Genomic DNA, 144,179 nt, shown 5'->3' on the forward strand with positions numbered 1-144,179 from the left:
AGCTACTGGTTCAGTACCAACCCCCTGCCAGTAGAGGGGGTTGGAGCTACATGTCCATCACGAACCCCCTGCCAGTAGAGGTGGAGGGCTCGAGCTTCAGGTCCAGTACCAACCCGCTGTCAGTAGAGGGGGGCTGGAGCTACAGGTCCAGCACCAACCCCCTGCCAGTAGAGAGGGGCTGAAGCTACAGGTCCAGCACCAACCCCCTGCCAGTAGAGGAGGGCGGGAACTACAGGTCCAGCACCAACCCCTTGCCAGTAAAGAGTGGGCTGGAGCTACAGGTCCAGCACCAACCCCATGCCAGTAGAGGGGGGCTGGAGCTACAGGTCCAGCACCAACCTCCCTCTGCAATATGAAAGGTGGCTGGAGCTTCAGGTCCATCAGCAACCCTCTGTAAGTAGAGGAAGGCTAGAGCTACAGGTTCAGCACGAACCCCCTGCCAATAGAGGTGGGCTGTAGCTACAGGTCAAACCTCAACCCCCTGCCAGTAGAGTAAGGGCTGGAGCTACAGGTCCAGCACCAACCCTCTGTAAGTAGAGGGAAGGCTAGAGCTACAGGTTCAGCACGAACCCCCTGCCAATAGAGGTGGGCTGTAGCTACAGGTCAAACCCCAACCCCCTGCCAGTAGAGTAAGGGCTGGAGCTACAGGTCCAACACCATCCCCCCCCCATTTGCCAGTTGAGGGGGGGGGGGTGGTCTGGAGCTACTGGTCCAGCACCAACCCCCTGCCAGTAGAGGGGGGCTTGGAGCTACAGGTCCACCTTGAGGTGCTTTCGGGGCTTAGCGTCCCCGCGGCCCGGTCGTCGACCAGGCCTCATGTTTTTGGACTGATCAACCAGGCTGTTAGACGCGGCTGTATGAGTCACAGCCTGGTTGATCAGGTATCCTTTGGAGGTGCTTATCCAGTTCTCTCTTGAACACTGTGAGGGGTCGGCCAGTTATGCCCCTTATGTGTAGTATAAGCGTGTTGAACAGTCTCGGGCATCTGACGTTGATAGTTCTCTCTCAGAGTACCTGTTGCACCTCTGCTTTTCAACGGGGGTATTCTGCACATCCTGCCATGTCTTCTGGTCTCATGTGATGTTATTTCTGTGTGCAGGTTTGGGACCAGCCCCTCAATTATTTTCCACGTGTAAATTATTATGTATCTCTCCCGCCTGCGCTCAAGGGAGTACAGATTTAGGCTCTTTAGTCGGTCCTAGTAATTTAGATGTTTACTGAGTGGATTCTAGCAGTAAAGGATCTCTGCACGCTCTCCAGGTCAGCAATTTCTCCAGCTTTGAAAGGGGCTGTCATTGTGCAGCAGTACTCCACTCTAGAGAGCACAAGCGTTTTGAAAAGTATCATCATCGGTATAGCATCTCTAGTGTCAAAAGTTCTTGTTATCCAACCTGTCATTTTTCTTGCAGTTGTGGACGGCTACTTTATTGTGTTCTTTAAAGGTAAGGTCTTCCGACATGAGTAAACCCAGATCCTTTACATTGCCTTTTCGTTCAATGTTATGATTTGCCTGAGTTTTGTACATGGTTTCCGTTTTTTATCTTTCAATTTTTCCGTAGCGCATGAGCTGGAACTTATCCTCGTTAAACACCATATTATTTTCAGTAGCCCATAGAAAGACCTGATCTACATCTGATTGGAGGTTTGCCGTGTCCTCTATGTTGCCAACTCTCATGAAAATCCTAGTGTCATCTGCAAAGGATGATACAGTGCTATAGGTTGTGTTCTTGTCTATGTCCGATATGAGGATGAGAAAATGTACTGGAGCAAGCACAGTACCCTAGGGGACTGACCTCTTCACGGTTGATGGGCTGGATTTTATTTTGTTGACTATTACACATTGGGTTCTGTTAGTCAGGAAATTGTAGATCCATCTGCCTATTTTCCCGGTAATTCCTTTTGAACGCATTTTATGTGCAATAACACCATGGTCACATTTATCAAAAGCTTTTGCGAAATCTGTGTAAATTACATCAGCGTTTTGTTTGTCTTCCATAGCATCTAATGCCATATCGTAGTGGTCCAACAACTGCGACAGGCAAGAGCGCCCTGTTCTGAAACCATGTTGTCCGGGGTTATGGAGATGCTGTGATTCCATGTATTTTGTGATCTTACTTCTTAGCACTCTCTCAAAAATTTCTATGATGTGCGATGTTAGTGCTATCGGTCTGTAATTTTTTTGCCTCTGCATTATTTCCTCCTTTATGGAGTGGTGCTATCTCTGCTGTTTTTAGTATGTCAGGGATAACGCCAGTATCTAGGCTTTGTCTCCACAGAATGTGAAGGGCCTGCGAAAGTGTTTTTTTACAGTTCTTGATGAATATGGAGTTCCAAGAATCCGGGCCTGGTGCAGAGTGTATAGGCATACTGTTTATAGCTTCTTCAAAATCTAGTGGGGATAGGGTGACGTCTGATATATGATTTGATGTTGGTATCATATCCATGAAATATTCATTTGGGTTATCAATCTTTAGTGCGTTTAATTGCTCCCAGAAAACAGAGTCGTACTGCTTCCTCAGTAACTCGCTTATTTCTTTGTTGTCATCGGTGAAAGTTCCATCTCCCTTTCGCAGGGGCCCGATACTAGATGTGGTTTTTGATCTTGATTTTGCATAGGAGAAAAAATATTTAGGATTTCTCTTTATTTCACTGATGGCCTTTTGCTCTCTTTGCCTCTCCTGGGTTTTGTATGATTCTTGTAGCTTGAGTTCAATTGTTTTTTATTTCTCTACCTAACCTTCTTCGCCGTTCTTGAGATAGGGTGCGATTCTCAAGTTGTTCCGCGATTAGTTTTCTTCGCCTATATAGGGAACGACGTTCCCGTTCCAATCTGCATCTCTTTCTCTGTTTTTCTTAGGTGTATGCGGTTTGAACATATTTCTAGTGCTACTGAGCTTATTTTTTCCAGGCACTGGTTCAGGTTTGCATTTTCTAGCTGTTCTTTCCAGTTTATTTCTGTGAAGTCCTGGTTTATTTGCTCCCAGTTTATGTGTTTATTATTGAAGTTGAATTTGCTGAAATCTCCTCCTCCGGGAATCTGGACTGGTTTTGAAGGTCCATCCCCCATGGTTGTCAGAACTTCAATTAAGTTGTGATTTGAGTAACAGGTATTTGTAATCATTATGTTCCCGATCAATTCATCATTATTAGTGAAAATGAGGTCCAGCATGTTCTCCTTCCTAGTTGGTTCTACTATTTGCTGGTTTAAGGCAAACCTATCACACATCCGTAGCAGATCATTTGCATGTGCCTGTTTATTTAGGCTACTTCCTGGTATTCTTTCTGATATTACTGTATTAGCCAGGTGCTTCCATTTCAGGTGCTGTAGGTTGAAGTCCCCAAGCAGGATGATGTTCGGAGCTGGATTTGTGAGGTTTTCCAAACAGTGTTCTATTTTCATTAGTTGGTCTTTAAACTGCAGAGGGTTTGCCTCCGGTGACTTATATACAAGGACAACAACTACATTTAGGATCTCTATTTTGACTATCAACACTTCCACCATACCATTTGAGGTGTTTAGCAACACAGTACAGATAAGTGTGTCTTTGATGTAGAGGCTGACCCCACCCTGAAGCCGGTGTTTCCTATCACATCTGAAAAGATTGTACTTTGAGATCCATATTTCACCATCATGGTAGTCCTTTGTGTGGGTTTCTGTTAGGGCTGCAAACACTGCATTTGCCTCATGAAGGAGACCATCTATAAAGTAAACTTTGTTGGATTTGCGTGTTTTTATACCCTGGATGTTGGCAAATATAAATGATGTTATCGTGTTAGTGGAAGTGCTGGATGCTTTACTTGGTGTAAATATCTGAGGCTCTGGTAAGGAGGCGACTGTGTTTGCATCCTCTCTAGCATTTGACCGAGTTTGTGGTAGAGTCTGGTCATTTATAGCCATTCTTCTCCTCCTCCTTTTGCTAAAAAATTATCCCGGTCGATGGAGTAGTGGCTCTTTTCATAGTGGTAGTCTGTCGGTTTTATTCGCTTGGTACCTCTTATATGAAAAGCTGGACATTCAGCATTGAAGCACTCTTTCCTGTCCAAAGAGTTCTTGCAAATTTCTGGGTGAAAGAATTCACAGCTTTTGGTACATTTACCTGTATTGAGGAGGTTTCTGCACTTTCTAGGGTGATCGTATTTACATGTTCCATTTGTTCTTCCCGATTCCCCATGCTTACAGGTTGCCCATTTGTAATACCAACAGATTTTGGGGCCTTGTTTTGTTTGTTTCCCTTTGCCAGGGACCACACTCTGCTGCGGCGTCCCCAACGCTGCTCTGCTCCGGGGCCTGTGATACCGCGCTCTGCTCCGGCGCCGTTGACTCCGCACTCTGCTGCGGCGTCCCTGACACTGTTCTGCTCCGGCGCATTTGACACCGCGCTCTGCTCAGGGGTCCCCGACACCGCGCTCTGCTCAGGGGTCCCCGACTCCGCGCTCTGCTCAGGGGTCCCCGACTCCGAACCCTGCTCAGGCGTCCCCGACTCCGCACCCTGCTCAGGCGTCCCCGACTCCGCGCCCTGCTCAGGCATCCCCGACTCCGCGCCCTGCTCAGGCATCCCCGACTCCGCGCCCTGCTCAGGCATCCCCGACTACGCGCCCTGCTCAGGCATCCCCGACTCCGCGCCCTGCTCAGGCATCCCCGACTCCGCGCCCTGCTCAGGCATCCCCGACTCCGCGCCCTGCTCAGGCATCCCCGACTCCGCGCCCTGCTCAGGCATCCCCAACTCCGCGCCCTGCTCAGGCATCCCCGACTCCGCGCCCTGCTCAGGCATCCCTGACTCCGTGCCCTGCTCAGGGCATCCCCGACTCCGTGCTCTGCTCAGGCATCCCCGACTCCGCGCCCTGCTCAGGCATCCCCGAATCCGTGCCCTGCTCAGGCATCCCCGACTCCGCGCCCTGCTCAGGCATCCCCGACTCCGTGCCATGCTCAGGCGCCGCTGCCACCGAGCTCTGTGCCACATCTGGGTTGTACCTTGGTGTCATGTACAGTTTATTTGAAGACATTAGAAATTGCTATGCAGGCATTAATTAGTAATTCTCTGTTTTCGGCGGGAGTTTTATCCAGGATTTCCATCATCTTCAAAAAAGTTACATCATCCTTTTTGCAGAGCCAGTACACAGAGTGGTCACTGGGACCATTTCTCCTTGAATTGTTAGTCATGTTGGCACATTTTTTGTGGCTGCTGAACAGAGTTGGCATTGAAAGCTCTGTTGGTAATCTACCTTCATGTTGCATTCTATGCACGTTTTTATCAAAGCCATTTTTTTAACACTTCTGTTCAGTGGTAATGGTCTTACAAGGTCTTACAAGGTGTGGTGTTGACTGGTGGGGGGGGGGGGGGGGGCGGGGTTGACCGTGGGTGTTTACCAACTTGAGACAGGCCCGGAGGGGCAGTATGGACGGCCAGTGTTACTACCACGTGTCGCACTCTTAATTTGTTTCGTTCACTTGTTAGATTACAATACTTGCCATTTTCCACTAGTTATCACCAGAACCAACCCCCTGCCAGTAGAGAGGGGCTGGAGCTACAGGTCCCAGCACCAAACCCCTGCCAGTAGAGGGGGGCTGGAGCTACAGGTCCAGCACCACCCCACTCCCAGTAGAGGGGGGCTAGACCTAGAGGTTCAGCACCAACCCTCTGCCAGTAGGGGGAGACTGGAGCTACAGGTCCAGCACGAACCCCCTGCCAGTAGAGGGGGGCTGGAGCTACAGGTCCAGCACCAATCCCCTGCTAGTAGAAGACGGCTGGAGCTACAGGTCCAGCACCAACCCCTTGCCAGTAGAGGGGAGTGGAGCTACAGGTCCAGCACCAACCCCTTGCCAGTAGAGGGGGGCTGGAGCTACAAGTCCAGCACCAAACCACTGCCAGTAGAGGGGGGGGGGGTTGGAGTTACAAGTCCAGCACCAACCCCCTGCCAGTAGAGGGGGGGGGGGGGTTGGAGTTACAAGTCCAGCACCAACCCCCTGCCAGTAGAGGGGGGGGCTGGAGCTACAGGTCCAGCAGCACCCCCCCCCCCTTCCATTAGGAGGGGGCGGGGGGTTGGAGCTACAGGTCCAGCAACAACCCCTCTGCCAGTATAGGTGGGCTAGAGCTACAAGTCCAGCACCAACCCACTGCCAGTAGAGGGGGGCCTTGAGCTACAGGTCCAGCACCAACCCCCTGCCAGTAGAGAGGAGGCTGGAGCTACAGGTCCAGCACCAACCCCCTGGTAGTAGAGCTGGGCTGGAGCTACAGGTCCAGCACCAACCCGCTGCCTGTAAAGGTGGGCTGGAGCTACAGGTCCAGCACCAACACCCCTGCCAGTAGAGGGGGGGCTGGAGCTACAGGTCCAGATTCAACCCCCTGCCAGTAGAGGTGGGCTGGAACTACAGGTCCAGATTCCAACCCCCTGCCAGTAGAGGTGGGCTGGAGCTACAGGTCCAGCACCAACCCCCTGCCAATAGAGGTTTGCTGGAGCTACAGGTCCAGCACCAACCCGCTGCCTGTAAAGGTGGGCTGGAGCTACAGGTCCAGCACCAACCCCCCTGCCAGTAGAAGGGAGATGGAGCTACAGGTCCAGCACCAACCCCTGCTAGTAGAGGGGGGCTGGAGCTACAGGTCGAGCACCAACCCCTGCCAGTAGAGGTGGGCTGGAGCTACAGGTCCAGCACCAACCCCCTGCCAATAGAGGTGGGCTGGAGCTACAGGTCCAGCACCAATCCCCTGCCAGTAGACGGGGGGCTGGAGCTACAGGTCCAGCACCAATCCCCTGCCAGTACAGGTGGGCTGGAGCTACAGGTCCAGCACCAATCCCCTGCCAGTAGAGGGGGGGCTGGAGCTACAGGTCCAGCACCAACACCATGATATTAGAGGGGGGCTGGAGCTACAGGTCCAACACCAACCCCCTGCCAATAGAGGGGGGGCTGGAGCTACAGGTCCAGCAGGAATCCCCTGCCAGTAGAGGGGGCTGGAGCTACAGGTCCAGCACGAACCCCCTGCCAGTAGAGGTGGGCTGTAGCTACAGTCCCATCACCAACCCCCTGCCAGTAGAGGCGGGCTGGAGCTACAGGTCCAGCACAAACCCCATGCCAATAGAGGCGGGCTGGAGCTACAGGTCCAGCACCAACCCCCTGCCTGTGGAGGCGGGGGGGGGGATGCTGGAGCTACAGGTCCAGCACCAACCCTGTGCCAGTAGAGGGGGGCTGAAGCTACAAATCCAATACGAACCCCCTGCCAGTAGAGGGTGGCTGGAGCTACAGGTCCAGCACCAACCCCCTGCCAGTAGAGGGAGGCAGGAACTACAGGTCCAGCACCAACCCCCTGACAGTAGAGGGGGGCTGGAGCTACAGGTCCAGCACCAACCCCATGCCAGTAGAGAGGGGCTGAAGCTACAGGTCCAGCACCAACCCCCTGCCAGTAGAGGAGGGCTGGAACTACAGGTCCAGCACCAACCCCATGCCAGTAGAGAGGGGTTGAAGCTACAGGTCCAGCACCAACCCCCTGCCAGTAGAGGCGGGCTGGAGCTACAGGTCCAGCACAAACCCCATGCCAATAGAGGCGGGCTGGAGCTACAGGTCCAGCACCAACCCCCTGCCTGTGGAGGCAGGGGGGGGGATGCTGGAGCTACAGGTCCAGCACCAACACTGTGCCGGTAGAGGGGGGCTGAAGCTACAAATCCAGTACGAACCCCCTGCCAGTAGAGGGTGGCTGGAGCTACAGGTCCAGCACCAACCCCCTGCCAGTAGAGGGAGGCAGGAACTACAGGTCCAGCACCAACCCCCTGACAGTAGAGGGGGGCTGGAGCTACAGGTCCAGCACCAACCCCATGCCAGTAGAGAGGGGCTGAAGCTACAGGTCCAGCACCAACCCCCTGCCAGTAGAGGAGGGCTGGAACTACAGGTCCAGCACCAACCCCATGCCAGTAGAGAGGGGCTGAAGCTACAGGTCCAGCACCAACCCCATGCCAGTACAGGGGGTTGGAGCTACATGTCCATCACGAACCCCCTGCCAGTAGAGGTGGAGGGCTCGAGCTTCAGGTCCAGTACCAACCCGCTGTCAGTAGAGGGGGGCTGGAGCTACAGGTCCAGCACCAACCCCCTGCCAGTAGAGAGGGGCTGAAGCTACAGGTCCAGCACCAACCCCCTGCCAGTAGAGGAGGGCGGGAACTACAGGTCCAGCACCAACCCCTTGCCAGTAAAGAGTGGGCTGGAGCTACAGGTCCAGCACCAACCCCCTGCCAGTAGAGGAAGGGCTGGAGCTACAGGTCCAGCACCAACCCCATGCCAGTAGAGGGGGGCTGGAGCTACAGGTCCAGCACCAACCTCCCTCTGCAATATGAAAGGGGGCTGGAGCTTCAGGTCCATCAGCAACCCTCTGTAAGTAGAGGGAATGCTAGAGCTACAGGTTCAGCACGAACCCCCTGCCAATAGAGGTGGGCTGTAGCTACAGGTCAAACCCCAACCCCCTGCCAGTAGAGTAAGGGCTGGAGCTACAGGTCCAGCACCAACCCTCTGTAAGTAGAGGGAAGGCTAGAGCTACAGGTTCAGCACGAACCCCCTGCCAATAGAGGTGGGCTGTAGCTACAGGTCAAACCCCAACCCCCTGCCAGTAGAGTAAGGGCTGGAGCTACAGGTCCAACACCATCCCCCCCATCTGCCAGTTGAGGGGGGGGGGTGGTCTGGAGCTGCTGGTCCAGCACCAACCCCCTGCCAGTAGAGGGGGGCTTGGAGCTACAGGTCCACCTTGAGGTGCTTTCGGGGCTTAGCGTCCCCGCGGCCCGGTCGTCGACCAGGCCTCCTGGTTATTGGACTGATCAACCAGGCTGTTAGACGCGGCTGTATGAGTCACAGCCTGGTTGATCAGGTATCCTTTGGAGGTGCTTATCCAGTTCTCTCTTCAACACTGTGAGGGGTCAGCCAGTTATGCCCCTTATGTGTAGTATAAGCGTGTTGAACAGTCTCGGGCATCTGACGTTGATAGTTCTCTCTCAGAGTACCTGTTGCACCTCTGCTTTTCAACGGGGGTATTCTGCACATCCTGCCATGTCTTCTGGTCTCATGTGATGTTATTTCTGTGTGCAGGTTTGGGACCAGCCCCTCAATTATTTTCCACGTGTAAATTATTATGTATCTCTCCCGCCTGCGCTCAAGGGAGTACAGATTTAGGCTCTTTAGTCGGTCCTAGTAATTTAGATGTTTTACTGAGTGGATTCTAGCAGTAAAGGATCTCTGCACGCTCTCCAGGTCAGCAATTTCTCCAGCTTTGAAAGGGGCTGTCATTGTGCAGCAGTACTCCACTCTAGAGAGCACAAGCGTTTTGAAAAGTATCATCATCGGTATAGCATCTCTAGTGTCAAAAGTTCTTGTTATCCAACCTGTCATTTTTCTTGCAGTTGTGACGGCTACTTTATTGTGTTCTTTAAAGGTAAGGTCTTCCGACATGAGTACACCCAGATCCTTTACATTGCCTTTTCGTTCAATGTTATGATTTGCCTGAGTTTTGTACATGGTTTCCGTTTTTATCTTTTCAATTTTTCCGTAGCGCATGAGCTGGAACTTATCCTCGTTAAACACCATATTATTTTCAGTAGCCCATAGAAAGACCTGATCTACATCTGATTGGAGGTTTGCCGTGTCCTCTATGTTGCCAACTCTCATGAAAATCCTAGTGTCATCTGCAAAGGATGATACAGTGCTATAGGTTGTGTTCTTGTCTATGTCCGATATGAGGATGAGAAAATGTACTGGAGCAAGCACAGTACCCTAGGGGACTGAGCTCTTCACGGTTGATGGGCTGGATTTTATTTTGTTGACTATTACACATTGGGTTCTGTTAGTCAGGAAATTGTAGATCCATCTGCCTATTTTCCCGGTAATTCCTTTTGAACGCATTTTATGTGCAATAACACCATGGTCACATTTATCAAAAGCTTTTGCGAAATCTGTGTAAATTACATCAGCGTTTTGTTTGTCTTCCATAGCATCTAATGCCATATCGTAGTGGTCCAGCAACTGCGACAGGCAAGAGCGCCCTGTTCTGAAACCATGTTGTCCGGGGTTATGGAGATGCTGTGATTCCATGTATTTTGTGATCTTACTTCTTAGCACTCTCTCAAAAATTTCTATGATGTGCGATGTTAGTGCTATCGGTCTGTAATTTTTTGCCTCTGCCTTATTTCCTCCTTTATGGAGTGGTGCTATCTCTGCTGTTTTTAGTATGTCAGGGATAACGCCAGTATCTAGGCTTTGTCTCCACAGAATGTGAAGGGCCTGCGAAAGTGTTTTTTTACAGTTCTTGATGAATATGGAGTTCCAAGAATCCGGGCCTGGTGCAGAGTGTATAGGCATACTGTTTATAGCTTCTTCAAAATCTAGTGGGGATAGGGTGACGTCTGATATATGATTTGATGTTGGTATCATATCCATGAAATATTCATTTGGGTTATCAATCTTTAGTGCGTTTAATTGCTCCCAGAAAACAGAGTCGTACTGCTTCCTCAGTAACTCGCTTATTTCTTTGTTGTCATCGGTGAAAGTTCCATCTCCCTTTCGCAGGGGCCCGATACTAGATGTGGTTTTTGATCTTGATTTTGCATAGGAGAAAAAATATTTAGGATTTCTCTTTATTTCACTGATGGCCTTTTGCTCTCTTTGCCTCTCCTGGGTTTTGTATGATTCTTGTAGCTTGAGTTCAATTGTTTTTATTTCTCTACCTAACCTTCTTCGCCGTTCTTGAGATAGGGTGCGATTCTCAAGTTGTTCCGCGATTAGTTTTCTTCGCCTATATAGGGAACGACGTTCCCGTTCCAATCTGCATCTCTTTCTCTGTTTTTCTTAGGTGTATGCGGTTTGAACATATTTCTAGTGCTACTGAGCATATTTTTTCCAGGCACTGGTTCAGGTTTGCATTTTCTAGCTGTTCTTTCCAGTTTATTTCTGTGAAGTCCTGGTTTATTTGCTCCCAGTTTATGTGTTTATTATTGAAGTTGAATTTGCTGAAATCTCCTCCTCCGGGAATCTGGACTGGTTTTGAAGGTCCATCCCCCATGGTTGTCAGAACTTCAATTAAGTTGTGATTTGAGTAACAGGTATTTGTAATCATTATGTTCCCGATCAATTCATCATTATTAGTGAAAATGAGGTCCAGCATGTTCTCCTTCCTAGTTGGTTCTACTATTTGCTGGTTTAAGGCAAACCTATCACACATCCGTAGCAGATCATTTGCATGTGCCTGTTTATTTAGGCTACTTCCTGGTATTCTTTCTGATATTACTGTATTAGCCAGGTGCTTCCATTTCAGGTGCTGTAGGTTGAAGTCCCCAAGCAGGATGATGTTCGGAGCTGGATTTGTGAGGTTTTCCAAACAGTGTTCTATTTTCATTAGTTGGTCTTTAAACTGCAGAGGGTTTGCCTCCGGTGACTTATATACAAGGACAACAACTACATTTAGGATCTCTATTTTGACTATCAGCACTTCCACCATACCATTTGAGGTGTTTAGCAACACAGTACAGATAAGTGTGTCTTTGATGTAGAGGCTGACCCCACCCTGAAGCCGGTGTTTCCTATCACATCTGAAAAGATTGTACTTTGAGATCCATATTTCACCATCATGGTAGTCCTTTGTGTGGGTTTCTGTTAGGGCTGCAAACACTGTATTTGCCTCATGAAGGAGACCATCTATAAAGTAAACTTTGTTGGATTTGCGTGTTTTTATACCCTGGATGTTGGCAAATATAAATGATGTTATCGTGTTAGTGGAAGTGCTGGATGCTTTACTTGGTGTAAATATCTGAGGCTCTGGTAAGGAGGCGACTGTGTTTGCATCCTCTCTAGCATTTGACCGAGTTTGTGGTAGAGTCTGGTCATTTATAGCCATTCTTCTCCTCCTCCTTTTGCTAAAAAATTATCCCGGTCGATGGAGTAGTGGCTCTTTTCATAGTGGTAGTCTGTCGGTTTTATTCGCTTGGTACCTCTTATATGAAAAGCTGGACATTCAGCATTGAAGCACTCTTTCCTGTCCAAAGAGTTCTTGCAAATTTCTGGGTGAAAGAATTCATAGCTTTTGGTACATTTACCTGTATTGAGGAGGTTTCTGCACTTTCTAGGGTGATCGTATTTACATGTTCCATTTGTTCTTCCCGATTCCCCATGCTTACAGGTTGCCCATTTGTAATACCAACAGATTTTGGGGCCTTGTTTTGTTTGTTTCCCTCTGCCAGGGACCACACTCTGCTGCGGCGTCCCCAACGCTGCTCTGCTCCGGGGCCTGTGATACCGCGCTCTGCTCCGGCGCCGTTGACTCCGCACTCTGCTGCGGCGTCCCTGACACTGTTCTGCTCCGGCGCATTTGACACCGCGCTCTGCTCAGGGGTCCCCGACTCCGCGCCCTGCTCAGGCATCCCCGACTCCGTGCCCTGCTCAGGCATCCCCGACTCCGCGCCCTGCTCAGGCATCCCCGACTCCGTGCCCTGCTCAGGCATCCCCGACTCCGCGCCCTGCTCAGGCATCCCCGACTCCGTGCTCTGCTCAGGCATCCCCGACTCCGCGCCCTGCTCAGGCATCCCCGACTCCGTGCCCTGCTCAGGCATCCCCGACTCCGCGCCCTGCTCAGGCATCCCCGACTCCGTGCCATGCTCAGGCGCCGCTGCCACCGAGCTCTGTGCCACATCTGGTTGTACCTTGGTGTCATGTACAGTTTATTTGAAGACATTAGAAATTGCTATGCAGGCATTAATTAGTAATTCTCTGTTTTCGGCGGGAGTTTTATCCAGGATTTCCATCATCTTCAAAAAAGTTACATCATCCTTTTTGCAGAGCCAGTACACAGAGTGGTCACTGGGACCATTTCTCCTTGAATTGTTAGTCATGTTGGCACATTTTTTGTGGCTGCTGAACAGAGTTGGCATTGAAAGCTCTGTTGGTAATCTACCTTCATGTTGCATTCTATGCACGTTTTTATCAAAGCCATTTTTTTAACACTTCTGTTCAGTGGTGATGGTCTTACAAGGTCTTACAAGGTGGGGTGTTGACTGGTGGGGGGGGGGGCGGGGTTGACCGTGGGTGTTTACCAACTTGAGACAGGCCCGGAGGGGCAGTATGGACGGCCAGTGTTGCTACCACGTGTCACACTCTTAATTTGTTTCGTTCACTTGTTAGATTACAATACTTGCCATTTCCCACTAGTTATCACCAGAACCAACCCCCTGCCAGTAGAGAGGGGCTGGAGCTACAGGTCCAGCACCAAACCCCTGCCAGTAGAGGGGGGCTGGAGCTACAGGTCCAGCACCACCACACTCCCAGTAGAGGGGGGCTAGACCTACAGGTTCAGCACCAACCCTCTGCCAGTAGGGGGAGACTGGAGCTACAGGTCCAGCACGAACCCCCTGCCAGTAGAGGGGGGCTGGAGCTACAGGTCCAGCACCAATCCCCTGCTAGTAGAAGACGGCTGGAGCTACAGGTCCAGCACCAACCCCTTGCCAGTAGAGGGGAGTGGAGCTACAGGTCCAGCACCAACCCCTTGCCAGTAGAGGGGGGCTGGAGCTACATGTCCAGCACCAAACCACTGCCAGTAGAGGGGGGGGGGTTGGAGTTACAAGTCCAGCACCAACCCCCTGCCAGTAGAGGGGGGGGGGGGGTTGGAGTTACAAGTACAGCACCAACCCCCTGCCAGTAGAGGGGGGGGGCTGGAGCTACAGGTCCAGCAGCACCCCCCCCCCTTCCATTAGGAGGGGGCGGGGGGTTGGAGCTACAGGTCCAGCAACAACCCCTCTGCCAGTATAGGTGGGCTAGAGCTACAAGTCCAGCACCAACCCACTGCCAGTAGAGGGGGGCCTTGAGCTACAGGTCCAGCACCAACCCCCTGCCAGTAGAGAGGAGGCTGGAGCTACAGGTCCAGCACCAACCCCCTGCTAGTAGAGCTGGGCTGGAGCTACAGGTCCAGCACCAACCCGCTGCCTGTAAAGGTGGGCTGGAGCTACAGGTCCAGCACCAACACCCCTGCCAGTAGAGGGGGGGCTGGAGCTACAGGTCCAGATTCAACCCCCTGCCAGTAGAGGTGGGCTGGAACTACAGGTCCAGATTCAACCCCCTGCCAGTAGAGGTGGGCTGGAGCTACAGGTCCAGCACCAACCCCCTGCCAATAGAGGTGGGCTGGAGCTACAGGTCCAGCACCAACCCGCTGCCTGTAAAGGTGGGCTGGAGCTACAGGTCCAGCACCAACCCCCCTGCCAGTAGAAGGGAGATGGAGCTACAGGTCCAGCACCAACCCCTGCTAGTAGAGGGGGGCTGGAGCTACAGGTCCAGCACCAACCCCCTGCCAGTAGAGGTGGGCTGGAGCTACAGGTCCAGCACCAACCCCCTGCCAATAGAGGTGGGCTGGAGCTACAGGTCCAGCACCAATCCCCTGCCAGTAGACGGGGGGCTGGAGCTACAGGTCCAGCACCAATCCCCTGCCAGTACAGGTGGGCTGGAGCTACAGGTCCAGCACCAATCCCCTGCCAGTAGACGGGGGGCTGGAGCTACAGGTCCAGCACCAATCCCCTGCCAGTAGAGGGGGGGGCTGGAGCTACAGGTCCAGCACCAACCCCCCTGCCAGTAGAAGGGAGATGGAGCTACAGGTCCAGCACCAACCCCTGCTAGTAGAGGGGGGCTGGAGCTACAGGTCCAGCACCAGGGGGGTGGAGCTACAGGTCCAGCATCAACCACCCTGCCAGTAGAAGGGAGATGGAGCTACAGGTCCAGCACCAACCCCTGCTAGTAGAGGGGGGCTGGAGCTACAGGTCCAGCACCAGGGGGGTCGAGCTACAGGTCCAGCATCAACCACCCTGCCAGTAGAAGGGGGACTGGAGCTACAGGTCCAGCACCAACCCCCTGCCAGTTGGGGTGGGGCTGGGGCTACAATTCCATCACCAACCCTCTGCCAGTAGAGGGGGGCTGGAGCTACAATTCCATCACCAACCCTCTGCCAGTAGAGGGGGGCTGGAGCTACAGGTCCAGCACCAACTCCCTGCCAGTAGAGGGGGGCTGGAGCTACAGGTCCAGCACCAACTCCCTGCCAGTAGAGGGGGGGCTGGAGCTACAGGTCCAGCACCAACCCCCTGCCAGTAGAGTGGGGCTGAAGCTACTGGTCCAGCACCAACCCCCCTGCCAGTAGAGGGGGGCCAGGAGCTACAGGTCCAGCACCAACCCCCCTGCCAGAAGATGGGGGCTGGAGCTACAGGTCCAGCACCAACCCCCTGCCAGTAGAGTGGGGCTGAAGCTGCTGGTCCAGCACCAACCCCCCTTCCAGTAGAGGGGGGGCCAGGAGCTACAGGTCCAGCACCAACCCCCTGCCAGTAGAGGGGAGCTGGCGCTAATGGTCCAGCACCTACCCACTGCCAGTAGAGGGGGGCTGGAGCTACAGGTCCAGCACGAACCCCCTGCCAGTAGAGGAAGGGGTGGATCTACAGGTCCAGCACCATTCCCCCCCCCCCCTCCCGTCTGTTGAGGTGGGAAAGGCTGGAGCTACAGGTCCAGCACCAACCGCCAGCCAGTAGAGGGGGCTGGAGCTACAGGTCCAGCACCAACCGCCAGCCAGTAGAGGGGGCTGGAGCTACAGGTCCAGCAGCAACCCCCTGCCAGTAGAGGGGGGGGGCTGGAGTTACAGGTGAAGCACCAACCCCCTGCCAGTAATGGGGGGCTGGAGCTACAGGTCCAGCACCAACTCCCTGCCAGTAGAGTGGGGCTGGAACTACAGGTCCAACACCAACCCCCGCTAGTAGAGGGGGGCTGGAGCTATAGGTCCAGCACCAACCCCCTGCCAGTAGAGGCGGGGTGGGTTGGAGCTAAAGACCCAGGACTAACCCCTTGCCAGTAGAGGGGGGCTGGGGCTACAGGTCTAGCACCAACACCCTGCCATTAGAAGGGGGCTGGAGCTCCAGGTCCAGCATAATGGGACTGACACTGACCACAGGTGATAATGGGGCTGACACTGTCCACAGGTGATAATGGGGCTGACACTGTCCACAGGTGATAATGGGGCTGACACTGTCCACAGGTGGTAATGGGGCTGACAGTGTCCACAGGTGATAATGGGGCTGACACTGACCACAGGTGATAATGGGGCTGATACTGACCACTGGTGATAATGGGGCTGACAATGATCACAGGTGATAATGGGGCTGACACTGATCACAGGTGATAATAGGGCTGACACTGTCCACAGGTGATAATGGGGCTGACACTGTCCACAGGTGATAATGGGGCTGATACTGACCACAGGTGATAATGGGGCTGACACTGTCCACAGGTGATAATAGGGCTTACACTGTCCACAGGTGATAATGGGGCTGATACTGACCACAGGTGATAATGGGGCTGACACTGTCCACAGGTGATAATGGGGCTGACACTGTCCACAGGTGATAATGGGGCTGACACTGACCACAGGTGATAATGGGGCTGACACTGACCACAGGTGATAATGGGGCTGACACTGACCACAGGTGATAATGGGGCTGACACTGTCCACAGGTGATAGTGGGGCTGACAGTGTCCACAGGTGATAATGGGGCTGACAGTGTCCACAGGTAATAATGGGGCTGACACTGACCACAGGTGATAATGGGGCTGACACTGTCCACAGGTGATAGTGGGGCTGACAGTGTCCACAGGTGATAATGGGGCTGACAATGACCACAGTTGATAATGGGGCTGACACTGACCACAGGTGATAATGGGGCTGACACTGACCACAGGTGATAAGGGGGCTGACACTGACCACAGGTGATAATGGGGCTGACACTGACCACAGGTGATAATGGGGCTGACACTGACCACAGGTGATAATGCGGCTGACACTGACCACAGGTGATAATGGAGCTGACACTGCCCACTGTTGATAATGGGGCTGACACTGTCCACAGGTGATAATGGGGCTGACACTGTCCACAGGTGATAATGGGGCTGACACTGCCCACAGGTGATAATGTGGCTGACACTGTCCACAGGTGATAATGGGGCTGACACTGTCCACAGGTGATAATGGGGCTGACACTTTCCACAGGTGATAATGGGGCTGACACTGTCCACAGGTGATAATGGGGCTGATACTGTCCACAGGTGGTAATGGGGCTGACAGTGTCCACAGGTGATAATGGGGCTGACACTGACCACAGGTGATAATGGGGCTGATACTGACCACTGGTGATAATGGGGCTGACAATGATCACAGGTGATAATGGGGCTGACACTGATCACAGGTGATAATAGGGCTGACACTGTCCACAGGTGATAATGGGGCTGACACTGTCCACAGTTGATAATGGGGATGATACTGACCACAGGTGATAATGGGGCTGACACTGTCCACAGGTGATAATAGGGCTTACACTGTCCACAGGTGATAATGGGGCTGATACTGACCACAGGTGATAATGGGGCTGACACTGTCCACAGGTGATAATGGGGCTGACACTGTCCACAGGTGATAATGGGGCTGACACTGACCACAGGTGATAATGGGGCTGACACTGACCACAGGTGATAATGGGGCTGACACTGACCACAGGTGATAATGGGGCTGACACTGTCCACAGGTGATAGTGGGGCTGACAGTGTCCACAGGTGATAATGGGGCTGACAGTGTCCACAGGTAATAATGGGGCTGACACTGACCACAGGTGATAATGGGGCTGACACTGACCACAGGTGATAATGGGGCTGACACTGACCACAGGTGATAATGGGGCTGACACTGACCACAGGTGATAATGGGGCTGATACTGACCACTGGTGATAATGGGGCTGACAATGATCACAGGTGATAATGGGGCTGACACTGATCACAGGTGATAATAGGGCTGACACTGTCCACAGGTGATAATGGGGCTGACACTGTCCACAGGTGATAATGGGGCTGATACTGACCACAGGTGATAATGGGGCTGACACTGTCCACAGGTGATAATAGGGCTTACACTGTCCACAGGTGATAATGGGGCTGATACTGACCACAGGTGATAATGGGGCTGACACTGTCCACAGGTGATAATGGGGCTGACACTGTCCACAGGTGATAATGGGGCTGACACTGACCACAGGTGATAATGGGGCTGACACTGACCACAGGTGATAATGGGGCTGACACTGACCACAGGTGATAATGGGGCTGACACTGTCCACAGGTGATAGTGGGGCTGACAGTGTCCACAGGTGATAATGGGGCTGACAGTGTCCACAGGTAATAATGGGGCTGACACTGACCACAGGTGATAATGGGGCTGACACTGTCCACAGGTGATAGTGGGGCTGACAGTGTCCACAGGTGATAATGGGGCTGACAATGACCACAGTTGATAATGAGGCTGACACTGACCACAGGTGATAATGGGGCTGACACTGACCACAGGTGATAAGGGGGCTGACACTGACCACAGGTGATAATGGGGCTGACACTGACCACAGGTGATAATGGGGCTGACACTGACCACAGGTGATAATGCGGCTGACACTGACCACAGGTGATAATGGAGCTGACACTGCCCACTGTTGATAATGGGGCTGACACTGTCCACAGGTGATAATGGGGCTGATACTGACCACAGGTGATAATGGGGCTGACACTGTCCACAGGTGATAATGGGGCTGACACTGTCCACAGGTGATAATGGGGCTGACACTGACCACAGGTGATAATGGGGCTGACACTGACCACAGGTGATAATGGGGCTGACACTGACCACAGGTGATAATGGGGCTGACACTGTCCACAGGTGATAGTGGGGCTGACAGTGTCCACAGGTGATAATGGGGCTGACAGTGTCCACAGGTAATAATGGGGCTGACACTGACCACAGGTGATAATGGGGCTGACACTGTCCACAGGTGATAGTGGGGCTGACAGTGTCCACAGGTGATAATGGGGCTGACAATGACCACAGTTGATAATGGGGCTGACACTGACCACAGGTGATAATGGGGCTGACACTGACCACAGGTGATAAGGGGGCTGACACTGACCACAGGTGATAATGGGGCTGACACTGACCACAGGTGATAATGGGGCTGACACTGACCACAGGTGATAATGCGGCTGACACTGACCACAGGTGATAATGGAGCTGACACTGCCCACTGTTGATAATGGGGCTGACACTGTCCACAGGTGATAATGGGGCTGACACTGTCCACAGGTGATAATGGGGCTGACACTGCCCACAGGTGATAATGTGGCTGACACTGTCCACAGGTGATAATGGGGCTGACACTGTCCACAGGTGATAATGGGGCTGACACTTTCCACAGGTGATAATGGGGCTGACACTGTCCACAGGTGATAATGGGGCTGATACTGTCCACAGGTGGTAATGGGGCTGACAGTGTCCACAGGTGATAATGGGGCTGACACTGACCACAGGTGATAATGGGGCTGATACTGACCACTGGTGATAATGGGGCTGACAATGATCACAGGTGATAATGGGGCTGACACTGATCACAGGTGATAATAGGGCTGACACTGTCCACAGGTGATAATGGGGCTGACACTGTCCACAGTTGATAATGGGGATGATACTGACCACAGGTGATAATGGGGCTGACACTGTCCACAGGTGATAATAGGGCTTACACTGTCCACAGGTGATAATGGGGCTGATACTGACCACAGGTGATAATGGGGCTGACACTGTCCACAGGTGATAATGGGGCTGACACTGTCCACAGGTGATAATGGGGCTGACACTGACCACAGGTGATAATGGGGCTGACACTGACCACAGGTGATAATGGGGCTGACACTGACCACAGGTGATAATGGGGCTGACACTGTCCACAGGTGATAGTGGGGCTGACAGTGTCCACAGGTGATAATGGGGCTGACAGTGTCCACAGGTAATAATGGGGCTGACACTGACCACAGGTGATAATGGGGCTGACACTGACCACAGGTGATAATGGGGCTGACACTGACCACAGGTGATAATGGGGCTGACACTGACCACAGGTGATAATGGGGCTGATACTGACCACTGGTGATAATGGGGCTGACAATGATCACAGGTGATAATGGGGCTGACACTGATCACAGGTGATAATAGGGCTGACACTGTCCACAGGTGATAATGGGGCTGACACTGTCCACAGGTGATAATGGGGCTGATACTGACCACAGGTGATAATGGGGCTGACACTGTCCACAGGTGATAATAGGGCTTACACTGTCCACAGGTGATAATGGGGCTGATACTGACCACAGGTGATAATGGGGCTGACACTGTCCACAGGTGATAATGGGGCTGACACTGTCCACAGGTGATAATGGGGCTGACACTGACCACAGGTGATAATGGGGCTGACACTGACCACAGGTGATAATGGGGCTGACACTGACCACAGGTGATAATGGGGCTGACACTGTCCACAGGTGATAGTGGGGCTGACAGTGTCCACAGGTGATAATGGGGCTGACAGTGTCCACAGGTAATAATGGGGCTGACACTGACCACAGGTGATAATGGGGCTGACACTGTCCACAGGTGATAGTGGGGCTGACAGTGTCCACAGGTGATAATGGGGCTGACAATGACCACAGTTGATAATGAGGCTGACACTGACCACAGGTGATAATGGGGCTGACACTGACCACAGGTGATAAGGGGGCTGACACTGACCACAGGTGATAATGGGGCTGACACTGACCACAGGTGATAATGGGGCTGACACTGACCACAGGTGATAATGCGGCTGACACTGACCACAGGTGATAATGGAGCTGACACTGCCCACTGTTGATAATGGGGCTGACACTGTCCACAGGTGATAATGGGGCTGACACTGTCCACAGGTGATAATGGGGCTGACACTGCCCACAGGTGATAATGTGGCTGACACTGTCCACAGGTGATAATGGGGCTGACACTGTCCACAGGTGATAATGGGGCTGACACTGTCCACAGGTGATAATGGGGCTGACACTGTCCACAGGTGATAATGGGGCTGACACTGTCCACAGGTGGTAATGGGGCTGACAGTGTCCACAGGTGATAATGGGGCTGACACTGACCACAGGTGATAATGGGGCTGATACTGACCACTGGTGATAATGGGGCTGACAATGATCACAGGTGATAATGGGGCTGACACTGATCACAGGTGATAATAGGGCTGACACTGTCCACAGGTGATAATGAGGCTGACACTGTCCACAGGTGATAATGGGGCTGATACTGACCACAGGTGATAATGGGGCTGACACTGTCCACAGGTGATAATAGGGCTTACACTGTCCACAGGTGATAATGGGGCTGATACTGACCACAGGTGATAATGGGGCTGACACTGTCCACAGGTGATAATGGGGCTGACACTGTCCACAGGTGATAATGGGGCTGACACTGACCACAGGTGATAATGGGGCTGACACTGACCACAGGTGATAATGGGGCTGACACTGACCACAGGTGATAATGGGGCTGACACTGACCACAGGTGATAATGGGGCTGACACTGTCCACAGGTGATAGTGGGGCTGACAGTGCCCACAGGTGATAATGGGGCTGACAGTGTCCACAGGTAATAATGGGGCTGACACTGACCACAGGTGATAATGGGGCTGACACTGACCACAGGTGATAATGGGGCTGACACTGACCACAGGTGATAATGGGGCTGACACTGACCACAGGTGATAAGGGGGCTGACACTGACCACAGGTGATAATGGGGCTGACACTGACCACAGGTGATAATGGGGCTGACACTGACCACATGTGATAATGCGGCTGACACTGACCACAGGTGATAATGGAGCTGACACTGCCCACTGTTGATAATGGGGCTGACACTGTCCACAGGTGATAATGGGGCTGACACTGTCCACAGGTGATAATGGGGCTGACACTGCCCACAGGTGATAATGTGGCTGACACTGTCCACAGGTGATAATGGGGCTGACACTGACCACAGGTGATAATGGGGCTGACACTGTCCAAAGGTGATAATGGGGCTGACACTGACCACAGGTGATAATGGGGCTGACACTGACCACAGGTGATAATGGGGCTGACACTGACCACAGGTGATAATGGGGCTGACACTGACCACAGGTGATAATACGGCTGACACTGACCACAGGTGATAATGGGGCTGACACTGACCACAGGTGATAATGGGGCTGATACTGACCACAGGTGATAATGGGGCTGATACTGACCACAGGTGATAATGGGGCTGACACTGTCCACAGGTGATAATGGGGCTGACACTGTCCACAGGTGATAATGGGGCTGACACTGACCACAGGTGATAATGGGGCTGACACTGTCCAAATGTGATAATGGGGCTGACACTGACCACAGGTGATAATGGGGCTGACACTGCCCACAGGTTGAGGACCTCCGCAGGATGAGGGAGCCCGTCAAGAGGCTGGTGGAGGCTGGCCGGGTGTTGGCCGTCCAGGAAGACCAAGATGGCCGCCGCTCCGCCAGGATAACTCTACAAGACGGACAGCTGTACCTCCACCCACTCCTGCGTCAGCCCACGCCCGTCCACGCCCACACCCTCCAGGTTACTTTATTACACACACTAGTCTTACTGAGTTATGATAACTAATATGATAACATTATGTTATAGAGTTATCAGCTTGATTTATTTCATTTTCTGTAGGAGAGTGAGGTTGTGGGCGTGCTGGAGCCCTCCTGCACCCTGGTGTTCCTTGACCTCGGGTGGGCGGGGTCAACAAGAGGGCGGGTCACCATCCGGTTGACCCCTGACACTCCGCGGGCCAGACAGTTTGTGTTGTGTACGGGCCAGCGGGGCCACACCTACCGCAGCACTAAACTGTTGCAGGTGTGGAACAAGGGTCAGCTGGGGGAGTGTGTGGTGGGCGGAGACTACGAGAGTAATGATGGTGAGGGAGGAGCCCGACTGCTGCCTCACCTCCGGGGAAACCCCCGGTGGTCAGGCCAGGCAGGAGCTGTGTGGGCCAAGTGGGGGTCGTGGGATCAGAAGAGTGCCCAGTTCGCCATCATCACCAGGAACGAGCCGGATGGTGGCCAGATGCCAAATGTCTTCGGTGATGTGGTGAGCGGCCTGGATGTGGTGAGGGCAGCAGTCAACCACAGTGACATTACGGAGGTGACTGTGGTGGACTGTGGTGTTGTGCTGCCACTCTAGTTCACTGTACCACCACCATCACTACAGTGGTGTTGTGCTGCCACTCTAGTTCACTGTACCACCACCATCACTACTGTGGTGTTATGCTGCCACTCTAGTTCACTGTACCACCGTAATCACTTCTGTGGTGTTGTGCTGCCACTCTAGTTCACTGTACCACCACCATCACTACTGTGGTGTTGTGCTGCCACTCTAGTTCACTGTACCAACACCATCACTACTGTGGTGTTGTGCTGCCACTCTAGTTCACTGTACCAACACCATCACTCCTGTGGTGTTGTGCTTCCACTCTAGTTCACTGTACTACCACCATCACTACTGTGGTGTTGTGCTGCCACTCGAGTCCACTGGACCACCACCATCACTACTGTGGTGTTGTGCTGCCACTCTAGTTCACTGTACCACCACCATCACTACTGTGGTGTTGTGCTGTCACTCTAGTTCACTGTACCACCACCATCACTACAGCGGTGTTGTGCTGCCACTCTAGTTAACTGTACCATCACAATCACTACTATGGTGTTGGGCTGCCACTCTAGTTCACTGTACCATCTCCATCACTACTGTGGTGTTGTACTGCCACTCTAGTTCACTGTACTACCACCATCACTACTGTGGTGTTGTGCTGCCACTCTAGTTCACTGTACCACCACCATCACTACTGTAGTGTTGTGCTGCCACTCTAGTTCACTGTACCATCAACATCACTGCTGTGGTGTTGTGCTGCCACTCTAGTTCACTGTACCATCACCATCACTACTGTAGTGTTGTGCTGCCACTCTAGTTCACTGTACCACCACCATCACTACTGTGGTGTTGTGCTGCCACTCTAGTTCACTGTACCACCACCATCACTACTGTAGTGTTGTGCTGCCACTCTAGTTCACTGTACCACCACCATCACTACTGTGGTGTTGTGCTGCCACTCTAGTTCACTGTACCATCACCATCACTACTGTGGTGTTGTGCTGCCACTCTAGTTCACTGTACCATCACTACTGTGGTGTTGTGCTGCCACTCTAGTTCACTGTACCATCACCATCACTACTGTAGTGTTGTGCTGCCACTCTAGTTCACTGTACCACCACCATCACTACTGTGGTGTTGTGCTGCCACTCTAGTTCACTGTACCACCACCATCACTACTGTAGTGTTGTGCTGCCACTCTAGTTCACTGTACCACCACCATCACTACTGTGGTGTTGTGCTGCCACTCTAGTTCACTGTACCACCACCATCACTACTGTGGTGTTGTGCTGTCACTCTAGTTCACTGTACCACCACCATCACTACTATGGTGTTGTGCTGCCACTCTAGTTCACTGTACCACCACCATCACTACTGTGGTGTTGTGCTGCCACTCTAGTTCACTGTACCATCACCATCACTACTGTGGTGGTGTGCTGCCACTCTAGTTCACTGTACCATCACTACTGTGGTGTTGTGCTGCCACTCTAGTTCACTGTACCACCACCATCACTACTGTAGTGTTGTGCTGCCACTCTAGTTCACTGTACCACCACCATCACTACTGTGGTGTTGTGCTGCCACTCTAGTTCACTGTACCACCACTACTGTGGTGTTGTGCTGCCACTCTAGTTCACTGTACCACCACCATCACTACTGTGGTGTTGTGCTGCCACTCTAGTTCACTGTACCACCACCATCACTACTGTGGTGTTGTGCTGCCACTCTAGTTCACTGTACCATCACTACTGTGGTGTTGTGCTGCCACTCTAGTTCACTGTACCATCACTACTGTGGTGTTGTGCTGCCACTCTAGTTCACTGTTCCATCACAACTGTGGTGTTGTGCTGCCACTCTAGTTCACTGTACCATCACTACTGTGGTGTTATGCTGACACTCTCATTCACTGTACCACCACCATCACTACTGTGGTGTTGTGCTGCCACTCTAGTTCACTGTACCACTACTCTGGTGTTGTGGTGCCACTCTAGTTCACTGTACCACCACCATCACTACTGTGGTGTTGTGCTGCCACTCTAATTCACTGTACCATCACTACTGTGGTGTTGTGCTGCCACTCTAATTCACTGTACCATCACTACTGTGGTGATGTGCTGCCACTCTAATTCACTGTACCATCACTACTGTGGTGTTGTGCTGCCAAATCTACTTCACTGTACCACCACCATCAAAAATGTGGTGTTGTACTGCCACTCTAGTTCACTGTACCACCACCATCACTACTGTGGTGTTGTGCTGCCACTCTAGTTCACTGTACCACCACCATCACTACTGTGGTGTTGTGCTGCCACTCTAGTTCACTGTACCACCACCATCACTACTGTGGTGTTGTGCTGCCACTCTAGTTCACTGTACCATCACTACTGAAGTGTTGTGCTGCCACTCTAGTTCACTGTACCATCACTACTGTGGTGTTGTGCTGCCACTCTAGTTCACTGTACCATCACTACTGTGGTGTTGTGCTGCCACTCTAGTTCACTGTACCACCACCATCACTACTCTGGTGTTGTGCTGCCACTCTAGTTCACTGTACCATCTCCATCACTCCTGTGGTGTTGTACTGCCACTCTAGTTCACTGTACTACCACCATCACTACTGTGGTGTTGTGCTGCCACTCTAGTTCACTGTACCACCACCATCACTACTGTAGTGTTGTGCTGCCACTCTAGTTCACTGTACCATCAACATCACTGCTGTGGTGTTGTGCTGCCACTCTAGTTCACTGTACCATCACCATCACTACTGTAGTGTTGTGCTGCCACTCTAGTTCACTGTACCACCACCATCACTACTGTGGTATTGTGCTGCCACTCTAGTTCACTGTACCACCACCATCACTACTGTAGTGTTGTGCTGCCACTCTAGTTCACTGTACCACCACCATCACTACTGTGGTGTTGTGCTGCCACTCTAGTTCACTGTACCACCACCATCACTACTGTAGTGTTGTGCTGCCACTCTAGTTCACTGTACCATCATTATCACTACTGTGGTGTTGTGCTGCCACTCTAGTTCACTGTACCATCACCATCACTACTGTGGTGTTGTGCTGCCACTCTAGTTCACTGTACCATCACCATCACTACTGTGGTGTTGTGCTGCCACTCTAGTTCACTGTACCATCACCATCACTACTGTAGTGTTGTGCTGCCACTCTAGTTCACTGTACCACCACCATCACTACTGTGGTGTTGTGCTGCCACTCTAGTTCACTGTACCACCACCATCACTACTGTAGTGTTGTGCTGCCAATCTAGTTCACTGTACCACCACCATCACTACTGTGGTGTTGTGCTGCCACTCTAGTTCACTGTACCACCACTACTGTGGTGTTGTGCTGCCACTCTAGTTCACTGTACCACCACCATCACTACTGTGGTGTTGTGCTGCCACTCTAGTTCACTGTACCACCACCATCACTACTGTGGTGTTGTGCTGCCACTCTAGTTCACTGTACCATCACTACTGTGGTGTTGTGCTGCCACTCTAGTTCACTGTACCATCACTACTGTGGTGTTGTGCTGCCACTCTAGTTCACTGTACCATCACAACTGTGGTGTTGTGCTGCCACTCTAGTTCACTGTACCACCACCATCACTACTGTGGTGTTGTGCTGTCACTCTAGTTCACTGTACCACCACCATCACTACTATGGTGTTGTGCTGCCACTCTAGTTCACTGTACCACCACCATCACTACTGTGGTGTTGTGCTGCCACTCTAGTTCACTGTACCATCACCATCACTACTGTGGTGGTGTGCTGCCACTCTAGTTCACTGTACCATCACTACTGTGGTGTTGTGCTGCCACTCTAGTTCACTGTACCACCACTACTGTGGTGTTGTGCTGCCACTCTAGTTCACTGTACCGCCACCATCACTACTGTAGTGTTGTGCTGCCACTCTAGTTCACGGTACCACCACCATCACTACTGTGGTGTTGTGCTGCCACTCTAGTTCACTGTACCACCACTACTGTGGTGTTGTGCTGCCACTCTAGTTCACTGTACCACCACCATCACTACTGTGGTGTTGTGCTGCCACTCTAGTTCACTGTACCACCACCATCACTACTGTGGTGTTGTGCTGCCACTCTAGTTCACTGTACCATCACTACTGTGGTGTTGTGCTGCCACTCTAGTTCACTGTACCATCACTACTGTGGTGTTGTGCTGCCACTCTAGTTCACTGTACCATCACAACTGTGGTGTTGTGCTGCCACTCTAGTTCACTGTACCATCACTACTGTGGTGTTATGCTGACACTCTCATTCACTGTACCACCACCATCACTACTGTGGTGTTGTGCTGCCACTCTAGTTCACTGTACCACTACTCTGGTGTTGTGGTGCCACTCTAGTTCACTGTACCACCACCATCACTACTGTGGTGTTGTGCTGCCACTCTAATTCACTGTACCATCACTACTGTGGTGTTGTGCTGCCACTCTAATTCACTGTACCATCACTACTGTGGTGTTGTGCTGCCACTCTAATTCACTGTACCATCACTACTGTGGTGTTGTGCTGCCAAATCTACTTCACTGTACCACCACCATCAAAAATGTGGTGTTGTACTGCCACTCTAGTTCACTGTACCACCACCATCACTACTGTGGTGTTGTGCTGCCACTCTAGTTCACTGTACCACCACCATCACTACTGTGGTGTTGTGCTGCCACTCTAGTTCACTGTACCACCACCATCACTACTGTGGTGTTGTGCTGCCACTCTAGTTCACTGTACCATCACTACTGAAGTGTTGTGCTGCCACTCTAGTTCACTGTACCATCACTACTGTGGTGTTGTGCTGCCACTCTAGTTCACTGTACCATCACTACTGTGGTGTTGTGCTGCCACTCTAGTTCACTGTACCATCACCATCACTACTGTGGTGTTGTGCTGCCACTCTAGTTCACTGTACCATCACCATCACTACTGTTGTGTTGTGCTGCCACTCTAGTTCACTGTACCACCACCATCACTACTGTGGTGTTGTGCTGCCACTCTAGTTCACTGTACCACCACCATCACTACTGTAGTGTTGTGCTGCCACTCTAGTTCACTGTACCACCACCATCACTACTGTGGTGTTGTGCTGCCACTCTAGTTCACTGTACCACCACTACTGTGGTGTTGTGCTGCCACTCTAGTTCACTGTACCACCACCATCACTACTGTGGTGTTGTGCTGTCACTCTAGTTCACTGTACCACCACCATCACTACTATGGTGTTGTGCTGCCACTCTAGTTCACTGTACCATGACCATCACTACTGTGGTGTTGTGCTGCCACTCTAGTTCACTGTACCATCACCATCACTACTGTGGTGGTGTGCTGCCACTCTAGTTCACTGTACCATCACTACTATGGTGTTGTGCTGCCACTCTAGTTCACTGTACCACCACCATCACTACTGTGGTGTTGTGCTGCCACTCTAGTTCACTGTACCACCACTACTGTGGTGTTGTGCTGCCACTCTAGTTCACTGTACCGCCACCATCACTACTGTAGTGTTGTGCTGCCACTCTAGTTCACTGTACCACCACCATCACTACTGTGGTGTTGAGCTGCCACTCTAGTTCACTGTACCACCACTACTGTGGTGTTGTGCTGCCACTCTAGTTCACTGTACCACCACCATCACTACTGTGGTGTTGTGCTGCCACTCTAGTTCACTGTACCACTACTCTGGTGTTGTGGTGCCACTCTAGTTCACTGTACCACCACCATCACTACTGTGGTGTTGTGCTGCCACTCTAATTCACTGTACCATCACTACTGTGGTGTTGTGCTGCCACTCTAATTCACTGTACCATCACTACTGTGGTGTTGTGCTGTTACTCTAATTCACTGTACCATCACTACTGTGGTGTTGTGCTGCCAAATCTACTTCACTGTACCACCACCATCAAAAATGTGGTGTTGTACTGCCACTCTAGTTCACTGTACCACCACCATCACTACTGTGGTGTTGTGCTGCCACTCTAGTTCACTATACCACCACCATCACTACTGTGGTGTTGTGCTGCCACTCTAGTTCACTGTACCACCACCATCACTACTGTGGTGTTGTGCTGCCACTCTAGTTCACTGTACCATCACTACTGGTGTTGTGCTGCCACTCTAGTTCACTGTACCATCACTACTGTGGTGTTGTGCTGCCACTCTAGTTCACTGTACCATCACTACTGTGGTGTTGTGCTACCACTCTAGTTCACTGTACCACCACCATCACTACTGTGGTGTTGTGCTGCCACTCTAGTTCACTGTACCATCACTACTGTGGTGTTGTGCTGCCACTCTAGTTCACTGTACCATCTCCATCACTACTGTGGTGTTGTACTGCCACTCTAGTTCACTGTACTACCACCATCACTACTGTGGTGTTGTGCTGCCACTCTAGTTCACTGTACCACCACCACCATCACTACTGTAGTGTTGTTCTGCCACTCTAGTTCACTGTACCATCACCATCACTGCTGTGGTGTTGTGCTGCCACTCTAGTTCACTGTACCATCACCATCACTACTGTAGTGTTGTGCTGCCACTCTAGTTCACTGTACCACCACCATCACTACTGTGGTGTTGTGCTGCCACTCTAGTTCACTGTACCACCACCATCACTACTGTAGTGTTGTGCTGCCGCTCTAGTTCACTGTACCACCACCATCACTACTGTGGTGTTGTGCTGCCACTCTAGTTCACTGTACCACCACCATCACTACTGTAGTGTTGTGCTGCCACTCTAGTTCACTGTACCACCACCATCACTACTGTGGTGTTGTGCTGCCACTCTAGTTCACTGTACCACCACCATCACTACTGTGGTGTTGTGCTGCCACTCTAGTTCACTGTACCATCACTACTGTGGTGTTGTGCTGCCACTCTAGTTCACTGTACCATCACTACTGTGGTGTTGTGCTGCCACTCTAGTTCACTGTACCATCACTACTGTGGTGTTGTGCTGCCACTCTAGTTCACTGTACCACCACCATCACTACTGTGGTGTTGTGCTGCCACTCAAGTTCACTGTACCATCACCATCACTACTGTGGTGTTGTGCTGCCACTCTAGTTCACTGTACCACCACCATCACTACTGTGGTGTTGTGCTGCCACTCTAGTTCACTGTACCATCACCATCACTACTCTGGTGTTGTGCTGCCACTCTAGTTCACTGTACCATCACCATCACTACTGTAGTGTTGTGCTGCCACTCTAGTTCACTGTACCACCACCATCACTTCTGTGGTGTTGTGCTGCCACTCTAGTTCACTGTACCACCACCATCACTACTGTAGTGTTGTGCTGCCACTCTAGTTCACTGTACCACCACCATCACTACTGTGGTGTTGTGCTGCCACTCTAGTTCACTGTACCACCACCATCACTACTGTAGTGTTGTGCTGCCACTCTAGTTCACTGTACCATCATTATCACTACTGTGGTGTTGTGCTGCCACTCTAGTTCACTGTACCATCACCATCACTACTGTAGTGTTGTGCTGCCACTCTAGTTCACTGTACCACCACCATCACTACTGTGGTGTTGTGCTGCCACTCTAGTTCACTGTACCACCACCATCACTACTGTAGTGTTGTGCTGCCACTCTAGTTCACTGTACCACCACCATCACTACTGTGGTGTTGTGCTGCCACTCTAGTTCACTGTACCACCACTACTGTGGTGTTGTGCTGCCACTCTAGTTCACTGTACCACCACCATCACTACTGTGGTGTTGTGCTGTCACTCTAGTTCACTGTACCACCACCATCACTACTATGGTGTTGTGCTGCCACTCTAGTTCACTGTACCATGACCATCACTACTGTGGTGTTGTGCTGCCACTCTAGTTCACTGTACCATCACCATCACTACTGTGGTGGTGTGCTGCCACTCTAGTTCACTGTACCATCACTACTGTGGTGTTGTGCTGCCACTCTAGTTCACTGTACCACCACCATCACTACTGTGGTGTTGTGCTGCCACTCTAGTTCACTGTACCACCACTACTGTGGTGTTGTGCAGCCACTCTAGTTCACTGTACTGCCACCATCACTACTGTAGTGTTGTGCTGCCTCTCTAGTTCACTGTACCACCATCATCACTACTGTGGTGTTGTGCTGCCACTCTAGTTCACTGTACCACCACTACTGTGGTGTTGTGCTGCCACTCTAGTTCACTGTACCACCACCATCACTACTGTGGTGTTGTGCTGCCACTCTAGTTCACTGTACCACCACCATCACTACTGTGGTGTTGTGCTGCCACTCTAGTTCACTGTACCATCACCATCACTACTGTGGTGTTGTGCTGCCACTCTAGTTCACTGTACCATCACTACTGTGGTGTTGTGCTGCCACTCTAGTTCACTGTACCATCACTACTGTGGTGTTGTGCTGCCACTCTAGTTCACTGTACCATCACTACTGTGGTGTTATGCTGACACTCATTCACTGTACCACCACCATCACTACTGTGGTGTTGTGCTACCACTCTAGTTCACTGTACCACTACTCTGGTGTTGTGGTGCCACTCTAGTTCACTGTACCACCACCATCACTACTGTGGTGTTGTGCTGCCACTCTAATTCACTGTACCATCACTACTGTGGTGTTGTGCTGCCACTCTAATTCACTGTACCATCACTACTGTGGTGTTGTGCTGTTACTCTAATTCACTGTACCATCACTACTGTGGTGTTGTGCTGCCAAATCTACTTCACTGTACCACCACCATCAAAAATGTGGTGTTGTACTGCCACTCTAGTTCACTGTACCACCACCATCACTACTGTGGTGTTGTGCTGCCACTCTAGTTCACTGTACCACCACCATCACTACTGTGGTGTTGTGCTGCCACTCTAGTTCACTGTACCACCACCATCACTACTGTGGTGTTGTGCTGCCACTCTAATTCACTGTACCATCACTACTGAAGTGTTGTGCTGCCACTCTAGTTCACTGTACCATCACTACTCTGGTGTTGTGCTGCCACTCTAGTTCACTGTACCATCACTACTGTGGTGTTGTGCTGCCACTCTAGTTCACTGTACCACCACCATCACTACTGTGGTGTTGTGCTACCACTCTAGTTCACTGTACCATCACCATCACTACTGTGGTGTTGTGCTGCCACTCTAGTTCACTGTACCACCACCATCACTACTGTGGTGTTGTGCTGCCACTCTAGTTCACTGTACCATCACCATCACTACTCTGGTCTTGTGCTGCCACTCTAGTTCACTGTACCATCTCCATCACTACTGTGGTGTTGTACTGCCACTCTAGTTCACTGTACTACCACCATCTCTACTGTGGTGTTGTGCTGCCACTCTAGTTCACTGTACCACCACCACCATCACTACTGTAGTGTTGTGCTGCCACTCTAGTTCACTGTACCATCACCATCACTGCTGTGGTGTTGTGCTGCCACTCTAGTTCACTGTACCATCACCATCACTACTGTAGTGTTGTGCTGCCACTCTAGTTCACTGTACCACCACCATCACTACTGTGGTGTTGTGCTGCCACTCTAGTTCACTGTACCACCACCATCACTACTGTAGTGTTGTGCTGCCACTCTAGTTCACTGTACCACCACCATCACTACTGTGGTGTTGTGCTGCCATTCTAGTTCACTGTACCACCACCATCACTACTGTAGTGTTGTGCTTCCACTCTAGTTCACTGTACCATCATTATCACTACTGTGGTGTTGTGCTGCCATTCTAGTTCAATGTACCATCACCATCACTACTGTGGTGTTGTGCTGCCACTCTAGTTCACTGTACCATCACCATCACTACTGTGGTGTTGTGCTGCCACTCTAGTTCACTGTACCATCACCATCACTACTGTAGTGTTTTGCTGCCACTCTAGTTCACTGTACCACCACCATCACTACTGTGGTGTTGTGCTGCCACTCTAGTTCACTGTACCACCACCATCACTACTGTAGTGTTGTGCTGCCACTCTAGTTCACTGTACCACCACCATCACTACTGTGGTGTTGTGCTGCCACTCTAGTTCACTGTACCACCACTACTGTGGTGTTGTGCTGCCACTCTAGTTCACTGTACCACCACCATCACTACTGTGGTGTTGTGCTGTCACTCTAGTTCACTGTACCACCACCATCACTACTATGGTGTTGTGCTGCCACTCTAGTTCACTGCACCATGACCATCACTACTGTGGTGTTGTGCTGCCACTCTAGTTCACTGTACCATCACCATCACAACTGTGGTGGTGTGCTGCCACTCTAGTTCACTGTACCATCACTACTGTGGTGTTGTGCTGCCACTCTAGTTCACTGTACCATCACTACTGTGGTGTTGTGCTGCCACTCTAGTTCACTGTACCACCACTACTGTGGTGTTGTGCTGCCACTCTAGTTCACTGTACCGCCACCATCACTACTGTAGTGTTGTGCTGCCACTCTAGTTCACTGTACCACCACCATCACTACTGTGGTGTTGTGCTGCCACTCTAGTTCACTGTACCACCACTACTGTGGTGTTGTGCTGCCACTCTAGTTCACTGTACCACCACCATCACTACTGTGGTGTTGTGCTGCCACTCTAGTTCACTGTACCACCACCATCACTACTGTGGTATTGTGCTGCCACTCTAGTTCACTGTACCATCACCATCACTACTGTGGTGTTGTGCTGCCACTCTAGTTCACTGTACCATCACTACTGTGGTGTTGTGCTGCCACTCTAGTTCACTGTACCATCACTACTGTGGTGTTGTGCTGCCACTCTAGTTCACTGTACCATCACTACTGTGGTGTTATGCTGACACTCTCATTCACTGTACCACCACCATCACTACTGTGGTGTTGTGCTGCCACTCTAGTTCACTGTACCACTACTCTGGTGTTGTGGTGCCACTCTAGTTCACTGTACCACCACTGTCACTACTGTGGTGTTGTGCTGCCACTCTAATTCACTGTACCATCACTACTGTGGTGTTGTGCTGCCACTCTAATTCACTGTACCATCACTACTGTGGTGTTGTGCTGCCACTCTAATTCACTGTACCACCACCATCAAAAATGTGGTGTTGTACTGCCACTCTAGTTCACTGTACCACCACCATCACTACTGTGGTGTTGTGCTGCCACTCTAGTTCACTGTACCACCACCATCACTACTGTGGTGTTGTGCTGCCACTCTAGTTCAGTGTACCACCACCATCACTACTGTGGTGTTGTGCTGCCACTCTAGTTCACTGTACCATCACTACTGAAGTGTTGTGCTGCCACTCTAGTTCACTGTACCATCACTACTGTGGTGTTGTGCTGCCACTCTAGTTCACTGTACCATCACTACTGTGGTGTTGTGCTGTCACTCTAGTTCACTGTACCACCACCATCACTACTGTGGTGTTGTGCTGCCACTCTAGTTCACTGTACATTCACCATCACTACTGTGGTGTTGTGCTGCCACTCTAGTTCACTGTACCACCACCATCACTACTGTGGTGTTGTGCTGCCACTCTAGTTCACTGTACCATCACCATCACTACTGTGGTGTTGTGCTGCCACTCTAGTTCACTGTACCACCACCATCACTACTGTGGTGTTGTGCTGCCACTCTAGTTCACTGTACCATGACCATCACTACTGTGGCGTTGTGCTGCCACTCTGGTTCACTGTACCATCACCATCACTACTGTGGTGGTGTGCTGCCACTCTAGTTCACTGTACCATCACTACTGTGGTGTTGTGCTGCCACTCTAGTTCACTGTACCATCACCATCACTACTGTGGTGTTGTGCTGCCACTCTAGTTCACTGTACCACCACCATCACTACTGTGGTGTTGTGCTGCCACTCTAGTTCACTGTACCATGACCATCACTACTGTGGCGTTGTGCTGCCACTCTGGTTCACTGTACCATCACCATCACTACTGTGGTGGTGTGCTGCCACTCTAGTTCACTGTACCATCACTACTGTGGTGTTGTGCTGCCACTCTAGTTCACTGTACCATCACCATCACTACTGTGGTGTTGTGCTGCCACTCTAGTTCACTGTACCACCACCATCACTACTGTGGTGTTGTGCTGCCACTCTAGTTCACTGTACCACCACTGTCACTACTGTGATGTTGTGCTGCCACTCTAGTTCACTGTACCATCACTACTGTGGTGTTGTGCTGCCACTCTAGTTCACTGTACCATCACTGCTGTGGTGTTGTGCTGCCACTCTAGTTCACTGTACCATCACTACTGTGGTGTTGTGCTGCCACTCTAGTTTACTGTACCACCACCATCACTACTGTGGTGTTATGCTGACACTCTCATTCACTGTACCACCACCATCACTACTGTGGTGTTGTGCTGCCACTCTAGTTCACTGTACCACTACTTTGGTGTTGTGCTGCCACTCTCGTTCACTGTACCACCACCATCACTACTGTGGTGTTGTGCTGCCACTCTAATTCACTGTACCATCACTACTGTGGTGTTGTGCTGCCACTCTAATTCACTGTACCATCACTACTGTGGTGTTATGCTGACACTCATTCACTGTACCACCACAATCACTACTGTGGTGTTGTGCTGCCACTCTAGTTCACTGTTCCACCACCATCACTACTGTGGTGTTGTGCTGCCACTCTAGTTCACTGTACCATCACCATCACTACTGTGGTGTTGTGCTGCCACTCTAGTTCACTGTACCATCACTACTGTGGTGTTGTGCTGCCACTCTAGTTCACTGTATTATCACCATCACTACTGTGGTGGTGTGCTGCCACTCTAGTTCACTGTACCACCACTGTCACTACTGTGATGTTGTGCTGCCACTCTAGTTCACTGTACCATCACTACTGTGGTGTTGTGCTGCCACTCTAGTTCACTGTACCATCACTACTGTGGTGTTGTGCTGCCACTCTAGTTCACTGTACCATCACTACTGTGGTGTTGTGCTGCCACTCTAGTTCACTGTACCACCACCATCACTACTGTGGTGTTATGCTGACACTCTCATTCACTGTACCACTACCATCACTACTGTGGTGTTGTGCTGCCACTCTAGTTCACTGTACCACTACTCTGGTGTTGTGCTGCCACTCTAGTTCACTGTACCACCACCATCACTACTGTGGTGTTGTGCTGCCACTCTAATTCACTGTACCATCACTACTGTGGTGTTGTGCTGCCACTCTAATTCACTGTACCATCACTACTGTTGTGTTATGCTGACACTCTCATTCACTGTACCACCACAATCACTACTGTGGTGTTGTGCTGCCACTCTAGTTCACTGTACCACTACTCTGGTGTTGTGCTGCCACTCTAGTTCACTGTACCACCACCATCACTACTGTGGTGTTGTGCTGCCACTCTAATTCACTGTACCATCACTACTGTAGTTTTGTGCTGCCACTCTAGTTCACTGTACCACCACCATCACCATCACTCCTGCATCACCATGGACTGCGTGCTTTGATGCCAATGCAATTTAAGGACAGACTTTTATCACTATATCATCATAACTTCACTATCTTTGGTACTTAACACCTTGATATCATATACCTGACAAACACGGCTGTATCACCATCAATGCTATATCTTCCCAGCACTGTAACCTATCATTGCTGTATCACTATAGCTTCACTATCACCACTATATATCACCATCACCTCAGTTCCACACTTGGGGTCAAATACTGACCATGTTGAGTAACAAATTGTTGGTGTCACTATATGACAAATGTTGTCACTGTTATATCACCAACAGCTCACTATCACATAACACTATCATTGCTACACTAACATCATTTCACTTTCACTGCATTATCACCTCACTGATATTTTTCCTCCTTACATTTACTGATATATCACTATCATTGCTACAGCACCACTACCTCGCCATCACTGTTATATCACCATCACCTCACCATCACTTTCATATCACTATCACCTCAGTATCACTGCTATATCACCACTATACTATCACTGCTATATTGCCTCACTATCACAGCTATATTACCATCATCTCACTATCACTGTCATATCATCACCTCAGTATCACTATCACACTATCTTTATTATAATATTATCACTGCTATATCACCATCACCTCACAATCACTCAGGTGTGTTGTGGTATTACCATACTGGTCCATGGTGTGTTGTGATATTACCATACTGGACCATGGTGTGTTGTGATATTACCATACTGGACCATGGTGTGTTGTGATATTACCATACTGGTCCATGGTGTGTTGTGATATTACCATACTGGACCATGGTGTGTTGTGATATTACCATACTGGACCATGGTGTGTTGTGATATTACCATACTGGTCCATGGTGTGTTGTGATATTACCATACTGGACCATGGTGTGTTGTGATATTACCATACTGGACCATGGTGTGTTGTGATATTACCATACTGGTCCATGGTGTGTTGTGATATTACCATACTGGACCATGGTGTGTTGTGATATTACCATACTGGTTCATGGTGTGTTGTGATATTACCATACTGGTCCGTGGTGTGTTGTGATATTACCATACTGGACCATGGTGTGTTGTGATATTACCATACTGGACCATGGTGTGTTGTGATATTACCATACTGGACCATGGGGTGTTGTGATATTACCATACTGGACCATGGTGTGTTGTGATATTACCATACTGGACCATGGTGTGTTGTGATATTACCATACTGGTCCATGGTGTGTTGTGATATTACCATACTGGACCATGGTGTGTTGTGATATTACCATACTGGTCCATGGTGTGTTGTGATATTACCATACTGGTCCATGGTGTGTTGTAATATTGCCATACTGGACCATGGTGTGTTGTGATATTACCATACTGGTCCATGGTGTGTTGTGATATTACCATACTGGTCCATGGTGTGTTGTGATATTACCATACTGGTCCATGGTGTGTTGTGATATTACCATACTGGTCCATGGTATGTTGTGATATTACCATACTAGTCCATGGTGTGTTGTGATATTACCATACTGGTCCATGGTGTGTTGTGATATTACCATACTGGTCCATGGTGTGTTGTGATATTACCATACTGGTCCATGGTATGTTGTGACATTACCATACTGGTGCACTGTGTGTTATGAATTACCAAACTGGTCTATGGTGATATTACCATACTGGTCCATGGTGTGTTGTGATATTACCATACTGGTCCATGGTGTGTTGTGATATTACCATACTGGACCATGGTGTGTTGTGATATTACCATACTGGACCATGGTGTGTTGTGATATTACCATACTGGACCATGGTGTGTTGTGATATTACCATACTGGACCATGGTGTGTTGTGATATTACCATACTGGTCCATAGTGTGTTGTGGTATTACCATACTGGACCATGGTGTGTTGTGATATTACCATACTGGACCATAGTGTGTTGTGATATTACCATACTGGACCATGGTGTGTTGTGATATTACCATACTGGACCATGATGTGTTGTGATATTACCATACTGGTCCATGGTGTCTTGTGATATTACCATACTGGTCCATGGTGTGTTGTGATATTACCATACTGGACCATGGTGTGTTGTGATATTACCATACTGGTCCATGGTGTGTTGTGATATTACCATACTGGACCATGGTGTGTTGTGATATTACCATACTGGTCCATGGTGTGTTGTGATATTACCATACTGGACCATGGTGTGTTGTGATATTACCATACTGGTCCATGGTGTGTTGTGATATTACCATACTGGACCATGGTGTGTTGTGATATTACCACACTGGTCCATGGTGTGTTGTGATATTACCATACTGGTCCATGGTGTGTTGTGATATTACCATACTGGACCATGGTGTGTTGTGATATTACCATACTGGACCATGGTGTGTTGTGATATTACCATACTGGACCATGGTGTGTTGTGATATTACCATACTGGACCATGGTGTGTTGTTATATTACCATATGGGTGTGAGGTGGTGTTATGACCACACATACACCAGTATGATCATACTGTAGCTGGTGTATGATGTGCTCAAACTGTATAGTGATGTCTTGGCTGATTAGCCTAGTATCACGAATATTAATATATGTAGTTATTCTGTTTTCGTCAACACACTGGTATTAAATGTGTATGGCCAATGTGTGCCACATATATCTATGTATATTATATTTATGTACCATAAGTCCTTGCCATGTATTTGTGGATATATATTAGAAGTCTAGTGAATAGCAGTAGCCTAATGTCATGTAGCTTGAAAAACATCCATATATGCTTATATTATGGAATACTGCATAATGCTGTATAGGAAATATTATGTGAACTATGATGGAGAATGTATAAATTTAGGTCTCGGATGTATTACTGTCATGTATACTGTATAATTTCCCTTTCATTATTGTTCATTGCATTGTCCTGTAACATTAAATTAGATTTTGGCATTATGAGATGTATACTGTACCACATAGACATAGTTTTGATACACATGTATATATATATACACTTTATATTGTATTCATGTATACCTATGTATAATGGCTGGCTAGCAGACGTCTTGAAATCCTTCCTTAACCCCTCCTCCCCTCTCCCGCCAGTGTTACCATGTCTAGCCAATATTAATTCTTTGTTCACATATTTTTATATCATGATATAATCTTTAATGCACTGGATTATTTATATGTATTATTATGTAAGGTTGTGTATTATAGTCTTTATTTTGTTGATATATGAATTAGTTCTTGATGGATATGTCTGTATATGAGCTTGAGATATTTGAAAGAGAGGAGTCAGCTGACTCATAGAGGTGGATACAGTGTCGCTCCCGGCCAGCATGGCTCTGGGCGGTCACTCTTTGATTTTCTCAGTCGAGCGCATATGTTGCCGCTACGGTCCGGATTTTGTGACCTTATTTGTGTCATTTGACTGCTAGGATATTTGTCATGTTGCAGTAATGTATACCATGGATCAGTTCTACCATTGTGCATCCTTTATACCAGGTGATAGGTGCTGTTATATATCTTAGTGAGGTGGGTACCTGAGGATCTTAAGTGATACCATTGTGTTGTATATGATATTGATTCCTCATACCTCATTTGTTAATGGTTGTGACACCACCACCACCACCCTGTATTGGTATTAGCAGCATAATAGGCGCTAGTGTCCCACTGCGCCACGATAGAGCCTGGCGTCAGCTAGTGCTGATTGTATGCAGTTTTGAGACCTGTTGATGATCATGCCCAGCTTTGAGAAGCTGGATAAATCATTGAGTGTGAGTTTATAGATTGTATTCTTTTTTTTATGTTATGTTAATGCCCAGTAAACTGGAATATTTTTGTTAGCCTTTCACTCCCTTAGACACTTATTGATATTTGGCCAGGCTGTGTTTTCCATTGATGCTGGATGCTGTAGGTTACTCCCCCTTAACATACATACATACATATATATATATATATATATATATATATATATATATATATATATATATATATATATATATATATATATATATATAATATTTATTTGGAGTTCATAACCTATCATAACATAACATATCATAACAGGTTGGGATTATTTCTTAGTTCTTACTCACCCAACTTGGGAGTGTCAACAAGAATCACTGCTGTCGTTGCTGAGCAGCAATATGAGCCCAGAGGTCCACTTTGGATAGTCGTTGTCCCTGTGAGGCTTTGGGCACCCCCAGCTCCACTGGTTCCTCCCCTCAACTGTGAAGGAAAGAAAGCTCTGCTTCTGGCACTTCACTGATGCCAGTAACACCCAGAGAGTCACCTGGTGAGGCCTCACATCAACCATACGTGCACCAACCATACCAGATTGAAGAAATGCAATTTATTTATATACAAGTAGGTACATTTGGTTTATAAGAATACATAGCAATGATGTTTTTACATTCTTGTAAATCCTTGTAAATTAGAACAGAAAGCCACTTAAGAGATAAAGAAGACTTCAAAATATTAATTCATGTGAAATCGTAATAAAAATCTCCTCCAGTATTGGACCTATTATTATAAATGAAGGTTCATGCACAGTGGACGACAAAAAAATTAGTGTAATCCTAAAAAATCAGTACGAGGGCATGTTTAGCAATCCTCACCAATACTAATTTGATTCACAGCGAGTAATCACATTAACAACCTGTGTGTTTGGTAGTCCACCACACACACCCCAGACAATCAGGCCGCAACATGGAAAAGGATTGCAACCTGGAGTTCTGCTGGACACACGAGGGTTTCCTGAGGCTTCCACTGAAGCCTGACCAGGATTTTCACACAATCCCAACATACACTCTGGGGGGATTTTCACACAGTCCCACATGCTCTCTGGGGGATTTTCACACAATCCTCCCATGCACTCTGGCTGTCATCTAGGAATGTTCTACCTCTGATGCTCCTCTTATAATACACAGAGAGTAATGACACTAACATACTAACATTAACATTAAACATCGAAAAGACTTACTACATCTTATTTGGAAGCAAATCATCAAATGCAATTCAGCTACAGATAGACAACATTAACATCAGTAATAAAAATGATGGCAAGTTTCTTGGCCTATTCCTAGACAAGAGACTCAACTTCAGCACCCACATTCAACACATAACTAAGAAAGTCTCTAAGACAGTTGGTATACTCTCTAAAATCAGATATTATGTTCCTAACTCTGCTCTCCTCTCACTATATTATGCACTAATCTACCCCTATCTTAATTATGGTATCTGTGCATGGGGGTCTACCACTGCAAACCACCTTAAGCCCATCATCACACAGCAAAAATCTGCTATCAGAATAATAACTAACTCTGCTTTCAGACAACACTCAGCTCCCTTGTTTAAATCCCTAAACTTGCTAAATATTAACTCCCTCCACACATTCTCTTGTGTCAACTACATTTACAAAACCCTGTTCTTAAATGCAAACCATGCTCTGAAACTCTCCCTGGACAGATGTAATAGGACCCATTATCACCACACCAGAAATAAATATCTCTTTGATATCCCCAGGGTCAAACTTAATCTGTGTAAACACTCTATGCAAATTAAGGGACCTAGTCTATGAAACTCACTCCCTAGTGAATTGAAAAACTGTAAAACTTTTGCCTTATTTAAAAGCAAAACCAAAAAGTACCTAACTTCATCTTCTTAGTTTCCTACACTGAGCTTTAAATTTGCTCTGTACCTAGTGTTACCTAATCTCCTAATTTTTATGTAATATCAAACAACCTTATCATTGTGTTCATTGCTGTCTTCTTTTATGTGCTAGCCATATGCTGTATTGTGACTACCAATTTTTGTCAACTACCATTCAAGCTGTCATTGCAATCAATCTTATATTGTTTCTGCTGTATTGTGCCTACCAATTTGTTGTCAACTACCATTCAAGCTGTCATTGCAATCAATCTTAGCTACCTATGTGCTTTAATATACTGTACCTACAATTTTCTCTCATCTTCTTTTTTTTCATTTCATGTAATCTGTTATCATTTTTTTGTCTATAAATTTTGCAAGTATTTACCTCCTTAAAATTTTCTTAGATTAAGGACCTGCCCGAAACGCTGCGCGTGCTAGTGGCTTGGTGCTCATGGGTTCTGTTACAACCTTCTATGAAGCTTTTGAGATCAGGATTGGCATTATAGTTTAGCGTTTTATATATGTATAATACACATGAGAGAATGTGCAGTGACTTAATGTCTAACATATTCAGAGATTTGAGTAGGGGTACCGAGTGATGTCTGGGGCCAGAATTGGATATTGTCCTAATAGCAGCTTTGTGTTGAGTAATTAGAGGACGTAAGTGATTTTGGGTAGTAGAGCCCCAAGCACAAATACCATAGTTGAGATATGGATAGATAAGGGAGCAATAGAGAGTCACCAGGGGTACATAATATCTGATCTTAGAAAGAATGCCCACAGTTTTTGAAACTTTTTTTGATATGTTTAGAATGTGTCCCTGGAAATTCAGCTTGTGGTCAATGAGAATGCCAAGGAATTTGCCATCTAATTTGTTACAAATTTGGGTATTGTTTATTTTGAGATTTATTTGATTAGAGGATTTATTGCCAAACAGAATATAGAAAGTTTTGTCAATGTTAAGGGTGAGTTTGTTGGCAGTTAGCCACAGATGGACTTTATTTAGCTCAGTATTTACTGTGGCATTTAGAGCAAGGGGATCAGGACTGGAGTAAATGAAGGTTGTGTCGTCAGCAAATAGAATTGGTTTGAGGTGTTGGGAGGCATTTGGAAGGTCATTAATGTAGATGAGAAAGAGGAGAGGGCCAAGTATGCTGCCCTGGGGAACACCAATGTTGATGGGTAGGGTGGGAGAAATTGTACTATTCACAGAAACACATTGGAGCCTGTCAGTAAGGTAGGATTTGAGGTATTGTAGGGAGTGTCCTCTGACTCCATAATGATGTAATTTAAGAAGAAGGTTTTGGTGGTTGACAGTATCGAAAGCTTTACGCAGGTCCACAAATAACCCAACAGGGAACTCCTTTTTATCAAGAGCTGTATGAATCGAGTTAAGCATACTAATAAGTGCATCGTTAGTGCTTTTTTTGGGTCTGAAGCCATATTGGCAAGGGCTAAGTATATTGAGTTTGGCTAGATATGAGTAAAGCTGCTTATAGATTAGTTTTTCAAAATTTTTTGACAAGTTTGGCAGGATTGATATAGGTCTGTAGTCAGGTCTGTAGTCAAACACTTTAATTTCTCTTGGTTCACTTTCACACCTGCAGAGGTAGGAATTAAACTCCTAAGTCAAAAACTAGAACATTCAATACAAATAAATGACGATGGCAAATAGCCTTTCCCTTCTTCTCCTTTCTAATTGTCTTTTCCTGTCGACTTTTTGCCAGTCTTGATCATTCTTTCGAACATCTTTTGTTTTGACGCCCGGATGTTTGGGGAGGCACACTCTCACCTGAAGAACTGTGGTACCCGACCTTGCGAGGGAGGGGGCGCTTTTATTGTCAATCCTCGCCTTTGTTGCTGAACCTGATCTCATTGTACTGACAGTTTTTAAGGTGATGATTGTGGGGCGTATACTCATGATGCACCTCTGGGGGGCCCCATCTTGTCAGGTGTCCTATCCTCTAATTGTGGCTTCATGGTGCAAATGGGGACTTATTCATGAAGGAAATTATTACCTGTTCATTGCAATGCCGCTGAATGAACCTCTAATAATTTCCCAGGCTCGTGGGGTGGGCGACTATGCCCCTGAGTCAGACTGTGTTGGAAGATTGGGCTCTGTAGCCCGAGTTACATTTGGCCCAGACCAAGACACTCCTTTCACCTTCCCGACTACCCCCTTCTGGTCCTCTCCCACCTCTGTAGTAGAGTTGAGCCCCAAGACCCCAGTGATGACCACCTTTTCCTCTGGAGTGGTTCCTTCTCTTTGTGACAACTGGGCCTCTTACCCCCCTCTTACTGGTGGCACTTGGTGCTAAACCCACAGCCGCACTTGCATGATTCCTTCCTGTGTTAATATGTTCCACACCTTGTCTGGTCCTGCTACGTGGACTAAATACTTTGATCTGAACCATCTGGAATCTTCACGGCCTGATGATTTCTTCCACCATAAACATCTCGTTGATTCAGTGGATATTGGTGTACTGGTACACCAGTTCACCAGCAGCGACACATGTACTGGTACACGTGCCATTGCTGCTCCTTCTCAGGAAGCAGCTGCCCGCTTAGCCGCATTGTCCAGCATTGGGGAGACAGTGCTAGTATTGGCATTGCTATCTGCCTGCACCATGTTGTGACTGGTGTTAGGGCAGATACTGCCATGAGGATATTAATTATATCTTTGAAGCCCAAGGCCATTCTGCCCTCTAGGTTGATATGTTCACTCGACCCCCCCTCGTAGTCGTCATCAGCCTCTTCGCGTCATGAAGATCACTTTTGATAGAAGGACCCTTCCACCTTTTATAATTCTTACTGGTGCCAGATGCTCCGTTCAGGAGTACATTCATTCTCCTGGACTTTACAACAGGGGCTGGAACTTTGGGCACGGTGCCCTCAAATGCACAAGTGCAGTGTTACAAGGCTCAGATGACAATTCATTTTGAGATGCTGCATCATCTTTCAGCCACTGACACTGCTATTGAATTCTATAGATTCTTCTCATCCATTGGCACATCCCTTGTTAATGATATTCCATCCTCCCAAACTAATGTTAAGGACTACCTTACAGGTAACTATCCGGAATCTCTGTACCTAACTCCTGCTAATTACACTGATGTTAATGAGATAATCCTTTCTCTTAAAACAAAGTCAAGTGCCCTTACTTATATACCAACTTTAATTTACAAAAAAGCCTCCAGATTTCTAGCTCCTGCCATTGCATTGCTTTACAACAAATCACTTGAACTCCAAACCTTTCTGGATATTCTACAAGAAGCAAGAGTTATCCCCAGTCCATAAATGTGGGGATCTCACTGATTTCAACAATTTCAGACCTATATCAATTCTGCCAACCCTGCCAAAAATATTTGAGAAGCTAATCTACAAGCAGTTTTACTCTTATCTAGCCAAACACAATATACTTAGCTCGTGCCAATATGGCTTCAGATCCAAGAAAAGCACTAACGATACACTTATTAGTATGATTAACTTGGTACATGCAGCTCTTGATAGAAATGAGTTCCCTGTTGGGTTATTTGTTGACCTACGTAAGGTTTTTGACACTGTCAACCACCAAAACCTTCTTCTTAACTTACATCATAATGGAGTCTGAGGTCACTCCCTCCAATACCTTCTGTCTTACCTTACTGACAGGCTCCAGTATGTTTCTATGAATAATTCAATTTCTCCCACCCTACCCATCAACATTGGTGTTCCACAAGGCAGCATACTTGGCCCTCTTCTCTTTCTCATCTACCTTCCAAATACCTCTCAACACCTCAAACCAATTTTATTTGCTGATGACACAACCTTCATTTTCTCCAGTCCTGACCTTCTTGCTCTGAATGGTACAGTGAATACTGAACTAAATAAAGTCCATCTTTGGCTAACTGCTAAAAAACTCACCCTTAATATTGAAAAACCTTTTATATTTTGTTTGGTAATAAATCATCAGATCAAATTAATCTTAGAATAAACAATATCCAAATTAGTGACACAGTAGATGGTATATTCCTTGGTATTTTCATCGATAACAGCCTGAATTTCCAGGGATACATATTAAATATTGCAAAAAAAAAAGTTTCCAAAACTGTTGGCATTCTTTCTAAGATCAGATATATAGAACCTCGCCCTGCCCTGGTGACGCTCTATTACTTTCATCTATCCTTATCTCAACTATGGTATTTGTGCTTGGGTTTCTACTACCCAAAATCATCTACGTCCTATAATTACTCAACACAAAGCTGCTATTAGAACAATATCTAACTCTGGCCCCAGACAGCACTCAGTACCCTTACTTAAATCATTGATATCTTGGATATTAAGTCACTGCACATACTCTCATGTGTTCTCTATGTATTTAAAACTCTGAACTGTAGTGTCAATCCTGACCTTAAAAGCTTCTTGAAGGTTGTAACAGAACCCATGGGCACCACACCAGAAACAAATACCTATTTGATATCCCAAGAGTACGACTTAGTCAAACTAGAAATACTCTACAAATCAAGGGACCCAGAATGTGGAATGACCTTCCCAATCATGTCAAAGGCTGTAGCTCTCTCAACTAGTTTAAGATGAAAACTAAGTACTACCTAATTAACTCCATGTAACCTACCTTACCCCTAAATGTCAACACATGTCTTACTATTTTTAAACAATGCTGTTTGTTGACCAACTTGTATATTGCCTATTTTCTACCATGTTCCCCCCATTTTTATCTTTTATTTTTTTTGACACAATTTATACTTTAAGCTCAGTTACTATTAAGTTTTAATCTAGGTGTTTCCCCCCCCCCCCCCAACCTCACCTTGCCCGAAACGCTATGCGTACTAGTGGCTTTAGGTATTGTATGTACTACCTCTATCTATAAATCCAACATTATGTTTGTAAGTCAACTATGAATGTACTTTTTCCTGAATAAAAATTTGATTTTGAATTTTGATCTTCCTCCATGCGCGTTTCAGTATTTACTGACTCAGAATAACCGTATCTGGGAGTCATCGTCAGTGTCTGTGGACTGGCTTGAGGCAGTATTTCTTCCTATTCGGAAAAAGGGGTCTTAAAGGACATCCCCTAAAGACTTCCGTCCCATTGCCCCTCACAAGTTGCATCTGTAACGGTTCTATTGTTACGTAAAGTATGGTGACAAATAAACACAGACACTAAGATACTATATATATATTTGGTCGAATCTACAGAAGTACACAGGTGATACTTTGGTGTGAGTTGAGCGCACTGAGCGTCGGTTCAGTATCTCGCAAGTGTCTGCTCTAGACCACACTGGAAAGTAGATTCTGGTTAATGTTTGCTATTCTGCTGCTTATATGCTCGGGCAACACCTCACCGTGTTGCCCGGGCAACGCCTCACCTCATTCATCTCCAAAGGTTTACAGGAATATTAACAATGCATTTGGAGCGAGTATATTATTGGGATAATCTACTCGCTACAGAACTCCCCCTCCCAGGGGATGAAAGGAGGAATACTTGATCAAGGAACTTAGCTGGTCGGTGAATTGTACGCCCTGCTCGCGTTACATAACCATCAAAGTTAACTTCCTCCTCTTCGCTGATGTCATCTAACTGGGGTCGTAGGGTGGGAGGTCGCACAGGATCGTCCGTCGTCGTAGGATCAGGTTGTGGTGCGGCTGGTAACTGGGGTTGTAGGGTGGGAGGTCGTACAGGATCGTCCGTTGTCGTAGGTGGCAGTGCTGCTGGTAACTGTGGTCGAAAAAGTGAACTGCGTAGTCGGCGGATGTGTCTCTGGATTTAGCAGTGTCGCAGACGTTGAGACGAAGCCTGGAGCAGAGCAGAGAGCTGAGTGAGGCCGGAGTCATGGAGCTCTATGTGGGAGAGCGTGGCGGCTCGATGCGGTCGTAGTCTGCTGTCTGCTCTGTGTCGAAGCTGTAGCGTCTTGGGTTGTTGGTGGAGCATTTAGATCCGGGGCGGATGGGCTCGGGCACCAGGACAATAGGAGGTAATGTAGGCACGTAGTTAGGACAACGAGGGAATCACTGCTAGAGCTGAATTGTCCTGGAGGCGACGAAGAGTCGGAAACGCAAGCTGTAAGTTCTGTACTGCACAAAGTGCTTGAGTCGGCAGAGTATCAGAATGCAGTGAACGTGTAGATGAATCTGACGAAAGAGCAGCTTTCGTGGGCGCCCCTGTAGAACAAGCAGTGCCCTGGCAGCGACGGAGAGTCGGCAGGACAGGCTGTAGATCCCACATTATGTAGTTACTGATGAAGCTGCCAGATGAGTGAGTAGTGATCGTGGAGCAGCAAGCCGTAGTAGATGAAAATGCAGAGATGATCGCGATGAAAATCATAGCTGTGGCAAGGGTGTTGGCAACGTTCCACGACAGGTGGCTGCGGTCCACAGCAAGCAGCAGCAGTGGAGGTTCAGTGAGAGTCCATGTTGTAGTCCATCGTGGCTGGGTATCGTCGAAACTCTCTGGGGTCACCAATGTAACGGTTCTATTGTTACGTAAAGTATGGTGACAAACACAGACACTAAGATACTATATATATATTTGGTCGAATCTACAGAAGTACACAGGTGATACTTTGGTGTGAGTTGAGCGCACTGAGCGTTGGTACAGTATCTCGCAAGTGTCTGCTCTAGACCACACTTGAAAGTAGACTCTGGTTAATGTTTGCTATTCTGCTGCTTATATGCTCGGGCAACACCTCACCGTGTTGCCCGGGCAACGCCTCACCTCATTCATCTCCAAAGGTTGACAGGAATATTAACAATGCATTTGGAGTGAGTATATTATTGGGATAATCTACTCGCTACACATCTGCAAACTCTTTGAACGTGTGGTCAATGTCCGTCTGATGTGGTTCTTAGAACACCATCACCACCTCTCCCATTCTCAGTTTGGCTGTCGCAAGTGTTGCAGCACGACTGATGTCTTGGTGAACTTGGAGGTTTATATTCGTACTTCTTTTGCTGCGAAGACCTCCATTGTTGAAGTCTTTTTTTTACCTGGAGAAGGATATGACATCACCTGGAGATACCATATTCTGTCTCAACTCCTTTCTTTTTGGCTACTACAACAACAAAGGAAGATTGACAGCGAGAAAGCAGTTGAACAAAAAACATGAAGTTCTTCCGTGAAGATGCTGATCTCTGGACGCAGGCAACACATATAGGCGGTCAGGAAAACAATAGAGTAGCCTACATTGTCGGCAGACTTAGACCCATCTGTGAAGACGGAAATGGAGCAGGGGTGTGAAGAAAACTGTGCAAGGAAAAGACGTTTCAGAGCTATATAAATATTGGCAACAAAAACCGAGAGAGAACCTTGCAAGTGAGACAACCGTACAGAAAGAGGGAAGGTAGTGAATGGGAACAGGGATCACAGAAGAGGTAAAAGTCAAAGTACGACATAAGCGAGAGTAAGGGAGTTGTAAGGACCACGCAACGTAACGAAGACAGTAGCAATCACGGCGATCCTGTAGAGACAGGACGCCAGTTTCAACATAAAGGCTGAGGGTAGGAGTCTAATGATAGGCACCAGAGCTGAGGCATAACCTAGTATAGTGCAGAGTACCAAGATGGCGAAGAGTTGAGGGAGGGGCAGACGAGTAAGCAGGACAACCATAATCGAGTTCAGATAGCACGAGAGAGGAATGTAGAAAGAGGAGCATGCGCCTATCCGCTCCCCAAGATGTATGAGACAAGACCTTAAGTAAGGTAGGGGGCCTTAGAGCATTCAACTCGGAGGTAAGAGAAAATAATACCATAAAGCGACAAAGGGGGACGAAGAACGACATGCTTCTGAGTAAAAGTCCTAGCAAATGTTTTAGTTGTAGAGAACTTGAAGCCATGATTGGTGGTCCAAGACGACACAGTATCAATTGAAAGTTGAAGCCGTCATTGAATGAAAGGCGAGTCATTACCTCGACAGCAGAGGGTAAGATCTCCGACATAGAGTGCTGAGATGATCCCAGAGGGATGGGAGGAAAGAAGACCATTGAGGGCAACCAGAAAAATAGTAGTGCTCAGAGCACTACCTCGGGGCACCTCTTCGTATTGCCGAAAAGAGGCAGAGAGAAGGGTACCAAGCTTCACTCTAAAGGATCGACTAGAGAGAAAGCTTCAGAGGAAGAGAGGGAGATTACCACGAAGGCCAAAGGAACGGAGTTGGGACAGAATATGGTATCTCCAGGTGGTGTCATATGCCTTCTCCAGGTAAAAAAAAGACAGCAACAATGGAGGTCTTTGCAGCAAAAGCAGTACGAATATAGACCTCAGAGTTCACCAAGATATCAGTCGTGCTGCGGCACTTGTAAAAGCCAAATTGAGAACAGGAGAGGTGGTGATGGTTTTCTTAGAACCACATTAGACGGACATTGACCATACGTTCAAGGAATTTGCAAATGCAACTTGTGAGGGGCAATGGGGCGGAAATCTTTAGGGGGGATGTCATTTGAGACCCCTGTTTCCGAATAGGAAGAACTACTGCCTCGAACCAGTCCTCAGGAACAGACGACGACTCCCAGATATGGTTATTCAGATTCAGTAAATACTGAAACGTGCATGGAGGGAGATGATGCAGCATCTCATAATGCATGTCATCTGAGCCTTGTGACACTGCACATGTGCATTAGAGGGCACCTTGCCCAAAGTTCCAGCCCCTGTTGTAAAGTCCAGGAGAGGGAATGTACTTCAGAATCGAGCATCTGGCACCAGCAGGAATTATAGAAGGCAGAAGGGTCCTACTATTAAGTAATATTCACAACTCGAAGAGGCTGATGACGACGACCATGAGGGGGTCAAGTGAACGTATTAACCTGGAGGACAGGATGGCCTTGGGCTTCAAGTATATGTTTAATATCCTCGTGGCAGTCTTTCAAGTCCCAAACACCAGTTGCAACATGGCACGGGCTGCAGGCGAAGAGTCACAATAACGTGGCTGAAAAATGTTGATCAAACCACACACTAGAAAGTGAAGGGACGGCGACGTTTCGGTCCGTCCTGGACCATTCTCAGGTCGACAGTCGGGCTGATGTTAGGTGCCAATACTGACATTTAACTGGGTATTTTTGGAGAGCCTAACAGGGGCCTCCCCAGTGCTGGACAATGCGGCTAAGCGGGCAGCTGCTTCCTGAGAAGGAACAACAACGACTCGTGTACCAGTACAGTTGGGGTTAAAAGTAACATCCACTGAATCAACGAGGTGTTTATGGTGGAAGAAATCATCAGGCCTTGAAGGTTCCAGATGGTTGAGATCAAAGTATTTAGTCCACGTAGCAGGACCAGACAAGGTGTGAAACATATTAGCACTGGCAGGAATCATGTGAGTGCAGCTGTAGGTAGGGGAAGGGGGGGGGGGGGGGTTGGAACCAACTGCCCCTAGTAAGAACTGGGGATAGTAAGAGGCCCAGTTGTCACAATGAGAAAAGGAGCCACTCCAGGTGATGAGGTGGTCATCTCTGGGGTCTTGGAGCTCAACCCTTGGGTGGCAGGGGACTGGAGGGGGTAGTCAGGAGGGTCAAAGGAGTAACTTGGTCTGGGCCCAATGTAGCGGGGGCTACAGAGTCCAGTCTTCCAACACAGTCCGTCTTGTCTCGGGGGGCTTGGACGCCCACCTTACGAGCCTGAGAAGTTATAAGAGGAGCGTTCAGTGGCATAAAAAAGAGCAGATAATAATTTCCTTCACGAATAAGCCCTATGCCCAACACGGAGCCACAATTAGAGGATAGAGCACCCCGACAAAATGGGACTCCCCCCAGGGGTGCATCATGAGTACATGCTTTGCAGTCGTCACCTAAGAATCATCAGTCCGTTGAGATCGGGTTCAGCAATGAAGGAGAGGATTGACAATAAAAGCGTCCCCTCCCTCGCAAGGTCGGGTACCACAGTTCTTCATGTGAGAGTGTGCCTCCCCAAACATCCGGGCATCAAAACAAAAGATGTTCAAAAGAATGATCAAGACTGGCAAAAAGTCGGCGGGAAATGAAAATCAGAAAATAGAAGAGGGGGAAGGCAAAACGAAAAATAAGGAAGAGGAAATAGCATCCAGCATAATTAGTGAAGATAGCAGAGGACTGTCCCATGGAGCATCACACCCTGGCTGCTGCCCACCAAGCTCCCCTCACGACTTCAAAAGTCTGGAAAGTGAGGAGGGGGGGGGGAGATAACCAATTCCACCGTCACCCGCCGTTAAACCCAAAACTACTGCAACAGACAACTACTGTCAAGTGGAAGGCAGTACAGGGGCTATGCTGACCCAAACCAACACTGCTGCAACCCTACCAACAGCCATGTTAACTCTGCCTCAGGGGAAAAGGAAACTACTAGTCAGGGGCTGTTTTATAAGGGTTCCAAGAAAACCTTAGTCACACAAAGGGCGGCAGAACAAATGGAATTCAAACCAGTGATGCAGGTCACCCTGAATATACTTGGGTTTTTATCCAACTTTGGACCTAAACCCTACAACGTAGTCAAACCCTACATTCCCTTGGGTGGTTACCTCAGACCTGTATTCTCTATAGTCGTGGACACAATCCCATCTGACCTACATGTACCAGGTCTAGGGATCACAATTAAACATTTAAAACAACAGTGAGTCAAATTAGCTGACCCATAAAACAAATCTGACCGTATCAAAGATATAGGAGTGTTAATTGGGTCAGATTATTATAAATTCATCTCTAGCAAAGACCAATTGCACGGGATGACCGTACTGAACTCTGCAGGTGGAAAGTCTCATTGTGTGAAGAGAACTAGAATGGTGGCGATGTGATTATAGACTAGTGAAGATATTGACTCTTATACGTTTCACCTTTTTTAAGCCGGGTCTTTCCCTCTAACCCCGTCCACTCCCACAGCAGTACACAGGTGCACATAATTACACAGCAGTACACAGGTGCACACAGTTACAAAAGCAGTGTGTAAACAAGAGGCTGGGTTGATATATTTGGAGGACAGAGTGAAGCCCAGACTGTTACTGGGTCTCAGCCAGCAAGGGAGGCGCCACGCTGCCAGATGCATCAGTGTAAACATTGCCCCAACATCCCATTGGAGTGTTTAAGGCACTCAACAACGGGTCGTTAGCAGTGTCTCCTATGACCAACTGCTCATACCTTTCCATGCATGTAATATTCTTTTGTCTTGGTGTCGAGAATGGCTGATCTTAATTACCTCAGGGAATGTTATTGATGAACAATCATCAACGGACTTACCATATGTACCCATTTATTGTTGAACATTATGTGAAGGGTTTGACCATATGTTGATTTATTGGTAACTATTTTTGGCCAGGAAGTGAAGGTTATGTGGTGAAGATATTGAGCACATTAGTTGTATGTACAGTTTTGACCAAAGGTTCACCTCAGTTACAGAGGAGACAGTCACGTGTGATAAGATAATTAACAACATGTTTGTGACATGGTGTAACGGGAGTTTTGAGGAGAGTTCAAGAAGAGTACACTGAGGGGTTGTGGGTCCAGCCTCAGTTAATATCAATATTGGTCATCATCATTTATTTGTATTAAATGTTCTTAAAGAAATATTTTGGAGTGTTCTTGTTCTCTTGAGTGGCTTTCTGTTCTAATTTACAAGGATTTACAAGAATGTAAAAACATCATTGCTATGTATTCTTATAAACCAAATGTACCTACTTGTATATAAATAAATTGCATTTCTTCAATCTGGTATGGTTGGTGCACGTATGGTTGATGTGAGGCCTCACCAGGTGACTCTCTGGGTGTAACTGGCATCAGTGAAGTGCCAGAATCAGAGCTTTCTTTCCTTCACAGTTGAGGGGAGGAACCAGTGGAGCTGGGGGTGCCCAAAACCTCACAGGGACAACGACTATCCAAAGTGGACCTCTGGGCTCATATTGCTGCTCAGCAACGACAGCAGTGATTCTTGTTGACACCCCCAAGTTGGGTGAGAAAGAACTAAGAAATTATCCCCACCTGTTATGATATGAGGTTATGAACTCCCAATATATATTATATATTATATATTATATATATATATATATATATATATATATATATATATATATATATATATATATATATATATATATATATATATATATATATATATATACACATATACATATACATATACACACACACACAGCATCAATGGAAAACATAGCCTGGCCAAATATCAATAAGTGTCTAGGGGAGTGAAAGGCTAACAAAAAATATTCCAGTTTACTGGGTATTAACATAAATGAACATAACAAAAATAATACAATCTATAAACTCACACTCAATGATTTATCCAGCTTCTCAAAGCTGGGCATGATCATCAACAGGTCTCAAAACTGCATACAATCAGCACTAGCTGACGCCAGGCTCTATCGTGGCGCAGTGGGACACTAGCGCCTATTAAGCTGCTAATGCCAATACAGGGTGGTGGTGGTGTCACAACCATTAACAAATAAGGCATGAGGAATCAATATCATATACAGCACAATGGCATCACTTAAAATCCTCAGGTACCCACCTCACTAATATATATAACAGCACCTATCACCTGGTATAAAGGATGCACAATGGTAGAATTGATCCATGGTATACATTACTACAACATGACAGATATCCTAACAGTCAAATGACACAAATAAGGTCACAAGACCCGGGCCGTAGCGACAACACATGCGCTCGACTGAGAACTCTTGTTGGCAAAAGATTTTTCAGTAACATAAAATATACTCATAGTTTTTATATTGCCTTTACACGATCTGTTCTTGATTATTATGCCTTGCACCTTCTTAATTTTTCTCCTAAACAATTAATTGTTCTCCTAAACAATTGGCCTAGATGTAGTACAGAATGATGCCATGTGCATCATCCTGGGTTGTCCTAGAACTGTCAGAATTGTTAACATGAGAAAGGAACTAAACTTCCCTTCAATTTACGAAAGAATAGTTCTACTTAATACTATGTTTTGCGCCAAAACTTTGAAAAATAATGGTCCCCCAGCTCTATTCAAATTAAATTGAGATCCATTCTAAACAATTCTGACTGTTCCCTCAATCCGCTGCAAAAAGCTCCCTACAGTGTGTGGCTCAGTTGTTGTGCCTATAATCTTCAGAAACTGAATGTGTCTCTTAACCCTGATAAAACTGTTCACAATATTCCCCCTTGGAAAGATGTGGAGGTCTCTCGGCATTATACCCCCATCAGTGTAAAACAAATGTATAACACTGACATTTTGAGATGTATAACATTAGAAGCTATTGACAGTCATCTTCAAATTCTAAAACCCACTGAATCCTATGCCTTTACTGATGGCTCTGCGCAGTTAGGCACTGGTAGAACAGGTTGTGCATGTGCAGTATATAAGTGGAATGAAATGATCATGTCTAGTACATAGAGATTGAACAACTGGGCAAGCACGACACAGACCGAGCTACTGGGCATTTATCTAGCCACTGAATACCTTAAGCTCAATGGTGGTGGAGTTATTTTCTGTGACTCTAAAAGTGCTCTGCAGTCCTTAAATAACCCATCACAATGTATGTTGGAAGTAGCTTGTAATATTAAACGGAATGTAATTTTTGCCAATGATAATAACTCTTGTATAAAATTTGTGTGGATCCCATCCCATGTTGGAGTTGGAAAACATGACTTTGTAGATCGATTGGCCAATGAGGCTTGCAGGAAAGAAAACATTGATTATGACTTTGGACTAACTAATGCAATTATTAGAAACATACAAATTAAAGAAATTAATTCAGATTTAGAAGAACTAAGAAATGCCCAGAGACCTGAAAGCTGCAGTATTAAAAGTTATGACAAGTTTTGTAATAATAGGTATTTGTATGGTCAGCACAGTAACCGAACCAGGCAGTGTGATGTAGTCATTGCGCGAATTCGCCTTGGCTATAGACACATCTGGCAGGTTAGTGAGGCTGAGCCACTACCAGAATACTCAGATTGTAAATTCTGTGATAAACCTTTAATGCATTCACTAGAACACTTGTACACAGCCTATGTGCGCTCCGTCATAGACTATGCCGCACCAGTACTGTGCACCTACTCCCAAACCGATATGAAAAGGCTTGAAAGCATTCAAAATGAAGCCATGACAATCATTCTTGGAGTCCCAAGAACTGCCAAAACGTCTAATCTACGAGAGGAGTTGTCCCTTCCCAGTATTAAAAGCAGAATTCAGGAGCTGAATGCTAAGCTTGCAATTAGGATAGCCAGAGATCCCCATTACAATGATATTGCCAAGAAAAAACTGAGCTCTGTGCTACTTTCAGGGGGAAACAGGAGAAGCAAAAAATGGCATCACAGAGCAGTCTGCTACCTTGAAGAGCTTCACCTGCTTGAGCAAGCCCGTGAGCTCCTGCCTGTAGAGAGGTTACCTCCCTGGGAGGATGACTCATGTAAGATCATCATCAATGAAATGGCAATGAAAAAATCCAACATGATACCACAAGAAATGAGGCACAAGTATCTCGAGGACATTTATAAAGAAGCCGGAGATGAACTAGATCAAATCTACACTGACGGGTCATCTAATCCTATCAATGGCAGGGCTGGTGCAGCATACACGGTAATCAAGGATAATACCTTCCAACGCAGAAATGAAGAAAAAGCACGTATTGAGAACTATGCCTCTTCAACGCAAGCAGAGCTAACTGCCATTGTTATGGCGTTAAGGTTTCTTGAACGGAACACTAATGGTGCAGTGATTTGCACCGATTCAAAAGCAGCACTGCAAAGCCTAAGTAAAAATCAGGCAGAAAATCTTGCAATAGTCGCTGAAATCAAGAGAGCAGTGAGAGTACTTACCAATCAGGGAAGAGTCATCAAGTTTCTGTGGATCCCCTCCCATGTTGGAATATGTGGGAATGAACGAGCAGATGTGCTGGCTGCTGAAGGCGCTGAAGGAGACCATATTGAATACTTCATACCCAAGACTCAACTACAAATTAGAGGTATTATCAGGCAACATCACCGTGACAAGGTAACTGAGGAAAGGAGGATAGAAGCACAAACCAGTGAATCTGTACGATGGTACAACATGGTTGCAGCTGGCAATCCCAATCAGTATGGTCGAAGAGGAGGACGACGAGTGAGAGAATCTGTAATAGCGAGAATCCGTCTTGGATACAAATATCCATGGAGATTTGGAATGGAAACAACAGTCGATCAGCGAAGTTGCAGAATCTGTGGTGAGAGTGATGGACACCGCCTTGACCACTATCTACGTGAATGTGAACACCTGTGAGACATTAGGAATAACTGTAGAATAATAAACCCCACATTGTTTGAGTTAGGAAAACACTATTTGTCAAATATTGATACTGTTCTTAAAAGATTTCCCCATTTTGCACCCGCAAGATAACGTAAGCTTTTAAGGGTTGATAAATGTTAATCTTCTTGTTTGAGGAGCTGTTCACTTGAGACAGTTAAGCAAGTCCCAGCTGTGTCTGGGTACAAGTGACAGGATGAACAACCCAGCGGGTTTTCTTCCTATTGGGGAGTGTTGTACATTCTGCTATGACGGTATGTTCACTCACAAGATGAGTGGCGCTGCCCAATAAACTCGCCCCTCGGGGCAAAAATTTAAAAAAAAATTTTAGAACACTATATTGTTGAATGTGAAACTGTAAAGGACTTCAGGCCTCCTGGCCTCTTGTACCACCAACTGTGTAACTATTTTATTGACTCAGGTGTTCTGGACGACATCCTAACAATTTATCCAAAATTTGCTTGTCCATTTTAAAGAATGAAGAACAATTTTATTTATATTACTTCTAAGCTGCATCACTTATGAACCATCCCTGCTCTTGTGTGGCAGTGCACAATAGAAAGTTGTTTTCACATATCCATACATTAAAACATTGATTGTAACCATGATATATATGTGCTTCAGCCTACAGTTTAGACCTATTGTGTTGTGTATGACCCTCTGTCCTGCGTGACAGTGAATACCAGCATTATCCTCACTTTAATAAGACTTTATCAAAATCCTCAGATTAGGCAAAATTGTAATTATTTTTGTCAATAAAGATGTTAATAATAATAATCGACTGAGAAAATCAAAGAGTGACCGCCCAGAGCCATGCTGGCCGGGAGCGACACTGTATCCACCTCTATGAGTCAGCTGACTCCTCTCTTTCAAATATCTCAAGCTCATACACAGACATATCTCGATCAAGAACTTCTAATTCATATATCAACAAAATAAAGACCATAATACACAACCTTACATAATAATGCATATCAATAATAATTCAGTGCATTAAAGATTATATAATGATATAAAAATATGTGAACAAAGAATTCATATTGGCAAGACATGGTAACACTGGCGGGAGAGGGGAGGAGGGGTTAAGGGAGGATTTCAAGAAGTCTGTCCGCCAGCCATTATACATAAGTATACATGAATACAATATAAAGTGTATATATATAAAACATGTGTATCAAAACCATGTTTATGTGGTATACATCTCCCAGTGCTAAAATATAATTTAATGTTAGAGGACAATATAATGAACAATAATGAAAGGGAAATTACACAGTATACATGACAGTAATACATCCGAGACCTAAATTTATACATTCTCCATCATAGTTCACATAATATTTCCAATACAGCATTATGTAGCATTCCATAATATAAGCATATACGGATGTTTTTCAAGCTACATCACATTAGGCTACTGCTATTCACTACACTTCTAATATATATCCACAAATACATGGCAAGGACTTATGGTACAGATATATAATATACATAGATATATGTGGCATACATTGGCAATACACATTTAATACTAGTGTGTTGTCGAAAAAAGAATAACTACATAAATTAATATTCATGACACTAGGCTAATCAGCCAAGACATCACTATACAGTTTGAGCACATCATACACCAGCTACAGTATGATCATACTGGTGTATGTGTGGTCATAACACCACCTCACACCCATATGGTAATATCACAACACACCATGGACCAGTATGGTAATATCACAACACACCATGGACCAGTATGGTAATATCACAACAGACCATGGACCAGTATGGTAATATCAGGCGAGGATGGATATATAGCAGTGATGGCGAGGTAGTGGTGCTGTAGCAGTGATAGTGATATATCAGTGAATGTAAGGAGGAAAAATATCAGTGTGAGGTGATAATGCGGTGAAAGAGAAATGATGTTGGTGTAACAGTGACAGTGTTATGTGATAGTGAGCTGTTGGTGATATAACAGTGACAACAGCTGTCATATGGTGACACCAACAATTTGTTACTCAACATGGTCAGTATATGACCCCAAGTGTGGGGCCTGAAGTGATGGTGATATATAGAGGTGATAGTGAAGCTATAGTGATACAGCAATGATAGGTTAAAGTACTGAGAAGATATAGCATTGATGGTGATACAGCCGTGATTGTCAGGTATATGATACCAAAGTATAAATACCAAAGTGTTAAATACCAACGATAGTGAAGTTATGATGATACAGTGATAAAGGCGTGTCCTTAAATTACATTGGCATCAAAACACGCAGTCCATGGTGATGCAGGAGTGATGGTGGTACAGTGAACTAGAGTGGCAGCACAACACCACAGAAGTGATGGTACAGTGAAGTAGAGTGGCAGCACAACACCACAGTAGTGATGGTGGTGGTACAGTGAACTAGAGTGGCAGCACAACACCACAGTAGTGATAGTGGTGGTACAGTGAACTAGAGTGGCAGCACAACACCACAGTAGTGATGGTGATGGTACAGTGAACTATAGTGGCAACACAACACCACAGTAGTGATGGTGATGGTACAGTGAACTATAGTGCCAACACAACACCACAGCTGTGGTGGTACAGTGAACTAGAGTGGCAGCACAACACCACAGTGATGATGGAGGTGGTACAGTGAACTAGAGTGGCAGCACAACACCACAGTCACCTCCCTAATATCACTGTGGTTGACTGCTGCCCTCACCACATCCAGGCCGCTCACCACATCACCGAAGACATATGACCACTGGACACCATCCTGGCGGTCCCTGGTGGTGATGACGAACTGGGCACACCTGGGAGCCCCCGGCCCACCCAAGGCCCCCACGGCTCCTGCCCGGGCTGACTCCCGGTACTGCTCCTGGAGGTCAGGCAGCAGTGGGGCTCCTCCCTCACCATCATTACTCTTGTAGTCTCCGCCCACCACACACTCCCCCAGCTGACCCTTGTTCCACACCTGCAACAGTTTAGTGTTGCGGTAGGTGTGGCCCTGCTGGCCCGTACACAACAACACAAACTGTCTGGCCAGCGGAGTGTCAGGGGTCAGCTGGATGGTGACCCGCCCTCTTGTTGACCCCGCCCACCCGAGGTCAAGGAACGCCAGGGTGCAGGAGGGCTCCAGCACGCCCACAACCTCACTCTCCTGCAGAAAATTAAATAAATCATACTGATAACTGTATAACAAAATGTTATCATATTAGTTATCATAACTCAGTAAGTCAGTAATGTCAGTAAGACTAGTGGGTGTAATAAAGTAACCTGGAGGGTGTGGGCGTGGGCGGGCGTGGGCTGACGCAGGAGTGGGTGGAGGTACAGCTGTCCGTCTTGTAGAGTTATCCTGGCGGAGCGGCGGCCATCTTGGTCTTCCTGGACGGCCACCACCCGGCCAGCCTCCACCAGCCTCTTGACGGGCTCCCTCATCCTGCGGAGGTCCTCAACCTGTGGACAGTGTCAGCCCCATTATCACCTGTGGTCAGTGTCACCCCCATTATCACCTGTGGTCAGTGTCAGCCCCATTATCACCTGTGGTCAGTGTCAGCCCCATTATCACCTGTGGACAGTGCCAGCCCCATTATCACCTGTGGTCAGTGTCAGCCCCATTACCACCTGTGGTCAGTGTCAACCCCATTATGACCTGTGGTTAGTGTCAGCCCCATTATCACCTGTGGTCAGTGTCAGCCCCATTATCACCTGTGGTCAGTGTCATCCCCAGTATCACCTGTGGATAGTGTCAGCCCCATTATCACCTGTGGTGAGTGTCAGCCCCATTATCACCTGTGGTCAGTGTCAGCCCCATTATGACCTGTGGTTAGTGTCAGCCCCATTATCACCTGTGGTCAGTGTCAGCCCCATTATGACCCATTATCTTGAGGTTATCTTTAGATGATTTCGGGGCTTTTTTTTTTTTTTTTTTTTAGTGTCCCCGCGGCCCGGTCCTCGATCTGGCCTCCACCCCCAGGAAGCAGCCCGTGACAGCTGACTAACACCCAGGTACCTAGTTTACTGCTAGGTAACAGGGGCATACGGTGAAAGAAACTCTGCCCATTGTTTCTCGCCGGTGCCTGGGATCGAACCTAGGACCACAGGATCACAAGTCCCGCGTGCTGTCCGCTCGGCCGACCGGCTCCCCGTGGTCAGTGTCGGCCCCATTATCACCTGTGGTCAGTGTCAGCCCCATTATCACCTGTGGTCAGTGTCAGCCCCATTATCACCTGTGGTCAGTGTCAGCCCCATTATCACCTGTGGTCAGTGTCAGCCTCATTATCACCGGTGGTCAGTTCCAGCCCCATTATCACCTGTGGTCAGTGTCAGCCCCATTATCACCTGTGGTCAGTGTCAGCTCCATTATCACCTGTGGTCAGTGTCAGCCCCATTGCCTTGGCAAAAAATTATAGGCCAGTTGCACTAACATCACACATAATAAAAGTGTTTGAAAGAGTAATTAGGAATCAAATTTCTAGTTTTATGGAAAACAATGAATTGCACAATCCAGGACAACATGGATTTAGAGCGGGAAGATCATGTCTGTCACAGTTACTCAACCACTATGACAAAATCACAGAAGCCCTAGAAGAAAAGCAAAATGTAGATGTTGTATACACAGACTTTGCAAAGGCGTTCGACAAATGTGACCATGGGGTGATAGCTCACAAAATGAGGTCAATGGGAATAACTGGAAAAGTAGGACGCTGGATACTCAATTTCCTGTCGAACAGAACACAAAGAGTAACAGGCAATCAGATAAAATTGAGTCCAAGCGACGTTAAAAGCTCTGTACCTCAAGGTACAGTCCTTGCACCGCTACTGTTCCTTATTCTCATATCTGATATAGACAAAAATACACGTCACAGCTTCGTGTCGTCCTTTACAGATGACACAAAAATCAGCATGAAAATTACCTCTGCTGAAGACATTGAAAAACTACAAGCAGATGTCAACAAAGTTTTCAATTGGGCAACAGAAAATAACATGATGTTTAACAGTGATAAATTTCAGGTACTCAGGTACGGCAAAAATGAGGATCTGAAACATAATACAGGGTACAAAACACAATCGAATCTTCCCATAGTAGAAAAACACCATGTCAAGGATTTGGGAATAATGATGTCCGACGATCTAACATTTAGGGAGCATAACCAAGCAAATATCGCGTCAGCCAGAAAAATGATCGGATGGATTACGAGAACTTTCAAATCCAGGGATCCCATCACAATGGTTGTACTCTTCAAGTCACTTGTGTTGTCCTGTCTCGAGTACTGCTCAGTACTCACTTCCCCCTTTAGAGCAGGAGAGATTGCTGAAATAGAAGGAATACAGAGAACATATACGGCACGCATAGACGAGATAAAACACCTAAATTATTGGGATCGTCTCAAAGCTCTCCAAATGTATTCTCTAGAAAGGAGACGAGAGAGATATCAAATAATATACACATGGAAAATATTGGAGGGTCAGGTCCCAAATCTACACAGTAAAATAACAACGCACTGGAGTGAACGATATGGAAGAAAATGCAAGATTGAACCAGTGAAGAGCAGATGTGCCATAGGCACAATCAGAGAGCACTGTATAAACATCAGAGGTCCACGGTTGTTCAACGTCCTCCCAGCAACTATAAGAAATATTGCCGGAACAACTGTGGACATCTTCAAGAGAAAACTGGATGGTTTTCTAAGAGAAGTTCCGGATCAGCCGGGCTGTGGTGGGTACGTGGCCCGGCGGGCCGCTTCAAGCAACAGCCTGGTGGACCAAACTCTCACAAGTCAAGCCTGGCCTCAGGCCGGGCTTGGGGAGTAGAAGAACTCCCAGAACCCCATCAACCAGGTACCAGGTATCATTATCACCGGTGGTCACTCCCAGCCCATTATGACCTGTGGTCAGTCCCAGCCCCATTATCACCTGTGGTCAGTGTCAGCCCCATTATCACCTGTGGTCAGTGTCAGCCCCATTATGACCTGTGGTCAGTGTCAGCCCCATTATCAGCTGTGGACAGTGTCAGCTAATTATGACCTGTGGTCAGTGTCAGCCCCATTATCACCTGTGGTCAGTGTCAGCCCCATTATCAACTGTGGTCACTGACAGCCCCATTATCACCTGTGGTCAATGTCTGCCCCATTATCACCTCTGGACAGTGTCAGACCCATTATCACCAGTGTCAGCCCCCAAATGCTGGACCTGTTGCTCCAGCACCCATCTACTGGAAGATGGTTGGTTCTGGACCAGAAGCTCCAGCCCCCCCCCTTTACTGGCAGCGGGCTGGTGCAAGACCTGTAGCTCCAGCCCCCCCCCCTTTACTGGCAGGGGGGTTAGCGCTAGACCTGTAGCTCCAGCCCCCCCTCTACTGGCAGAGGGTTGGTGATGGACCTGTAGCTCCAGTCCCCCCCCCCCCTACTTGCAGGGGAGGGATGGTGCTGGATCCGTAGCTCCAGCCCCCCCCCCCTCTACTGGCAGGGGGTTGGTGCTGGACCTGTAGCTCCAACCACCACCTACAGGCAGGGGGTTGGTGCAGGACTTGTAGCTCCAGCACCCCTTTACTGGCAAGGGATTGGTGCTGGACCTGTAGCTCCAGCCCCCCTCTACTGGCAGGGGGTTGGTACTGGACCTGTAGCTCCAGCCCCCTTCTTCAGCAGGGGGTTGGTGCTGGACCTGTAGCTCCAGGCCCCCTCTACTGGCCGGGGGTTGGTGCTGGGCCTGTAGCTCCAGCCCCCCTCTACTGGCAGGGGGTTAGTGCAGGACCTGAAGCTCCAGCCCCCTCTACTGGCAAGGATAGTTGGTGCTGGACCTGTAGCTTCAGGCCCCCTCTACTGGCCGGGGATTGGTGCTGGGCTTGTAGCTCCAGCCCCCCTCTACTGGCAGGGCGTTGGTGCAGGACCTGTACCTCGAGCCACCCTTTACTGGCAGGGGATGTTGGTGCTGGACCTGTAGCTTCAGCCCCCCCCCCCCTCTACTGGCAGGGAGTTGGTGCTGGACCTGTAGCTCCAGCCCCCCCTCTAATAGCAGGGGGTTGGTGCTGAACCTGTCGTTCCAGCCCCCCTCTACTGGCAGGGGGTTGTTGCTGAACCTGTAGCTCCAGCCCCCCTCTACTTACAGGGGGTTGGTACTGGACCTGTATCTCCAGCCCCCCTTTTACTGGCAGGGGGTTGGTGCTGGTCCTGTAGCTCCAGCCCCCTCTACTGATAGGGGGTTGGTACTGGACCTGTATCTCCAGCCCCCCTTCTACTGGCAGAGGGTTAGTGCTGGTCCTGTAGCTCTAGCCCCCTCTACTGACAGGGGGTTGGTGCTGGACATGTAGCTCCAGCCCCCCCCCCCCTCTATTGGCAGGGGTGGGGGGTTGGTGCTGGACCTGTAGCTCCAGCCCCCCTCTACTGGCAGGGGGTTGGTGCTGGACCTGTAGCTCCAGCCTCACTCTACTGGCACGGGGTTGGTGCTGGACCTGTAGCTCCAGCCCCTCTCTACTGGCACGGGGTTGGTGCTGGACTTGTAGCTCCAATTCCCCCCCCCCTACTAGCAGGGGGTTGGTGCTGGACCTGTAGCTCCAATCCCCCCACCCCCCATACTGGCAGGGGGTTCGTGCTGGACCTGTAGCTCCAGTCACCCTCTACTGACAGGGGGTTGGTGCTGGACCTGTAGCTCCAGCCCCTCTCTACTGGCACGGGGTTGGTGCTGGACCTGTATCTCCAATCCCCCCCCCCCTACTGGCAGGGGGTTGGTGCTGGACCTGTAGCTCCAGCTTCCATCTACTGGCAGGGGGTTGGTGCTGGACCTGTAGTTCCAGCTCCCCTCTACTGGCAGGGGGTTGGTGCTGGACCTGTAGCTCCAGCCCCTCTACTGGCAGAGGGTTGGTGCTGGACTTGTAGTTCCAGCCCCCCTCTAATAGCAGAGGATGGTGCTGGACTTGCAGCTCCAGTACCCCTCTACTGGTAGGGAGTTGGTGCTGGACTTGTAGCTCCAGTCCCCCTTTACTGGCAGAGGGATGGTGCTGGACTTGCAGCTCCAGTACCCCTCTACTGGCAGGGGGTTGGTGCTAGACCTGTAGCTCGAGCCCCCCTCTACTGGCAGGGGGTTCGTACTGGACCTGTAGCTCAAGCCCACCTCTACTGGCAGGGGGGTTGGTGCTGGACCTGTAGCTCCAGTCCCCCTATACTGACAGGGGGTTGGTGATGGACCTGTAGCTCAAGCCCACCTCTACTGGCAGGGGGGTTGGTGCTGGACCTGTAGCTCCAGTCCACCTCTACTGGCAGGGGGTTGGTGCTGGACCTGTAGCTCCAGCCCCCCTCTACTAGCAGGGGGTGGTGCTGGACCTGTAGCTCCAGCCCCCCTCTCTACTGGCAGGGGGTTGGTTCTGGACCTGTAGCTCCAGCCCCCCCCCCTCTACTAGCAGGGGGTGGTGCTGGACCTGTCACTCCAGCCCCCCTCTACTGGCAGGGAGGGTTGTGCTGGACCTGTAGCTCCAGCCCACCTCTACTGGCAGGGGGTTGGTGCTGGACCTGTAGCTCCAGCCCCCCTGTACTGGCAGGGGGTTGGTGCTGGACCTGTAGCTCCCGCCCTCCTCTAATGGCAGGGAGGGTTGTGCTGGACCTGTAGCTCCAGCCCACCTCTACTGGCAGGGGGTTGGTGCTGGACCTGTAGCTCCAGCCCACCTCTACTGGCAGGGGGGTTGGTGCTGGGCCTGTAGCTCCAGTCCCCATCTACTTGCAGGGGGTTGGTGCTGGACCTGTAGCTCGAGCCCCCCTATACTGGCAGGGGGTTGGTGCTGGACCTGTAGCTCCAGCCCTCCTCTAATGGCAGGGAGGGTTGTGCTGGACCTGTAGCTCCAGCCCACCTCTACTGGCAGGGGGTTGGTGCTGGACCTGTAGCTCCAGCCCCGCCTCTACTGGCAGGGGTTTGGTGCTGGACATGTAGCTCCAGCCCCCCTCTACTGGCAGGGGGTTGGTGTTGGACCTGGAGCTCCAGCCCCCCTCTACTGGCAGAGGGTTGGTGCTGGGCCTGTAGCTCCAGCCCCCTCCACTGGCAGGGGGTTGGTGCTGGACCTGTAGCTCCAGCCCCCCTCTACTGGCAGGAGGTTGGTGCTGGATCTATAACTTCAGCCCCCCTCTAGTGGCAGGAGGTTGGTGCAGAACCTGTAACTCCAGCCCCCTTCTACTGGCAGGGGGTTGGTGCTGGACCTGTAGCTCCAGCCCTCCTCTACTAGCGGGGGGGTTGGTGCTGGGCCTGTAGCTCCAGCCCCCCTCTACTGGCAGGGGGTTGGTGCTGGACCTGTAGCTCCAGCCCCCCCTCTCTACTGGCAGGGTGTTGGTGCTGGGCCTGTAGCTTCAGCCCTCCTCTACTGGCAGGGGGTTGGTGCTGGACCTGTAGCTCCAGCCCCCCTCTACTGGCAGGGGGTTGGTGCTGGATCTGTGGCTCCAGCCCCTCCCCCTCTACTGGCAGGGGGTTGGTGCTGGGCATGTAGCTCCAGCCCCCCCCCCCTCTACTGGCAGGGCGTTGGGGCTGGACGTGTAGCTCCAGCCCTCCTTCTACTGGCAGGGGGTTGGTGCTGGACCTGTAGCTCCAGCCCCCGTCCACTGGCAGGGTGTTTGGTGCTGGACCTGTAGCTCCAGCCTCCCCTCTACTGGCAGGGGGTTCGTACTGGACCTGTAGCTCAAGCCTCCCTCTACTGGCAGGGGGTTGGTGCTAGACCTGTAGCTCCAGCCCCCCTCCCCTCTACTGGCAAAGGGTTGGTGCAGGACCTGTAGCTCCAGCCTCCCTCTACTGGCAGGGGGTTGGTGCTGGACCTGTAGCTCCAGCCCCCCCCCCCCTCTACTGGCAGGGGGTTGGTGCTAGACCTGTAGCTCCAGCCCCCCATCTACTGGCAGGGGGTTTGGAGCTGGAACTGTAGCTCCAGCCTTCCCTCTACTGGCAGGGGGGGTTGGTGCTGGAATAGTAGCTCCAGCCCTCCCCCCCCCTCTACCGGTAGGGGGTTGGTGCTGGACCTGTAGCTCCAGCTCCTCTACTGGCAGGGGGTTGGTCCTGGACCTGTAGCTCCAGCACCGCCTCTACTGGTAGGGGGATGGTGCTGGACCTGTAGCTCCAGCCCCCCTCTACTGTCAGGGGGGGTTGGTGCCGAACCTGTAGCTCCAGCCCCCCTCTACTGGCAGGGGGTTGGTGCTGGACCTGTAGCTCCAGCCTCCCTCTACTGGCAGGGGGTTGGTGCTGGACCTGTAGCTCCAGCCCCCCTCTACTGGCAGGGGGTTGGTGCTGGACCTGTAGCTCCAGCCCCCCTTTACTGTCAGGGGGTTGGTGCTGGACCTGTAGCTCCAGCCCCCCTTTACTGTCAGGGAGGTTGGTGTTGGACCTGTAGCTCCAGCCCCCCTCTACTGGCAGGGGGTTGGTGCTGGCATTGTTTGGGAGTTTATTAGCAGTTTCAAGGCTTCAGTCTCTTCGAACCCAGCAGTGGTCTGTTTTGGTTCACTGTCTTCCTGGATGCTTTCCCGGTAGGTTGGTGGAGTGTCACCCGCTCTCTGTGCCTCTGTGAGGGGGCCAGGATCCCGGGTTCAATAGAGGATCACGGGTTCAATCACCATGCAGGCCAGAAATGTATCCCATGTTTCCTTTCACCTGATGTCTCTGTTCACCTACCAGAATATATTTATCCAGGAGTTAGACCACTATTTTAGATTGTATATTAAGGAAAGTCAGTAGTTGACCTTGGGGAACCCCAATAAACCTAGGAACAGGCTTCCTCTCCTCAAAACGCAACTCAATATCTTGTGATATGACCTATGAGAGAAAATAAAAAACTTACTATTAATTGCTTCTGGTGGATCTCTCCAGTGATTTCCTGAACTTTATTCATGATGCTGGAGGCTGAATCTCCCAGGTGTACGGGGTCAGCTGTGGCACCTGTCTCTGTGGTCATCATCTCCAGGGCCTCCCTGATGGTCTCCTGCACCTGTCATTACCAACACAAACATTAATGCTAGAACCTGGACTATAATGAAGCATCAGGCTCTGAGTAAAGTAACTGGACTATAATGAAGCATCAGGCTCTGAGTAAAGTAACTGGACTATAATGAAGCATCAGGCTCTGAGTAAAGTAACTGGACTATAATGAAGCATCAGGCTCTGAGTAAAGTGACTGGACTATAATGAAGCATCAGGCTCTGAGTAAAGTAACTGGACTATAATGAAGCATCAGGCTCTGAATAAAGTAACTGGACTATAATGAAGCATCAGGCCCTGAGTAAAGTAACTGGACTATAATGAAGCATCAGGCTCTGAGTAAAGTACTGTAACTGGACAATATAAGTAATGTTTCTCTACACTGACCACAGTGTAGAGAAACACCAAGATGACAGTTGACTTTATTAATAAAAATGTATCAAGTGTTAGAGCAAAAAGTTTCCTATATATAAAGTCAACTCTCATCTTGATGTGTCTCCATGTCAAAAGTGTTTATATAGAGGCAATACTACACACAGTTGGGTGAGAGCAATATGACCTTCAGCAGCGTACCTTCACTGAGGTGTGGACAGTCTTGACATCTGGGAAAAGTTTCTGGCACTTCCGGAGCCAATCTTCTACCTTCATCTTGCACCCATCAGCTGTGTCTATGGTTGTGCCAACCTCCTGTGGGGTGTTGACTGTGTCGAGGCTCCCCAACATGGCCTGCAGCTGAGTTTTCCCTTCCTCTCCTTGTGTTGTCATATCCACCACACTGGTATCCTCCAGTTCCAAGAGCTTCATTGCTGACTTGTTCTGCTCTACCAGAGCATAGAGTCTGTCCTGGAGCTGGAGGTGGTGAACCTTCCAGTCCCCCAGCTGCCCCCGGTATTTCCCTAGCTGGGACAGCACCTCTTCACAGCTAGTAATGAGGATGCTGATAATGCTCTTCTGCTCCTGCACCAGGGAACGTAACGTCTTACTGATTCCTGTCGCAGGAGCTTTAATGGGTTTTGCTGGTAACGTTTTTTCTAGTACAACCTCGATACCTTTTAGTTTTCTGATAAGGGCCTCCATACCATAATTAATTGGGAACTGAGTAGCAGCTGTGGCAGCATGCTGGGCACGGCAGCTGGGGCAGGTCAGCTGCCCATTCTTGATAGCATTGTTAATACACTGGGAGCAAAATGTGTGTCCGCAAGGCAGTGTGCGAGGCCGTAGCTGATTGTCATCATAATTGTTAAAACACACTGAACATTCCTCTGGGTTGTTATCCTGTGGAAAAAAATATTTGGTTAACCTAGAAGAATTTACAACAAAAAGTAATATTATGGTACTGTAATGTATTTACCGATACAAATTACATAATATTTACATAATTTCTTTGTACAGAGGAGCCTCGGTATTTGCACTGCTCATAATTCGCACTTTTCGGTATTCAGACACTGTGTTCATGTTCGGTATTCGTCTGTTTGCTCGGCATTCAGATGTAAACACGCGCCCTGGCGCATCAGTTTCACCATAGCTGTTGTTCAGTGCACAACCTACTACACTTTTCTCTTGGATATTTTTATATTCTTATTGTAAATAAGTCACCATGACACCTATGAAAGTTTGTAATATGAGCCTAGCAAAAGAAAAACGGTTAGAATCATGATACAGATGAAGAAAGAACTCACAGCTAAATATGAGAGTGGTACCTGAGTGTCAGCTCTTGTTACAGAGTTTGGTATGCCTAAATCTAGTTCTCTATTAAAAGAAATGTGTGCAAAATGAGGGAAAGTACAAACGTTTTCTTGAAATTATCACCTTGACAAACTGTGTTAAAAATCTGTTGAATGACAATGCTATGTCTCATTTTAAAAACATTTTAATGCACAGGCAAAACCAATCATCCTTGGACAAGTTTCTTGTAAGGAAAACATTCAGTGAGTGTAATGAGGGAAACAGAAAAAGACAGAAAAGAGAAAGAACCTCAGAAGCACAACTTCCAGAAGTTTTAATGTTAGGGAACTCCCCTGCCAAAGAACATCTCTCTTCCTCTGCCTCATTAGTTTCCACATATGCCATCAACTCTCCAAAGTACAGGTAAAGTGTAGTGTGTTAGCATTTATTCCACTTAATTATTGTATAACTATACAGTATTTATTTTTGTGGTTTGGAACTGATTAATCCAATATACATTATTCCTTACTAGCTGTACTTGGCCACACATTGTTGTGGCTCAGCAACGCATGTGCGTTGTTGAGCCACAGCAACCTTCCCCTGTCTCCCAGTCCTCCCCACCATTCCCCGGTCCCCTCATCCTCCCAACCATCTCTCACTCCCCCATCAACTCATCCGCCCGACAATTCCCCCCCTCCCCCCTCCCCGTCCCCTCATCCTCTTCACCATCACCCACTCCCCCTGTCCTCCCCACCATTCTCCATTCCCCGGTCCCCATGTCACCATCCCCAATTCCCCCATCCCCTCATCCTTCCCATCATTACCCCTCCCCTGTCCTCTCCTCACAATCCCCCCCCCCACTCCCGTCCCCTCGTCCTCCCCACCATTCCCCACTCCCTCGTCTGATGCATTCCCAAATGATCTGATGTTCCCATTAGAAAATTGGGAACATCAAATGATCTGATGTTCCCATCACTGAAATATAAGAAAAACAGTTGAAAAAAACTAAATGAAAAAACAAAAAAAAAAAAAAAAACAATCTATACTCACAAAATTTACGGTATGATAAAAACACAGCTATATTTCAATGCCATGTCACACAAAATAATTACTGTAGACACTCGATTATCCGGGATTCGAATATCCGGAAAACACCCTTATACGGTCAAAATCGTGACCGGATAAAGTTATCTCAATATCCGGCCAAAATGTCCATAGGAGCCGGAAAATCAGGTGTTTGTCCGGATAAAAATCTGGGCCGGTTAACTTGCTGCCAATGTTGCAATATCCAGTCAGCCAGACAAGGAGTGAATTGTCCGGATATGAAAGCCAGGCCGCGGGCCGTACCGTATTAATCCAGTACGGCTGTGGCAGCTCGAGGCGCATGGTGTAGGAGAGGGTGGGGTGGGTGGGTGGTATCGGGAGAGAGGGGAGCGTTGGGAGGGATAACCTGGGGGGATAAGGGGGATGTGGAGCGGCCTATACACTACAGTACAGTAATTACCATTAATTTTAGAACAATTCATCATAGCCAAAAACTAAAGAAATACAGTGGTACCTCGCATAACGAATTTAATCCGTTCCATGTTCGTCATGTGAAACGGACGTCATACAAAACGAGTGTCCCCCATGTAACCAGTGTGATGCACTGTGTTTATTGTGAAATTCCCCCAGTGTGCATGACATCAAATGTTCTACAAAACATCATTTTTCTTTGCAAAATGATAAATTACCTTCCCTGAACATGTCTATGTAAAAGTAATTACCAAATTACACTTACTTTGGCTGTGAGGGCGTGGACAAGGTGCGCTGTGACGTCATCAGGGCCTGGTCGCCGTGTGTGAAGCTCCCAGACACGGTCGCGCAGGCCATTCAAGCACCGCATGTTGCCACAAATATATTTTCAAGTTGTTTTTTCTATGCATTTCCAATGCGGTTTTATTTGTTTCTTTTATCGTATATGATGCATATTTGTGACCTTTACAATATGTATACAGTAGAATGTTCATAATTTTCCATGAAACTGTGATACATGTGTCAGTAATGTGTCCACAATAAATGTTTATAGTCACAATATTACGTGGTAAAAATTCACTAAAATTACAATATGTACAGTTTCACATACTATTTACACAGTAACACACTGTATTACACACTCAGTACTTTGGAGGTGCGTAATAGTCAACGAAGTAGTCCATGGTACACAGCGTGACTTTGCTCTCCTTGCACCAGCTACAGATAGATTTTCGTTTCCTGTTTCATCGTTCTGTGTGCTTGCAAATAACGCACTCGCGTGCACCCTTGGCTTTAGTACTTGTAGGTGGTATGTAGCCAAGCTTGTAAAGCATAAGGTAGTATTGAAACGATTATAGGAAAAGCTCAATTTGTAAGGTAGTCTTGAAAAGATCGCTTTGTAAGGTCCCACACAGGAAGAAATTCAGCTAGCCTCAAAGAGTGTCCATCAGTCAGGAAGAGATTCAGCTAGCCTCAAAGAGTGTCCATCAGTCAGGAAGAGATTCAGGTATTCTTGAAAATATCAATGAACAACACCACCATGGAAGCCGCTAACACTGTTCATCTATGCTACTTGTATCAAATGCATCATCATCAGGTGTTTTCTTGCCCGAAACGCATTGCATAATAGTGGCTTTAGGCATTGTATGTACTAGCTCTATCTATATATCAATCCATTAATGTAACATCACTTGTATGTATATACCTTACCTGAATAAACATCTGAATCTGAATCTGAATCACTGAACGCAGAAAACGATTCATCTATGTATCATCTATATAAATTCGAGATGGCAAGGGTGGGGCTCAGAGCTACACCTGGATACACTCGCTGTATCATCCTCATAGGTGCTGTATCCCTGGCATCCGACCGTTGTGTTAAGCCCTTATTGCGCCTAGCTTCACCAATGTTATGACCCTTATGTTCTTCAAACAATAGGGTCTGAATTGCACCGACTGAGCGCAGTCTTTCAACACCGTGTGGGACAGGTGTTTGAGAGCCAGAGGCACGTGTGCCACAAATGGTTGCTCACGCAGTACTAACCCAGCCAGCAGCCCTTGTCTTTCATATTTGTTATAGCAAAAGGTTCGTTCAGTGTTTGTTGGATAGGCTGCTCCATTATGACAATCATTCTTTGTTTCAAATGTGTTCCATTTGTTTTGTATTTGTCACTTATGTCTCAATAATGGAGCAGCCTACCCGACAAACACTGAACGAACCTTTATGGCATTTGTCCATTTTTCAAATTGTTTCAACAGTTCTTTTATTTTTCGTTTTTTTTTATTGGAGAAACATGGAGCAGCCGACCTGTAGACCACCGAACGAACCTTTTTGACATTTGTTCTGGTTTTCAAAATTCTTCATTTTTTTTATTATTTACGTTTTTTGTATGTAAGAAACATGGAGCAGCCTACCTGCCGACCACCGAACGAACCTTTTGCTATAAGACAAATGAAAAATAAATATTAAACACATTTGAAGAAAGGAAAATGTCATAATGGTTTATTCAGTGTATGTAGGGTAGGCTTCTCCATTATTGAGACGTAAATGACAAATACAAAACAAATGGAACACATTTGAAACAAAGATAGATTGTTATAATGGAGCAGCCTACCTGCCGAACACTGAACGAACCTTTTTGACATTTGTTGTATATCAGACATTTCATTTCTTTTTTTCCTACAAAAACGTCAATGCTTTGCAACATCTCAGCAGTCATCCTTTTATATCCCAGCATCATTAGCATCTTTAAACAAGAACAACATAATTTATGTGCATCGTCGGAGGCGTCTAAGAATGTGCAAAAAGCAGCGCGACCCCACCTGGCCCACCATGTGGTGTTGACGTTACTCAAACCAGCGTTCGTCATACGCGACGATTTGACACCGATTGGGACGTTCGTTACCCAATATGTTCGTCTTTTGGGGCGATCGTTATGCGAGGTACCAGTGTACTAGAATACTGTACTAAATATTTTTTCCAGTGTTCTGACATCAATTTTCGTGTTACGTCTTTCATTTTGGTATCAAATTGTGCGCAATCTAAAGGGGCGTATTTTAAAACTAGTCCCATAATAATAAAACAATAAATAGAATTTTAACATATTTTAACTTTTGGACACTTTAACGCTCATCACCACAAAATTATTTATATCTTTCCAGTGTTCTGACATCAATTTTCATGTTACGTCTTTCATTTTGGCATCAAATTGTGTGCAATCTAAAGGCGCTCATTTTGAAACCACACCCAGATTGATCAGTTAAAATTTTAATTTTTAACAAATATTTTAATGGATGATTTCAGACCGCGTCATCCGAGACGGCCCAGGAAAAAAAACGGATGTCACTGGAAAGCGACATCGAAGCGTGAAAGTGATATTAATACACTCACCAACACAGGTTAGTGACAACTGTAATGAGCCACCAGTCCCTCATAATATCCACCCCACCCAGTATGAGAGTTATAGTATTTCATACTTATACCCCTGTTTGGACTGGCTTATAACCCATTAATATGCAATACAACATGTGTAGTTAGGTAGGTAGTACTGAATTTATAAGTGTTTCAGGCTCTCCAGACAACAGTATTAACAAAAACTCCATGATTTGCTCATCATCAGCTCTACTGAACTGCCTGAAGAACAAGAAGGTCAAAACTGTTCAAATGTAGCCCATCAACTGATTACATCAGAGATAAACTTTAATGATACTATTAAATCTATCAGAATAGATAAAAACAATCACCATAGCACCAGACAGATGCTCACTAAACTAGCTTATCCCAATGATAAGTAAGACGTCATTCAAGCAGCTACAAAATATAAAACCAATCTTTATAATAATGAGTGCCTTACCAAGCAGCGTTGATCCTCCTCTACAGACTGCATCATATTCACAAACAAAACCCAAATCTTATCAAGCAGTGCTACACCAGGAATGGAACGATCATTGCTAAGAAAGAACAGCAAAAGACATGAAATCAAAAGTGTCCAACAATTACTGGTTTTCTTTGTTGATTGTGACATAACTGGAAGTCAGCGAACTTCCAATGTCATTGCTGAGAGTAACACATGAGTGATCAGGCCTTACCTAGCCTAACCATATTTAAATTTTGTTTTTTATATATATATATTAATTACTAAATGCTTCTTTTTTATATTAATGGCTTTAAATACATATAATTTACCCTCTTATAACTATTACTACAAAGACTTCAATTTTATAAAATGTAATAATTTTTTGAATGCTTAATTTGTCTAGTTATCAGATTCTTAGTTTACAATATTTGCAACTTACCCATTTATCTGTTGATACTAACACTTCAATTTCCCAAAATGTTATAAACCTTGAACTCTTAATTTGTCAAATTATCTGAATGTTTAATTCATTACTTTGTGAATTAAAAATTAATAATTTAATTTCTCACTTATATATCTGCCCATTAATATTAGCTACTAGTCTTGTTTGTTGTCTAATATTTCAGTATTGTTAATGGATTCTTAAGCTTTAAGTACATCAGTGTTTCCAGACCATATGTGTTTGTTTCTATTGCATACCCTTATCCAACTTGTCTTATTACCATATGATATTACTGTATTACAATCTTAAGAGATTACTGAATTTTTAATTTAATTATCTTTCCTTTTTTATTAATTATTTTGAATCTGAATCCATTTATTTATTCATAATCTTAATCTAATTGTCTAATTCTCACTTTCTCTTTTTTTTTTTTTTTTGCCTGTGTATTGCCTGTTTATATTGCATATCCTTGCCCATCTTGTATTATTACCATATAATATTCATGTACAGTGGTACCTCGGCTTACGAGCGTCCCTGGTTACGAGTTTTTCGGGTTACGAGCAGGATTTGCTCGGAAAATTTGCATCGGGTTACGAGGGTTGCCTCAGGATACGAGTTTGTTGATACGCGTACGGGCCGACCTAGCGCGTGGTGGCTCGGCGATTGCCGCTCAGTTTGCCAGTGCCTCGCACCCAGTGACTATCCCACCTGAATTCTTCACAAGGATTTACCATTTATTTTCGGAGTTTTTGCTATTTGAGCATAAAATTTGTTATAATATACATCGCAATGGGTCCCAAGAAAGCCAGTGGTAAGGTTCAAGGCAAGAGATCATTCGGAAGCATGAAAATGGTGCACGTGTTGTTGAACTTTGTAGGCAGTACAACAAATCCACGTCAACGATATGCACTATACTTTCCAAGAAAAAGGACATTATGAGTGCCAAAGTGGCAAAAGGAGTATCAACAATCACGAAACTAAGACCACAAATACTTGAGGAAGTGGAAAAGTTGTTATTAATTTGGATACACAACAAGGAGTTTAAGGGTGATATTGTTTCGGAGGCCATCATTTGTGAGAAAGCCAGAGTATTGCACGAAGACCTTGTAAAGAAAACCCCTGGAACGAGTGCAGAAAGAGACTTTAAGGCAAGCAGAGGATGGTTTGAGAAATTTAGAAAAAGAAGTAGTATTCATGGTGTTGTGAGGCATGGGGAGGCTGCCAGCTCAGACAAACCAGCCGCCGAGAAATTTATTGAAGAAGTTAAGGAGTTTGCAGAGGCTGAGGGTTACCTACCGCAACAGGTGTTTAATTGTGATGAAACATGACTGTTCTTTAAAAGATTGCCTAAGAGGACATACATTACCAAGGAGGAAAAAGCATTGCCCGGACACAAGCCTATGAAAGATAGGTTTACGCTTGTGCTGTGTTCAAATGCGAGTGGCGATTTGAAAATTAAACCTTTGCTAGTGTATCATTCTGAAAATCCAAGGGTTTTCAAACAGTATAAAGTGCAGAAAACCCAAATGTATGTGATGTGGAAGGCTAATAATAAGGCATGGGTGACTAGGATTTTTTTTATGGAGTGGGTGAATGAAGTGGTGTGCCCTGCCATAGAAAAATATCTGCAGGAGAAACATTTGCCACTCAAGGCCCTGCTTCTCCTCGACAATGCTCCTGCTCATCCTCCAGGCTTGGAAGATGATTTGTTGCCCAGATACAATAAATTTCTCACAGTAAAGTTCCTTCCGCCTAACACCAGTCCTCTAATTCAGCCTATGGACCAGAAAATCATAGCGAATTTTAAAGAACTTTATGAAAGGGCACTTTCCCAGAAATGTTTTGAATTGACTGAAGCCACAAACCTCACCCTCAAAGAGTTCTGGAAACACCATTTTAACATTTGTAGTGCTTTAAAACTCGTTGACAAAGCCTGGCAAGAAGTGACTCAAAGAACCCTGATCTCTGGCTGGAAAAAATTGTGGCCTGAATGTGTGACAGAACAAGACTTTGAGGTTATCTTGAGATGATTTCGGGGCTTTTTTTAGTGTCCCCACGGCCCGGTCCTCGACCAGGCCTCCACCCCCAGGAAGCAGCCCGTGACAGCTGACTAACACCCAGGTACCTATTTTACTGCTAGGTAACAGGGGCATAGGGTGAAAGAAACTCTGCCCATTGTTTCTCGCCGGCGCCTGGGATCGAACCCAGGACCACAGGATCACAAGTCCAGTGTGCTGTCCGCTCGGCCGACCAGCTCACAAACCTGAGCCGGTTTGGCAGCGACAACGACCGGAGGGGTTTGAGCCTGTAAATGATGCGCCTATTGTTGAGGAAATTGTTACTCTGGGCCGGCAAATGGGCTTGGAATTGGATGGAGATGTGGAGGAGTTGGTGGAAGAACACAACGAAGAACTGACCACCAAAGAACTCCAAGCCCTTCAAAAGGAACAGCAAGACGACCGAGCTGATGATTCTCCAGTGGAGGAGGATGAGGCAGTAGCGAATGTACCTTCTGCAGAAATTAAGGTGTGTCAGATGTGGGAAGAGATTCAAACTTTTATTGAAAAGACTCACCCAGAGAAAGCTGTAGTAGGCCGTTGCCTTAATCTTTTGAATGACATTGTGATGCCTTACTACTGAGACATCTTGCGCAAAAGGGAAAAACAAGCTTCCATGGACAGATATGTTGTGAGAACATCGAGCAGTGAGCCACAACCAGGACCTAGTGGTATGCAGGCAAAACGTGCCAGAGAATGCACCCCTGAGAGGTCCTCACTGCCTGATGTTATAATGGAAGGGGACTCCTCTTCCAAACAGTAACCCCTCTCCTCCTCCTCTCCCCTCCTCACCATCGTTCATACGTCTACAGCATTCATCACCAATGGTAAGTAATAACTTGAACAAAAAATACTTTTGTCAGTTGGTGCAGTAATTGGCGAATGGCATTTGTCGTTTGGCACAGTGCAGTGGTTAAGGTGTTATGCGCACCCCTGATTGAGCAAAACTATACACTATTTGCATTTCAGAGGGTGTGTAGTGTAGATTTAGTTGAATTAAGTATAAAATTTAGATTGAAGGGAGGTTTTTGGGTAGTCTGGAACGGATTAATTCATTTCCCATTATTTCTTATGGGGAAATTAGCTTCGGGTTACGAGTTTTCGGGTTACGAGCTGTCTCCAGGAACAGATTAAACTCTTAAACCGAGGTATCACTGTATTACAATATTAATATAATTCTTAACTTAGCTAATTATTTGTATTCCATTTGATTAATTATTTGAATCTCAGTTCGTTTACTCTAGAAATCTTAATTGATTAATTATCTAATTTCCCACTCTTCTGTTCTTTATTATTTTTACTTTTATATCTGGTAAATTTTATTACTTATATACAGTATCTGCTAAATTTTATTACTTACATATCTGCTGAATAATATTTGCAATCACTTCTCTATTCCTGCATTTTTTTCTTTTCAAATACATGTACAGTGCATCATCACTCTAACAGACCCCGCTCTAACGAATTCCCGGATGGTCCAAATGAATTGCATTTGGCACTAAATGTTCAGTGGAACATACAAAAATTAATTTGTGTTGTTCCACTGATGGTGATGACCTAGTCCAGCATGACAGGGCTGTGAGAGCTGTGTACTGTACACACTCTCCACATCGTTCACTTCACTATCCATATCACTAGTAGGGTAGGGGGGGGGGGCCCATACGCTGTCCAGGGGCTATAGTAAACCAGCTGCCAATTTGTAAAAAATATCCAGCTCATGCTACCAACGCATGGGAGGCCCCAATTACCCAGCGGTCACCATGGCGAACGCATGGCCAAACACCTGCTGAGCACGCACCACGCAATCACTTACTCAAGAGCAAATAACTAGTGAATTATTTTCTGATGGTGAGGAAAGTGATTTTTGATGACCCTGACATTGATAAGGACTACAAACAATTGTCCGATGATAGTAGCACAGACAGTGAATATGAGATACAGTACAGTCTCCTCCCATGGCGAGGCCTACATGCTCACCCGTGCCTCCTCGCCCAGTGTCTACTCCAATTCACCCACGATCACACAGTTCTTGTGCTTATTTAGAGTATGAGGATATTTTGGGCGATGAGTCAGAGGAAGGTGACTCATTTTCTGGTTTTAGTGAAATGGATTCAGAGCATAGTGTTACCGTGCCTGTTGCTAGTACCAGTGGTGATACTGGGCGAGAATTTGTCGCGTCAGCAGCGTCTCGCCCAGCCAAACGCCGCCGCATGGCACCACATGAGGAACCAAGACCCTCATGTTCACGTGATTTCACCTCACGTTCACATAGCGCCCGTACTTTGCATAGACGGACTTTATCTCCTGGTCCACGGTGTGCAACGCTTCCTCGCTGTCGAGCCGCTGTTGCGTCTCGCAGGACAGCAGGTGTACTTGTGTGGAGTGATGGTGATGATTTTATTCCTCTAATTCCTGCCTTTGACAATAAAGAAGTTGGGATTACAGACCTTTTCCCTGATAATGGTGAGGACATGTGTGAAATAGATTACTTTACATCATTTTATGATGAGCCGCTCATGGAATATAATGTACACCAAATGAACCTTCATGCGACTCATCTCATTGGAAAAGAGATAACAGAATATTCACGATTGCAGCGTTGGAAAATCACTACTGTAGGTGAAATGTATATATTTTTGGCAATATGTATGTTGATGAAACATTGTGTCAAACATGCTATCACAGATTATTCCAACCAGACCAGACTATTCCAACACCTGTCTTCAGGAAATATATGTCCCGAGACAGGTTTCAGATACTCCTCAGGTGTCTTCATTTTGCAAGTAATGACGACCGGACAGAGGATGATAGACTTTGGAGAGTCAGGCACTATATGAATGAAGCGATTGGTAAGTTCAGAGATTTCTACATACCAGCACAGAAGCTGGTGATTGACGATTCCCTTGTGCTTTTCAGAGGACATGTTCCATTCATGCAGTATATTCCCTCCAAACGCAACAAATTTGGATTGAAATTCTTTGTTTTTTGTGACTGTGAAACAGGATATGTGTTACACACGATTCTGTATTCTGCTAGCGATGTAGACATTCTCGGTAACGACCAACATGGTTTCTCGGGTAGTGTGGTAAAGTCACTGATGGCACCATGGATGAACAAGGGCCACATTTTATACACGGATAACTGCTATACAAGTCCTTTGCAAGCTAGGTTCTTGATTTAAAATAGAACTGGATTGTTCGGCGCAGTAAAGCCAAGAAGAAGGGAAATGCCAGTGTTTGACAATAAACTTGAAGTTGGTGACTGCCAACTAAGAAAAAGTGATCAAATACGCTCAGTTAGGTGGAAAGACAAGAGAGAAGAGAACTTGCTGACAACCATTCATGATAGTACAATGGTGAACATTGGCAAGGTGAACCGAGTAACGCAAGAACCAATAAGCCAAATTGTGTTCTTGACTATAATATCAACATGCGTTTGGTTGATAAACCTGACATGATGGTGGGCACTGTCGAGTGTGTGCTGAAAATATTGAAGTGGACGAAAAGTGTTTTTCGATGTGTTGACATAAGCATGCTGAACAGCTATAATATGTATCTGGTGAAAACTGGACATAAACCAAGTTTCTGTTCGTTTGCTTTTACACTTGGGACAGTTATTAGCAAAGTTTGGCAAAGATGTTCCTGGCATACAAAGACCCATCATGAACCCAGTGTTGCAGCATGCTGCTACACCCAGGCTCGCTCACACGGAGTGCTTTCAAGCACACAGACTAAAACATTTGCCACCAGCTGGAAAGCGTGCAATAGGCCAACGTGGTTGCTTAGTTTGTAGAACAAAAAAAAGAGATCAGAAATGTAAACTTATGCAAACATGGTGTGAAGCGTGTGCAGTTCCATTATGTACTGTCAACTGCTTCAATGCCTACCACTCTCTCCAAGACTTCTTAAAAGTGCAATAATATTGCAAAAACCTGTAGTGCGTACATGTGCGTAAATATAATAATGAACAATGTGAATGCATATTATATTGGCATAATGGGAAAATATTTTTGTGCACATGTGTATACTCAATGTATGCAACATTTATTACCATTGAACATGAAGTAACATTATATGTAACACAATTAGTGAATAATATTTGTGATAAAATACGCCTAGACACTGTAAATAATGCAGCAAAAATAAATTTGTGGCAATTCTGACTGCTTGAGGACTGCGCGCAATGCCTCTAGGACGCACCTTGCATGAGCAAGCGTGCAGGGTGTGACGTCATCGCTCATATTGTCGGCTCATTTATGTCATTTGTAAGTACGATTAATTTTTTTCTCTCTCTCGTGGTCAGGGAACACAAATTAACAGGTTAGGAAGAATTTTTTTTTTTCTTTTTGGTTACACGCCTGTGGGTGACAAGGGACAAATAGCCCTTAGCAACAAACGGGTTAATACACTCAACATCACTGAGTCATGCCAATATAATTAATACACTCACCATCACTGGGTAATGACAATACCAACATTAATACACTAGTTAATGAAAATATCTTGATTAATACACTCACAATCACTGGTTATTGACATCATGATAAACACACACACACTGGTAGTACAGTAAGAATAAAATTGTCCTTACCATCATTAATGGGCAGAAGTTGTGTTTGCTTTCGTCCTGGGTAGCCGAGCAGAGACTGGAAGCAGTATTACCTGTTAAGGCAAAATAAAACAAATTTAAGGTTTCTATGACTAAATTTTCCCCACCAAAACATAGTAAATGTTTAGAATACATTAAATAATTTTTTTTAGGTATTGTGCTTTGAGCAAAAGTAAGGAGGGTGGGCAGGAGTAAGGAGGGTGGGCAGGAGTAAGGAGGGTGGGCAGGAGTAAGGAGGGTAGGCAGGAGTAAGGAGGGTGGGCAGGAGTAAGGAGGGTGGGCAGGAGTAAGGAGGATGGGCAGGAGTAAGGAGGGTGGGGCAGGAGTAAGGAGAGTGGGGCAGGAGTAAGGAGGGTGGGCAGGAGTAAGGAGGGTGGGCAGGAGTAAGGAGGGTGGGCAGGAATAAGGAGGATGGGCAGGAGTAAGGAGGGTGGGCAGGAATGGGGAAGGGGGTATGGGCAGGTTCTCGGCTGCCTCCCGCCTCTCTCTAACAGCCTACGTAATACAAACCACATGCATTAACCCTAAAGCTGCTACAGCCTGGGCTGTAAAAGCTGTGGCTGGACAAAAAATATTTGAATTATGTGAAAATTAATATTAAATGTTAAACAAATCTCCAACTTATTGGCTTAAGCATCATGAAAGTTTCATTCAATATTTTCAGAAATGTATTTTAGGCAATTTTTTTTAAAAGGGAGAATATTTTGTTGATAAGGAGAACAGCTCCTATTAACTGGAACTGATGGATAATGCAGTAATAAAGAGATGCAAGCACTTGTCCAATGTACAAAGAAGAAGAATAGTAGCAAGAAGTGTCCACAAAGTGGATATGCAGCTGGTGTCTGTATAGCATTGCTGAGTAATACATCATAATACCAATAATAATAAGTATGTTATCATGCTCTATTTTGTTAAATATCATAAAAATGCATTGCCTAATGTTAATATCTGTTACTTTCACCAATGTCCATTTTTTTTGTCTCCTTTGTTTATTATCTCATTTAGTTGTAACCTCTACATCCTGGAGAGTGCATACCCATCCCCTAACTATGTCAAGATAGAATGAAATTGATCACCAAATGAATCAGTCACAACTGGCAGAACTTGGGACTTTGAATTTTTTTTTACTGAGTTTTTCACAGATTTCAAATTCTATTTTCTTTTTCTCTTTAGTCGGTTTTGATGATTAGGGCCCAGATTAGGGCTTTATCACTTTTATAAAGTATACATTTTTATCCTCTAAATTATTATAATTTTCCCTATATTTAGTTTTTTGGGGGGTTATTTTTTCTTAACATCATTTCAACACATATTGACCTACAACTTTCACATATTCGAGTACGAATGCCAAACAACGTTTATTAAAACATATAAGTAAATTAATGAATTAGAACTACCTTATTCATTGTTGATAACTTCAACTTCAATTATCTCAAACTTTGAGTCAGCTTCAAAAAATTCAGTTTTTGACTGATACCTGGTTGATGGGGTTCTGGGAGTTCTTCTACTCCCCCAAGTCTGGCCTGAGGCCAGGCTTGACTTGTGAACGTTTGATCCACCAGGCTGTTGCTTGTAGCGGCCCGCAGGCCCACATATCCAGTGAAGTGTTAAGTCTGTAGACACTAACAATGCTCTCTTCTGCCATGTGAGGGATTCTAATCATCCCATTGATTGGTCTTCCTCCAAAATAATCTTTCCTGCCTCTACTCTACACAAACGCCGTCTTGTTGAATCGGCTCTAATACACAATGTACCCAACATGAACTTGAGTCCTGACTTTGTTGCTGTGGACTCTTCCCTTTCACAGTATATACTCAAATGCTCTAATCTTTCTAACAAACGTGACCTTACATAAGCTTACCCTTTCCATTTACTTTTCTTTCTCTTTTCTCTCTTTTTTCTGTTCATTGTCTTCTCCTACGTTCCCTTGCTTTCCTCTTCTCATTATTTTCTCCTTCTCTTTCGGTGGTTATAATAGGAACTGCCTCGTATGGGCCAATAGGCCCTCTGCAGTTCTTACTACTAGCCCCTCTACTACACCTTACTTTGCTCCTCATCTCTCGTGCCTATTTATTGCAGGTCTCTACTTCCTCATCACAATCGACTTGAGAATGGTCCAGGACGGACCGAAACGTCGTCATCCCTTCACATTCTAGTGTGTGGTCTTGTCATCATCCACCACCGCCCGGACTGATTCTCACCATTTTTACAAATAACGTTCACAGTTGTCTGTTCTACAATCCTATTAGAATGGATTTTTCACAAACCCTAAACGTTTGTAGTTATCAATTTTTTTCTAAATTGGGCGCATAATTCAAATGCCACATTGACGATTTTTTTTACAGTAAACTAAACTGAAAACATATACAGTATTCTAAATCTATGAAAATGAAGATCATATACTATTCTGAGAGCATAATAACACCAAATGAACAATTGGTGATAGTTTATATTTTTGCAGCTGATCTTAAAATCTGAAGTATTCAATATTCAATTTTATACAGTAATTATTTTTTATTTTCTTATTTTTCAAGTTACGTTTGTGATCATTTAGACAAAGTTGCAGGATTTGCTAGTATGCACAAAAAATTAGAAAGCATTAGAGCAAATTTGAGAAATTGAACTTTGCCATCAGGTCCTGTCGTATACAGAGCACCACTTGGTTTCCGAACCCCTTGGGGACGAGACCCGTCGGTTAACATGTAAGTTCGTATACGAGAAATAGAGGGGAAAAAATAAACTAGAAATGTAAAAAGAAATTTTTCCGAAAAATTTATGAAAAAAACTCTAGGGGAAAAAATCGTCAGGTTCATGGCGTAAATGCGACCGTGTTTTGTTTGTACTCATCAATAAGTGAAGTCCTGATCCGCTTTATAAAAGTCCTTAATTGTTCCTAACTGATTATTAAGACGTCTGGCAAACATCCTCTGGATGTTTCCTGCCAGCCTGCAGGCACATCCTGCCTAAAATATACGATGATGTACTGTACATTTAAGAAACAAATCTGGGTCACAGGTCTGTGGAGTGTGGTTAGGCTTACGGAGTCAGCCGGTCCCTCCCCCACCACCAACACACCTCCCCATCTCCCCCCACCACCGACACACCTCCCCCTCTCCCCCCACCACCGACACACCTCCCCCTCTCCCCCCACCACCGACACACCTCCCCCTCTCCCCCCACCACCGACACACCTCCCCCTCTCCCCCCACCACCGACACACCTCCCCCACCCCCCACCCCAAACCCATACACACACACACACACACTCTCAAAGGTCACGTGGTTCACAGTTCACTTCAACACCCATATATCGCTTCCTGCCTGCCTGCCTCCTTCCCAGCCTGCCAGCCTGCTTCCTTCCCAGCCTGCCTCCTTCCCAGCCTGCCTCCTTCCCAGCCTGCCTGTCTGCCTCCTTCCCAGCCTGCCTGTCTGCCTCCTTCCCAGCCTGCCTCCTTCCCAGCCTGCCAGCCTGCCTCCTTCCCAGCCTGCCAGCCTGCTTCCTTCCCAGCCTGCTTCCTTCCCAGCCTGCCTCCTTCCCAGCCTGCCTCCTTCCCAGCCTGCCTACTTCCCAGCCTGCCAGCCTGCCTCCCTCCCAGCCTGCCAGCCTGCCTCCTTCCCAGCCTGCCTCCTTCCCAGCCTGCCAGCCTGCCTCCTTCCCAGCCTGCCAGCCTGCCTCCTTCCCAGCCTGCCAGCCTGCTTCCTTCCCAGCCTGCCAGCCTGCTTCCTTCCCAGCCTGCCTGCCTGCCTCCTTCCCAGCCTGCCAGCCTGCTTCCTTCCCAGCCTGCCTCCTTCCCAGCCTGCCAGCCTGCCTCCTTCCCAGCCTGCCAGCCTGCCTCCTTCCCAGCCTGCCAGCCTGCCTGCCAGCCTGCCTGCCTGCCAGCTTGCTTCCTTTCCAGCCAGCCTGCCTCCCCCCCTGCCATCATGCTAACGGGTAGTGTGTGTTAGGCTTATCTTCGGGAATGAGCCGGTCTCACCCCCACCACCAACAAACCACCCGCCCCCCCTACATCCCATCTCTCAAGGTCACGCGGTTCAACCGCGTGACTACCACTCACTCCCTGCCTGCAATCTAGCCTGCCTGCCTTCCTGCCTGTCTGCCTGCCTGTGCCTGCCTGCCTGCCTGTGCCTGCCAGCCTGCCTTTCCCTCCCTAATTCTCACTACTTCCATCCCTTCCTGCCTACCTCCTAGCATCTCTCCCTACCTCCCCCTCCCTCTTAGCATCTCTCCCTACCTCCTAACATCTCTCCATACCTCCCCCTCCCTCCTAGCATCTCTCTCCCCCCCTCTCTCACTGATTCTCCCCCCCCCCCTCATTCATACTGCCTCCCACCTCAGCTCCATCGTCCATCCACCCACCAGTCAGCCATCACTGACGCAATGCGTGCATTTGGAGCCAACATGGTGCACAGATGTTTCTTGATTGTGCAGATATGTAAAACAAAAGCACAGAATGAACATTCCAGCCTTATGGCAATTCAAAATAATAGGAATAATAGGCCGTGAATCTGTGAAGTCACAGTGGGCAAACTGGACCATCGCCCACCCACCACCACAAGCCGGCGTGACGCTTGGTGGACCCCTGCCTACCCGAACTTTGTTCGGGTAGCATGACTCCCCAACCCCAATCGGGAAACTGGAAGTTTCGGATAACTAAAGTTCGGAAACCAAGTGGTGCTCTGTATGTATGCCATGCACAGCTTAAGGGTTAATACAGAACTGTACTGTATAAAATGCATAAAACTTCAAAACTAACAATATTTCACTAATTATAACAATAATAATATTTTAAATAAAATAACTTGTAACAGTCAATATGTACATTAAATTTTGAATATGCCTATAAAATAAGCACAGGTCATGTCAACACGTTGGGCCTGGATGAGATGGCTGGCACCATGTGCTTCTCCTCTTCCTGGGGTAAAAACGTCGGGCTCACGCGCGAAGGATTTTGTGATAAATTTAAAAATTTTTACTGTTTGAACTCATTTAATCTGTCAAGATGTTTCAGAGCAGCATTCATGGTATTGAAGGTATAAAACAAAAGAGAAAATATTTGTCAATTCATTAGAAAGTTGACTTGATAGAGAAAGCAGAGCATGGATACTCTGTCACTCAACTCGCCCAAGAATTCAACATCGGTAAAGTTACAGTTTGTGATATAAAAAAGCAGAAGGATAATATTACGAAATTCTTTGCTCAAACTGATGCAATAAGCAACAGGAAAAATTGAGGCCTGCTAAGTATACGGATTTGGACTCGTCTGTATTTAAATGGTTTACACAGCATGGTGTGAAAGGAATTGCTGTTTCAGCTGATTCTATTAGAAATGCAGCTGAAAGACTTGCTGTAAAGTTAAACATAGACAATTTCAAGGCTAGCATTGAATGGGTATGTCGATTTAAAGAGAGGTATGACATCATTAACAAGAAAATTTGTAGCGAGACATTAAGTGCAGATGTTGGAAGTGCTAATGCATATAAGCATAAACTTTCTCAGCACATGATATCTAATAATCTAAGCTGGTTTTAAGTGTACAATGCAGATGTAACAGGCTTTAACTGGAAATGCCTTCAAAGAAACACTTTGGCCTTCAGGCTTGAGTAGAGTATTCCTAGTTGCAAGGTAAAGAAGGAAAGATTTTCAGCATTATTGTGCTGTAACACAGATGGCAGTCACCGAACAAAGTACGCAATTGTTGGGAAATCTGCCAACCTCAGAGCATTGAAAAACTGCATGAACAGACTACCTGTCATCTACTACAACACAAAAAATGCCTGGTTCACACAGATTATTTTTGAGGATTGGTTCCAGAATCACTTTTATAAATTAGTAAAAAAGCAGCAGATCAATGAGCGTAGAATTCATCCTGCTGAGGTAAAGGTAATGCTGTTGACAGATAATGCCCCAGCTCACCCCATTGCTAAATTAACATCGCCTGATGGCAAAATAACATGTATGGCTTTACCACCAAACACTATATCTGTAATACAACTCATGGATTAAGGGTTATCTATGCTCTCAAAAGGCTTTGTCTGGCTAATGTCTGAAACTAATGCCTGAGCTATGAATTTAGACATTATGGAAGTTCTGCTCTCTAAGGAAGACGAGATACTTAACCACTGCACTGCGCAACGAGCTTGTAGGCGCTCAACGGGTGGGGCGTAACACACCTCAGGGATCTTATAGGTATAGCGTATGATTCAAAACTCCCGCAGCTACATGGGGTTCACATCAGCCTCCTCAGGGCTCTTATAAACAGACGTCATTTAAAAAAAAAATCGTGGGCAACATTCCAGTGTGTAAGAGCCTCAGTACTGAGTGAGCAACCAAGGTTGGCGCACACAGCATGAGCTCACAGCACTGCTGTTCAGCTTGTGACCACAGCATTGCCAAATAATGTCAAAATATATATGTAACTGGTTTTATTTAGCCATGATAGTATTACAGAAGAGCCTGAGTATGATAATGACTGTGTACAATGATCAAATGTCAGTGAATCAATGCTCTTCAGGATGTTCACAGCGCTAGCCACAGCACAACAGCATTATTTTGTCCATCTAGTCCATACTTCAAACGACTTCATATGTTCCTTTACAAAATAAACGTGTGGTCTATTATTCATTTACAGGATTTAGTGACCAGGATTGTAATAATAGCAGGATTGTGGCGCTCTTATAAACAGACGCCATTTAAAAAAAAAATCGTGGGCAACATTCCCGGGTGTAAGAGCCTCAGTACTGAGTGAGCAACCAAGGCTGGCGCACAGCACTGCTGTTCAGCTTGTGACCACAGCATTGCCAAATAATGTCAAAATATATATGTAACTGGCATTGTGGGAGGTGGAATTTTGGTGAGGGAGGGAGGGAATCGAGGTAGCGTCAGTGTGTGGCAGCCACTCTTGTTTTGCTCACCATACTAGTTTAGTGGTTCACTATGGTGAACACAAATGTAGATACATATATATAATGTGTGTGTATACAGTGTAATAACAGCAACAGGAGTATATTGGGAGGAACCATTTTGGTGAGGGAGGTGGCGTCGTACTCGTAGCGTTGTCGTCTGCTGTGTGACTTGTCATGCAGTGTATGGTGGCCACTGTTCTGTTTGGACATAATACGAGTTTAGTTGTATGGTTATGGTGAATAAAACATGTTGATATTTATACATAATGTGTGTAAATAGTGTAATAAAAACAATAACAGTATGGTGGGAGGAGGAATGTTGGCGAGTAAGGTGTTAGAGGAGTGAGGGAGGGCTGGCTGGGTGTGGCAGCTCAATCTTGTTTTTTGGGCTCACCATACGAACTTAGTGGTTCGTTATAGTGAACATATATGTAGATGGTTATATACAATGTGTGTATATAGTGTAATAACAGCAAAAACACTGTTTGATCGTAGAACATAATATACACCTTACATCTTGTATAATCTATGATTGAACAACTGACCACTATCGTACCTTCCTCATAGCAAACATGGACATAACACCACCAGAAGCAAACTCTCATTCAGGCTACACAGTGAATCAGCTTTAGGCAATCTCTCAAATGCACTTCACAATATTAACTGGGAATCTGAATTCAAGAATACACAGGATATCAACTCATTAACTAACCTCTTTCTCTCCAAAACTCTAAACTTCTACAATACTCACTGTCCCCTCCTTATCAAACAAGTAACTGACAAAAGAATAAACAATCCGTGGCTCACAAGTGGCATACTTAAATCAATCAACAAAAAACTTGAATATGAAAAGAAATCTAGGATTGGCCTAGTTACAAAGGAAGTAGTTAAAAGGTACTCATCAGTGCTTACCAGTATCATAAGAAAAGCTAAACTTTCATATTATGAGAATAGATTCAAAGAAGCAAAAGGCAACATGAAAAACACATGGAAAACCATCTCTAATATCCTAGGAACAAAACGACACTCCCACAACCAGATAATACTCTCTAAGGATAGCTACACAGCGTCAACTGATTTAGAAATGGCAAATGAATTGAATAGCTTCTTTTCATCGGTTGGTGCTAACCTTGCCAGTAAAATCCCACAGACTCAGACACATATCAATGCATATCTCTCAGGCAGCTATCCAAACTCTCTTCTCCTTTCACCAGTCTGCCTGACAGATGTTGTGTCCATCATACACTCACTAAAAACCAAAGCTGGGAACATCAGTGAAATCCCATCCACTGTATGCAAGAGCGCCTCCCATGCCCTTGCGCCACCCATAGCTCTGCTGTTCAACAAATCCCTAGAGTGTCATACCTTCCCTGATATCCTTAAAAAAGCAAGAGTAACACCAGTTCATAAAAGAGGCAATCCGGCAGACATAAACAATTATAGACCAATATCAAACCTACCCATACTATCAAAAATATTTGAAAAAATTATCTACATACAGCTCTACTCCTACCTCGTAAAATTTGACATATTCAGCCCCTGTCAGTTTGGCTTCTGCTCCCAAAAGAGTACCAACGATACAATTATTAGTCTCCTTGATATAATTTACTCAGCCCTTGACAAAAATGAATTTCCGATTGGACTCTTCATTGACCTGAGAAAGGCCTTTGATACTGTTAATCACAACTACCTCTTACGTAAACTTCGTCATTATGGTGTAACGGGGGGTGGGGGAAATAGCTCTCTTTAGTCCATTAGTTTGCCCCCCAGTTAGTCAACTATTCTAGTTTCCCCCAGAGTTCCTACTGCAACCTCTCTTGTTCAACACCTTGTAACCCAGGTATTTGATTACCTAGGTGCTACAACTACAAGGCACCGTAACTTGATCAGCTACCCGCAAACTCTAGAGAAACTCCAGAACCATTTCACTGCCACAAACGTATATGAGAACCTGCTAGTCACACAACAATAGTAAACACGACTAAGTCACCTTCCATGTTCAACTCACCAAGTGTCTGGCAATAGCTGGATAGAGAGGGAAGGGGGGACTGTAGTTGACAGGAACAGTCCCGCCCCGTCCGGCTGACAGCCTCCCTGGCTATGCTGTCCTCTGTTCTGCTCTGCTGGCTGTTCTCCTATTGTTTATCCTCCCGAATCTACAGCTCTCCGAGTATATATTGGGAAACCTAGTAGCTAACTCTGCCCACAAGTAGATAGCCCCAGGCACTCTACCAAGCCACACCTAAAACTGGCAGCTTGTTTGAAGGCTATCAGGCTACAATTATCAGATGAGCAGAAGCAAGGTGAAATTTGCTTGAGCTGACCTCAGGTCAACTTGAGGTCATTAATGCTTAGAGGTGTGAGTTTCAGGCCGACTGAATGGTGCCTTTCAAATCCTTGTCTGTGGCTCATGAACTATTTTATATATATATATATATATATATATATATATATATATATATATATATATATATATATATATATATATATATATATACACAGAGGAACCTCGATTAACGAGTGGCTCTATTAACGGGTTTTTCCAGTAACGAGCAAGCCACTCGCAGCAAATTTGTCTCTATTGACGAGCTCGCCTCTATTAACGAGCAAAACCACATGGTGTTACCTAGCATCTCGCAGGTTCTCGCAAATTCTCGGACACCTCTGACGCCAGTGTTGTTGTTTTTTCGCACACGACAAGCATCCCTCTGGATTTATTTGAGTTTTTCTTTGCATTTTTAGTGGTTTTGCGACTACAATTTGTAACACACGATGTCTCCAAAGAAGCTGCTTGCTAAAGATAGTGTTGTCAAGAGGAAGAAAGACACAATTACTGTGGATTTAAAGAAGGAAATTATAGCAAAGCATGAGTGTGGTGTCTGTGTGACTGATCTCACAAGGGAGTATGGCAGGTCCTCATCAACAATTTACACCATTAGTAAGGGAATGAGGAGGTAAGGGAGGATGCTGCCTCTTCCACTGAGATCAGGGAAGTGTTTGGAATGTTTGAAAAGGTGAACACATTCTTGGAAAAGCTGCCCTGATAAAGCAGTGACAACCCAGTGTGTGAAAATGTTTAATTAATTTATCACTTTGTGATAACACTTTGTGAAAGTGTTATCACTTTCGCAGGTATATGTCGCTTGAACGTGACACTTTTTTCTCTTGAATGCACCCAAACACCGCACTCAAGCGTCATTTGAGCAAATATTTCTATAAAATCCAATTCTTATCTGATCGACTTGGGGATTGTATAAATGTTTGCCATGAAATTTCCGTTTTCTCTAATAACCACATTGCCTATTTGGGAGAACGGCATTGTATTGTATCTTTGTGGTAAGACCATTATATTGTTGACACAACGAGTGTAATCAACGTAGTTTTTTATTTGGTGCTGGTCTAACGCATCCTTGTGTGACATTTTAAATGAAATTTGGGTGAAATTCCCAAGAAGAGAGAGTCCGCCTGACTCAGAGGTGGATTCTCTTTCCACACCATAACCCCTCTCCTCCTTTCCACCTCTCCATCGTCTCCCTGAAGCCAGCAACTACTCTTCATAAGGTAAAGTAAACATTAAAACAGTACAACAAAACATTTATAATTACATGTGCAGTATTATATTTACATAAAAAAAAGTCATACAAGTATGGAAGTTTTTGGGAGTGGAACGGATTAAATTTATTTCCTTTATTTTAAATGGGCAAATTTGTTTCTTAAGACGAGTTTTCCAGGTAACGAGCTCGGTGCCAGAACGGATTAAACTCGTTAATAGAGGTTCCACTGTATATATTAAATACAACAAAACAAAACACCTTTACAGTTTTACAATGGAATCCGAGGCCATGCCCTGGACTATATCCAATCCTATCATAGTGATAGATACCAATGTGCAGCCATCAATGATATAACCTCTCCCACTCTACTAATAACCGTTGGAGTGCCACAGGGCAGCATCTTGGGACCTCTCCTATTTCTTATATACATCAATGATCTGCCTAATGTCTCTAACATTCTGAAACCTATATTGTTTGGTGATGATACTGCCCTCATCTATTCTAACCCCAACCTACATACACTAAATAATGTTGTTAATAATGAACTAAAAAAAGTCCACTTATGGATGTCAATCAACAAACTATCACTTAACATAGAAAAGACCTACTACATCTTATTTGGTAGCAAATCAACAAATGCAATTCAGCTTCAGATAGACAATGTTAACATTAGTAATAAAAATGATGGAAAGTTTCATGGCCTATTCCTAGACAAGAGACTCAACTTCAGCACCCACATACAACACATAACTAAGAAAGTCTAAAACAGTTGGTATACTCTCCAAAATCAAATATTATGTACCTAACTCTGCTCTCATCTCACTATATTATGCACTTATCTATCCCTATCTTAATTATGGTATCTGTGCATGGGGTTCAACCACTGCAAACCACCTCAAGTCCATCATTACCCAGCAAAAATCTGCTATCAGAATAATAACCAATTCTACTTTCAGACAACACTCAGCCCCCTTGTTTAACTCCCTAAACATGCTAAACATAATTTCACTCCACACATTCTCTTCTGTCAACTACATTTACAAAACCCTGTTCTTAAATGCAAATCATGTTCTGAAACTCTCCCTGGACAGATGTAATAGGACCCATTATCACCACACCAGAAATAAATATCTCTGTAAAATCCCCAGAGTCAAACTTAATCTGAGTAAACACACTATACAAATAAAGGGACCTAGTCTATGGAACTCACTCCCTAATGAATTGAAAAGCTGTCCAACTTTGGCGTCATTCAAAAACAAAACTAAAAAGTACATAATTTCATCTTCATAGTTTTCTACCTTGTTGCTTTAAAATTGCACTGTATCTAGTGCTACCCAATCTCCCAATCTTAATGTACCCAATCCAAACAACTTTACCATTGTGATCATTGCTGTCTTCTTATATGTGCTATCAATTTGCTGTATCGTGCCTATTAATCTTTGTTTAAATTACCAATCAAGCTGTCAATGCAATCAATCATAGCTTTAATATACCAATGTGCTTTAATATACCTACTAATCTCTCTCATCTCATTTTTTTCTTGTAATGTATCTGTTATCATTTTATTAATTCTGCTAGAATTTACCTACTTAAAATTATCTGTTAGATTAAGGACCTGCCCGAAACGCTGTGCGTATTAGCGGCTTTACAAGATTGTAAATACCATGCTATGTATTCTCACAAACCCAATGTACCTTCTTGTATATAAATAAATAAATAAATAAATAAATATATATATATATATATATATAGATGTCACATATATAAGCCCCATAATTTTGAGCATAGCAACGAACCCCGAGCGCTCCATCGCCTAGTGCCCAAAATTTGCTCAACTTCCCAGCTCCATCACGGCTAAAGTATGTCACGTACAATATTTATTTTTTAGTTTCCCGTGATCAGAGACTTTATTTAAACATTAGAAGAGAAAAACAATTTTGCCAAGAATTTATTTCCTGCACACAGGGGGTATCCATATTTAGAGCCCAAGCAACACAGTGACTAATAAGGATACAAAGTATGCTCTCGGACACAAGTTCGAATCCTCGTCACGGCCCCTTGTGGATTTGTTCATACAAAGGCTAGTAGAACACTAGAAAACTTCAAGAAATATTCAATTAAAGATGCAATTTACAACTAGGCCAAAGAATGGAGCGAGTTAAAGGTCACCACATTAAAGAATGCATGGAATAAAAATCTGAGTCCGGTACCTGGTTAGAATGAAGATTAAGATGGCTGATTTTGAGGGCTATGATAATGCGATTTTTGAGACATTCAGAGATGCATGTGAGGAAGATTTGCAACTTTCTGATGTGAATGCATGGTTAGATAATGATGCTGATGATCCAGGTTATGGTGAATTAACTGATGACGAGATTATCTAGTCTGTTACTGGTAATAATGATGAAGATGTGGAAGAGAAAGATGATAGTGTGTTACCTATTCCATATGCTGCATCATTGCAAAAGGTTAATGATCTGCTTGATTTGGTTATTGTAACTGATAATGAAGAGCTGACAGATTATTACCTGCACCTAAAGGACATGAAAGATATTATAATGAAGCTCACAACAAAGAAACAATCTAAGATTCCAAAGTTTTTGGTACGATTTCACAGTAGGCCTACAGGACCAGCACCCAGCAATAGCAAAGACTCACCTTCCGAGGATGTCCAGGCCACTGGACCAGCACCCAGCACTAGCAAGGACACACCTTCTGTGGATGCCCAGGCAACTGGACCAGCACCCAGCACTAGCAAGGACTCACCTTCCAAGGATGCCCAGGCAACTGGACCAGCACCCAGCACTAGCAAGGACACACCTTCCGAGGATGCCCAGGCAACTGGACCAGCACCCAGCACTAGCAAGGGCTCACCTTCCAAGGATGCTCAGGCAACTGGACCAGCACCCAGCACTAGCAAGGACTCACCTTCCAAGGATGTCCAGGCAAGTGGACCAGCACCCAGCACTAGCAAGAACTCACCTTCTAAGGATGCCCAGGCAACTGGACCAGCACCCAGCACTAGCAAGGACTCACCTTCTGAGGATGCCCAGGCCACTAGACCAGCACCCAGCACTAGCCATAACTTACCTGGGAGTACCAATTGAGCTGTACAGCACAGTTCTAATGACATTAAATGTACAAAGTGTAGTTTATATGATATAAGTGTACTGCAGTAGTGTGATTCTAGGTCTGTACTTTATGTACAGACTGTAGTGTATAATGTACATTTGTTAGAAAAGTTACTGTTCTTTAAACAATTTATATTCATGTGTGTGGCACTCTCAGGATATTAAGGCTAACAAAGTTTGCACTACAAAACTCAACTGGTAGGGTAAGTACAGTACTGTAGCATGCCATATCAATGTATTTCATTGCAATACAAATTCTTTATTATTTAAATTTTTCATAAGGCAAACGTGGACTGGCATATGCATTAATGTGATTGTATTTTTTATTTATTTTTTTTTGGGGGGGAAGGGAGTTGCTGGGGGCCGAACGGATGGAATGAATTCCACACTGGGATGAATCGGCTATGCCCCATATAGTTCATTCAAGCGAGGACACACATTTAATTTCTACATTTACTGTCTACATTTAATGTCATCTAATTTCATGCATTTCTTTGATAAAGTGTTTACTCGTGTCCTTTATGATCTTGGTTATTTGAAACTGTTGGCCAAATTAACCTTAAATTATAGTATGTTACTCTATGTTCTGATATGTTCAAAGAAAATGTTATGAGGAATAGTTCACTTGCTTTCCTAAATTACACCTTGTATTTCCATTCTATAATTAATGTAAATAAACTACTGTACTGTTGCTAGAACTACTGACTCCATAATGTAATAGTCTATGCTTGTCATCCTTAAGTATCACCTTCTTTGTATTAATTTTTTATTTTCCTTGAACATTCTCATTGTTAGCTTACTTCTCTAATAGTATTAAGTGTTTTATCCCGTCACAACTTTAATTAAAAAATTTCTATATTATTATTAATTTTACCCGAAACGCTTTGCGTAATTGTGGCTTCATTAGTATGTGTAACTTCTGTCCCTTCAGTTGAACAATATTCTTATGTTCTTTGTACACACAATCTTTTGAATAAATAATATTATTATTATTAATATTTACACAGAAAATCACACTAAAGTGATATACATCAATGAGAAAATTCACTCGGGCTGTGAGATGATGCAAACCTGCAATGTTTGCATCACCTCACAGCCTCAGTGGATTGTTCATTGATGTATATCTCCTTAGTGCTACTTTCTGTGTATCTGAAGTTGTGCATACAATGTTGAACTACAGTACTTTATCCTTCACCTGAGTGCTTGGGGTCTTACATAAAACTTGGACTGGCTTCAGGACTGTGATATCAGGATATCACAGACTTCCTGTGATATTAGTAGAAATCCGATTGTAAGAAAGTCAGTGGTGGTACAGTGGTAGAGTATACAGCTGGCAATGCCGTGGTCATGGGTTTGCAACACTACACAGTCCCAGTGGAATTTCTCATTATTATTATTATTATTATAAAAGTTATCATTATTCGATAGGCCAATGTCCACACCCCAACAATGCCATTGGCATATAATTTACCCCAACAATTCTATTGGCCTACATCTACACCTCCAACAATTCCATAGTCCTATTTCCATACCCCAACATTTTTGTTGAAGAAAAAAAAAATGCTGTTTGTTGACCAACTTGTATATTGACTATTTTCTACCATGTTCCCCCCCTTTTTTCATCTTTTATTATTTTTATTTTTTTCTTTCAATGCAATTATACTTTAAGCTTAATTACTATTAAGTTTTAGTCTAAGTGTTTTTTTTTCCCCACCTCACCTTGCCCAAAACGCTATGCATACTAGTGGCTTTAGGTATTGTATGTACTACCTCTATCTTTAAATCAAACAGAATGTTTGTACTGTAACTCTGCAACTATGTACAGTATGTACTTTTCTTAAATAAATTTTTATTATTTTTATTATTAACAATTGTATGTTGGGGGTGTAAGACAATGGTGGAGCAGAAAGCTCAGTACTCACTTCCCCCCTTCAGAGCAGGAGAGATTGCTGAAATAGAGGGAATACAGAGAACATATATGGCACGCATTATTGAGATAAAACACCTAAATTATTGGGATCGTCTCAAAGCTCTCCGAATGTACTCTCTAGAAAGGAGACGAGAGATACCAAATAATATACACCTGGAAAATACTGGAGGGCCAGGTCCCAAATCTACACAGTAAAATAACAACGTACTGGAGTGAATGATATGGAAGAAAATGCAGGATTGAACCAGTGAAGAGCAGAGTTGCCATAGGCACAATCAGAGAACATAAGAACATAAGAGCAAAGGCAACTGCAGACGGCCTATTGGCCCATACGAGGCAGCTCCTATCTATAACCACCCAATCCCACTCATTTACATGTCCAACCCGCGCTTGAAACAATCGAGGGACCCCACCTCCACCACGTTACGCGGTAATTGGTTCCACAAATCAACAATCAACAACCCTGTTACCGAACCAGTATTTACCCAAGTCTTTCCTAAATCTAAATTTATCCAATTTATACCCATTGTTTTGTGTTCTGTCTTGTGCTGATACTTTTCATACCCTATTAATATCCCCTTTGTTGTGTCCATTCATCCACTTGTAAACCTCTATCATGTCACCCCTAACTCTTCGCTGTATAAACATCAGAGGTTGTTCAACGTTCTCCCAGTGACTATAAGAAATATTGCCGGAACAACCGTGGACATCTTCAAGAGAAAACTGGACTGTTTTCTAAGAGAAGTTCCGGATCAGCCAGGCTGTGATGGGTATGTGGCCCTGCGGGCCGCTCCAAGCAACAGCCTGGTGGACCAAACTCTCACAAGTCGAGCCTGGCCACGGGCCGGGCTTGGGAAGTAGAAGAACTCCCAGAACCCCATCAACCAGGTATCAAGCAGGTAATGCACTCCAGTACTTACGGAGGATGATGAGAGTGCGAGGAACAAGGTGGTCAGGTGGAGCCAGTGACTCCTTCCTTCAACAGTTTTGTCTCTCCCTCGTGGTATATCCTCAATGTCTTCAGTGGTGTGGCCTCACCACACACTTACACTGCCATAAGTGTCCTGAGAGTACTGTGGGAGGGACAATTTGGCCGGTATTGTGGACACAGGTCTTTAAGACAGGCGAACTTCAAGAGTCGTGGAGACGTCTATTGCAACCTTTGTTGTGATGACGTCACTCGCTCGCTCGCTTACTCGCCACGGTGCTCTTCCCATTTTCTTTGGTTACTGATCTTTGCCGACGTTTAATTTACTTGAGACACTAATATTGGTGGCCTCAACGAGGACAGGAAGTTGGCGACTTGTCAAAGGTCCTACTCATTTGCCTGGACGATCTTTTCTATCTGTATTTTAAAACCCAGTAGAGTTTTGGCGTTTACCTTACCTACTTTTTGGCGGGAAGGCTGTTCCACGGGTTTACCACCATACGGGTGAAAAAGCCTCTCCTGTTTTCTGTCCTACATTGTGGCTTGTTGAGCTTGAACCCGTTGCTCCTCGTTCGTGTTACATCTGATCTTTTGAAGAAAGTGTCCGGATCAACATCGTCCAAATTGTTGGTGTATTTTAAGTGTTTCGATGAGCTCCGCCCTGTCATGCCTGGTTTACTGTGTTGTTTGGCCAGTGGCCCTCAACCCTTCCTGATACGAGAGATGACTAATCTCTGGTATGATTTTTGTTGCCCGGTGTTGCATCTTCTCCAGAGCAGCTATGTCTTTCTGAAGATAAGGTCTCAATGCCTTTATGCAATAATCCAGGTGGGGGCGCACCAGAGACTTATACAATTGAAGGACTACTTTAGTTTCCTTGAAGGTAAAGGCAAGCTTGATTATTCCCAAGGTTTGGTTCGCTTTTTTTACTGCCGCTCCCACTTGTGCAACTTTTAGTGAATGATGGATTCTGATTCCAATGTCGCATTCTTCATCTATCTGTTGTAAATTAACTAATATATATAATGTATATATATCAATAAAATCAATCAATTAATCAATGAATCATAAAAAATCAATAAATTATCAATAATAAATCAACAATAAATAATCAATACATAAATTAAAGTGAATATGAAATTCTTGCTAATCAACTCTGCGCATGCACATCCAATAAGATAAGAAGAATTCACAATAAGAAGCAAAATCAGAAATATTCAGGCACAGGCAGAAGTAGAGAGGAGAAGTATAATGTATGAGAGAAGTCAAACCATGCAACACTACATGTATGTGAGTCAAAACACCTATATTTCACTTACGGTAAAAGGAGAAATGCTTGGAGTGACTCTGTGTACAAATGCGGCTCGAGCCGCATTTGTACACAGAGAAGATCAGGCTTGGGTACAAATATTACTGGGAATATGGGATAGGTGTTCATGATAATGACACGAAGTGTAAACTATGTGGTATGTTAAGGTCTCACACCCTTCCCCATTATGTTCTTGATTGTCCGTTGATTAATGTATATAGAAACACTGAGATAAGGACTGTTCCCGAACAAATAGCCTAGCTGGATGTGTCACAACGGAAAGGTTGATGATATTTTTGAGAGATATAAGAATTTTGCACCAAGACTGTAATTTTTTTGTTGAATTATCTGCATGTCTCTAGCAAATTGTGTATACAGTATACCTAGGTCATAAAAGTATTTATGTGTACGTCTGATACCATACTGGTTGTGTAAAGGAGGAAATGTATATGTTTATCTCTCAGAATGTTTGGTAATATGTTTATTGTTTGTGATATGTATCTATGTACGTATTAACACGATGTACTGAACGGGGTGAGAATAGCTTGAGCTACCTCATCTCTTTGTGTGTATTTTACGTCAATAAGCTTATTTCAATTTCACGTTGTCAATGTACGGAGTGTCTAAACTGCCACTTTTATACAACTACAAATATCTTTGGTTTTACTTAATATATTGAATGTACTAGCATTGTATGTACTAGCTCTATCTATAAATTCATCAATTTTTGTATCACCCCTTGTATGTATGTATTTTACCTAAATAAACCTTTGAATTTAAATTTTTAATTTTTAAAAAATATTTGTCTGGTAAAGGTTTTATATATTGCTCCCATTTCTGTCTTTCTTCTGTCTAATAAATAATTTAAGTTATCAAGATGTTTTCAACCATATTTTTTCGGCGTTCGACTATTCCAACATGGGAGACCATTTTGGAAACGCGATACTTGGGTTAACCCAACTGATACTTGGGTCAGTTCCATTATGGTTCGGAACACATTCACTATGGGAGAGTTTCCTTCAAAAAGCATAATCGTGTAGCATTATGTTTAAAGAAACAATTCCAAGTACATTCTTTGATTGAAAAACAAGAGGATAAATCCAAGTCTTAATTGTAAATGACCAGTTATAAACAAAAATAAGAAGTAGGAAAAATGATATGTGGAACCCGACAAAAACATTGGAACCCTTAGGTGATGAGAGGGTAAACAACCGCCGCCATTTTAGCAGCGCTACAGCCGGTGATGTCCAGCACGAACATTAAGAGAAAACCTTGACACAAACTGCACCTGTCATAAAGAAGAAGCACCACCACTGACCGCCAAGTGCTCACATCAAGTCTAACTCTAAGAAATAACACTCAAGCCTTGACGCTTCTCCCAACATCCGGGAGAGAAAACCTTCACACAAACTGCACCTGTCATAAAGAAGATGAAGACTCACCAGTGTCCACAGTGTCCAAAGGTATTCACCCGTACTGGAGATGTGGAGCGTCACATGTTAGTGCATTCAGGTGACAAACCTCACGAGTGTCCAGAATGTGGAAAGAGATTCAGAGAGCGTGGAACTATGAAGACTCATATGTTAGTGCATTCAAGGGACAAACCACATGAGTGTCCAGAGTGTGGGAAGAGATTCAGTCGTCTTGGACAAATGAAGAAGCACAAGATGATACATGCAGATAATAGGCTAAACACTTTGAGTGTGAAAGATCATTAAGAGAATGTGGAAGGATAATGAGGCACATAATAGTATATTAACTTACTTTTAATCTAACAGTGTGCTATCACAATGTCAGTTAGATGTCCTTCAGAGGTAATTATATTTTGTTTGAGAAATACACTTCACAATGAAAAGGTAAAGATCTGAATATATTTTATTATATTGTTCTTTTATGAAAGATGACCAAGCAAGAACTGGAGAAGCTGTCACTAGGAAAACTCAAAATTGCTTATAAGTATAGAAATATCTCTTTAATTTAGCAAAGGTAAAACAAAGCTTTAAATGTTTTTCTTCATACTTATGTAAATAATGTGCTTCCTTTTTTTCCTTTCTGTGGAAATTTATTTAAAATGTAATATACTCTGTAGCTAAGTTATAGACATTTCTGTTGTAATATTATTTAGCATTGGAGTTGGTGAAGAAGACAATCTGAGACGTACTTAAGGTGAGACCATTTGATTGGTAAGGAAATGTATGTTAATCAAGGAATTTTCTCATCAGATTCATATGCAAACTGATGTCCATTTTTTTTTTAGTCCTATTTATGAGTTCTACTCTTGATTATAAATAATTCACCGAAGAGTATATTGAAGGCTGATTGGCATTTATAGCTGTCAGTCAAGTTAATATGATATTTAAATTTATAGTACTCTAGAAATTTATCACTCTAAATTTACCAGAAATTTATTACTCTAGCCTAACTTTATGAGTTATGCTGTAATTGTCTGGGAATAATATTTTACCCGATTTACCTGAGGGCCACTAACCCGAGTGGCCTCAATGAGAACAGGAAGTCGGCTTGTTGAAGGTTCCCTTCCCCCTCCCAGTTTGCCTTCATGATTTTTTCCATGTATATTTTGAAATTCAGCACAGTTTTAGCAGTTATGGCTTCGGCAGTTCCATCGATCAATAACCCTGTGGGTGATAAAGCCTGATTCAAAGTTATATTAGCCTGATTGGCAATTATATTAGGCTGATTGGCAATTATATTAGCCTGATTGGCAATTATATTAGCCTGATTGGCAATTACCCTGATTGTCAATTTATATAAATAATTTATATCAAAGAAATATTTATTTATGATGTGGTGCTTGTGGGTTCTATTACGTCTATCAATGGAGAGTTTCAGATCAGGGTTGGCATTTAGGAACAAGGTTTTGTACTTGTAAATAGCACAAGAGAGGATTGAGCTACGAGGAAAGGCTAAAGGAGCTGAACCTCACATCCCTGGAAAACAGAAGAGTAAGGGGAGACATGATAACCACCTACAAAATTCTCAGGGGAATTGACAGGGTGGACAAAGACAAACTCTTCAGCACGGGTGGGACACGAACAAGGGGACACAGGTGGAAACTTAGTACCCAGATGAGCCACAGAGACGTTAGAAAGAATTTTTTCAGTGTCAGAGTAGTTAATAAATGGAATGCACTAGGAAGTGATGTGGTGGAGGCTGACTCCATACACAGTTTCAAATGTAGGTATGATAGAGCCCAGTAGGCTCAGGAATCTGTACACCAGTTGATTGACAGTTGAGAGGCGGGACCAAAGAGCCAAAGCTCAACCCCCGCAAGCACAATTAGGTGAGTACAATTAGGTGAGTACAAGAGGATGTGTATAGCAAATGTATATGTAGCATGTTCAGGGATTTAAACAGAGAGGCTGTGTGCGGTTTGAAGACAGTTTTATTGTTCTGATAGCAGATTTTCGTTTGGTGATGATGGGTTTGAGGTAATTTGCAGTGGATGAATGAATCCCATACATAAATACTGTATGTTGAGATACCAACCCTAATTTACAAAAAAGCCTCTAGATTTTTAGCTCCAGCCATTGCATTGCTCTACAACAAATTATATGAACTCTAAACCTTTCCTGATATTTTGAGAAAAAAGCAAGAGTAACCTTAGTCCATAAAAGCAGCAACCTCACTGAAGTCATCAATTATAGACCAATATCAATTCTGCCGATTTTGTCTAAAATATTTTAACCCTTAAATGGCGCATGGCTATATACCATTTGACACCCACAGGCGCATTCAAAAAAATCGTTTTTCTTCCTAACCTGTTAATTTGTGTTCATTGATCATGGGAAAAATAATAAAAAAATTGTAAGTGGCATATATTGCTCGCTATAGGGCAGGGAAATCTGACAAAAAACAGGCGCTGACTCAGCGTGCGTCCCAGGCGGTCTGTTGATCGCCAGCTGTCAGGCCGGAGTTGCCACAAAGAGATAATTACCTAATTATTTCAATGTCTCTGATTTTTCATAGTTTTTTTGCTGTAATATTATTCAATAGTATGTTGTGTGATATATTTATATAATAAAATGAGTGAATCATCGCTGTACTCAAAAATATGGTGTGCATATTGTTGATTCAATTATGTTCATCAAACAGTGAACAAATACTTTGTCGGTTACTACACTATATACACAGGTTATATATAAGTATCAGCATGTTTTGTTCACCATAACGAACCACTAAGTTGCTATTATGAGTCAAAAAGTAACGAGGAGTGACCGCCGTGTACCAGCCAGCCACTCACGCCCTCCCTCAAGTCACCTGACTCACCCACATTCTCCTCCCACAATACTGTTTTTGCTTTTATTCACTATATACAGAAAATAAAAATGAACATACGACCCCACGTTGGTAGGTTTCTTTTAGGAAACCTACCAACGTGGGGTCGTATGTTCATTTTTATTCGAATCATCATAGTAAAGTTAAACAGGCAGTTTTTTCAGGAATGTTTCTACGAGCTTTGAGGGTATGCAGCCTTGAGTTTTTGATGAAGAGATTGCTAAAATATATGAAATTGGGAAGAGTTTACAATATCCTAAGAGGTTTTGGGATTTCTCGTTTGAACAAGCCAAGCGTACGTTTTATAATCACGTCCCTAAGGCGAAACCAAAAATTATTAACTCATTGGTGGTACCTTATGCGAGTGGACTTGAAAAATTGTCTCTGATTTTTAAGAAACTTAATATAAATTTGGTGTTCACTAATAGTACGATCAAATCCAATTAAAAAAAAACTCCCCTGATACAGCAGGTTGTGTGTATTTGATTCCCTGCAATGATTGTGATTCTGTGTACCTTGGACAAACAGGAAAGTCCTTACAATTGCGGTTGTCACAACATGCGTTTAGTATTAGAACTGCCCAAACGTCTAATGCATTGTATCTACATATGAGTTTATGCGATCACAATATTAACTGGAATGGGGCAAAAAGCATTACCAATTGTGGGGATTTCGTGGAACGGAATTTAATTGAGTCTGCTCTAATCAGTGTCCAAATCTTCTTAATGTTAGTACTGGGATGTACAAACGTGATCCATTTTTAAGTTATAATATTGCACAACAGTTTAAGAAAAAACTCTGATAGAGAGGCTTACAATGTCTCATTATAATTTTATATTCATATATTGTGTGTTCATGAGGCTTTTCTTTAATCTTTCATCCTTATTCTCTGACCGCTTAATCCTCTTTGACCATTCTAAGCTAAGCTATACCTGTTTCTGGTTAATTTTTTCCCTAGGGATGGGTTGGTCAGGTGTCGGCCTATATATCCTCCCCCTTCTCCCTTCTCCTTTAGTCAGTCTGGTGTTGACAAAGGCTTTAACAAGCCGAAACGTTCACCTCATTTCATATTTCTCTGTGGATTTTCCGCATAAAATGATCAGTGTTTTGTGATCGTCAATTGCATATATATATATATATATATATATATATATATATATATATATATATATATATATATATATATATATATATTATAATATATATATATATATATATATATATATATATAATATATATATATATATATATATATATATATATATATATATATATATATATATATATATATATATATATGAGGTGATTTGGTAAAATGCTATGCCCAAGATTACTATCCGAGTGCCAGCGGTGGGGTGGTTCAAATAGCTTAGGCTATCACCTCATTATGTCCGGTCGTGATGGTCAAGTGGATTAAGGCGTCTTGTACATACCAGTTGCGTTGCTCCTGGGAGTATGGGTTCGAGTCACTTCTGGGGTGTGAGTTTTCAGTTGCATATTGTCCTGGGGACCATTCAGGCTTGTTCGCATATATATATATATATATATATATATATATATATATATATATATATATATATATATATGGACAACACCCACCAGTGGGCCTCGAACCCAGAAAGCACAACTACCTTCCAGTAGCTGCCATAACTAGTACGCCTTAACCCAATACACCATCAGACCCTACAAAAGAAGTAGAGACTTCGAGATATATATACACCTCAAATATCTCCACTTCCCGAGGGCACTAGACAAGTGAGAGGTTACTCTGCATTTTCCCCCTCCCCGCTCAGCTCGTTGTCGCCGTGTGGGGGCTTCGTGGGCGGCTGCTGGAGTGTGATGCTCCTTAGGACAGTCCTCTGTCCTTTTCTAGCCTTGTGCTCCTGCTGCCGTCCTCTCCAATTCTGCTGGGCACCTTTTCCTTTTCCTTCTGTTTCGTTTTTCTCCCCCCTCTTCTCCTATCTGCTTGCCGTTTCCTGCCGACCTTTTGCTCGTTCTGGTTCTTCCATGGACTTCTTCTATTTTGACGCCCGGGTGCTTGAGGAGGCATACTCATGCACCCGTAGAACTGCAGTACCCGACGTCGAGAGCGAGGGGAACCTTTTATTGTCAATCCCCACTTCGTCACTGAACCCGATCTCGACGGACTGTCGGTTTCTTAAGGTGGCGTTTGTGGGGCGTATACTCACGACGCACCCCTAGGAGGCCCCGACAAGATCGGCGATAGCTTCTTGTTGGGTGTCCTGCCTCTAATTGTGGCTCCATGGTGGGTGTGGGGGCACATTCGTGAGTGAATTCTTAATTTCGTCAAGATGATAACCCCTGTTTCGGCTGCTTCTGGCTTACCTTTTCAGGCTCGTGGGGTGGGCGACCAAGCCCCCGAGTCGGTCCGTATTGGAAGACCGGGCTCTGTAGCCTCCGCTGCATTGGGCCCCGACCTTGCTCCTCCTTTGGCCTCTCTGACTCCTTCGCCTGGCTCCCCTCCCTCCTCTGTGGTTGGGTCGAGCCCCAAGCCCCCAGTGGTGACTACCTCGTCCCCTGGCGCAACTCCTTCTCTAGTTGTAACTACTGCGCCTTTTAACCCCTCTCTGGGGGTTCTCACCGCCGTCCTCGTCACGGCCGCCCTCGCTCGATTCCTTCCAGTTCTGCTACCTATCAAGCCTTGTTTGGTCCCGCTTCGTGGGCCAAATATTTTGATCTCCTCCCTCTTGATTCTGCGCCTCCTGACGATTTCTCCCTTCATCGACATCTCATTGATTCCGTGGATGCCTCCATTACTTTCAACCCCACTCGTCTCGGTACACGTGTCGTTGCTGCTCCTTCTCAGGATGCTGCTTCCCGCTTGGCTGCCTTATCCTGCCTTGGCGAGACCCACGTTCGGGTCTCGAAGAACGCTCAATTGAATGCCAGTGTTGGCACTATTTTGCTCCCGCCCCATGTTGCAACCGGTGTTCGGGACCTGCGCGACTGCCACGACGATATTCGCCATATCCTCGCTGCCCAGGGCCATTCTATTCTCCAGGTGGACACGTTTACTCGTCCCCCTCGTGGTAGTCGCCGTCAACCCCTCCGGGTTGTGAAGATTACCTTTGATGGTAGGACCCTTCCACCCTCTGTCATTCTTGCTGGTGCCAGGTGCTCTGTCCAGGAGTACATTCCTTCTCCTCGGCTCTGCAACAAGTGCTGGAGGTTTGGGCATGGTGCCCTCCGCTGCTCCGGGACAGTCTCTCTCTGTCCTTTGTGTGGTGGCGAAGGTCACTCTAAGTCGGAGTGCACTTCTCCCCAGGCTCGTTGCCTCAACTGCGGTGAGGCCCATCCTACCTTCTCCCGTGCGTGTGTCCATTACAAGCTTGAGGCAGCCGTCCTCAACCTGAAGCACCGGGAGCGTTTATCTTTTCCTGAGGCGAGGCGCCAGGTTCGCCGGCTCCCGCCTTATGCTAATATCTCTTATGCTCGCGTGTTGCGCTCTTCCTCTCCTCGTCCTTCCCGCCTTCCTCAGACTCACAACCGTTTCCGGGCCTTGGACCCTGATGCGCCCACTGCCCCCTCCTCTGTTCCTTTGGGTTCTCTCCCGAAAGATCCTCCTCCTGGTCCTCTGTCTGGGGTTCCCCTTCCTTCTATCCGGTCTGTCGTGTCTTCTGTGTCTTCTTCCTCGTCCCCCTCCGATCCTCCTTCCCATCCTCTTCCTCCATCTATTGGCTCTCCCCACCGCCTGTCGGTGCGGGCGGATGTCCATCGCTCTCCTAACGGCCGTCGTGTGTGCTCTCGTTCGGCTTCTCCTGTTGAGACACTGGAATCCGTTGCCCGGTACGTAGTTGCTGGGACACCGGTCTCTTTAAGTCAGAAGCGTAAGCCTGGCTCCTCTCCTTCCTCTTCCCCGGCGGGTAAGAAGGCTTCGCTTTCTTCCTCAGCTCCTCCTTCTGGCTCTGTTGCTCCTTCCCCTCCCGTTTCAGTGCTTGCGCCCCCTGTTCCTGCTATGGAGGTTTCTTTGGCCCCTGCTTCCCTTTCGGTTGCTGCTCTTGCTGGGGTGCGCTCCCCTCTTTCTACTCCCCCTCCTCCTGCTGCTGTCCTTGACGGCTAATCTCCGTTGTCTCCTCCTCTTCCTCCTCCTCCTCCAGACCCTGCCCGCCCACCTCTGCTCTGTTCTCCCGTTTCCTTCCCTCCGTCTTTGCTCAGTTTACCCATGCCCCCTAACCCTGACTTTGCTGACCCTGATCCCGACCCTGATATTCTTTAACGTGCTCTGTTGGTCTTTCGCCTTTGTTTCTTCCTTGTTCTCTGTTTTTGTCCTTTCTCTTCTCGTCGTTGTCCATTCTTCAATGGAACGTTCGAGGTTATTATGCCAATTTCCTCGAACTCCAACTTCTGATTTCGCGGTTTTCGCCCCTTTGTGTCTGTCTCCAGGAGCCAATGCTTGGTGCTCGTCCTGGTCGTTTTCGTGGCTATTCCTTTCTCTCCCCCCCCCCCCCCCCAGCCATTGCTGGGGCTTCTAATTCTTCTGCTCTTTTGATTCGGGCTGATGTTCCCTTTGTTCCTTTACTTTTTCCTTCGCCTCTCCATTGTTCTGCTGCTCGTATCTTTGTGGGGAAATGGTACACAGTTTGTTCCATTTATCTCCCCCCGAGTGTCCCGCTCTCTCTTCCTGATTTGAAACACCTCCTGGACTCCTTGCCGGAGCCTGTGCTCCTGCTGGGTGACTTCAATTGTCGTCATTCTCTTTGGGGTGACGTTCTGACAAATACCCGGGGTCGCCTCCTTGAGCCGTTTCTCCTCTCTTCTTCCCTGTCTCTTCTGAATTCTGGTGAGCCCACTCATTTGGACTCTCGGACTCGCACCCTTTCTTGTCTTGATCTTTCTCTCTGCTCTTCTTCTCTTTACTTAGATTTCACGTGGCAGGTTCTTGATGACCTCCATGGAAGTGATCATTTCCCCATCCTTGTTTCCTTTTTCTCTTTTCGCCCTTCCCTCTCTTTCCCTAGGTGGCAGTTTGCTAAGGCAGACTGGACCCTATTTACCCTCAGTGCTGCTCTCCCTGACCTCTCCCTTCTGCCTCTCTCTCGCGCTCTCCTCCTTTTTCATGACACTGTCTTCAACGCTGCCCTCCGCTCTATTCCTCGCTCTTCCTCTCGGGGTCCACGGAAGTGCGTTCCCTGGTGGAATGCGGACTGTGCTCGGGCTGTCCGCTGTAAGCGTGCAGCCTGGAAGAGGCACCGCCGTAGGCAGACGACCGATTCTTTTCTTTTCTTTCGGAAAGCGAGTGCGGTGGCCCGTAGGGCCATCCGTACGGCTAAACGTGAATGTTGGGCATCTTATGTCTCAACAATTACGTCCGAGACCCCTCTGGCCCAGATCTGGAAGCGTATCCGCAAGATAGCGGGTAAGTTCGTTCCCGATGTTTCACCGGTCCTTCACCTCCATGATACTCTTGTGGCGGACCCGTTGCAGGTCGCTTCCGAACTGGGTTCCCATTTTTCTTCTGTTAGCTCTGGTCTTCATCTTCCCCAATCTTTCCTTCTTCGTAAACCTGTCCTTGAGTCTCGTCCTTTAGATTTCTGCACTCATTTTCAGCTTCTCTATAATGATCCCTTCTCTCTCTCTGAACTTCGTTCTGCCCTGGCCCTCTGCGGTTCTACGGCGGCGGGCTCCGATGGTATTCATTATGAGATGCTTTGCCATCTCCCTCCGAGCACGTCTCAGTATTTACTGAGTCTGTATAATCGGATCTGGGAGTCGTCGTCAGTCCCTGAGGACTGGCTCGATGCCGTTGTCCTCCCTGTTCGCAAACCGGGGTCTCTGGGTACTTCCCCTAAGGACTTTCGCCCTATTGCTCTCACAAGTTGTGTCTGCAAACTCTTTGAACGTATGGTTAACGTTCGTCTGATGTGGTTCCTGGAACACCATCACCTCCTCTCCCCTTCTCAATTTGGTTTCCGCAAGTGCCGCAGCACGACAGATGTCCTGGTGAACTTGGAGGTCTATATTCGTACTGCTTTTGCTGCGAAGACCTCCGTTGTTGCCGTCCTTTTTGACCTAGAAAAGGCTTACGACACCACTTGGCGTTATCATATCCTATCTCAACTTCATTCTTTTGGCCTTCGTGGTCATCTCCCTCTCTTTCTCCGCAGCTTCCTCTCTCGTCGTTCCTTTCGGGTGCGCCTTGGTACCGCTCTCTCTCCCTCTTTTCAGCAATACGAAGGTGTGCCCCAGGGTAGTGTTCTGAGCACTACTCTTTTTCTTGTTGCCCTCAATGGTCTTCTTTCCTCTCTTCCTTCTGGTGTCTTCTCCGCTCTCTATGTCGATGATCTTACCCTTTGTTGTCAGGGTGATGATTCGCCTCTCCTTCAACGCCGGCTTCAACTTGCAATTGATGCCGTGTCGTCTTGGGCCACAGGTCATGGCTTCAAGTTCTCTACTTCTAAGACTTGTGCCATGACTTTTACGCGGAAACGGGTTGTTCTTCGTCCCTCTTTGTCACTTTATGGTCATCCCCTTGAATACAAAGATTCCGCGAAGCTTTTGGGGTTATTCCTTGACACTCGTTTGTCTTGGTCTCCCCATATCTCTTACCTCCGTGTTGAGTGCTCTAAGGCCCTTACCCTCCTTCGGGTCTTGTCCCATACTTCTTGGGGGGCAGATAGGCGCACTCTCCTTGCTTTACATTCCTCTCTCGTCCTGTCTAAGCTCGATTATGGTTGCCCTGCTTACTCGTCTGCTTCTCCTTCTACTCTTCGCCGTCTTGATGCTTTGCACCATACTGGGTTGCGCCTCAGTTCTGGTGCCTTTCGTTCGACTCCCATCCTTAGCTTGTATGTTGACACTGGCTTCCTGTCTCTCCAGGACCGCCGTGATCGCTACTGTCTTCGCTATCTTGCGCGGTCCTTGCAACATCCTTCCTCTCGCCTCTGTCGTGCTTTAACTTTTACCCCTCCTGCGGTTCCTGTTCCTCTTCACCACCTCCCTCTTTCTGTCCGGTTATCCCGCCTACAGGATTCTCTCTCCGTTCGTATTTCTGATGTTTCTCCTCGTGTTGTTCCTTCTTTGCCCCCGTGGAGGGTCCCTCTTCCGCGGTTTTGTACTTCCTTGACCCGTATCACTACCCGTATCACTGACCCGTGTCTTGCTTTCCGACCGCCCCTCGCGGTCACCTGTCCCTCGATAGAATTCTTGGTGATAGAATTCTTGGTGACTCGGATACTTTTGATATCGTTCGCCTTATGCGTTTTTGTTCTCGTATTGGCATCCTTGGTGATATTTAGCGCCCTCTGATTATTTTGCGTATTTGATGGTGCTACATAGCCTTCCCGGTTTGGTGCCTTCTTTTGATAATTACTTACTTACTTACTCTGCATTTTTCATCAAGCCACTGTTAATGTGAGAGAAATCGTGTCCATGCTATAAGCCTATACTTGCATAAACCACAAGTGAAGATTAACAATCTTTGGACAACACCCACCAGTGGGCCTCGAACCCAGAAAGCACAACTACCTTCCAGTAGCTGCCATAACTAGTACGCCTTAACCCACTACACCATCAGACCCTACAAAAGAAGTAGAGACTTCGAGATATATATACACCTCAAATATCTCCACTTCCCGAGGGCACTAGACAAGTGAGAGGTTATTCTGCGTTTTTCATCAAGCCACTGTTAATGTGAGAGAACTTGTGTCCATTGCTATAAGCCTATAGTTGCATAAACCACAAGTGAAGATTAACAATCTTTGGACAACACCCACCAGTGGGCCTCGAACCCAGAAAGCACAACTACCTTCCAGTAGCTGCCATAACTAGTACGCCTTAACCCACTACACCATCAGACCCTACAAAAGAAGTAGAGACTTCGAGACATATATACACCTCAAATATCTCCACTTCCCGAGAGCACTAGACAAGTGAGAGGTTACTCTGCATTTTTCATCAAGCCACTGTTAATGTGAGAGAACTCGTGTCCATGCTATAAGCCTATACTTGCATAAACCACAAGTGAAGATTAACAATCTTTGGACAACACCCACCAGTGGGCCTCGAACCCAGAAAGCACAACTACCTTCCAGTAGCTGCCATAACTAGTACGCCTTAACCCACTACACCATCAGACCCTACAAAAGAAGTAGAGACTTCGAGATATATATACACCTCAAATATCTCCACTTTCCGAGGGCACTAGACAAGTGAGAGGTTACTCTGCGTTTTTCATCAAGCCACTGTTAATGTGAGAGAACTCGTGTCCATGCTATAAGCTACTGGAAGGTAGTTGTGCTTTCTGGGTTCGAGGCCCACTGGTGGGTTTTGTCCAAAGATTGTTAATCTTCACTTGTGGTTTATGCAAGTATAGGCTTATACAAACACAACAACAAACATTTTCACGTGTTTAAAACATCCTAAAAACGACATTTCATTGTTTTCAGCACGTTTATAATTACGTTTAGAAAATGTTTTTTGAGAACTTTTATATACGACAATAGAATGTAAATAATTAACATTTCTAAAAACTTTTTTATAATCTTTTAATTACCTACATTAAAACGTTTAGGGTAAATTAGGGTATAATAATTTTTTAATTCATATCTGAAATAGAAAGGGAGAGAAAGAAAGAAGACATATCTGAGAAAGAAATGGACATCCTATATATGTATCTGTAAATTACAAATAAATAGGGTACAAAAAGAGAATTAAAATATTATATTTATTTAATTAAGAATGAGTAATACAACAAAATATATGTAATAGCTCGAAATATATAGACTATATCTATAACAGAATATAAAAGTAAAAATTTAAAAATCTAGAAAAATCTATATATGCAATATGTGAACACAATAGATTTTGTGATCAAGCAGCCTGTGATTCATGTCATGCTGAGATCAGTCTGACGTTACAAGCAGTTATTGTTACTTAAAACTAAAACAAGTAAAATTTTCTGAGTATACATATAACGCTATAGTTTTTCTATGACTAATAATAAAAATCTATTAATCAAAAGTTTAGGACTAATTAACTAAAAATAAAAATCTACAAGTGAATGTAAACACAGTCAAGTATAATATTCATGTAGAAAGAGAAAGAAAAAGAGAGAGAAGGAAAGAAAGAGAAAGAAAGAAAGGGAGAAAGAGAGAGAGAAAGAAAAGAAAAAACAGTCGTGTATAATAATCATATTAGCACCATGCAATATAACTTAGATTAAGTAAAAATCTCAGACATTTTTAAATCAAATGAAAAATGAGAGCCAGAGAGAGAGACCCAGAGCCAGAGAGAGAGAGCGAGAGCCAGAGAGAGAGCGCCACAGAGCCAGAGAAAGAGAGAGTCAGAGCCAGAGAGAGAGAGGGAGCCAGAGAGAGAGAGAGAGAGCCAGAGAGAGAGAGAGAGAGCCAGAGAGAGAGAGAGAAAGAGAGAGAGAGAGAGAGACAGAAAGACACACACACAACAAAAGAGGAGACAGGACAAAATTAAGGCAAGGAGAGAGAAGACAGAACAGAAACAACAGAGAGAGGAGAGAAATGAGAAATCATTGAAGAGAAGGGGAAGAGAAACACAAGATAAGAAAAAGATACAAGAAAAATATACAAGATAAAAATGACATAAATGAATACCACAAATATAAAAAGTAAAGGAAGAGAGAAGCTAGAAGAGACAGGAAACGAGAGGTGTTAGAAGAGAGGAGGAAAGGAGAGATTAAAAGACAAGAAAAACAGGAGAGAAACGTAAAAGAAATAAACAAAAAGGGACATTTGTGAGGAGAAAATAAAGAGACCAGAGAAGACCATATATCAAGAGTGTGAGGATAAAGACTTATATATTTTCTTAGTAGACATCCTCTGGCTCTTGTTGCCCCTCTTGTATACGAATTGTACTTGCAAGTTTTCCCTGAAAAGATATTAACAAAATTAATATTTAATTATTTATTTATATAAATTACACACACAAACTTTATATATATATATAAATATATATATATATATATATATATATATATATATGTATATATATATATATATATATATATATAATAATAATAATAATTTAATAATAATTTTTTATTTAGGCAAAGGTACATACATAAAGAGATTTTACAAAGTTTGTTGGCTTTATAGATAGGAGCTAGTACATACAATGCCTAAAGCCACTATTACGCAAAGCGTTTCGGGCAGGAAAAAAACACTACTGACTAAAGCTTAAAACTAATGGGTAAAAAGAAAAAAATGCGTTGAGTACAAATAAAAATAGAGGTAAAAGAGGGGGGAACATTGTTGAAAAAACAGCACAAATACAATTACAAATTATTACAGAAAATTACATTAAAACAGCGTTGATTTGTAAAACAAAAAAAAAACAAAAAAAACATACATGGGTTGACAATAGAGAGGTAAGGTAGGTTACAGGGAATTTATTAGGTATAGTTTCGTTTTTAACTTAAACTGGTTGAGAGAGGTACTGTCTTTAACATGGTTGGGAAGGTCATTCCACATCCTGGGCCCCTTGATTTGTAGAGCATTTCTGGTTTGATTAAGTCGAACTCTAGGAATATCAAAACTGTATTTATTTCTGGTGTGGTGCTCATGGGTTCTGTTACAACCTTCTATGAAGCTTTTGAGATCAGGATTGGCATTACAATTTAGCGTTTTGTATATGTATAGTACACATGAGAGAATGTGCAGTGACTTAATGTCTAACATATTCAGGGATTTGAATAGGGGTACCGAGTGAAGTCTGGGGCCAGAATTGGATATTGTCCTAATAGCAGCTTTGTGTTGAGTAATTAGAGGACGTAAGTGATTTTGGGTAGTAGAGCCCCAAGCACAAATACCATAGTTGAGATATGGATAGATAAGGGAGTAATAGAGAGTCACCAGGGCAGGGCGTGGTACATAATATCTGATCTTAGAAAGAATGCCCACAGTTTTTGAAACTTTTTTTGATATGTTTAGAATGTGTCCCTGGAAATTCAGCTTGTGGTCAATGAGAATGCCATGGAATTTGCCATCTAATTTGTTACAAATTTGGGTATTGTTTATTTTGAGATTTATTTGATTAGAGGATTTATTGCCAAACAGAATATAGAAAGTTTTGTCAATGTTAAGGGTGAGTTTGTTGGCAGTTAGCCACAGATGGACTTTATTTAGCTCAGTATTTACTGTGGCATTTAGAGCAAGGGGATCAGGACTGGAGTAAATGAAGGTTGTGTCGTCAGCAAATAGGATTGGTTTGAGGTGTTGGGAGGCATTTGGAAGGTCATTAATGTAGATGAGAAAGAGGAGAGGGCCAAGTATGCTGCCCTGGGGAACACCAATGTTGATGGGTAGGGTGGGCGAAATTGTATTATTCACAGAAACACATTGGAGCCTGTCAGTAAGGTAGGATTTGAGGTATTGTAGGGAGTGTCCTCTGACACCATAATGATGGAATTTAAGAAGAAGGTTTTGGTGGTTGACAGTATCGAAAGCTTTACGCAGGTCCACAAATAACCCAACAGGGAACTCATTTTTATCAAGAGCTGTATGAATCGAGTTAAGCATACTAATAAGTGCATCGTTAGTGCTTTTTTTGGGCCTGAAGCCATATTGGCAAGGGCTAAGTATATTGAGTTTGGCTAGATATGAGTAAAGCTGCTTATAGATTAGTTTTTCAAAAATTTTTGACAAGTTTGGCAGGATTGATATAGGTCTGTAGTTGTTAACATCTGTGAGATCACCACATTTGTGGACAGGCGTTACTCTCGCTTTTTTTAGAATATCTGGAAAGGTTTGGAGTTCAAGTGACTTGTTGAAGAGCAAAGCAATAGCAGGGGCTAAAGATCTGGAGGCTTTTTTGTAGATTAAAGTTGGTATCTCCTCAAGGGCACCAGACTTGGTTTTAAGGGAAAGGATTATCTCATTGACGTCAATGGAATTAATAGGCTTTAGGTACAGAGACTGGGGATAGTTCCCTGTAAGATAGTCCTTAATGTCAGTACTGGAAGATGGAATATCATTAGCAAGGGATGAACCAATGGAAGAGAAGAACCTATTGAACTCAATAGCAGAATCAGAGGCTGAAAGCTGACCATCGTTATTAGACAGGAGAGTCGGTTTGTTATATATATATATATATATATATATATATATATATATATATATATATATATATATATATATATATATATATATATATATATATATATATATTTATATATATATATATATAATTTCGTAAACCTCACCCTGTAAACATTCATGTTTCTACATGTTAAACAAGCTACGAGGATGAGGGAAGGGGATGTTCCCTCCATGCTGGATATTATATTTACCAGGAAAGAGAAAGATATATTTATCATTCAGTACCTCCCTCCTTTGGTACCTCCCTTTTCCTCCTTTCAGTACCTCCCTCCTTTTACCCAAGTGACATGGTCACTTGGGTAAAAGTGACCATGTCTTTTTGGGAATAAAGTATGCAATGCATTATAATCTGGAAGAAAATGAGCTTGAAGCAGTTGAAAAACCTGTTGTGGAGAGGTCATTATGGGGAACTCAGATATTTCCTTAAGGAATTTGACAAACACTTGCTGTTAGGACATGAAGTAAATGAGATGTATGTCAAGTTTTGTGAAATATATGATAATGGCACAACAAAATTTATACTAAAGCAGAGATGCAGAACTAGGAAAAGGGGAAAAATTGCCCAAACATACAAGCAATACAAAGATGCGAGAAACAACAATAGCAGTAAGGAGAGGGGCAGAAAGACTATGACTTTCGGTCATATTCAACAACACAAATATACATACACACACACACACATTATTGGAAAAAATAGGAATTGGAATATTGGAAAAAATAATTAAAACTAAATGGGTAGAACACCTGGAGAGAAATGATATAATTTCAGACAGACAGTATGGTTTTCGATTTGGAAGATCCTGTGTATCGAATTTACTCAGTTTCTATGATCGAGCAACAGATATATTACAGGAAAGAGATGGTTGGGTTGACTGCATCTATCTGGACCTAAAAAAGGCATTCGACAGAGTTCCACATAGAGAGGTTGTTCTGGAAACTGGAAAATATTGGAGGGGTGACAGGTAAGCTTCTAACATGGATGAAAAATTTTCTGACTGATAGAAAAATGAGGGCAGTAATCAGAGGCAATGTATCGGACTGGAGAAATGTCACAAGTGGAGTACCACAGGGTTCAGTTCTTGCACCAGTGATGTTTATTGTCTACATAAATGATCTACCAGTTGGTATACAGAATTACATGAACATGTTTGCTGATGATGCTAAGATAATAGGAAGGATAAGAAATTTAGATGATTGTCATGCCCTTCAAGAAAACCTGGATAAAATAAGTATATGGAGCACCACTTGGTAAATGGAATTTAATGTTAATAAATGCCATGTTGTGGAATGTGGAACAGGAGAACATAGACCCCACACAACCTATACATTATGTGAGAAATCTTTAAAGAATTATGATAAAGAAAGAGATCTAGGGGTGGTTCTAGATAGAAAACTATCACCTGAGGACCACATAAAGAATATTGTGCGAGGAGCCTATGCTACGCTTTCTAACTTAAGAATTGCGTTTAAATACATGGATGGTGATATACTAAAGAAATTGTTCATGACTTTTGTTACGCCAAAGCTAGAATATGGTCACTGCTTGATCGCAAGCGGGGATGTTTCTGGCGGGGGAGAAAGAAACAATTGCGCAGCGCGTCCCGCGGCGTTGCGCGGGCAGTTTGGGGCCGTATAAATACGGGCGCACAATGGGGCTCTGCCTCACTCCGCCTGCCCTCGCCGCTGCCCTCGCAACCACTCCCCGGCCGTCCGACTTCGCACGAGATGGACAACACGCCAGCTGCCTCGGTACCTGACCTCTCTCTCACGGACATCCTGGGGCCCTCGACACCCCAGACTGTTCCGGCAGGGCCCTCCTGCCCTACACTTTTAAACCCAAGGTGAGGTTTTCTGTTCAATTCTAGTCAGGTCCTCCCCAGTGCGGCGTGTGCCATGCGCCATCCCCTCGCGGTACGTGTGTGCCGCCTTAGTTAGTCCTTTGGGCTCTCTGCTGTATGTTCCCGGAGAGCTGGGGCGCCCTCCTTGGGCCTGTGCCGGGCGCCCCCGTGCCGTGCTGGTCGCGTGGCTGGCTTAGGGTCGGCGTGCCCCGGGCCGCGTCCCTAGTGGCCTGCGTTCGGTCTCCTCTCTTGTGGGGCCCCGTCCAGCCATGCCCGTCCGTGTCCAAGGGGCCCCGCAGCGCGGCGTGCTCAGGCGTGCGCCCTGCCCGGGGCCCCGTCGGCGGCCAGGCGTGCCCTTGCCGGCGTCGCCATGTGGCCAGGCGTGGTGGGCCCTACGCCCTTTGTGCTCTGCCTTGGGGCCCTTCCCTCGCCGCCATCGACCACGTGTCTGGTCGTCTGGGCGTGCTTCGGCGTCCTTCCCGCCTTTTCTTCGGGGCTCCCTGTCGCCGGCCCGCCGGGTTTCCCTGGGTGTCTCAGGGGGCCAGGTTTCGCCTTGTCCGAGGACATGTGTCGCCGTTGGTGACGGATTGTGGCCAGGTTCGGTCCTACGCCCGGGGCGCATGTTCTCGGCGGCGGCGACACGTGGCCAGGCGTGGGCGGCCCTATGGCGGGCCCCGCCTTGGGGCCCATGCAGGCCTTACCGGGTCGTCACGTGCCTGGCCGGCAGGGCGTGCTTCTGCGTCTTTCCTGTTTTTCCCTCGGGTGTTCCCTCTTGCCGGTCTGCCGGCTTCCCTGGGATGTCCCCAGGGGTCGGGTCTCCCTGAGCGGACAAGCGTCGCCCCTGGCGACGACTCGTGGCCAGGTCCAGCCCTCCGCCCGGGCCTGCTACGGGACACACGCCTGGTCGTGCTGCCACGTGGCACGGCGTTCCGTGGCGCGCACGGTTGGGCTGTGTCCCGCCCTTCCTGTTCCCTTTTGGGTGCTAATCCACGTGGCTTTGCGCCACGGCTTCCCACGTCGGGGCTCGGGCTGCCTTGCGCCCGTACGGCCGCGCCAGTGTGCGGCCCCCCCCCCCTCCCCTTTTCGTCTAGGCCCTGAGCATGCCGTGTGGCAGCGCGTGGTTGGTAGGCCACTGGGTCCTTGCCGTGTGTGGTGTGTTCTCTGCTAGGCACGTCGCCCTTGGACGTCTCGCCCGGCCGTGTTGCCTGGGGTGTTAGCCCCAGGCCCTTCGGTGTCCCGGAGTCCCCAGGTACGTCTTCCCCAGAGTGGCGCCGATCAAGATGTCCCCAGACGTCCGTCGGCCGGTGTAAGTCCGGCATGTAGTCCCCAGACGTACGTCTGGCCGGTGTTGCCCGGTGTGTTATTTCAAGCTTTCCGCCGTCCAGGCCCTCAGGCACGTGCCCTGCTTGCCTGGGGGGTAGCCAGGACCGTTACTCCATGTCCTCCGTCTGGCCGGTGTTGCCGGCAGGTTGGTTCCCAGGCGCTCCCGCCCGGCCAGTGTAGCCTGGTGTGTTTGTCTTAAGCGCCCTGCACGTCGTTGTAGCAGGGATTCCTCCTACGTCGTAGGTTCAGCGTTCGTCCGCCTGCCCGTCCGCCTGTGTCGTCTGTTGTTCTTCTTCGTCGGAGGGAGACGCCGGCGTTGGAGCAAGGACCCGAGATCAGCTCGACGACGACGGCAGGTTTACGTCTAACGGTACGCACCACAGGCCCTGGGTTCGGCGTTGCCGCCGGCAATCCAGGATGACTTCGTTATGTCCGTTAAGTCCTCGGCGTCCAGTTCCAGGGGCCGTGCCCTGGACAGGGGGGTGGCCCCCATGTTGCCTGGGGCACGGTATCCTCCAGCAGATGGCGGCGTCGAAGCGTCGTCGGGAACGTCGTATATTTAATGATTCTCATTCGTTGCCTTCCTAAGACACTGTAAATTAAGACTTTCTCACACTTGGTGTGAGAAAATATGGAAGGTTTCTTATTTTGTACTAGCAGATGTCTCGCGACATGCCTTGCCCTTATTCATATTTTCTGACCAGGGGGAGAAAGATACTGGCAGTATGGAGCGTTAAAGTTTATTGAAGATTAAATTCTGCAGAACATGTAAATATATAAAGTTCACATAAAGTAAGTAATTATATAAAGTTTATATTAAACACGGTTTATATTATAGACTTAACAAAGTTGATATTATATAAAACTTAATATTGAACATGTAAATATACAAAGTTTCAAATATAATTTAAGGAATATATAACGTTTATATTAAAATATATAAAGTAAATATATAAAGTAAATATATAAAGTAAGAATTAACAGTAACAATTCCAAGGACTAGATTTAACTTAAAAGGTACACCCGTAGTAAGTATGAGACCTTAGCCTATAGTGACATGGAAACTAATTCTGCAGAAACCTAAAGGTTAACTGGTACTAGAATTAAGGCCGAGTGCAAATGTGTAGTAATTATATAACACTAGGATATAACAGGCAGGACACAAAGAATAACTAATAAGTGAGAGACCACATAACACGTAATGTACCCGGCCAAGAGGCCGTAAAAGACCTAATGGATAAGGAGAAGGGGGTGTGACTACAAGTAGGGCTTACTAGCACCTAGACTGGGCAAAGTATTAGCTGCGGACAGCGGGACACTTGGGGACCGGCGCGCTGCACCCCCCTTCCCACATGCAGTGGGGAGACAATCGGGACAACTGTGCAAAGCATGACGGGGGTACAAAAGCAGCCGCTTGCAAAGGGGGGGAGGGTGGGGTTTTGCGAGGGCAGCGGCGAGGGCAGGCGGAGTGAGGCGGAGCCCCATTGTGCGCCTGTATTTATACGGCCCCAAACTGCCCGCGCAACGCCGCGGGACGCGCTGCGCAATTGTTTCCTTCTCCCCCGCCAGAAACATCCCCGCTTGTGATGCAAGCAGTGACCATTTTCTGACCAGGGGGAGAAAGATACTGGCAGTATGGGGCGTTAAAGTTTATTGAAGATTAAATTCTGCAGAACATGTAAATATATAAAGTTCACATAAAGTAAGTAATTATATAAAGTTTATATTAAACACGGTTTATATTATAGACTTAACAAAGTTGATATTATATAAAACTTAATATTGAACATGTAAATATACAAAGTTTCAAATATAATTTAAGGAATATATAACGTTTATATTAAAATATATAAAGTAAATATATAAAGTAAATATATAAAGTAAGAATTAACAGTAACAATTCCAAGGACTAGATTTAACTTAAAAGGTACACCCGTAGTAAGTATGAGACCTTAGCCTATAGTGACATGGAAACTAATTCTGCAGAAACCTAAAGGTTAACTGGTACTAGAATTAAGGCCGAGTGCAAATGTGTAGTAATTATATAACACTAGGATATAACAGGCAGGACACAAAGAATAACTAATAAGTGAGAGACCACATAACACGTAATGTACCCGGCCAAGAGGCCGTAAAAGACCTAATGGATAAGGAGAAGGGGGTGTGACTACAAGTAGGGCTTACTAGCACCTAGACTGGGCAAAGTATTAGCTGCGGACAGCGGGACACTTGGGGACCGGCGCTGCACCCCCACCGCAGGCCAGCGGCCGGACCCCCCCCCCGAAGGGCGAGTGCCAGCTGGCCGCGTGAGGCACTCAATGTAGCAGAGCAACAACGTCCCGTCTGACGTAGGATGTGAGCACTACTCTTCCGCCTGCCGTTTGCCATTATTTCTGATGTGGCGAGCCTGTCCCGAGACAGCTGGGTGCGGAGCGTAGTCATCTGAAGTCAAGCCTAGCGCCGAGAGGGCAGCGCGTAGGATCCTGGAGAAATCTCGCCTGGTGACAGGAGCGCTTGTAGGATCTGTGCTTGTAGGATCCGAAGAGTGTTGATTCCTGACCATGTAAGCGATACCTGGTCCAGTCGGAGCGTGCGTCGATTTTTTGTCGCGTAGCTCACCTCCCCCGGGCTGAAAGATATAAGGCAGTAAGGGTGGGCAGAAGCGGCGTGCAGTGTTATCGTGACAGGCAAGAGCACAGACGAGAGGGAAACCCTAGCTGAATCAATACGGAGACGAAAAACGGGGGAGGGAGCCCGGCAGCAGGAATTAAGAGAAACCTTAATTAACAATCCTGGATGAATAAAGAGCATCCGAATAATTATACTGTAGCAATGAAGGGGGGCTAACAAATCTAAGAATCTTCCAGCAAGCGGAAGGGGGAAGTACCTTTGCTAAGAGCAAAGGTGGGAGAAAACCGGTAGGAGAACAGCAAGGAGGCACAAAGCAACTATAACAGGGTAAGACGAAACACTATAAATCTTGAATATAAACAATACATATACCAAGAAAGGGTATAACAACTAAGCAACATATACATAAACAATAAAATGGAATAAGAACCAATTCTTAAAGCCAAATCTATAACATGCTTGTGTCCTAATCGGATGTAGAATGTGAGCGGGGAACATTACCCTTGGTCTCTATCCCATCTCTGCCTCCAGACGGGTGATTGGGCTGGATAGAAGCCAAGGAGTCTGCCTTGAGTGGCCGCTGAGTGTAGTCTTGTGTTGTCAATGAGCGTCTGCGAGCCGCAGCTAGTACGCCGTGAACTTCGGCAACATCTTTAGAACAGGAGCAAAGTGAAATCGACGGCAGGGAGCTGCCATTCAGTAACTGTAATAAGGATAATAATAAGAATACAATGTCGTAAATAATCGTACAATGAAGAATACAATGTAATATCGTAAATAACAGATGACGGCAAGTGCCGCAGAATGGAAGAAATTAAGAAAGCAACGCCAAACCATAATAACAATTTATATTTTAATAAAATAATACTGGAATGACAGTAACGGTACGGAATAATATTAATACTGCCATATAGCCCAGCAAATAAAGAGAAGATAATAGTATTAACGTAGGCCCTGGGCGGCTGCATCCCGGCACCGCTGCGTGCGTTGATGGTGATCAGAGGAATATCCGGCTCGCGTTCTCTTCCTCGCCGCAGTAGGGTGTGAAGGGGGGGGGGGGGGTTCCGGCTTGTCGTGGCTGCGAATAAAGGGAACAGAAGAAACTGGCATTGAGCGCCAAGCGGGCAGAGCGCAGTGGAAGGAATAGCGGTTGGAGGTAAGGGGCCCCTAACCTAATGATAGATGAGGTAAAATTAAATAGAATACTATTACGTAGTAGGAAACAACAATGGCGAAGGAACAAGAAGAGTAAAATAGCCCAGAAGGCCGGATGGCCAAAGAACGTTAGCGACCTATGGCCAACAGCATGCTGGCTGCGCTGGCCAACCACAAGCTGGCCGACGTCATGCTAACTGACTGGCTTGAGCTTGCCGAAAGGAAGGCCGAATGGCCAGTTTTTTGCATGACACCGTGCGCGAGGCCATGCTAAACTTCTCGGTAGCATCCAAATGTAACTTAATGTACTGTCGATACGATGAAGAATGGGTGGTCAGATATAATGCACAAAATTCAGAATAGAATATATAATGAGGGAAACGAGTGTAATAGGACGAAATAACCGGAGGAGAAAAAAAAAATTGTGGGGGGGGGGGGGGCCACCCGAATGCACTGCAACTAGCGTACCTTAGCTGAAAATAACTTAAAGGCACAGAGGCAAAGCAATAGATTAATACAAATCCTAATTGATAGTCCCTTAATAACAAATTGAACGTGAAACTTAAACAAAGAGTAAATTGCGGGAGAAATTTTTTTTTTTTTTTTTTTTTTTTCGTAATAAATACAAATCAAATTGCGAGTCCAACAATAAAAAAATTAACAGACACGCAGACGTAGGAGGAACCAAGGGGACGTTTCGCACAGGCGAGCCCGCACGGCTGGGGGGGGGGGGGCGGAAATGACAGAGGGCCGAAGAGAAGATAACGTCGCCGAGGCGCGCTGGACGGTACACAGCCCGGTCTGAGAAAGGACATAGGCCCAAAAGCGAGAAGCGATAACGTAGAATGGGGTGGAAGAATGCGGAAGTAAGCGGGCGAGACCGAGTAAACAGGGACCCGGGGGGGGGGGGGCAACCGATAAGCCGCGGCTCGCGCACCGCTAGCCATACCTAAACATGCCTAGACAGGAGGGGGAGAAGCATAAAGGTAACCCAGCAAAAGACTAGTAATTAGTAACTCTGCAAATAGCACATCCTGGCTGACTTTACTTAATAATTTACTTAGTAACTCTGCAAATAGCACATCCTGGCTGACTCTACTTAATAATTTACTTAGTAACTCTGCAAATAGCACATCCTGGCTAACTTTACTTAATAATCTACATAGGAACTCTGCAAACAGCACATCCTGGCTGACTCTACTTAATAATTACATAGTAACTCTGCAAATAGCACATCCTGGCTGACTTTACTTAATAATTTACTTAGTAACTCTGCAAATAGCACATCCAGGCTGACTTTACTTAATAATTTACTTAGTAACTCTGCAAATAGCACATCCTGGCTGACTTTACTTAATAATTTACTTAGTAACTCTGCAAATAGCACATCCTGGCTGACTTTTACTTAATAATTTACTTAGGGACTCTGCAAATAGCACAACCTGGCTGACTTTACTTAATAATTTACGTAGGAACTCTGCAAACAGCACATCCTGGCTGGCTACTTAATAATTACATAGTAACTCTGCAAATAGCACATCCTGGCTGACTTTACTTAATAATTTAATTAGTAACTCTGCAAATAGCACATCCTGGCTGACTTTACTTAATGACGTAAGGCAAGGAAAAATAAACAAACATACTGAACACAGCAACGCAAAAATAAACATGCGACATGAGCAAAGCATCAACTGTCGGAGTAAATTAAGGTAGGCTGTTAGGGAAAAGGAATCCGTGGTAATCTGAAAGCAGGAGGCATGTTAGTGCTGAAATGTAGAACGTAATTAAAAGGAAGGGCAAGGCATGTCGCGAGATGTCTGCCAGTACAAAATAAGAAACCTTCCAATAAAGGTGTAAAAAACTTAATTTACATTGTCTTAGGAAGGCAAAGAACGGGATATCATTAAATATACGACGTTCCCGACGACGCTTCGACGCCGCCATCTGCTGGAGTGTACCGTGCCCCAGGCAACGTGGGGGCCACCCCCTGTCCAGGTCACCTGAATAGGGGCAAGGCATGGCACGTGATAACTGCAGGTACAAAATAAGGGTATACAATCGGCGTGCATATATAACCATTATTACATTAAGAGAACGGAGGTGAAGCATAACAATAATATAACCAAATCAGATTCAGATTCAGATTCAGATTCAGATGTTTAATCAGGTAAGGTATATACATACAAGTGATGTTACATTAATGGATTGATATATAGATAGAGCTAGTACATACAATGCTTAAAGCCACTAATACACAATGCGTTTCGGGCAAGAAAAACATTAATATCTAGAACTTAATACTAATTGAGCATAAAGAATAAAAAGTGTTGAGAACAAATACAAATAAAGATAAAAAAAAGGGGGGGGGAACATGACTGAAAAAGCAGCACAAATACAATAGGTTGACAAACAGTGTTGATTAAAAAAAAGAAAATAACAGACATGGGTTGACAATAGAGGAGTGAGGTAGATTACAGGGAATTTATTAGGTAGTGTTTAGTTTTTATCTTAAACTGGTTGAGAGAGGTACAGTCTTTAACATGGTTGGGAGGGTCATTCCACATTCTGGGCCCCTTGATTTGCAGAGCATTTCTAGGTTGATTAAGACGTACTCTAGGAATATCAAAACTGTATTTATTTCTGGTGTGGTGCTCATGGGTTCTGTTACAACCTTCTATGAAGCTTTAAGCTTCATAAGTAACGTGAATAAACTGCCAGAGCCAAGCGTAAATACCGTAACCACTGAGGAAACTAAACTGCAAAGCTAAGCATAAACTACTGTAACTACCGATGAAACTAGGCAAAAATGCAGGGCCAGGAGACGTGAAGCTAAAATAAGGGCCCGCGAATACTGCAAATAGCACATCCTGTCTGACTTTACTTAATAATTCTTAGGAACTCTGCAAATAGCACATCCTCGCTGACTTTACTTAATAATTTACTTAGTAACTCTGCAACTAGCACTGCCTGTCTGACTTTACTTAATAAATTACTTGGTAACTCTGCAAATAGCACATCCTGGCTGTCTTTACTTAATGACGTAAGGCAGGGTAAAAGTGGGCGAGCATACTGAACACAGCAACGCAAAAATAAACATGCGACAAGAGCAACGCATCAACTGTCGGAGTAAATTAAGGAGGCTGTTTGGGAAAGAGAGTCCGAGGTAACCTGAAACAGGAGGCATGTTAGCGCTGAGACGTAGAACATAATTATGAATAGGGCAATGCATGGCACGTGGTATCTGCAAGTACAAAATAAGGGTATACAATCGGCGTGGATATATAGCCATTTTACATTAAGAGAAACGGAGGAGATGCATAACCTAAATATAACCAAATAAGCGACGTGAATAGACTGCAAGAGCCAAGCGAAAGTACTGTAACTACTGAGGAAACTAGGCAAAATGCAAGGCCAGGGAACGTAAAGCGAATTAAGGGCCCGCAAATACTGCAAATAGCACCTCCTGGCTGACATACTTAATAAATTTCTTATAACTCTGCAAATAGGACATCCTGGCTGACTTTACTTAATGACGTAAGACAAGGAAACGAACGCGAAGATTTGAACGTGCGACATGCACAAGGCTACGAATGCCTGAGTAAAAAGTTAGGCTGGGGCAAAGTGAATCTGAGGTGATCTGAAAGCAGAGGCATGTCAGTGCTGAAATGTAGAACATAAATATGAATAAGGGCAAGGCATGTCGCGAGATGTCTGCTAGTACAAAATAAGAAACCTTCCATATTTTCTCACACCAAGTGTGAGAACGTCTTAAATACAGTGTCTTAGGAAGGCAAAGAATGGGAATCATTAAATATACGACGTTCCCGACGACGCTTCGACGCCGCCATCTGCTGGAGGATACCGTGCCCCAGGCAACATGGGGGCCACCCCCCTGTCCAGGGCACGGCCCCTGGAACTGGACGCCGAGGACTTAACGAACATAACGAAGTCATCCTGGATTGCCGGCGGCAACGCCGAACCCAGGGCCTGTGGGGCGTACCGTTAGACGTAAACCTGCCGTCGTCGTCGAGCTGATCTCGGGTCCTTGCTCCAACGCCGGCGTCTCCCTCCGACGAAGAAGAACAACAGACGACACAGGCGGACGAACGCAGAACTTACGACGTAGGAGGAATCCCTGCTACAACGGACGGGCAGGGCGCTTAAGACAAACACACCAGGCTACACTGGCCAGGCGGGAGCGCCTGGGAACCAACCTGCCGGCAACACCGGCCAGACGGAGGACATGGAGTAACGGTCCTGGCTACCCCCCAGGCAAGCAGGGCACGTGCCTGAGGGCCTGGACGGCGGAAAGCTTGAAATAACACACCGGGCAACACCGGCCAGACGTACGTCTGGGGACTACATGCCGGACTTACACCGGCCGACGGACGTCTGGGGACATCTTGATCGGCGCCACTCTGGGGAAGACGTACCTGGGGACTCCGGGACACCGAAGGGCCTGGGGCTAACACCCCGGGCAACACGGCCGGGCGAGACGTCCGAGGCGACGTGCCTAGCAGAGAACACACCACACACGGCAAGGACCCCGTGGCCTACCAACCACGCGTTGCCACACGGCATGCTCAGGGCCTAGACGAAAAGGGGAGGGGGGGGGCCGCACACAGGCGCGGCCGTACGGGCGCAAGACAGCCCGAGCCCCGACGTGGGAAGCTGTGGCGCAAAGCCACGTGGATTAGCACCCAAAAGGGGACAAGAAGGGCGGGACACAGCCCCACCGTGCGCGCCACGGAACGCCGTGCCACGTGGCAGCACGACCAGGCGCGTGCCCCGTAGCAGGCCCGGGCGGAGGCTGGACCTGTCCACGAGTCGTCGCCAGGGGCGACGCTTGTCCGCTCAGGGGGACCCGACCCCTGGGGACATCCCAGGGAAGCCGGCAGACCGGCAACAGGGAACACCCGAGGGAAAACGGGAAAGACGCAGAAGCACGCCCTGCCGGCCAGGCACGTGACGCCCGGCAAGGCATGCATGGGCCCCAAGGCGGGGCCCGCCATAGGGCCGCCCACGCCTGGCCACGTGTCGCCGCCGCCGAGAACATGCGCCCCGGACGTAGGACCGAACATGGCCACAAACCGTCGCCGACGCGACACATGTCCTCGGACAAGGCGAAGCCTGGCCCCCTGAGACACCCAGGGAAAACCCGGCGGGCCGGCGCCAGGGAGCCCCGGAGGAAAGGCGGGAAGGACGCCGAAGCCCGCCCAGACGACCCCAAGGCCAATTAAAGGAGACGGCCCCTAGGCAGAGCGCAAAGGGCGTAGGGCCCACCACGCCTGGCCACAAGGCGACGCCGGCAGGGGCACGCCTGGCCGCCGACGGGGCCCCGGGCAGGGCGCGCGCCTGGGCAGGGCGCGCGCCTGGGCACGCCGCGCGGCGGGGCCCCTTGGACACGGACGGGCACGGCTGGATGGGGCCCCACATGAGAGGAGACCGAACGCAGGCCACTAGGGACGCGGCCCAGGGCACGCCGACCCTAAGCCAGCCACGCGACCAGCACGGCACGGGGGCGCCCGGCACAGGCCCAAGGAGGGCGCCCCAGCTCTCCGGGAACAACAGCAGAGAGCCCGAAGGACTAACTAAGGCGGCACACACGTACCGCGACGGGATGGCGCTTGGCACACGCCGCACTGGGGAGACCTGACTAGAGATGAACAGAAAACCTCACCTTGGGTTTAGAAGTGTAGGGCAGGAGGGGCCTGCCGGAACAGTCTGGGGTGTCGAGGGCCCCAGGATGTCCGTGAGAGAGAGGCCAGGTACCGAGTCAGCTGGCGTGTTGTCCATCTCGTGCGAAGTCGGGCGGCCGGAGAGTGGTTGCGAGGGCAGCGGCGAGGGCAGGCGGAGTGAGGCGGAGCCCCATTGTGCGCCCGTATTTATACGGCCCCAAACTGCCCGCGCAACGCCGCGGGACGCGCTGCGCAATTGTTTCCTTCTCCCCCGCCAGAAACATCCCCGCTTGTGATGCAAGCAGTGACCATTTTTGTTCTACATTTCAGCACTGACATGCCTCTGCTTTCAGATCACCTCAGATTCACTTTGCCACCAGCCTAACTTTTTACTCAGGCATTCGTAGCCTTGTGCATGTCGCACGTTCAAATCTTCGCGTTCGCTGTGTTACAGTATGCTTGTTCACTTTTCCTTGTCTTACGTCATTAAGTAAAGTCAGCCAGGATGTCCTATTTGCAGAGTTATAAGTAATTTATTAAGTAAAGTCAGCCAGGAGGTGCTATTTGCAGTATTTGCGGGCCCTTAATTTGCTTTACGTTCCCTGGCCCTGCATTTTGCCTAGTTTCCTCAGTAGTTACAGTACTTTCGCTTGGCTCTTGCAGTTTATTCACGTCGCTTATTTGGTTATATTTATGTTATGCATCTCCTCCGTTCTCTTAATGTAAAATGGCTATATATCCACGCCGATTGTATACCCTTATTTTGTACTTGCTGATACCACGTGCCATGCCTTGCCCTATTCATAATTATGTTCTACATCTCAGCGCTAACATGCCTCCTGTTTCAGGTTACCTCGGACTCTCTTTCCCAAACAGCCTCCTTAATTTACTCCGACAGTTGATGCGTTGCTCATGTCGCATGTTTAATTTTGCGTTGCTGTGTTCAGTATGCTTGCCCACTTTTACCCTGCCTTACGTCATTAGGTAAAGACAGCCAGGATGTGCTATTTGCAGAGTTACCAAGTAATTTATTAAGTAAAGTCAGACAGGCAGTGCTAGTTGCAGAGTTACTAAGTAAATTATTAAGTAAAGTCAGCCAGGATGTGCTATTTGCAGAGTTCCTAAGAATTATTAAGTAAAGTCAGACAGGATGTGCTATTTGCAGTATTCGCGGGCCCTTATTTTAGCTTCACGTCTCCTGGCCCTGCATTTTTGCCTAGTTTCATCGGTAGTTACAGTAGTTTATGCTTAGCTTTGCAGTTTAGTTTCCTCAGTGGTTACAGTATTTACGCTTGGCTCTTGCAGTTTATTCACGTTACTTATTTGGTTATATTTATGTTATGCTTCACCTCCGTTCTCTTAATGTAAAAATGGTTATATATGCACGCCGATTGTATACCCTTATTTTGTACCTGCAGATATCACGTGCCATGCCTTGCCTCTATTCAGGTGACCTGGACAGGGGGGTGGCCACCACGTTGCCTGGGGCACGGTACACTCCAGCAGATGGCGGCGTCGAAGCGTCGTCGGGAACGTCGTATATTTAATGATATCCCGTTCTTTGCCTTCCTAAGACAATGTAAATTAAGATTTTTACACACTTTATATGGAAGGTTTCTTATTTTGTACTGGCAGACATCTCGCGACATGCCTTGCCCTTCCTCTTAATTACGTTCTACATTTCAGCACTAACATGCCTCCTGCTTTCAGATTACCACGGATTCCTTTTCCCAAACAGCCTACCTTAATTTACTCCGACAGTTGATGCTTTGCTCATGTCGCATGTTTAATTTTGCGTTGCTGTGTTCAGTATGTTTGTTCATTTTTCCTTGCCTTACGTCATTAAGTAAAGTCAGCCAGGATGTGCTATTTGCAGAGTTACTAATTAAATTATTAAGTAAAGTCAGCCAGGATGTGCTATTTGCAGAGTTACTATGTAATTATTAAGTAGAGTCAGCCAGGATGTGCTGTTTGCAGAGTTCCTAAGTAAATTATTAAGTAAAGTCAGCCAGGATGTGCTATTTGCAGAGTTACTAAGTAAATTATTAAGTAAAGTCAGCCAGGATGTGCTATTTGCAGAGTTCCTAAGTAAATTATTAAGTAAAGTCAGCCAGGATGTGCTGTTTGCAGAGTTACTAAGTAAATTATTAAGTAAAGTCAGCCAGGATGTGCTATTTGCAGAGTTACTAAGTAAATTATTAAGTAAAGTCAGCCAGGATGTGCTATTTGCAGAGTTACTAAGTAAATTATTAAGTAAAGTCAGCCAGGATGTGCTATTTGCAGAGTTACTAATTACTAATTACTAGTCTTTTGCTGGGTTACCTTTATGCTTCTCCCCTTCCTGTCTAGGTATGTTTAGGTATGGCTAGCGGTGCGCGAGCCGCGGCTTATCGGTTGCCCCCCCCCCCTGGTTCCCTGTTTACTCGGTCTCGCCCGCTTACTTCCGCATTCTTCCATCCCATTCTACGTTATCGCCTCTCGCTTTTGGGCCTATGTCCTTTCTGAGACCGGGTTGTGTGCCGTCCAGTGCGCCTCGGTGACGTTATCTTCTCTTCGGCCCTCTGTCATTATCCGCCCCCCCCCCCCCCCACAGCCGTGCGGGCTCGCCTGTGGGAAACGTCCCCTTGGTTCCTCCTACGTCTGCGTATCTGTTAAATTTGTTATTGTTGGACTCGCAATTTGATTTGTATTTATTACGGCAAATTTTTCTCCCGCAATTTACTCTTTGTTTAAGTTTCACGTTCAATTTGTTATTAAGGGACTATCAATTAGGATTTGTATTAATCTATTGCTTTGCCTCTGTGCCTTTAAGTTATTTTCAGCTAGGGTACGCTAGTTGCAGTGCATTCGGGTGGGGCCCCCCCCACAATTTTTTTTTTTCCTCCGGTTATTTCGTCCTATTACACTCGTTTCCCTCATTATATATTCTGAATATTGTGCATTATATTTGACCACCCATTCTTCATCGTATCGACAGTACATTAAGTTACATTTGGATGCTACCGAGAAGTTTAGCATGGCCTCGCGCACGGTGTCATGCAAAAACTGGCCATTCGGCCTTCCTTTCGGCAAGCTCAAGCCAGTCAGTTAGCATGACGTCGGCCAGCTTGTTGTTGGCCAGCGCAGCCAGCATGCTGTTGGCCATACGGTCGCTAACGTTCTTTGGCCATCCGGCCTTCTGGGCTATTTTACTCTTCTTGTTCCTTCGCCATTGTTGTTTCCTACTACGTAATAGTATTCTATTTAATTTTACCTCATCTATCATTAGGTTAGGGGCCCTTACCTCCAACCGCTATTCCTTCCACTGCGCTCTGCCCGCTTGGCGCTCAACGCCGGCTTCTTCTGTTCCCTTTATTCGCAGCCACGACAAGCCGGAACCCCCCCCCCCCCTCCACACCCTACTGCGGCGAGGAAGAGAACGCGAGCCGGATATTCCTCTGATCACCATTACAACGCACGCAGCGGTGCCGGGATGCAGCCGCCCAGGACCTACGTTAATACTATTATCTTCCCTTTATTTGCTGGGCTATATGGTAGTATTAATATTATTCCGTATCGTTACTGTCATTCCAGTATTATTTTATTAAAATATAAATTGTTAATATGGTTTGGCGTTGCTTTCTTAATTTCTTCCATTCTGCGGCACTTGCCGTCATCGGTTATTTACGATATTACATTGTATTCTTCATTGTACGATTATTTACGACATTGTATTCTTATTATTATCCTTATTACAGTTACTGAATGGCAGCTCCCTGCCGTCGATTTCACTTTGCTCCTGTTCTAAAGATGTTGCCGAAGTTCACGGCGTACTAGCTGCGGCTCGCAGACGCTCATTGACAACACAAGACTACACTCAGCGGCCACTTAAGGCAGACTCCTTGGCTTCTATCCAGCCCAATCACCCGTCTGGAGGCAGAGATAGGATAGAGACCAAGGGTAATGTTCCCCGCTCACATTCTACATCCGCTTTGGACACAAGCATGTTATAGATTTGGCTTTAAGAATTGGTTCTTGTTCCATTTTATTGTTTATGTATATGTTGCTTAGTTGTTATACCCGTTCTTGGTATATGTATTGTTTATATTCAAGATTTATAGTGTTTCGTATTACCCTGTTATAGTTGCTTTGTGCTTCCTTGCTGTTCTCCTACTGGTTTTCTCCCACCTTTGCTCTTAGCAAAGATACTTCCCCCTTCCGTTTGCTGGAAGATTCTTAGATTTGTTAGCCCCCTTCATTGCTACAGTATAATTATTCGGATGCTCTTCATTCATCCAGGATTGTTAATTAAGGTTTCTCTTAATTCCTGCTGCCGGGCTCCCTCCCCCGTTTTTCGTCTCCGTATTGATTCAGCTAGGGTTTCCCTCTCGTCTGTGCTCTTGCCTGTCACGATAACACTGCACGCCGCTTCTGCCCACCCTTACTGCCTTATATCTTTCAGCCCGGGGGAGGTGAGCTACGCGACAAAAAATTGACGCACGCTCCGACTGGACCAGGTATCGCTTACATGGTCAGGAATCAACACTCTTCGGATCCTACAAGCGCTCCTGTCACCAGGCGAGATTTCTCCAGGATCCTACGCGCTGCCCTCTTGGCGCTAGGCTTGACTTCAGATGACTACGCTCCGCACCCAGCTGTCTCGGGACGGGCTCGCCACATCAGAAATAATGGCAGACGGCAGGCGGAAGAGTAGTGCTCACATCCTACGTCAGATGGGACGTTGTTGCTCTGCTACTTTGAATGCCTCACGCGGCCAGCTGGCACTCGCCCTTCGGGGGGGGGGGGGGGGGGGTCCGGCCGCTGGCCTGCGGTGGGGGTGCAGCGCCGGTCCCCAAGTGTCCCGCTGTCCGCAGCTAATACTTTGCCCAGTCTAGGTGCTAGTAAGCCCTACTTGTAGTCACACCCCCTTCTCCTTATCCATTAGGTCTTTTACGGCCTCTTGGCCGGGTACATTACGTGTTATGTGGTCTCTCACTTATTAGTTATTCTTTGTGTCCTGCCTGTTATATCCTAGTGCTATATAATTACTACACATTTGCACTCGGCCTTAATTCTAGTACCAGTTAACCTTTAGGTTTCTGCAGAATTAGTTTCCATGTCACTATAGGCTAAGGTCTCATACTTACTACGGGTGTACCTTTTAAGTTAAATCTAGTCCTCGGACTTGGAATTGTTACTGTTAATTCTTACTTTATATATTTACTTTATATATTTTAATATAAACGTTATATATTTACTTAATTTATATATTTGAAACTTTATATATTTACATGTTCAATATTAAGTTTAATATAATATCAACTTTGTTATAAGTCTATAATATAAACCGTGTTTAATATAAACTTTATATAATTACTTACTTTATATATTTGAACTTTATATATTTACATGTTCTGCAGAATTTAATCTTCAATAAACTTTAACGCCCCATACTGCCAGTATCTTTCTCCCCCTGGTCAGAAAATGGTCACTGCTTGATCGCAAGCGGGGATGTTTCTGGCGGGGGAGAAAGAAACAATTGCGCAGCGCGTCCCGCAGCGTTGCGCGGGCAGTTTGGGGCCGTATAAATACGGGCGCACAATGGGGCTCTGCCTCACTCCGCCTGCCCTCGCCGCTGCCCTCGCAAAACCCCACCCTCCCCCCCTTTGCAAGCGGCTGCTTTTGTACCCCCGCCATGCTTTGCACAGTTGTCCCGATTGTCTCCCCACTGCATGTGGGAAGGGGGGTGCAGCGCCGGTCCCCAAGTGTCCCGCTGTCCGCAGCTAATACTTTGCCCAGTCTAGGTGCTAGTAAGCCCTACTTGTAGTCACACCCCCTTCTCCTTATCCATTAGGTCTTTTACGGCCTCTTGGCCGGGTACATTACGTGTTATGTGGTCTCTCACTTATTAGTTATTCTTTGTGTCCTGCCTGTTATATCCTAGTGTTATATAATTACTACACATTTGCACTCGGCCTTAATTCTAGTACCAGTTAACCTTTAGGTTTCTGCAGAATTAGTTTCCATGTCACTATAGGCTAAGGTCTCATACTTACTACGGGTGTACCTTTTAAGTTAAATCTAGTCCTCGGACTTGGAATTGTTACTGTTAATTCGTACTTTATATATTTACTTTATATATTTTAATATAAACGTTATATATTTACTTAATTTATATATTTGAAACTTTATATATTTACAGGTTCAATATTAAGTTTAATATAATATCAACTTTGTTATAAGTCTATAATATAAACCGTGTTTAATATAAACTTTATATAATTACTTACTTTATATATTTGAACTTTATATATTTACATGTTCTGCAGAATTTAATCTTCAATAAACTTTAACGCCCCATACTGCCAGTATCTTTCTCCCCCTGGTCAGACAATGCAGCTGTTGTGTGGTGCCCAACAACAGAAGTTGGCCCATATCTTAAGAAGCACATCAACAAACTGGAAAAGGTGCAAAGACATGCTACTAAGTGGCTCCCAGAACTGAAGGGCAAGAGCTACGAGGAGAGGTTAGAGGCATTAAATATGCCAAAACTAAAAGACAGAAGAAAGAGGTGATATGAGCACTACATACAAAATAGTTTTTTTTTTTTTTTTTTTTTTTTTTTTTTTTTTTTTTTTTTTTTTTTTTTTTTTTTTTTTTTTTTTTTTTTTTTTATTATTATTTTCTACCACAGACGTGGCCACACATTTACAATGCTAACCAGCATATATACATTTTCTTCTGTCCTCCATGGACAGGGTTAGAGAAGTGTTAAACATACAGTTCAAGGGTTTATTGAACACTCAACCACAGAAGGTGATTCGGTGCTTTTAAAATGCTAAGCTAACCTACATACGTAAATACAAAGATACACAGATTTACGTACGCCCTACATAAAGTATTAGATGTGTCTTTTACATAGTGTCATTAATGTACATTCACAAAGGTGAAATGTAATTCTGATCAGCTTCCATATATGCTTTATACCCATACATATACATACACACACACACATACACATACATATATACACACATACATGCATTCACATACATTTGTCTCATTTACCCTGACAGGGTGAGGTAGCTGATAAAGAAACTAGTGTGCAATTAAGCACTTAATCACTGAAGGTGATGAAGGTGCTTTTACAAGCTCAGGTTATATAGTTACATCACATACATACATTGTATGATTGATACATTACATGGTCAATTTTGGATACAAGTCCAATATATCATCAAGTGTTCCAGTACTCATATAGTAACTACAGAGTTCAGCATACCTTAGCCCAGGAGGGCGAAAGTCAGTCAGTATGGGACATTCTACAATATAATGTTCAAGAGAGTGCATGTTTTCTCTTTCACAAAGTTGACACATTGTGTACTCGACATTTGGGTTTTGAGAAAGCTGCCAGATACGTCTATATCCCAGGCGTATTCTGGCCACTATAACATCACATTGCCGGGTTCTTGTTCTATTAGTCCCATATGTGAATGTCTCCTCACGATATCTATCATAATATTTAATGCTACAACTTTCAGGTCTTTGAGAATTTGTTAGGTCGGTGAGATTTTCATTAGATATTTGTTTAAGTATTCTCTTTGTCACTGCTAATGAAACACCCATATCAATTTCTACCACTGGTTTTCTGCAAGCTGACTTAGCAAGCATATCAACAGTGTCATGCCTTGAGATGCCAACATGTGATGGTATCCATAGGAATTTAATCTCAAATCTGTTTTCTTTGGCAGCTAAAACATTCATTCGAATATCACTGACTATTTTCTGGGTGTCACTACTATGTGCGTTCAATGCCAGGAGTGCACTCTGCGAGTCACAGTATATAAGTCCACTGCCTTTGTCTTTTAAAAATTCAGTGGCAAGGTATATGCCTGCAAGTTCGGTTTGAGTTGTACTTGCCCAGTCATTGACGCGCTTCATTGCTGTATGTACGAGAGAAGATTGTTCAAATATGTTACATGCACATCCGGTACATCGTCCACCTTCTTCTACAGAGCCGTCGGTATAGCACTGATACACATCGTTACCCATACTCTGAGTACTTTCAGTGATGCTTTTCAGTGTTAACTGTTTTAACAATGTAGTGTGCACACTATCTTTCTTGGGCGCATTTACAAAATCAACTGATAGATCCCAGTTATCCCATGGAGTAATTGGCTGATTAATCATTAGTCGAGTTGGGTACATATTTAATATTTTGATGGAGTTGGCTACCTTGTAGAACCAATATACATAATCAGATTTCGTTCTTCTTCTATAGACCTCAGGTGAGTGTAGCATATTAGAAAGTTTAGCTTGAAACTTCATGTGTTGTCTAGATCTACTCAATGCCTTCACGCCGAAAACTGTGCTAATAGACAAGATTCTCTCACTTATGGTAGGTAATTTTAATTCTGCTCTCATATTAACTATTCTCGTGGACTTTGGAGCCCCAAGGATGAGACGCATAGCTTCATTTTGCAAGGTTTCAAGAGATTTCAGCTCTTTGTCAGTATACAGTGTGAGATGTAGAGCATTGTAGTCAATCACAGAGCGTATAAATGATACATAAAACATTCTAGCAAGTCTCACGTTAAGCCCATGATTGACACCAACAAGGACCCGCAAGGGCTTTAATCTCTCCCAAAGTCTCCTCTTGAGAGAAGAAAGGTACCCAGGGTCGTTAATGGGGACACCAAGGTATCTGTAAGACTCGCAGTTCTCAAGTGCTCGCCCATCTATATGATAATTGGGTGGTGGAATACCACATGGAATGAGGGCACGAGTTTTCTGTACAGAGATAAGGAGGCCACATTCCTCAGCTCTAGTAGCAAAAGCGTCGAGAAGAACTTGCATTCTAGGCTCGGTGGCAGCCTGTAAACATATATCATCAGCATAACAAATGACAGTGTCTTCATTATTAGTTGGAAGATCTTTAATAAGTTTATGCATCAGAACGTTGAACAATAAGGGACTGAGGACCCCTCCTTGTGGAGTTCCCAGTTCAAAGTGTTTGCTCTCTGTGCTTTTAACACCATTAAACAAAACATATGCTGTTCGATTAGACAAATAGCCCTTTATCCATTTCAGTAATTTTCCTTGTATTCCCAGCTCGGCAAGCTGTTCCAGTATGATTTCTCTGTTTGCTGTATCAAAAGCTGCTGCTAGGTCGATGAAGACTGTTTGGGGGGAAGCTTCAATATGTGCGAAGTACTCAGCAAAACAGTGTTGCGTACTGAGCCCAGGCATAAATCCAAACAGTTGGGATGACAGGTGCCCCTGTATACGATACATGAGTCGGTTAAGAACAATACGTTCAAGCACTTTACAAACACACGATGTTAAAGATATGGGTCTATAATTATCTGAGTGTGGTTTGGGGATGGGAACAATGACACTCTTTGTCCAAGCATCAGGTAATACTCCTTCACGTAAACTCATTCTGTACAACACTAATAGTGGATTACCTGGTACGTGTGAGACTAATCTCAGTAGACTGTAAGTAATACCATCCTCTCCAGGAGCAGTTGATTTTCCCATCTTTAGTGCATGATTTAATTCCCATTCAGTTACATCATTAAGGTCTGACACGTCGATAGCTGTACAGGCAAGATTGATGGTTCGTTGTCTGTTGGGGCGTGTGTCATCAAGTTTGTGCTGTATGTTAATTGGGAGTGAGTCGTAGCTCGATGTTATTGCCCATTGATCAAGGAGGATGTTTGCTTGTTCTAGTGGGCTGTGGTGCAGCGGTTTGGTTGGGCTGCTTCTAGAGATTTTTCGTATCTTTTCCCAAACTTCAACAAGTGTTGTTTGCTCATTTATACTTTGTAGGAACTCTTCCCAATGTTTATTACGTATGACGTTGCTCATGTCTCTCACCTCTCTATTTGCAACTAGAAATGCATGCAAGTCACCTTGTGCTTTGGTTCGTTTGTACGTATCTCCAAGTTGCTTTACTCGTTCATGTTCTTTAACAAATACGGGGTCAAGGACCCACTTGGGTGGTGGCAGGTGTTGCCCACTTCTGCTAGGCTTACGACCTGTTCCCCAACACACCCATGTGTCGTAGTAGGTAGTAATCGTATCAACGAGATCTCTGGAGAAGGCTTGTACATTCGTTATTGTGTAATCTTGATACCATTTTGATATACAATTAATAAAGTGGTCATGCAAGCCATATGGAATATTCATTTTCCGTCTCTGATGTCTATTAGGTACATCACACTGTACCTCATAGGAAGCAGAAACTGCATAGTGATCACTAACCAAGTGATTTACCAACGAACATTCCATCCTATCTTGCACAAGGTTTCTACCCATTACATAATCAAGTCTGCCTCCCAATAAATGAGTTTGGGTATCCGTAGTATACACGGTTAATCTGTTGTCATAAACATATTTGATAAATTTGCATCCATTATCGTTGTTAGTACTGTCTCCCAGCGTAATATGTCTAGCATTAAAATCTCCCATGTATATTGTCCCATGATTGTCTAGATCTGGGAACAATGTTACATTGAGTTTCTGGCTTCTGGCATATACGTTGAGGAATGAAAAGTGGCCTGCTGTAGTTTGTACATGAAAGTGATGGTACTGTGTGTGTACATTGTGTGACGTGCTCACAAGAATGTGCGGTAAATCACTTCTGACGTAAGTTAATAGGCCTGTGGCGTTACTGTTATTATAGGATGCATACCCTCTGATCTTTGGTGGGGTTTTGTTTATCATGTTGGACGTGTAGGGCTCCTGTAAAGCAATTATATCTATGTTGTTACAGGTAACATATGCAATTAGGTCATTCAGTCTTTTGTTGATGCTACGAATGTTCCAACTGAGAAACCTAATGGTCCTTGTGTCAACAGCAGCCATCGTCTTGGTGTTGTTCCTCCCTGGGACTGGTGGTCCCATTGTTGTCCTCGTCCCACTTACACAATGCGTCAATAAGTGACTGTACTACGTAAAGAGCCACACCAACCTGGCGTTTGGTGTCGTCAGGAACATCTGGTGACATCATAAGATTCTTGATCACTGAGGAACTCGGGATGGTCCGCGAGTGAATGCTCTCTGTAAGTCGTATGGCATAATTACTGTCACGCAGAATATTATCCTTTTCATTCTCGTACTTGGCTTGAGCGCGTTCATTAAGGTCATGAATCATTTTAAAATATTCTGATGCAGGTCGACTTCCTTTTTCAGTTAATGTTTCTGTGTCACTATCACTGTTGTCATCCCTGAGTTGACTGACGACGTCGCTGCCACCGCCTCCGTTGTCGCCGCTGCTGTCGCCGCTGCTGTCGCCGCTGCCGCTGCTGCTGCTGCTGCCGCCGCCGCCGCCGCCGCCGCCGCCGCTGCTGCTGCTGCTGCTGCTGCTGCTGCTGCTGCTGCCGCCGCCGCCGCCGCCGCCGCCGCCGCCGCCGCCGCCGCTGCTGCTGCTGCCGCCGCCGCCGCCACCACCACCACAGGAACCTTTACCAGCGCGGGCCACGGCTGTGACACAGCTGCATAGAGGCTGCTGTATCTCTTGTGAAGGAGCCTGACGTAGCGCCTGTATAATTTCAGTCAGTTCAGCTACCTGTGCTTGCAAGGTTGCCAACTGTTCTTTAACTGTTGTATCAGGCTGTTGTGTGTTGTCAGGGGCGTTGCTGGTACTGTCACCACTATGGGATGGGTCAACAGTACTAGAGCCGGCATCAGTAGGCACTTGTTGTGTCTCGGGCACTTGCCTCCTTGTGCCAAGGGAGGCTGGCCGTTTGGTACAGTCTGAGTGCCAGATAGTGACTCCCTCCATACCACATCTGAAACACTTCAGCGGCGGTTTAGACGGAGCCACAGATTCAGGATGTTGCCCTGCTTCTGTTGCAGTGTTCTGTTGCTCCTGTTCCTGCTTTCTTTGGTCTCTGGTCTTCTTATACTGACAGTCCTTCAGTGAATGAGGACCGGAACAGAGAGCACACTTGGGTGTGGAGCACCGGCAGTGCTTAGCTATATGGCCACTGCCACAGCACTCGTAACACTCCACAGGGTTCGGCTCCCACACCCTGAACGTGCTGGGGGGCGCATACAACCCACCAAACCAATACTGGTCAGGTGGCGGATCAGGCTTTTTCCAGACTATGATTATTTGATCAGTAGGCTTACCATTCTTGGTCAATCTTCGTGCTCTGTGTACCCCGTCTAATTCATAGGCCCACTCTAGTGGATACTTGTGACTGTACCTGTAGACTAGGTATTCATCCATCTTCTTGTTCCGTGTTGGATTATCTAGAGGGGAGAGCTTTACATCACCTATTTTCCCTTGTAGAAGAGCCTCCACAACCTGCTCCTTCTCCCTTGAAACATACACATATGGAGAGTTGACATGTGGACGAAGCACGCCTGCAGAGCCAGGTGGGTACACCTCGCTCAGTTTCTTACTCCACACAATCCTGTCAGCCACACTCGTGCCTTTAGGGAAGGTCAGACGTGTGTACTCGCTCCTTGGTGCTATCGGACGCCTTCCACCCTGTTGTTCACCAGGCTTCTGTTTCCCTTGTTTCCTTCTCTGACTCTTACTTAGCACCTCCACAAACCCATCACTGGGTGGTGGGGTGACAGTGTCACTGGTCATGGTAGGGGAGAGCCCTGAGGGTCCAGCAGCTACCTCCTCCATACCTGCTTCTTCAGGCGGCATTAATTGTTGCTCTAACCTCGTCCGATATCTGGTTAATACCATTTATAACCATGTGCTGATGAATAACATGACAAATGGCAGGGCAGGCAGCAAGCCTTACCAGTCATCAGCGCCAACAGTCATAAACCTGCTCTGAGGGGAAGAGCACTCTCAGTGGGTTTGAGAGTGCTCAGACCACTTGGATAAACACTTGGATATTCCACTTGGTTGGTTGGGACTCGCAGAGGGCAGCCCTCAGTGACTTATTCTCCTATGTGTGGACAGAATGTCCCCTAAGACAGCCTAACCCTGCTACAAGGGTGAACAGATGCCCAAGTCAAGTGGCCCCCCAGATTTTACAGGTAACCGCATGGGCCACTGGACCGTTCCACTTGACCTGTTGAAATGGCGAAATGAGAAGAATAAGAGAAAGTGGGTAAGATAAGTCTTATAACTAGGAGTGTACAGGTGCTCTGTACAAAGCTGGCATCATTGTAGTGTTGGCGGGTGTCAACCTCCCGCCAGGGAAGGGATAGGGGGGACCGTTGGGTCAGCGCTCTAACCGCAAGGGTCAGAGGTCCGTGGGGGACAGATTACGATCCCACAACTCTCCTTGCTGTTTGTTGCCTGACGCTGTAGATGCCCTGTGGTTCTTGCTAGAGTCTTACAGTGAGTCCCAGGTACACTGTACAGGTGATGCTGTGTTATTAGCACCAGCAATGCTGCATCAAACTAATGTTTGGTAGGCTGCCCCTAAGGGAGCGGAGGGGGCAGGCTGGCCTGCCTTCGACCTCAGGCGCCACTCACTAGTTCACTCTAGGGTTCCCTTGATACTAGTGACTTATGCAACAGTGTTGGAACACTTAGCAGCACAGTAGTATTGTGACGATACCGCCCTGGCTATCACAGCACAAGGTTGGGGACGAGGGACTTGACCCAAAGAGGGAGAGGAGGAGCGCACATCCTCTCAGTCCAAGGCCTGGCCAGCGAATGATACAAAATAGTAACAGGAATTGATAAAATCGACAGGGAAGATTTCCTGAGACCTGGAACTTCAAGAACAGGAGGTCATAGATTGAAACTAGCTTAACACAGATGATAAAGAAATATAAGAAAATTCACTTTCGCAAATAGTGGTAGACGGTTGGAACAAGTTAGGTGAGAAGGTGGTGGAGGCCAAGACTGTCAGTAGTTTCAAAGCGTTATATGACAAAGAGTGCTGGGAAGACGTTCTCATCCTGGAACTACACTTAGGTAATTACACACACACTATATATATTATATATTATATTATATATATATATATATGTCGTACCTAGTAGCCAGAATGCACTTCTCAGGCTACTATGCAAGGCCCGATTTGCCTAATAATCCAAGTTTTCATGAATTAATTATTTTTCGACTACCTAACCTACCTAACCTAACCTAACCTAACTTTTTCGGCTACCTAACCTATCCTAACCTATAAAGATAGGTTAGGTTAGGTTAGGTAGGGTCGGTTAGGTTCGGTCATATATCTACGTTAATTTTAACTCCAATAAAAAAAAATGACCTCATACATAATAAAATGGGTAGCTTTATCATTTCATAAGAAAAAAATTAGAGAAACTATATTAATTCAGGAAAATTTGGCTTATTAGGCAAATCGGGCCTTGCATAGTAGGCTGAGAAGTGCGTTCTGGCTACTAGGTACGACATATATATATATATATATATATATATATATATATATATATATATATATATATATATATATATATATATATATATATATATATATAAATATATATATATATATATATATATATATATATATATATATATATATATATATATATATATATATATATATATATATATATGTTGTACCTAGTAGCCAGAACGCACTTTTCAGCCTACTATGCAAGGCCCGATTTGCCTAATAAGCCAAGTTTTCATAAATTAATATATTTTCTCTATTTTTTTTCTTATGAAATGATAAAGCTATCCATTTCATTATGTATGAGGTCAATTCTTTTTTTATTGGAGTTAAAATTAATATTGATATATGACCGAACCTAACCAACCCTACCTAACCTATCTTTATAGGTTAGGTTAGGTAGCTGAAAATGTTAGGTTAGGTAGTCAAAAAAACATTAATTCATGAAAACTTGGCTTATTAGGCAAATCGGGCCTTGCATAGTAGGCTGAGATGTGCGTTCTGGCTACTAGGTACGACACATTATATATATATATTTATATATATATTTATTTATATATATATATATATATATATATATATATATATATATATATATATATATATATATATATATATATATATATATATATGACAATGTCAGACCACGGAGGAAAAATGAAACAGGAAATTTCCTTAAGTACTTTCGTATATTAAATACATCTTCAGAGAAGATGTATTCATCTTCTTCGTATATTAAATTCATCTTCACCTTCTGAAGATGTATTTAATATACGAAAGTACTTAAGGAAATTTCCTGTTTCATTTTTCCTCCGTGGTCTGACATTGTCACATTCTTAATCACGTGTTTATTTTCGTGATATACACACATATATATATATATATATATATATATATATATATTATTAAATATGACCGAAAAAGTAAGATTAATAATTCTAACACGAATTTTCTCAATCTTTCGTACATTACGCTTCACTGTTGGAGGTAAATCAAAAATCAATTCTCCAAAATTCATTTTTATTTCTAGTCTGACGCGACACGGG

The 144,179-nt window shown here is 45.7% G+C and overlaps 2 protein-coding genes across 2 annotated transcripts; both read right to left on the bottom strand.

The window, feature by feature from the left end:
• Positions 1-54,413: 54,413 nt before the first annotated feature.
• LOC138371349 (uncharacterized) lies at positions 54,414-60,921 on the bottom strand. Its single transcript, XM_069336137.1, has 2 exons — positions 60,741-60,921; positions 54,414-60,624 (listed from the first exon to the last, which is right to left on the bottom strand). The coding sequence occupies exons 1-2, from the start codon at positions 60,900-60,902 to the stop codon at positions 60,073-60,075; spliced, it is 714 nt and encodes a 237-aa protein (XP_069192238.1). The 5' UTR covers positions 60,903-60,921; the 3' UTR covers positions 54,414-60,072.
• Positions 60,922-68,960: 8,039 nt separating this feature from the next.
• On the bottom strand, positions 68,961-98,707 carry LOC138371314 (tripartite motif-containing protein 3-like). The gene is made up of 3 exons (XM_069336099.1): positions 98,480-98,707; positions 82,025-82,095; positions 68,961-69,674 (listed from the first exon to the last, which is right to left on the bottom strand). The coding sequence occupies exons 2-3, from the start codon at positions 82,028-82,030 to the stop codon at positions 68,961-68,963; spliced, it is 720 nt and encodes a 239-aa protein (XP_069192200.1). The 5' UTR covers positions 82,031-82,095; positions 98,480-98,707.
• Between the last annotated feature and the right edge of the window lie 45,472 nt (positions 98,708-144,179).

The sequence above is a fragment of the Procambarus clarkii genome, chromosome 35, assembly GCF_040958095.1.
Source record: "Procambarus clarkii isolate CNS0578487 chromosome 35, FALCON_Pclarkii_2.0, whole genome shotgun sequence".
NCBI classification, from domain to species: Eukaryota; Metazoa; Arthropoda; class Malacostraca; order Decapoda; family Cambaridae; genus Procambarus; species Procambarus clarkii.

Coding starts and splice junctions, on each gene's coding strand:
- LOC138371349 (XM_069336137.1), bottom strand. CDS start 60,902: ATGAGGGAGCCCGTCAAGAGGCTGGTGGAGGCTGGCCGGGTGGTGGCC. Junction 60,625..60,740: donor CCCACGCCCACACCCTCCAG/GTTACTTTATTA, acceptor AATTTTCTGCAG/GAGAGTGAGGTTGTGGGCGT.